The following is a 144,179-nucleotide window of genomic DNA, read 5'->3' as shown; positions in this document are numbered from 1 at the left end:
GATTCACTGAATCACATATGTCACTGCCAGTGTGTCATTTCCCATGTAGGCCTAGCTCTTAGTTGTTAGGAAGTCTTGCTGTTGCACCAGTTACCTGTGTGATGGTTTGCCTAACCCCATTCTCACTCTATCAGAAGGTTTTTTCCTCTAACCTCACATCATTGAGTGGATTTGCTGGGGGAGAGAGGCTCATGGAGATTTGGAGAAATTGCTCCTTCCTTAGAAGGTTCAGGGTTGGATGGCTCACCTCTTTTAATGCTGTGACCCAATCGGAAGGACAGATGCAAAGACTGGAAGAAAAGAACAGGAATAAATTGGAGGTATTCCAGGATGGGAAGTGGGGAGAGGGTAGAGGAAAAGCTTAAGGGAGTTTTTATTTCTCCACGTAGGATCTGTTTCCTCCTTTCTTTTTAGACGAAGTCTTGCTCTGTTGCCAGGCTGGAGTATAGTGGCGCGATCTTGGCTCACTGCAACCTCCGCCTCCAAGGTTCAATTGATTCCCCTGCCTCAGCCTCCTGAGTAGCTGGTATTACAGGCACGTGCCACCACACCCAGTTAATTGTTGTATTTTTTAGTAGAGACGGGGTTTCACCATGTTGACCAGATGGTCTCGACCTCTTGACCTCATGATCCGCCTGCCTCGGCCTCCCAAAGTGCTGGGATTACAGGTGTGAGCCACCTTTTCCAGCCCTGTTTCCTGTTTTTTGAGGAGAGCAATGGTGTGAAGAGACTCAGCAGCTGCACTCAGCATTATTGGCCTCATATTCTTCAATGGAATGGTGGGTCTGACTACCAGACTCCTACAACAAGGCACAGACAACTTATGCTACCCTTCCCTCTCTTTGACTTCCTTCTGCAGACCTCTTGGAATGAGGACAGTTTCTTGGGTTGAAGGATTGTCTTGTTTGACCCTAGGTTAACTTTTTTTCCTTCGCAGGACACACAAGTCTTGGAAAATGATGGTTTTCATAAAAATCTCTTAGCTAAGGCCCAGGAGAAAGCAGAAGGAGACGGAGGCAGGTGATGGAAGCAGTAGGGAAAGCCACACATCTCCCCTCCATGGGGAGGGGATTCCAGGTGGGTAGAGAGCATGCTGAGTTGCAGTTTTTTTTTTTTTCCCCAGGCACCTGAGCCACATGTTCAGTGAATTTGGGGCAGGAGAGAGAACTGCTATTCCATCTCCCAGAACTACTGCCCCTTGGACCAGTTTCAACCACCTAAGTCTTCCTTTCAACCACAAGCTCCTGCCTCTCTGTGTTTTCTGCACCAATAGTCTACTCATGGGTTCTGGGACCCCACCAAGCCCTTCAACCCAACTGGCAGCATTCTTCTCAATGAAATTCTTTCACCTTCTCTCTCACAGCCTCTTCCCAGTCAGAACTTCAGTCATTCACCATGGCTAATTAAGTACCCATCCACTGAGAGACTTGCCCTTGTGGTGGGGGCAGGTGGCCCAAGATTCCACTGCCCTCTGTCCATCTCCCCCAAACACATACTCCAAAGCAATGCCTCCCTGTCATTCCTACATGACTCCACCCAAGCGCCACAACTTTGATGCTCCTACTGAGTGGGCTATCCAGGAAGGGATACTCTCTAGTAGGCACCAGAAGAAAGCTAATGGAAAACTAGGAAATGTCTGAGGTGGATATGGGCCATATGGCTACAGAAAAAAGAAGGGTAAGGGTCAAAGATCTCCCAAAGTTGCTGTTACCACCATTGCTTCTTTGTTCAAGTGTCATTTTTCCACTTTCACCTCCTGTGAATCACAGTCCCTCTCCCCTGCTTATAGCTATCAGGGATCCAGGCAGTATTTATCATCTCCTCCTGCAAAAGCAGCCATCTTCTCTGACTGATGACTGAGTTGTGAGAAATTTTTTTTTTTTTTTGAGACAGAGTTTCACTCTTGTCCCCCAGGGTGGAATGCAATGGTGCGATCTCGGCTCACTGCAATCTCTGCCTCCCAGGTTCAAGCAATTCTCCTGCCTCAGCCTCCTGAGTAGCTGGAATTGCAGGCATGCACCACTACCATTATTGTATTTTTACTAGAGACGGGGTTTCACCATGTTGGCCAGAATGGTCTCGAACTCCTGGCCTCAAGTGATCTGCCTGCCTCGGCCTCCCAAAATGCTAGGATTATAGGCATGAGCCACTGCGCCCTGCGAGAAAAAAAAAAAAATTTTTTCCAGTAAAAGCTGACTACTCTGAATTTGAACCAATCCAAAGTTAAGTCAGGTTGTTCCCAGGCCCAGAAATAGGAGGGAGTTCTGGCATGGGTTACAAAAAAATGCACTATTCCTATTCAAACTTTCCACCCAAAGTTTACATACAGAATGATTCCGTTGAAGGCATTTAGGGTTCAGAATCCAAGTCTTCTATTTTTACACTTTAAGGAAATTGAGGCTCAAAGACATGCTGTCACCTACAGGGCAGGGTATTCAGGATAGGGTACTAGGCATGTGGGAAATCAGGGACAAATCAGGTGCTAAAATCCAATTTTCTTATCCAGTATGGTCCTCATTTCCCAGCTAGGCTACAATGTAAGTGAAACTTTGCAAAGAATAGGAGAAGGATTATGCTGGAAGGAGACCAGATTGCCAAGAAAGAGAAAAAAGAGCAATCAAATCCCTTTTTAGGGTGACATTTTGGTAAGTGGACAAGTCTTTTGAAGTTCAGTGTCCAGGCTCACTGTTGCTTTATTTTTTAAAAATAAAAATGTCATCTTATGGAGCATGCATTATCCAGTTGCCCGTAGTCTCTACAACTCCCTGTTGCCTTCTGTCTGGTGACAACTCATTTATATTATTTCCCTGACTCCTGGAAGATATTTGATTTGCCAACTGATGCTATTTGAGGGGAGGAACTAGGCCAGATTCAATACTTCTTTGTTTCCAAACAGGAAACGGTAGGGAGAAGACATTGGTCATTCCCATTCACACACCTCAGGCTAACTTTTAGTGATTGCCTTTCCCAACTTTTGAAGACTATCCTTGACCTTCAGTAAAAGTTTATTTCACCTGGATTTAAATGCATATGTATGGAGAGAGGCTGCCAGGAAAGAGAATGGAAAAGACAGAGAGTGATTTGATTATTAAGAACTGTCCTGCCGGGTGCAGTGGCTCATGCCTGCAATCCCAGCACTTTGGGAGGCCAAGGCGGGCGGATCACGAGGTCATGAGACCGAGACCATCCTGGCTAACACAGTGAAACCCGGTCTCTACTAAAAATACAAAAAATTAGCCAGGCGTGGGGCACACACCTGTAGTCCCAGCTACTCGGGAGGATGAGGCAGGAGAATCGCTTGAACCCGGGAGGCGGAGGTTGCAGTGAGCCAAGTTCATGCCTCTGCACTCCAGCCTGGGTGACAGAGAGAGACTCCATCTCAAAAAAAAAAAAAAAAAAAAAAAAAAAAAAAAAAATCTGTCCTTTCTTTGCCAGGAATTCCTCCCTGGTTTCTTGTTGTAGTGATGGTGATAGCCAAAGGTCACACCTAAAAACTGAACCACACTGTCTGGCACAATAACAATATGATATTCTAACCACGTGGTACTTTAATTTGGTATTTTACACTTTTTTTTTTTTTTTTTTGAGACGGAGTTTTACTCTTGTTGCCCAGGCTGGAGTGCAATGGCGTGATCTTGGCTCACTGCAACCTCCGCCTCCCAGGTTCCAGCAATTCTCCTGTCTCAGCCTCCCGAGTAGCTGGGATTACAGGCATGCACTACCACACCTGGCTAGTGTTGTCTTTTTAGTAGAGACGGGGTTTCTCCATGTTGGTCAGGCTGGTCTCAAACTCCTGACCTCAGGTGATCCGCCTGCCTCAGCCTCCCAAAGTGCTGGGATTACAGGCGTGAGCCACCGAGCCCACCCTAGTATTTTACACTTTTACATGTGAGTAAATTCTCTAATTTATCTGAACTATTAAATAACCCTATGATTCAGGTGAAGCAGGGAGGACAAAACATGTCCAGAGAGGTTGTCGAAGATCACACGTAAGTCAATAGCCAATGGAACCTCAGCACTACTCCTAACTTCTAGTCCAATTCTTTTTTCTTTTTTTGAGACGGAGTCTCACTCTGTCGCCCGGGCTGGAGTGCAGTGGCCGGATATCAGCTCACTGCAAGCTCCACCTCCCGGGTTTAGGCCATTCTCCTGCCTCAGCCTCCTGAGTAGCTGGAACTACAGGCGCCCACCACCTCGCCCGGCTAGTTTTTTGTATTTTTTAGTAGAGACGGGGTTTCACCGTGTTAGCCAGGATGGTCTTGATCTCCTGACCTCGTGATCCGCCCATCTCGGCCTCCCAAAATGCTGGGATTACAGGCTTGAGCCACCGCGCCCGGCCTCCAATTCTTTTTTCTATGCTAAGTTAATTTTTTTTTTGGAATTAAGTATGCCTTGTCTTCCCAATGAACTCAAGTTTCAACCACATTATTATGAACTTATGCAGGGCAGGGATCTTGTATTACTGATCTCTGTATCCCCTAAAGCAGCAACCACATTGTCTTGAATGAGGCAATAATTGTGTGTGGTTAATTGATTTCCCAAAACATATATTCTGTTTCTGCTCCTAATACTGGACACCGTTAATCTGTAACATTGAAGTGTCTGTGTTTATTTTAATAAGCCTTGGCTGAGTATGACTATATATTTTCAGCACACAGTGCTAGGCCCTGATATGTAAATTAAAGTTATAAGTAAGATAGGGTCTCTGTACTCAGGGAGTTTAAGGTTTTGTTAGAGATTTCTAAAAGCAAGATAAATAGTGGTTAAGGGGAAGGTCCTAGGACCCTGTCCTCTCTCTCTTATTTCAAGCATCAGGTTGGATCCATTTCTGCAAGTTTTTCTGATAACAGGACAAGTTTTAAATTTCTGTTAAAATTATTTTATTTTTAGGAATGAACTGCTTTAAAGCTAGGTTTTGTCCTTCCTAATGGATGGAGTTGGGGGTAAGATCAAGAGAAGACGTGGTGCAGACTCTGTGGTCTAGTTTCATTAGGACAACTTGGTCAAATTTACTGTGGAAATAGGTTTATTCTTCTGAGGGAGAAATTGAACCCTGTTGTGGTCTTTCTATCCCACAGAGCTACCAAGAGCGAATATTTTGTGAGCAATGGATACAATCTTCTCTAAGAGGTCCTCAATGTCCATTACAAAGCCATTTCTCAGCAGTCTTCACTCTCTTTCTTACTCTGATCAGGGTAATTAACCAAGCCTTAACTGAACACTGAACCAGGCTTTGTTATGGGAAATACAGAGATTGAAAAATTTAGTCTCTTAAACCTCTTCAGATGTAAGTGGGGCGAAAAGACTAAAGTGAATAAAAACAGCTTCCACACAAAGCAGTTGTATTCCAAGGGCAAAATGAATGGTACTTGTAGCAAATGTTATAGTTCAGAGAAGGGGATGATTTGTATGGTCAAGAGAGGTTTCAAGACCAGGATAGATAAGATTTAAAGGGGTAAAGAAGAATGGGGTGGTGGGGGGGCAGAGAGACAAAGGCAGCCTAGGCAAAGGTAAAGATACGCAGAATGAGTATAGTAGGACACTGTGGGGTTTTTGGTGAAATAGAAACAGAGTGGTGAGAAATGAAGCTGAAGCAGCCACAGGCACACAGAAATGGCTTGACTTCTACGGTAAAGAGCTTGGACCTTATCCAAGAAGCAATGGGCTGCTATTTGGTATTTGTAGCCTCAGCTGAACTTTTACTTCTATATGTTCCAGCTGTCTACTGGGTTATAAACTCTTTGAGAGCAAAAATGGTATTCTATATTTTTATAATTCCAGAGTATCTAGCAGTGTAAATGAAAGTGCAAGAAATATGAAGGAGTTCAGCAGTTAGATTATGAATTAAATTCCTGATTTTGCTTCTGGTCATATGTAAAATTCAGTGAAACAAAAATAGGCCCCAATATCTACTTGAAAATTCAGAAGAAAAAACAACCGAAAGCTTGAGTTGAACTTTGACCAACAGAGATTGATGAACATTCCTTTCCTTTGTATAAGATGAAGAAAGGCTCTCCAGGAAATGACGAGTGCCCTTGAGGAATTTAAGCCCTGCTCTCAAGGCCCTAACAAAAGATGATAGGAGAAGTTTTATGTCTTGTTTTCCTTGGACATTTGTGAACTGTTATGTGAAGTCACTTGTAGGGCAAGGAGACTTCCTACAGCCTCTGAAATCATATTTTGGACGATCTCTAACTTACAAATGCTTGATTCAAAAATGATACTTCCATAAAATTAACTGCCATCTCTTGCTTTCCTCTCTCTTACTTTCCTCTCCCTTCTCAAAGGACCCCCCAGTAACACTGGCAGTTGAGCTATTCAGGAAAAAAAAAAACAAAAACGATTTTGTAGAAAATCTGTGGGAGAAAGGGACAAAGCTATGGTGACCAGAACAGTTTAGGAGACAGGAAGAGGGTAGGTGTATGTTTGCAAATAGGTCTTGCCTGACTATATGATGGCTTTCTGCCCCAAAATATCTTTTCTCACACAGCTTGAATTATTTTCATAACTTTTTAATTCTGCCTGAAGATATACTATATGGAAACACATTGAGATAAATAAGCACTTTCTTTTAATGTATACAAACAACATCTAGGAGGACTAGGGCAGCTACCAGACCCTTGTTTATTGGTGTTGCTTTGCTAAATGAGGGCACACTGCTTAAAGGCAATTAATCAGCTTATTTTTCCTGATGACATAGTGAATATTAGGATATCTGAGAAACTGAGAGTTTCAGTTGTGGTAGAAAGGGTACTCCACTCTTTGGGGCTTAGCAGACTTCAATGGTGTAGTAGGCAGAATTCTAAGATGGCCCCATAAGATTATTGAGTCCCTTGTGCATACACACCTTGCTCCAGTTATTCAGTCAAATGGTAGTATAGGTACTGCTGTGAATGGATTTTTCCAGATGAAATTAAGATGCTAAATCACTTGACTATATAATTGGAAGAGTATCCATCTGGGTGGGTCTGATCTAATCACACAAACCCTTTAAAAGTAGAAAGTTTTCTCCAACTAGTAACAGATGAAGAAGTCAGAGATTTGAAGTACTAGTGGAATTTGATGCTTGAGAAATTCTCTATTGCTGGTTTGAAAATGGAAGAGGGATAGGTGGAAAGGAATATGGGTAGCCTCTTGGAGATGAAAATGGCCACTAGTTGATAGCTTGCAAGAAAATGGAAACCTCAGACCTGCATATGAAAGGCATTGAATTCTGCCAACAACCTGAATGAGCTTAGAAGAAGACCCTGAGACCCAGATCAGAACTGCAACTCTGACTGACATCTTCATTTCAGCCTTGTGAGACCTCCGCAGAGGATCCAGGTAAGCTATGCCAGATTCCTGATCTATAGCAGCTGTGAGCTAATAAACGGCTGTTATTTTAAGTCATTCAGTTTGTATTCTTTTGTCATGCAACAATAGAAACTAATACAAATGTGATCTCCTGGGATGAGCCTGAGGATATTGGCATTCAAGGGTCTGGGGAGAGGGGCTCTATAAAGCAATGGGTTACAAAAAGCAAACTTAACAATTTGAATATTTTGCTGATGAAATGACTCTACCCAAGAAAGTGGAAGGTATATATAAATAAATATATATATATATACACACACATACACCCTTTATAGCTTTATACTCTATTAAAATGTGTGTATATAAGGCCAAGCGTGGTGGCTCATGCCTGTAATCCCAGCACAGCATTTTGGGAGGCCGAGGTGGGAGGATCACCTGAGCTTGGGAGTTCGAGACCAGCCTGACCAACATAGAGAAACCCTGTCTCTACTAAAAATATAAAATTAGCTGGGCATGGTGGTGCATACCTGTAATCCCAGCTACTCAGGAGGCTGAGGCAGGAGAATCACTTGAACATGGGAGGCGGAGGTGGCGGTGAGCCGAGATCACGCCATTGCACTGCAGCCTGGGTAACAAGAGTGAAACTCCGTTTCAAAAAAAAAAAAAAGTGTGTGTATATATGTATATATATAATGTGTATGTATCTATGTACATATATGTGTGTGTGTGTGTGTATATATATATACACATATACATATACATATAATTGTAGAATTCCAGTCACCTGAGAACTGATGTTTGGGAGAATGATGGGGAGAGAAGGAACCAGTCTTTTAGCAAGATCATATAGCACAGTAGTTAATATCATGGATCTAGATCCTGGTTGCCTGTGTTTAAATTCTAGTTCTGTTACTTTCCAGTTACGTGATTTTGGGTAAACTGCTTAACCTCTCAGTGCCTACTGCTTTCCCATCTGTAAAATGGATTAATAGTACAATCTCATAGGGTTGCTGCAGAATTAAGAAGTAAATATAGGCCAGGCGTGGTGGCTCATGCCTGTAATCCCAGCACTTTGGGAGGCCGAGGAGGGCGGATCACAAGGTCAGGAGATCGAGACCATTTCTGGCTAACACGGTGAAACCCTATCTCCACTAAAAATACAAAAAATTAGCTGGGCGTGGTGGCGGGCGCCTGTAGTCCCAGCTACTCGGGAGGCTGAGGCAGGAGAATGGCGTGAACCCGGGAGGCAGAGCTTGCAGTGAGCTGAGATCGCGCCACTGCACCCTAGCCTGGGTGACAGAGCGAGACTCCATCTCAAAAAAAAAAAAAAGTAAATATATGTAAAGCTCTTAGGATAATACCTGACACACTATACACACAGCTTCCTTAACCCTACTAGCAAATCTAAATCTGTTCATCTCTAAAGCTTGAGTTATTTTAGCATCCAGGTATTTATAATCTTGGAATATTAGAGCCATCCTTAACCTATCATACCCAAAGTTTCTCTCATCTAAGGCCAAGTTAGGATATTTTTATCTAATATAAATCCTATCTGATTCAATAGAAGTCTGATATCTTTATTTATGGTCACCAAAGAAGAGCAATTCTGTTTGTTTCTTTAAAGTGGAAGAGTGTGTAAAGGTTAGGAGAGTGAACCTGAGGATAAGTTTTAAAATTTCAGTCTCAGGGATACGCTTATAACTTAAGTTCAGAGTGTGAAGATTATCTGATTGGGAAGCTGAATACCCAAGTGAAGTTATATGACTAAATTTAGAATTTTGCTTTTCACTCTATGGTCAAATTTAAATCCAAACCAAATCCAAATAGCATGGCTTGTTTGTGCAGTACTCTGGCATATCAAAAATGAATGGAAAGTCAGGCATGGTGGTGCATGCCTGTAGTCCCGGCTACTCAGGAGATTGTGATTGGAGGATCACTTGAGTCCAGGCGTTTGAATCCAGCATGGGCAACATATCAAGACCCCACCCCTTAAAAGAAAAAAAAAAAAGTGGACATCCTTGACACAGATTGGCCTAGTTTTAAGAATAGAAAATGGGCTGGGTGCAGTGGCTCATGCCTGTAATCCCACCACTTTGGGAGGCCAAGGCAGGAAGATCACTTGAGGTCAGGAGTTCGAGACCCCTTGGCCAACATGGTGAAACTGAGTCTCTACTAAAAATACAAAAATTAGCTGGGCATGGTGGTAGGCACCTGTAGACCCAGCTACTCGGAAGGCCGAGGCAGGAGAATCTCTTGAATCCGGGAGGTGGAGGTTGCAGTGGACTGAGATGGCGTCACTGCACTCCAGAGTGGGTGACAGAGCAAGACTCTCTGTCTCAAAAAAAAAAAAAAGAAAAGAAAAGAAAAAGAAACTGATGACTTAAAAGGCTACTGAAGAAAATATGTTAGTTTGTTTTGCATTGCTATAAAGGAATACCAGAGACTTGGTAATTTATAAAGAAAAGAGGTTTATTTGGGTCATGGTTCTGGGGGATGTATAAGAATCATGCCAGCATCTGCTTGGCTTCTGGTGAGGTCTCAGGAAGCTTATGATTATGGCAGAAGGCAAATGGGGAATCAGTGCATCACATAGTGAGAGGGAGCAAGAGAGGAAGGAGGAAGTTCCAGACTCTTTTAAACAACCAGATCTTACCTGAAGTCATACAGGAAGAAATCACTCATTACCATGGGGAGAGCACCAACCCATTCATAAGGGATCAACCCCCATGACCAAGACACTTCCCACTAGGCCTGCCTCCAATATTGGAGGTCACATTTCAACATGAGATTTGAACATCCAAACTATATCAGAAGGCACAAGAGACGTTGGAGCAACACATAGCTCTTTCTAGATGTTTTGATGAGTTAAATGCAAAAAATCAGAAATATATGTCTGGGATTTTCCTGAAACGACACAAAGTTATAAAAATTTACACAAAGGCCAGGCATGGTGCCTGTAATCCCAGCACTTCGGGAGGCTGAGGCGGGTGGATCATCTGAGGTCAGCAGTTCAAGACCAGCCTGGCCAACATGGTAAAACCCCATCTCTACTGAAAATACAAAAATTAGCCAGGTGTGGTGGCAGGTGCCTGTAATCCCAGCTACTCCGGAGGCTGAGACAGGAGAATTGCTTGAACCTGGAAGGCAGAGGTTGCAGTGAGCTGAGATCCTGCCACTGCACTCCAGCCTGGGCGACAGAGCGAGAGTCTGTCTCAAAAAAACAAAAAATTTACATAAAACTGCTTGAGGTAGAATATTTTAACAAGCACCAAATGTTTGGGAAATAGTTTGAGACAAACCTTTATTCAAACCCATACATGTTTATGCTCGGTGTATGTGTTTTGTAGGGTATGAATGTCTTTCTGTGTGTACATGTGTATGGTAGTTGGTTGGGGTAAATTCTGTAAAATAGAATCATTGAATAATTGTTGTATAATGACCCTGAAGGCATAGAGCTCTTCAGTTCACATTTGAATAGTCTGAAGTTTCTGTTTAGGAGTGAACAAGAATACCACTTATTATTCTATTTTACTGGCAAAAATCCAGAAGCTGGCAAAAAGGAAAACAACTTGTAAAGAAGAGCATTAGCACATTCCAATATAATGTGTATGAATCATTTGGCAAAGGATCTCTTTACTCATATCTCCTTCATCTTTTTCAATGTTGGCTGCATTTTGGAAATATCTAGGAAAGCAGATTTTGAGGGGTGTGAGGGAGAATATAAAATGAAATTCATCCAGTCACATCTCTTATAGCTCCAGCATTATAAGCCAAATGAGCGTAGACTGGCTCCTCTGTGTGAGGAGCTGCCGGCTGTAGTAAAAAGATCATAAAATCTAGATTCTAGTTATAACTACCATTTATTTGAGCCTCAGTTTTCTCATGTGTAAAATGACAATACTAATTTCTGTGCTGCCAAACTTAAAGAGTTGTGACAATCCAATGAAATCATGGGTGAAAAGATGCTTTGTAAATTGTATGGTGCTGTGCCAATCCCAATACCCTCCCTTCTTTGTGCAATCTGTTTTTTTAATGTATTTTTTAATTGACAAGTAAAAATTATATAAATATGTGGTATACCACATGATGTTTTGTACACACACACACACACACACATATACATTATGGAATGACTAAATCAAGCTATTTAACATATACATCACCTCATGTACATCATTATTTGAGATGCGAACACTTGAAATCGACTCTGTTGGCAATTTTTAAGTAAACAATATATTGTTATTACCCACAGTTACCATGATGTACAATAGATCTCTTAAACTTATTCCTTCTGCATAACTCAGATTTTGTGTCCTCTGACTAACATCTCCCTAGTACAAACCACCCACCCTCTGGGTAGTTATCAGCACCATGCTATACTATATCTGTTTCTATGAATTTGACTTTTTAGATTTCACATAAACAATATCATGCACTATTTGTCTTTCTGTGCTTGGCTTATTTCACTTAACATGTCTTCCAGGGTCATCCATGTTATGACAAATGACAGCATTTCCTTCTTTTTAAGGCTGAATAGTATACCATTGTGTATATATGCCACATTTTCTTTATCCATTCATCCATTGATGGGCACTTAGGTTGATTTCATATCTTGGCTATTGTAAATAATGCTGCAATAAATATGAGAGTGCAGATGTCTCTTCAACATACTGATTTTTATATCCTTTGGATATATACTCAGTAGTGGGATTGCTGGATCATATGGTAGTTAATTTAATTTTTGAGGAACCTCCATACTGTTTTCCAAAATGGCTGCACCAGTTTACATTTCCATCAACAGTGTGCAAGGGTCCCCTTTTCTCTGCATCCTTGACAACACTTGTTCTCTTTCATCTGTTTGATAATAGCCATTCTAACAGCAGTGAGGTAATATTTCATTGTGGTTTTAATTTGCAGTTCCCTGATCATTAGTGTTTTTGAGCTTTGGGTTTTTTTTTTTTGTTTTTTTTTTTTTTTGAGACGGAGTCTCACTCTTTCACCTAGGCTGGAGTGCAGTGGTGTGATCTTGGCTTACAGCAACCTCTGCCTCCAAGGTTCAAGCGATTCTCCTGCCTCCGGAGTAGCTGAGATTATAGGTATGCACCACCATGCCAGGCTAATTTTTGTATTTTTTTTTTTTTTTTTTTTTTAGTAGAGATGGGATTTCACCATATTGACCAGGCTGGTCTCTAACTCCTGACCTCAAGTGATCCGCCTGCCTTGGCCTCCCAATGTGCTGGGATTATAGGCATTAGCCACTGCACCTGGCCTTGAGCATTTTTTTTTATATATCTGCTGACTATTTGTATGCCTTCTTTTGGGAAAGGCCTATTCATGTCCCTGACCCATTTTTTAATCAGGTTATTTGTTTCCTTATTACTGAATTGAGTTCCTTATATATTTTGAAAATAAATCCCTTATCAGATGTATGGTCAGCAAATATTTTCTCTCATTCCATAGGATGCCTCTTCACTCTGTTGGTTTATTCCTTTGCTGTGCAAAAGCACTTGTGTAGTTTTGCTTTTGTTGCCTGTGCTTTTGGGTTCATACTCGAAAAAGAATTGCCCAGATCAATTTCATGGAACTTTTCTCCTATTTTTTCTTCTGGTAGTTTTACAGTTTCAGGTCTTATGTTTAAGTCAATCCCATTTTGAGTTTATTTCTGTATATGATGTGAGATGAAAGTCTAATTGCACTCTTCTGCATGTGGATAACCAGTTTTCAAAGGATCATTTGTTGAAGATGCTGTCCTTTCCCATTGCGTGTTCTTGTTATATTTGCTGAAAATTAAAAACTGTAGGTTAGGCATGATGGCTCACGCCTGTAATCCCAGCACTTTGGGAGGCTGAGGTGGGCAGATCACCTGAGGTCAGGAGTTCGAGTCCAGCCTGACCAACATGGAGAAACCTTGTCTCTACTAAAAATACAAAATTAGCTGGGCGTGGTGGGGCATGCCTGTAATCCCAGCTACTCAGGAGGCTGAGGCAGGAGAATGGCTTGAGCCCCGGAGGCAGAGGTTGCTGTGAGCCAAGATTGCGCTATTGCACTCCAGTCTGAGCAACAAGAGCGAAACTCCATCTTAAAAAAATAATAATAGTAATAATAACTGTAAATGCATGAATTTATTCCTGGACTCTTTCTTCTATTCCATTGGTTAATGTGTCTGTTTTTATGCCAGTACTATGTTCTTTTGATTACTATAGCTTTGCAGTCAATTTTGAGGAGAGGTAGTGTGATGTCTTCAGCTTTGTTTTTTCTTTAAGACGGAGTTTTGCTCTTGTTGCCCAGGCTGGAGTACAATGGCACGATCTCGGCTCACCGCAACCTCCGCCTCCCGGGTTCAAGCGATTCTCGATTCTCCTGCCTCAGCCTCCCGAGTAGCTGGGATTCAAGGCATGTGCCACCACACCCGGCTAATTTTTCATTTTTAGTAGAGATGGGGTTTCTCCATGTTGGTCAGGCTAGACTCGAACTCCCGACCTCAGGTGATCCGTTCACCTTGGCCTCCCAAAGTGTTGGGATTACAGGTGTGAGCCACTGCACCCGGCCCAGCTTTGTTCTTTTAGTTCAAGATTGCTTTGTCTATCTGTGATCTTTTATAGTTCTATACACATTTTAGGATTTTTTTTTTTTCCATTTTTGTGAAAAATGTCATTGGAATTTTGATAGTAGTTGCATTGAATCTTGAGATTGCTTTAGGCAGTATGGACACATTAAGAATATTAACCCATCCAATTCAGAAACACAAGATTTATTTCCATTTAATTGTGCCTTCAATTTATCTCATCAATGTTTTATACTTTACAGTATAAAAAGTTTTACTTCCTTGGTTAAACTTACTATTATTTAATTTTTGTAACTATTGTAAATAGGACTGTTTTCTTGATTTCTTTTATGGGTAGTTCATTGTTAGTGTACAGAAATGCTACTGTTTGTTATTTTAATTTTGCATCCTGTAGCTTTACTGAATGTGTTTATTAGTTCTAACAGGTCTTTGGTGGCTCTTCAAGGTTTTTCATATGTAGGATTATGTCCTCTGCTAACAGAGACAATTTAACTTTCTAATTTGGATGCCTTTTATTGCTTTCTCTTACCTAATTGCTCCAGCAGAGTTTTACAACTACGTTAAACATAAGCAACAAGAGTGGTAATCCTTGCCTGTTTCTGATCTTAGAGGAAAAGGTTTCGACTTTTCACCATTTATTATTATGTTAGCTATGGGCTTGTTGAATATGGCCTTTATTGTGTTGAGGTACATTTTTCCTATACCTAATTTTTTGAGACTTTTTTTGATAAAAGAAAGTTGAATTTTGGCAAATGCTTTTTCTGTATTAATATCTGTGGAGATGATTACATGGATTTCGTCTTTTATTCTGGTAGCTTAGTGTGTCACATCTTACAGTTGTAACAGGCTATTTAAAATTGGTAAAAATGGCCGGGCGCAGTAGCTCATGCCTGTAATCCCAGCACTTTGGGAGGCCAAGGCAGGTGGATCATCTGAGGTCAGGAGTTCAAGACCAGCCTGACCAATATGGAGAAACCCCATCTCTACTAAAACATTACCCAGGCGTGGTGACAGGTGACTGTAATCCCAGCTACTCAGGAGGCTGAAGCAGGAGAATCACGTGAACCCGGGAGGTGGAGGTTGCGGTGACCCAAGATCACGCCATTGCACTCCAACCTGGGTGATAAGAGCAAAACTCCGTCTCAAAAATAAATAAATAAATAAATAAAATTGATAAAAACTTACGTTTGATTACATTTTAAAAACTCAACACTTTTAGTGCCTTCCTAACATTTTATGCTTTTGATGTTATCATTTACACATTTTTCTATTGTATATACGTTAATAAATATTTGTAGCTATTATTGTTTTTTATATTGTTTGTAATAGATTTGTCTTATAACCTTCATACTAAAGATATGAGTGATTGAAACACAACATTAAAGTATTGAAGTATTCTGAATTTAACTATGCAATTACTTTTAAAAGTTAGTTTTATGCCTTCGTGGGGTTTTTTGGGGTTTTTTTGTTTGTTTTTTGTTTTTTTGAGATGGAGTCTTGCTCTGTTGCCCAAGCTAGAGTGAAGTGACATGATCTCGGCTCACTACAACATCCGCCTCCCAGTTTCCAGGGATTCTCCTGCCTCAGCCTTCTGAGTACCTCTGATTACAGGCGCGCCCCACCATGCCTGGCTAATTTTTGTATTTCTAGTAAAGACAGGGTTTCACCATGTTGACTAGGCTGGTCTTGAGCTCCCAACCTCAGGTGATCTGCCCACCTTGGCCTCCCAAAATGCTGGCATTATAGGCGTGAGCCAGCGTGCCTGGCCCAGGTGTTTTTACGTTACTAATTAGCATCCTTTTCTTTCAGCTTGAAGAATTTTTTTTCTTTTTTCTTTTGACAGAATCTAGCTCTGTTGTTCAGGCTAGAGTGTAGTGGCATTATCTAGGCTCACTGAAACCTCCGCCTCCCAGGTTCAAGCGATTCTCCTGCCTCAGCCTCCTGAGTAGCTGGGACTACAGGCACATGCCACCATGCCTGGCTAATTTTTGTATTTTTACAGATGGGGTTTCACCATGCTGGCCAGGCTGCTCTCAAACTCATGAACTCAAGTGATCCACCCACCTCAGTCTCCCAAAGTGCTGGGATTACAGGCTTGAGCCACCGTGCCCAGCCAAATAACTTCTTTTAGCATTTCTTCTAAGACAGGTCTGGTGCTGATGAACTTCCTCAGCTTTTGTATAGTAAAGTCTTTACCTCTCCTTGTTTTCTAAAGGACAGCTTTACTGAGTAAAGTATTCTTGATTGGCAGTATTTCTTTTTCAGCACTTTGAATATATCATCCTACTGTCTCCTGGCATCTAAGGTTTCTGCTGAAGTCTGTTGCAGCACTGAGTGCGGTGGCTCCTGCCTATAATCCCAGCACTTTGGGAGGCCAAGGCGGGTGGATTACCTGAGGCTGGGAGTTCGAGACCAGCCTGACCAACATGGAGAAACCCTGTCTCTACTAAAAATACAAAATTAGTCGGGCATGGTGGTGCATGCCTGTAATCCCAGCTACTCGGGAGACTTAGGCAGGAGAATCACTTGAACCCGGGAGGTGGAGGTTGCAGTGAGCTGAGATAGTGCCGTTGCACTTATCCTGGAAAACAAGAACAAAACTCCTTCTCAAAAAAAAAAAAAAAGAAAAGAAAAGAAAAGAAAAGAAAAGTCTGTTGCTAGCTTTAATAGAACTCCCTTATGTTTTGTTTTGGTGGTTGGTTTTGAGACGGAGTATCACTCTTGTTACCCAGTAATGCAATGGCACGATCTCGGCTCACTGCAACCTCCACCTCCCGGGTTCAAGCAATTCTCCTGCCTCAGCCTCCCGAGTAGCTGGGATTACAGGCATGTGCCACCACGCCCGGCTAATTTTGTATTTTTAGTAGAGATGGGGTTTCTCCATGTGATCAGACTGGTCTCAAACTCCCGACCTTAGGTGATCCACCCAGCTTAGCCTCCCAAAGTGCTTGAATTATAGGCATAAGCCACTGGGCCTGGCCATATCCCTTATGTTTTATATGCATCTTTTCCCTTGCTGCTTTCAGGATCCTCTTTTGTCCTACATTTTTGACAATGTAATTACAATGTGTCTTGGTATAGTCTTGTTTGGATTGAATCTAACTGGGGACTTTTGACCTGCTTTTACTTGGATATTTATATCTTTCCCAAGTTTTCTGTTATTGTTTCTTTTTGTTTTTTAGACAGAATCTCGCTCTGTCATCCAGGCTGGAGTGCAGTGGCTCGATCTTGGCTCACTGCAACCTCTGCCTCCTGGTTTCAAGCAATTCTCCTGCCTCAGCCTCCTGAGTAGCTGGGATTACAGGCGCCCACCACCATGCCCGGTTAATTTTTGTATTTTTAGTAGAGATGGGGTTTTACCATGTTGGCCAGGCTGATCTGGAACTCCTGACCTCAGGTGATCCACCTGCCTTGGCCTCCCAAAGTGCTGGGATTACAGGTGTGAGCCACCGAGCCTGGCCTGCTATTGTTTCTTTAAATAATATTTTGGCCTCTTTGTCTTTCCTTCTCCTTCCTAATTCCTATAATTTGAATATTTGCTCTTTTGATTGTCTCATAAATCCTGTAAGCTTTTTTAAATTCTTTTTCATGGGGATAGCTGGCTACCTTTGTTTTTTCGTGTGTATAAGGGGATGAAAGCTACTATCTCCTGCTCTGTCATCTTGGTGATGTCATCTCACATTGTGCACTTTGCATTTACACTTGTGAAGTTTTCTGTCATCCATCTGGATCAAAATGTAAGTAATGCCAGGAAAGCTCATGCTGGGTGGTACCTTGGGTATTCCGTTACCTTGCGCTTCAAGACTGGGTTGGTTGTTTTTGTTATGATTTGTAGAGTTTGTGGGAAAAGCAGGTTCAGTCCTGCCTGGGGCTGTTTTTCAATCTATATTGTCATAGTTGGTTCATACCTGCAATCCCAGCAATTTGGGAGGCCAAGGCTGGCAGATCACCTGAGGTCAGGAGCTCGAGACCAGTCTGGCCAAAATGGTGAAACCCTCTCTCTACTAAAAATACAAAAATTAGCCAGGTGTGGTAGCACGTGCCTGTAATCCCAGCTACTCAGGGGGCTGAGGCAGGAAAGTCACTTGAACCCAGGAGGCGGAGGTTGTAGTGAGCCGAGATTGTGCCACTGCGCTCCAGCCTGGGAGACAGAGAGAGACTCTGTCTCAAAAAGAAAGAAAACAAAATTGTCATAGTCATCTTCTGACAGAGATACTTAATGATAGTTTTGATGGAAATTTCTAAACAGTAAAATACCTTCCCAAAATAGTGACTGTGGGCCAGGTGCGGTGGCTCACTCCTGTAATCCCAGCAATTTGGGAGGCCAAGGCCGGCGGATCACCTGAGGTCAGGAGTTCAAGGCCAGCCTGGCCAACATGGCAAAACCCCATCTCTACTAAAAAATACAAAAATTAGCCAGGTTTGGTAGCGGACACCTGTAATCCCAGCTACTCGGGAGGCTGAGGCAGGGAGAATTGCTTAAACCTGGGAGGCAGAGGTTGCAGTGAGCGGAGATCATGCCACTGCACTCCAGCCTGGCTGACAGAGTGAGACTCTGCCTCAAAAAAATAAATAAATAAATAAAAATAAAAGTGGCTGTACTTTTGAAAAATGCCTTTATCTCATGCCCTTTATCACGATACTTATACTATACTATACAAAATCAGGTCGTTACTAGTTTATCTTGCCTGACAGACTGTGAATTCATTAGAACCAGGAAACATGCCTGTCCTTTTTGTTTGTATTTTTATTTTTTTGAGACGGAGTCTCGCTCTGTTGCACAGGCTGGAGTGCAGTGGTATAATCTTGGCCCACTGCAACCTCCACCTCCTGCGTTCAAGTGATTCTCCTGCCTCAGCCTCCTAAGTAGCTGGGATTACAGGCACACATCATCACACCTGGCTAATTTTTGTATTTTTAGTAGAGACGGAGTTTTGCCATGTTGGCCAGGCTGGTCTTGAACTCCTGACCTCAGGTGATCCACCTGCCTCGGCCTCCCAACGTGCTGGGTTTACAGGCGCGAGCCACTGCATCAGGCGCCTGTTCTTTTTATTGCTATACCCCTCTATATACCCTATAACAAGACACAGAGTAAGCATTCAGTAAATGTTAGATATATTGATCATAAGAAATTCATGGCCGGGCGCGGTGGCTCAAGCCTGTAATCCCAGCACTTTGGGAGGCCGAGACGGGCGGATCACGAGGTCAGGAGATCGAGACCATCCTGGCTAACACGGTGAAACCCCGTCTCTACTAAAAAAATACAAAAAAACTAGCCGGGTGAGATGGCGGGCACCTGTAGTCCCAGCTACTCGGGAGGCTGAGGCAGGAGAATGGCGTAAACCCGGGAGGCGGAGCTTGCAGTGAGCTGAGATCCGGCCACTGCACTCCAGCCTGGGCGACAGAGCAAGACTCCGTCTCAAAAAAAAAAAAAAAAAAAAAAAAAAAAAGAAATTCATATTTAGGCTGAGCGCGATGGTACACGCCTATAATCCCAGCACTTTGGAAGGCTGAGGCAGGCAGATCGCTTGAGCTCACGAGTTTGAAACCAACCTGGGCAACATGGCAAAACCCTACCTCTACAAAAAATTACAAAAACTACCTGAGTGTGATGGTGTGTACCTGTAGTCCCAGCTACTCGGGAGGCTGAGGTGGGAGGATAGTTTGAGTGTGGGAGGTGGAGGTTGCAGTGAGCCAAGATCATACCGCTACACTCCAGCCTGGGCAATAGAGCCAGACCTTGTCACAAAAAAAAAAAAGAAAAGTAAAATCATATTTAAAAGGCAGCATTGAGGCTGGGTGCAGTGGTTCACACCTGTAATTCCAGCACTCTGGAGGCCAAGGTAGGCGGATCACCTGAGGTCAGGAGTTCAAGAGCAGCCTGGCCAATATGGTGAAACCCCATCTCTACTAAAAATACAAAAATTAGCTGGGTGTGGCGTCACACACCTGTAATTCCAGCTACTTGGGAGACTGAGGCACAAGAATCACTTAAACCTAGGAAACAGAGGTTGTGGTGAGCCAAGATCACACCACTGTACTCCAGCCTGGACAATAGAGTGAGACTCTGTCTCCAAAACAATTCAATAAATAAAATAAAATAATATTCCATTGTGTGGATATACTACATTTTGTTTATTCATTCATCAGTTGATGGACATTAGAGTTGCTTCTACTTCTTGGCTATTATAAATTATAATGCTGTTATGAACAAGTTTCTGTGTGGACCTATGTTTTAATTTCTCTTGGGCATATTCCTATAACTAAAACTGCTGAGTCACATGATAACTCTATGTTTAACTTTTCGAGAAACTGCCAAACTGTTCCTTATTTATGTTCTCACCAGCAGTGTATGAGGGTCTTAAATTCTCCACATTTTGCCAACACTTAATTGTCTGCCTTTTTTATTATAGACCTTCTAATGGGCATGAAGTGATAAATGGAATATTTTAAAAAATTTTAAATCAATTCAAAAAGTCCATGAACAAAATATCAAAATTTTAAATAAATACAGGATCTAGCAGTTCTGTGCTTAGCCACATTGGCACCTGAAGTAAAAAGAAAACTGTGTGTCCCTATGTACATTTCTATTTATTCTGAATGGTAATGAAAGAGACTAATTTTGAAAGTATGTTTTTAATGTAAAACTTTATCAAGACATGTTACTATTCCTCCTGAATATGAACAGAAATAAAAAAGAAAATTAAAAATTAGAAATGTACAAATCTCCATATGAGAACATTAATTATTAAGGAACAAGCAGATATCAAATAGAAAGTAAGAATAGTAGGCCAGGAATGGTGCCTCACACCTGTAATCTCAGCACTTTAGAAGGCCAAAGTGGGTGGATTGCTTGGGTCCAGGAATTAAAAACTAGCCTGGGTAACATGGCAAAACCCTGTCTCCACAAACAATACAATAAATTAGCCAAGCATGGTGTCATGCACCTGTAGTCCCAGTTACTCGGGAGGTTGAAGTGGGAGGATCACCTGGGCCTGGAAGGTCGAGGCTGCAGTGAGCCAGATCATGCTATTGTACTCCAACCTGGGAGAGAGAGTGAGACACTGTCTCAAAAAAACAAAAATAAAAACAACAGAAAGTCGGAAGATTATGCAAGTCCCAATTTATGTTTGAAGTGGAACTATGACAAATAAAATAAAATACCATTAGAATTTTCATTTTTAGCCAGTAAAAAGTTATTTTCTCTAAATACTTCTGATTTCCCAAGAGTAGCCAATCAATAGCAAACACATGGAGACAACCTAGGTGCCCATCAATAGTGGATTGAATAAAGAAAATGTGGTACATATAGGCCAGGCTTGGTGGCTCACGCCTGTAATCCCAGCACTTCGGGAGACTGAGGTGGGCAGATCACTTGAGGTCAGGAGATCGAGATCATCCTGGCCAACATGGTGAAACCCCATCTCTACTAAAAACACAAAAATTAGCCGGGCATGGTGGTGCGTGCCTGTAGTCCCAGCTACTCAGGAAGCTGAAGCAGGAGAATCGCTTGAACCCAGGAGGTGGAGGTTGCAGTAAGCCAAGATTGTGCCACTGCACCCCAGCCTGGGCTACAGAGCAAGACTCTGTCTCGGTGAAAAAAAAAAAAAAGAAAGAAAGAAAAGAAAAAGGAAATGTGGTACATATATACCATGGAATACTATGCAACCATAAAAATGAATGAAATCCTGTTCTTTGCAGCAACATAGATGCAGCTGGAGGCCATTATTCTAAGCAAATTAATGCTGACAGAGAAAATAAAATACTGCATGTTCTCACTTATAGGAGGGAGCTAAACCCTGGATACATACCAACATAAAGATGGGAACAATATACACTAAGGACTCCAAATGGTAGGGAAGAAAGAAGAGGCAAGAGCTGAAAAACTTTCTATTAGGTACTGTGTTCACTATCTGGTGATGGGATCAATAGAAGCCCACATCTCAGCATCACGCAATATACACACTTGTAACAAACCCACACATGTACCCTCTGAATCTAAAATTAAAATTAAAAAAGGAACCAATGGGGTTGTATGGCACAGCAGAAGAGAGTGATGAAAAGTAGAATGATGAAAGAGTAAGCATATTTGCCTGTAGACTTGGTCATGTAACTTATGTGTGTTTATCCATACCTGGGACCTGGGGAAGGAGATATAGAAATGCACTAGAGGCTGTCTTGAGTGTTAGGGACATAGCATGATGAATGTAACACGTGTGTCATGGTCAGAAATGCACTAGAGGCTGTCTTGAGTGTTAGGGACATAGCATGATGAATGTAACACGTGTGTCATGGTCAGTTTTATGTCAACTGGGCCAGGCTACATTCCACAGTTATTCAATGAAATTCTAATCTAGGTCTGGTTGTGAAGGTGGTTTGTTGATGTGATTAAAGGTTATAATCAATCAGTTGACTTTAAGGTAGATTAAATAATCGGGGTAGGCTGATTCAATCAACTGGAAGCCTTAAGAGCAGAGCTGAGGCTTACTTGAAGAAGAATACATTTTCCCTGAGGATAGAACTTTAGCTCATGCCCAACAGTTCCAGACTGCCCTATGGATTTTGGACTTGCATAGCCATTCCCTTGCAATAAATCATGTAAGCCAATTCCTTGTGATAAATCTCTTAATACTTAAAAACAGCAACAAACAACGACGACAACAAAATAACAAAAAGCAGTCAACTATTTGGTTCATAAATATTCTGATGATTAAAATCCTGTAAAAATATCATCCAAAATAGGTGTTTTTTTTTTTTTTTTTTTTTTTTGGGTGGGGGCATGGAGTTTTGCTCTTGTTGCCCAGTCTGGAGTGCAAGGGCACAATCTTGGCTCACCACAACCTTCACCTCCCAGATTCAAGCAATTCTCCTGCCTCAGCCTCCCGAGTAGCTGGGATTACAGGCATGCACCACCACGCCTGGCTAATTTTGTATTTTTAGTAGAGACAGGGTTTCTCCATGTTGGTCAGGCTGGTCTCAACCTCCCGACCTCAGGTGATCTGCCAGCCTGGGCCTCCTAAAGTGTTGGGATTACAGGCGTGAGCCACCGTACCCGGCCCAAACTAGGTTTTTTTTTTTTTGGTGGAGTCTTGTTCTGTCTCACCCAGGCTGGAGTGCAGGCTGGAGTGGAGTGGCACAATAATCTCAGCTCACTGCAACCTCTGCCTCCTCGGTTCAAGTGATTCTCCTGCCTCAGCCTTCCAAGTAGCTGGGATTATAGGCACTTGCCAACATGCCTGGCTAATTGTTGTATTTTTAGTAGAGATGGGCTTTCACCATGTTGGCCAGGCTGGTCTCAAACTCCTGAGCTCAAGTCATCCACCCGCCTCAGCCTTCGAAAGTGTTGAGATTACAGGCGTGAGCCACTGCACCTGGCCCCAGAATTTCATCCAAAATAATTTTAAGTATCCTGCAAAATCAGTAATTTGTAATATAAGATCAACATTGAGTTTGAGTATTCTAAAGCTGGTTCATAAAGTTGCTGTAGTGTAATCTTATTCAAATTTGGAAGTAGCCTTATTATATATACATATATATATATATATATATATTTTTTAAGACGGTGTCTTGCTCTGTCGCCCAGGCTGGAGTGCAGTGGCCGGATATCAGCTCACTGCAAGCTCCGCCTCCCGAGTTTGCCCCTTTCTCCTGCCTCAGCCTCCCGAGTAGCTGGGACCATAGGCGCCCGCCACCTCGCCCGGCTAGGTTTTTTTTTTTTTTTTTTTTTTTTGTATTTTTTAGTAGAGACGGGGTTTCACCGTGTTAGCCAGGATAGTCTCGATCTCTTGACCTCGTGATCCGCCCGCATCGGCCTCCCAAAGTGCTGGGATTATAGGCTTGAGCTACCGCGCCCGGCCGATACCTTATTATATTTTTAAAACAACATCCTGTGAAAGCAGTTTCCCTATGCTAAAATTAATTAAAAATTAATTTAAGATTGTTCAGTTGGTCAAGAGAAATTGCCCAACATGGATTTCTCTTACTTGACAATGAGATAAAAAAGAAGTAACCTTTGGAATTACATCGATGAATTTGCTTCCATTAAAAATCGGGAAAGCAGCAAGAGGGAGGTTATTTATGTATAAGGTATCTTCTGTAAGACAAAAGTGATTTCTCATCATGAAGGCCACAAAGAGGTCATGGAGGCCAGAAAAGTGGAGGATGACACCACTCATAGTGCTCAAAAAAAAAAAAAAAAAGAAAAGAAAAGGCTGGCCAGCTGCGGTGGCTCACGCTTGTAATACCAGCACTTTGGGAGGCCAAGGCAGGCAGATCATCTGAGGTCAGGAGTTCAAGACCAGCCTGGATAACATGGTGAAATCCCGTCTCTACTAAAAATACAATTAGCTGGGCGTGGTGGTGGGTGCCTGTAACCCCAGCTACTCAGGAGGCTGAGGCAGGAGAATCACTGGAACCCAGGAGGCAGAGGTTGCAGTGAGCCGAGATCTCACCTTTGCACTCCAGCCTGGGCAACAAGAGTGAAACTTCACTGTCTCAAAAAAGAAAAAAAAAAAAAAAGGCAAGAATGTTTTGCTCTGACCATTCTATTCATGTTTGTGCTAGGGTTTCTGTCCAGGGCAATTAGGCAAGATAAAGAAATAAAAGACATTCAGATTGTTAAGGAAGAAGTAAAACTATATCTACTTTTGTTAAGGAAGAAGTAAAACTATATCTACTTTTGTTAAGGAAGAAGTAAAACTATATCTACTTTTACATGATATAACCTTGTGTATAGAAAATCCTAAGGAATCCACAAAAAACTACAGTAGACCCCCCATATCTATGGGTTTCACATCCATAAATTCAACCAATTGCGGATCAAAAATAAAGCAATATTAAAAAAATAAAAATAATATAAATAAAACAAATACCGTATGACAACTATTTACATAGCATTTACATTGTATCATGTATTATAAGTAATTTAGAGATGGTTTGAAGCATTCAGAAGGATGTACGTAGATTATATAACCCCATTTTATGTAAGAAAATTAAGCATCTGAGAATTTTGATACCTGTGAGGGGTCCTAGAATCAATTCCCCTTGGACATTGAGGGACAACTATACTAGAACTAGAACTAGAACTAACAAGACACTTTACCAACATTGTACAATACAAAACCAATGTACAACAAGCAGTTGTATTTTATAGACTTGCAATAAACAAATCTGAATAAAATTAAGCAAAAAATTCCACTTAAAATAGCACAACAATACTTGTACTTAGGAATAAATTAACAAAAGAAGTTCAAAACTTATACACAGAATATTATTGAAATTTGTACACAAAACATTATTGAAAAAAGTTTAAGAAGACCTGAGTATATTGGAAGACATCCATCACATGTTCATGAATTTAAAGACTTAATATTGTTATAATGTCAAAGGTCTCCAAATTTATCTACAGACTCAATACAATCCCTATCAAAATCCTGACTTGATTACTACAGACATCAACAAGCTGATGCTAAAACTTATATGAGACTGCAAGGGTCCAGAATAGTGAAAACCATCCGGAATAAAGTTGGAGGTTGGAGCATTCATGTTTCTTCTTCTTTTTTTTTTCTGTTTTGTTTTCGTTTCCAGTGGGGTCAGATACTCATGGTTTTTTATCTTAAAATTTACTTCAAAGCTACAGTAATCAAGACTGTGGGATTGGTATAAAGTTACATTTATAAATATATAAAAATCAAGGGAATAGAATTGGGAGTTTAGAAATAAACCCTTACATTTATGGTCAATTATAAACAAAGAAGCAACAGTCTAAATACATGGTACTGGGAAAACTGGGTATCTATATGCAAAAGAAAGAAGTTAGATTACTATTGCTCATCACATACAAAAATTAACTCAAGGCCAGGCGCGGTGGCTCATGCCTATAATCCCAGCACTTTGGGAGACTGAGGTGGGAGGATCGCTTGAGTCCAGGAGTTGAGACCAGCCTGGGCAACATGGTGAAACCCCATCTCTACAAAAAAATACACACATATAAAAAAAATTAGCCAGACGTGGTAGCGCTGCGCCTGTTGTTCCAGCTACTCGGGAGGCGAAGGTCAGAGAATTGCTTGAGCCTGGGAGGCACAGATCGCAGTGAGCCGAGATTGCGCCATTGCACCCCAGCGGTGATGAGGGTGAAACCCTGTCTCAAAAGAAAGAAAAGAAAAGAAAGAAGGAAAGAAAGAAAGAAGGAAGGAAAGGAAGGAAGGGAGGGAGGGAGGGAGGGAGGGAGGGGAAAGGCCGAGTGTGGTGGCTCACGTCTGTAATCCCAGCATTTTGAGAGGCTGAGGCAGGCAGATCACCTGAGGTCAGGAGTTTGAGATCAGCCTGGCTAACGTGGTGAAACCCCGTCTCTACTAAAAATACAAAAATTAGACGGGTGTGGTGGCACACACCTGTAGTCCCCAGTACTCGGGAGGCTGAGGCAGGATAATTGCTTGAACCCAGGAGGCGGAGGCTGCAGTGAGCCGAGATCTTGCCACTGCACTTCAGCCTGGGTGACACAGTGAGACCCTGTCTCAAAATAAATAAAAATACAAATAAAACAAATACATAAATAATAAAAACCAAAAAAAAACCCCAAAAAATTAACTCAAAATGTATCAAAGACCTACATGTAAATGCTTAAACTATAAAACTCATATAAGAAAATCTTCATGCCCCTAGGTTAGACAATGTGGCTTTTTTTTTTTTTAGTTATGACATGAAAAACACAACGTACAAAAGAAAAAGTAAATTGTACTTAGTGAAAATAAAAAAACTTTTGTACTTTAAGAACACATCAAGAAACTGAAAAAAACTTACAAAATAGAAGAAAATATTTGCAAATCATATATATATCTGATAATGTAAAACTCCTACAATTCAATAAATGACCAATAACCAGATTGAAAAGTAGACCAAGTATTTGAATAGACATTTATCCAAAGAGGATATATAAAACGCCAATATGCACATAAAAAGATGCTCTACATCATTAGCTATTGGGAAAATGATCATCAAAAGCATTTGAGATACTACTTCACACCCATTAGGCTGGCTATAGTTAAAATGACAAGTACGGCAACAATGTGGAGAAATTGTAACACTCATATATTGCTGGTAGAAATGTAAAATGATGCAGTGCCTTGGAAGACCCTTTGACAATTCCTCAAAGAGTTCATCATAGAGTTACCATGTTGCCCAGCAGTTGCCCGCCTAGGTATATATCCAAGATATCTGAAAACATGGGTTGACACAAAAACTTGTGCATAAATGTTCATAGTAGCATTATTCATAATAGCCAAAAGATGGAAACAACCCAAACATATATCATTTTATGAATGGATAAACAATATGTTTCATATTTATACAATGGCATATTATTTAGTCATAAAAAGAAATGAAGCACTGATATATGCTACGACATGCATGAACCTTGAAAATATTGTGCTAAGAAGTCAGGCACAAAAGGCCGCCTGTTGATTTCATTTAAATGAAATGTCCAGAAGAAGCAAATCCGTAGAGACAAAAAAATGTTGTTTGCTAGGGGCTGATTGGGTGAAGAGTTAGTTAATGAGTAGTGACTGATAATGGGTATGGGGTTTCTTTTTTTTTTGAAATGGAGTCTTGCTCTGTTGCTCAGGCTGGAGTGCAGTGGCAAAATCTCGACTCACTGCAACCTCCGCCTCCCGGGTTCAAGCGATTCTCCTGCCTCAACCTCCCGAGTAGCTGGGATTACAGGCACCCACCACCATGGCCAGCTAATATTTGTGTTTTTACGAGAGATGGGGTTTCACCGTATTGGTCAGGCTGGTCTCGAACTCCTGACCTCAGGTGATCCACTCGCCTCGCCCTCCCAAAGTGCTGGGATTACAGGTGTGAGCCAATGCACTTGGCCAGGTATGGGGTTTCTTTTTGTGATGATGGAAATGTTCTGGAATTAGATAGTAGTGACAGTTACACAAGTCTGTGAATACATCAACAACCACTGAATTGTACTCTTAGAAATGGTGAATTTTATGGTATTTGAATTATAGCTCAGCTTTAAAAGGAGCTTTAGGATTGGTCAACTTTATATATAGTTTAAGTGGCATGATTTTACATCTCATGATACATCCTTCATTCCAATATATTGGCCTCATTGCCTCACATTACATTTATAAATTCCCTTCTTGTTGTTTTTCCCATTCCCTACATCACTTGGTACAGTGCTTTGCAAAATGTATAACTTTGTACATTATTTTGGGTGTTGAAATGTATTAAATACTTTTTCATCCCCTTGAGCTCCTAATAAAAAAAAATTACCCAACTTTCACATTTTATTTCTCCCTACTAGAAAATAAATTCCCTAATGCTAAGATTCACGGTAGATTCATCTCCATACCCAATTCTACCTTATTTATTTATTTATTTATTTAGACACAGAGTCTCTGTTTGTCACCCAGACTGGAGTGCAATGGCACAATCTTGGCTCACTGCAACCTCTGTCTCCTGGGTTTGAGCAATTCTCTTACCTCGACCTTCCGAGTTGCTGGAATTACAGGTGCCCACCACGCCCGGCTAATTTTTGTATTTTTAGTAGAGATGGGGTTTCACCACGTTGGCCAGGCCAGTCTCAAACTCCTAACCTCAAGTGATCTGCCCCCCTCCAGCCTCCCAAAGTTCTGGGATTATGGGCGCAAGCCAGGGTGTCCAGCCCCAACTCTCACTTCTATTTCTGCCTTGTACCTAGCACAGTGCCTTGGATAAAGACATTTACGGTTTTTTTCTTTTTCCCCTCTCTGATTTGAATGTAATCTCCTTGAAGATTAATACTGGATTGCATTTATCACCCACTTGTATAGTCTTATTCTTTACATGTAAGTTCTTTTTTTTTTTTTTTGAGACGGAGTCTCGCTCAGTCACCCAGGCTGGAGTGCAGTGGCGCGATCTCGGCTCACTGCAAGCTCCGCCTCCCGGGTTCACGCCATTCTCCTGCCTCAGCCTCCGAAGTAGCTGGGACTACAGGCGCCCGCCACCACGCCCAGCTAATTTTTTGCATTTTTAGTAGAGACGGGGTTTCACCGTGTTAGCCAGGATGGTCTCGATCTCCTGACCTCGTGATCCGCCCGCCTCAGCCTCCCAAAGTGCTGGGATTACAGGCGTGAGCCACCGCGCCCGGCCACATGTAAGTTCTTAATGAATGAATAAATTCTGTTATATTTGTTCTCCCACGTGCCACTGCAAGTTGTACTTTTTCTTTCTTCTTCTTTTTTTTTTTTTTTTGAGACGGAGTTTCGCTCTTGTTCCAACTCATGTTTCAAATGAGTTTGTTCTAGTGTAACTCAGCATCTGTCATTTTAGCTATTAAGACTGTTACTCATTTGTTTGTCTTAAATTGTGAATGTACAGATAACATGAACTATTGTCTCGGGTCATTGCCTTTGTACATTTCTTTGTAAAATTTCCAAATAAGAGCCCTTTCTAAGCAAGTGCTTGCCAAATATGGCTGGATGATGGTGAAATCCCAACTCTTCTTTCACCTATTTGGATTTTATATTCTTTCAGGAGACAGCTTTACCTTTGGAACAATTACTTATGTAAGAGGAAAAGTGGGTTTCCACAGAGAATGAAATTGGTACTGGCTAGTTCAGTACTCCAGGAAGCTACAAAGATCAGTCTTCAAGAGGAAATATTGTAACCTGGCAACCAAACTCTGTCTCTGGTGTTTTCTGGAGGCATTTTTCTTAAGTTGGAATTGAGGCAGGTAGACTAGGGGAAATGTGAGTGAGTGGAGGCAGGGGCATGAAGTTTGCACCTTGGCTGTGAATTAATATAGCTTTTCTGTCCCTAGGTCTCTGGGTCTAGCACTTTTCAATTCGAAACATTACCAAATAAAACCGGTGCCTCAATTTGTTAAAAAAAAATTGGCAGCTTTACAAGCCTGTTTCTCTAATAATGTTTCTTGCTGATTATTTCTTTATATGTGCATTTAAAAAATTCAGCCAGGCATGGTGGTTCATGCCTGTAATCCCAGCACTTTGGGAGGCCGAGGTGGATCACCTGAGGTCAGGAGTTCGAGACCATCCTGACTAATAGGGTGAAACCCCATCTCTACTAAAAATACAAAAATTAGTAGCCGGATGTGGGGGCCTGCGCCTATAATCCCCGCTACTCGGGAGGCTGAGACAGGAGAATCGCTTGAACCCGAGAGGGGAGAGGCAGAGGTTGCAGTGAGCTGAGATCGCACCACTGCACTCCAGCCTGGGTGACAGAGTGAGACTCCGTCTCAAAATAAATAAATAAATAAATAAAAATAAAAAGTAATTTTTCTCCCAAACAAAGGCCCAAGAGTCATCAGAACAAAACTGCAATAGACTTCACTTTTTTTTTTTTTTTTTTTTTTGAGACCGAGTCTCGCTCGACTGTCGCCCACGCTGGAGTGCAGTGGCGCTATCTCGGTTCACTGCAACCTCTGCCTCCTGGGTTCAAGTGATTATCTTGCCTCAGCCTCTTGAGTAGCTGGGACTACAGGTGCCCACCGCCACACCCAGCTAATCTTTGTATTTTTAGTACAGACGGGGTTTCACCATGTTGGCCAGCCTGGTCTCAAACTCCTGATCTCAGGTGATCTGCCCACCTCGGCCTCCCAAAGAGGTGGGATTACAGGCGTGAGCCACTGCGCCTGGCAGGTTTCATTCATTTTTTTTTTTTTTTTTTTTTTTTTTGAGAGGGAGTCTGCCTCTGTAGCCCAAGCTGGAGTGCAGTGGCGCGATCTCGGCTCACTGCAAGCTCCGCCTCCCGGGCCCATGCCATTCTCCTGCCTCAGCCTCCCGAGTAGCTGGCGCCGGCCACCACGCCCGGCTAATTTTTTTTTGTATTTTTGGTAGAGACGGTGTTTCACCGTGTTAGCCAGGATGGTCTCAATCTCCTGACCTTGTGATCCTCCCGCCTTGGCCTCCCAAAGTGCTGGGATTACAGGCGTAAGCCACCATGTCACTCATTTTTATCCCCCTTTCTATTTACCAGTAACTTACTGCTCATGCCTGTAATACCAGCACTTTGGGAGGCTGAGGCGGGTGGATCACTTGAGGTCAGGAGCTCAAGACCAGCCTGGCCATGATGGTGAGACCCCTGTCTCTACTAAAAATACAAAAAGTAGCTGGACATGGTGGCATATGCCTGTAATCCCAGCTACTTAGGAGGCTGAGGCGGGAGAATCTCTTGAACCCAGGAGGTGGAGGTTGCAGTGAGCCGAGATCCCACGATGGCACTCCAGCCTGGGCAACAGAGCAAGACTCTGCCTCAAAAAAAAAAATTAAAAGTAATAATAAATAAAAGAAGAGGGAAGATGGAAGGACTTTTAGGCTCAAGAGCAGCATCCCAACTCTTTTTTTTTTTTTTTTTTTTTGAGATGGAGTCTGGCACTGTCACCCCAGGCTGGAATGCAGTGTGACACGATCTTGGCTCACTGCAACCTCCACCTCCTAGGTTCAAGCGATTCTCCCACCTCAGCCTCCCAAGTAGCTGGGATTACACTGAGGTTACGGGCAAGGGCCATCACACCCGGCTACCAACTCTTTTATGAAGACTCTTTTGTTTACAGAATTAAAGGAAGCACCTTGTTCTGAATCCAGTTTTACCATTGACAGACTCATTGTATGACTAGGCTAAAACCCTCTGGCTTCAGTTTTCCCATTAGTTGGTTGAAGTACATACACCCTCATCTATCGGAACACGGGGCTTAGTGAAGTGAAAAGAAGTAAGTTCTAGCTCATTCTAGCACTTAATAACTCCTGGAACTTTTGGAAAATTGGGTCACCTCTTTGGGCCTTAGTTTCCTCATCTATAAAACAGGAAAAAATCAGTCCTTAGCTTATCTGATGTTGCAATGACTTAGTGAGATAACAGAAGGGAATGACAGCTTTGTCCAGCATAAAGTGCCATGCACTTGTGAGGTAAAGTTAATGAGAGTGAGAGATCTAGAAATAGGGAAGGAAGAAAGGAGTCGAGGCAAAGCTAAAAGAAATTTGGGTTGGGAAAGGAAAAAAGAAATGAAGAGAAAGAAAAAGGAAAAGGGCATTTCAAAAGAGATAAAGGCTGTGAGAGGAAGCGCAACAGGTCAGGAAAACTGGGGGAGGGTCCACGGCAACGGTTGGGGCACGTTGCCGGCGGAGGCATTTAGGTAGAGCACGGCAGCTGGGCGCCGGGCCCGTTTGGCTGTGACGCCCACCCCCGGCTTTTATCCGCCTGTGCACTAGGGCTAGTGGAAGACCTAAGATGGCGGCGTTTGCACGGGGTGCAACCGCTGCGGTTGCAAGGCGTCCGAAGTATGTGAGTCCACTAACAAAAGTCCAGAAACTCGCCAGTTAATAGTATTGTGGTGAGTGATGAGCCTCACATTGGCTAGAGAAGTGGCCGTAAGCGAGGCTAGACACTTTGGGATCGCGTGGCCTGAGTGGGGGGAGTAACCGGCCTGTATTCCATTTTTCTCTCTCGCGTCTCTTCAAAATATCGGAGAATAATTTCTCTCTCCCTGATCACCTAACTTCTACTGACGAGGCTAGGAAGTTGCAGAAGCTAGCTTCTAGGAGGGATATATGAGTCATTCTTTCCTTTTTCCTTGTTTAAATGGGTTTTTATTGACACCATGTCTCGCCAAAATGGATTCCATCTCCTCAGAGCTCTCTTAGGAACAACCTAACCTCTTGGGCCTAACTTTATTATTTTTTTTGTTCTGCCTTTAATGTCCAAACTTATTAGTTTTGATTAATTTGTTTGTAACGTATTCATTATGCACTAGATTAAACATTTTTTTTCTGTGCCCATTATACCCCAAATGTGGAGTTTTAGACAAAAACTTAACATTTGTTCTTGAAGCATCTCAGAGTTATATATGTGTGTGTGTGTGTGTGTGTGTACAGGTAATCTTTGGGGGACTTGCCACATTTTGTATATTTCTAGGCTGATAACTCACTAGGAAAAGAGCTAGATTTCCTGTTTTCAAATCTGTTGGCGAAATTAAATTTATGTTAAGCATAACATGTTTACTGTGTATATGGGGAAGACAGTAAAGAGTGACATCTAATATGTTGTTAAATGCTTATGTGGTTAAAGTAAATTTCATGCATTGCCGCGGAGTATGAATTGCTGCAACCTTTTAGAAAATAATCTGGCAATATTTAGGGAAATAAAAAATGCAGATATCACTTGAACAAAAACTGGAATGCAAAAGTCTGACTTTTAAGAATCTGTCCTGCAGAAATAAAAGTACCGGTATATAATAACGCATGAACAAGGATACTTTTGTACAACTTTGTTCTTGTGACAACTGGAAACAACCTGTGTATCCATCAATGGGAGAATGTTTGAGTAAATTTTGGTACATAAATATTATGGAATATTTTGACTTTTGACCTAGAGGATGTCATGATGGATGGTTATGTGAGAAAAGTAAGTTGCAGAATAGTCTGATTCCTTTTTTTTTTTTTTTTTTTTGATGAAGGGGGTGATGAAGGAATGCAAGATTAACTTCTTTATATTTTGAGGGGGGCTTTCAATATATTATGAAATACTTAAGACATATACATATATATAAGGAATAATACAATGAACCTCTCTTCTCACCACCCGACATAAAAAAAAAAAATCAAACATTAACATGACAGTTGAAGTTCTCTGTGTACCCATCCCTGATTGCATCTCTCTCTTCTCTTATCCTCAGAGGTAACCATTATTTTAAAGTTAGTGATTTTTACCATGCACTTCTTAAACTTCTGTGACATAGCAGCTTATAGCATGGACTATTTTTTTGTGAATATTGAAGATGAATTTTTAAAAAAAGTAAATGAAAGAAGAAAGCAAGTGTCTGAATTTTTTTTTTTTTTTTTTTTTTTTTTTTAAAGATGAAGTCTTGCTCTGTCACCCAGGCTAGAGTGTAGTGGTGCAATCTTGGCTCACTGCAACCTCCGCCACCCGAGTTCAAGCGATTCTCCTGCCTCAGCCTCCTGAGTATCTGGGATTGCAGGCACCTGCCACCGTGCCCAGCTAATTTTAATTTAATTTTTATTTATTTTATATATAGAGAGAGAGAGGGAGAGAGAGAGACAGACAGACAGACATGGAGTCTCGCTCTGTCACCCAGCTAGATCTCGGCTCACTGTAACTTCCCCCTCCTGGGTTCAAGCGATTCTCATGCCTCAGCTTCCAGAGTAGCCGAGATTACAGGCACACCTTTCCACGCCTGGCTGATTTTTGTATTTTTAGTAGAGATGGGTTTCCCTGTGTTGGCCAGGCTGGTCTCAGACTCCTGACCTCAGGTAATCTGCCTGCCTTGGCCTCCCAAAGTGTTGGGATTACAGGCATGATGAGCCACTGTGCCTGTCCTTATCTGACTATTACTCTAACAGTGGCCAATAAAAATTCCTTCCTTTTTTTTTTTTTTTCCCTTGAGCCTAGAAATTTCTTATTTGTGGGGAGAATCTAGCAAGCAGTTGAGTCAAAGGGTGTAGATTATACTATAGTGGTAAAGAAAGTAAGCAGCTGGCAGTGAAAGCAATCTCAAGCAAATAATGAATGTTTCATGAACAAGATGCCTGAATTGAAAAACAGAACAAAACCAACTAACCAAATAAACAAAAAACAATCCGTGGATCCTAACTCAAATCCAAGGTGATTTGAGCCTGCACTTGTAACTAGACAAAATCTGTGAACTTCAGTTACCTTGGAGGCATCTGAAGGAAATGAGGTTGCACGTAGATGAATCAGTTGTTTCTGGCATCATGTTAGTGTGATGACATTTAGCTGCTATGTGCAAAACATTTTAGCAATCATTTAGGTCCAGGACATGGAATTTATTAGTGGAACAACCCTGTAAACAGTGGTTAGAACATTAATAATTTTATTTTATTTATGTTTTATTTATTTTTTGGGACAGAGTTTTGCTGTTGTTGCCCAGAAGTCCAATGGCGTGATCTCGGCTCACTGCCATCTCTGCCTCCTGGATTCAAGTGATTCTCCTGCCTCAGCCTGTCGAGTAGCTGGGATTACAGGCATGTGCCACTGCACCCAGCTAATTTTGTATTTTTAGTAGAGACAGGGTTTCTCCATGTTGGTCAGGCTGGTCTCAAACTCCTGACCTCAGATGATCTGCCCACATCGGCCTCCCAAAGTGCTGGGATTACAGGCGTGAGCCACCGCGCCCGGCCAGAACATTAATAATTTTAAACTTCCTAACCCTTGGGAGAAGGCAAAACACTTGATGATATCTGCATGAAGACTAAAACATTTTACCAGTTTTGCATTGTTCATTTGAAATTGCATTGACTACTAGTATGTTAATTTTGTATATATTTTTATGAGAACAGTGTTTGACATTTAATTTTTGTTAAAGTTTTTTTTTTAATTGATTAATGATTGGTTCATTTGCAGGAACTGACTTAGTATTCAAGGATACAAATTGTTAAGAAAATATGTTACAGAGAAAAACTTGACAAGCTAGACTTAGATTTTTGTCATTAAAGATAATCATTTGTGGGATGTGATTTTTATAAGGAGTTACATTAAATAGAATGTCTTATACAGATTTAAGAGGTTAATAATTGTAAAATTAAGAGGAAGAGTTCCTATAAAATATTCTTGAGGTGTAATAAAATTATATTTGTGGAGTATATCTTTGAATAACATTTAAAACAAACTGATACTTTCCAGGTAAAATAATTATCAACGTAACTTTTTAAAAAGAATTCGTAGTACCTTAGGTTATTTATATGTTTCACATATTAGCTTAGAAGAACAAAGGAAAATGGTTAATTAATGGTTAGTTAATGCCATACACACTGGACAGAGAAGAAACTTAGCTCTTATCGATTCCTCTCCTTATTTTGCAGCAGGGTAAATGTAACTTTTCTCATGTAGCTAGCTACTGTCTTCCAGTGCTGTTGATGTTTTACTGTTTTAGCAATGAAGAGATTGATATGAGCTGATTGGGGGTTAGGGAAAGTGAAGCAGTAGAACCAGAACAGAGTGAACATTTAAAGGCTGCTAATAAGTAAATGATTATGTGAAGTAGCATACTAGTCGAAATGCATAACTCAAAGATAATCGGGAAGCGTATTTTCTGAAACATAACCTAAGAAAGTATAACTGCTCCCTTGTGCCTATAATCCCAGCTACTTGGGAGGCTGAGGCAGGAGAATCACTTGAATCCGAGAGGCGGAGGTTGCAGTGAGCCGAGATCGTGCCATTGCACTCCAACCTGGGCAACAAGAGTGAAACTCCATCTCAAAAAAAAAAAGTATAAAAGCTCCTTAAAGGATGTTTTGAAATAATGAATAATATTAATTTCTATATTATATATTCACAAGTGTTCTTTCTAGAATAATTATTTGCTTAATGGGATGTTTAGTTGGTGAGAAATGAATTAATAGGTTAGTAATTTATTTGTATTATCTGTTATGAAAAATTTTAGACATTTAAATGAAAGTAGAGAGAATAACATAAATGTATTTCTATATATGGACCACTTAGATTTAGCAACTGTTACGATTTTGCCTTACTTGCCTTTCCCTCTAAAATACTGTAAATTACAGTCATCATGACATTTTCTTCTAAATAAGTCAATATAAACATAATAAACAAGGACTTTTTTCTATATAATCACAATGCCATCACTATACATACTAGGATTAACAGTAATTCCATAATTTTTTTTTTTTTTGAGACGAAGTCTTGCTCTTGTCACCTAGGCTGGAGTGCAATGGCACAATCTCTGCTTACTGCAACCTCCACCTCCCGGGTTCAAGTGATTCTCCTGCCTCAGCCTCCCGAGTAGCTGGGATTACAGGCGCCTGCCACCACGCCTGGCTAATTTTTGTATTTTTGGTATAGATGGGGTTTCACCATGTTGGCCAGGCTGGTCTCGAACTCCTAATCTCAGGTGATCCGTCCGCCTTGGCCTCCCAAAGTGCCGGGATTACAGGCGTGAGCCATCGTGCCCGGCCACTCTTTAATGTTTAATGCCCAGTGCATATTCAGATTTTCCCAGTTGTCCGCAAGATGTCTTTTATAGCTGCTTTCTTCAAACCAGGATCTATTCAGAGACCACACATTGCATTTGATTTTTATGTCTTTTGAGCCTTTTAAAATTTAGAGCAGTTGCCTAGAACCCCTTCTTTTGTTTGTTTTATGAAATTGGCTTGTTGAACTTCACAAAACACGAGTTGGGGTCATGCCAACTGTACTGTTAGTGATTAGTTCACATATAGGGAAAATAATTTGTGAATTTTGATCCATTCACTCTGCCAGCTATACCATGGCAGCATTTCCAGTACCAGGAAAGCAAACTAGGGAGTCTAGAACTGAGCTTTTAAGAACTTTCCCCTATCCAGTGAAATAGATAAGAATGCCAGTTGTGAGAAAATTGAAGGGGAAACGAAGAATGTCAGTGTTCAAGATATTTGAATTTTTTTTATCCATTTGAAAGGTATTTTTTGGGGGGGTGAACTATTTGTTTATATTTTTGGTCCTTTAAAAAAAAAATTGGTGTTTGAACTTTTTCTTATTGTAGACACTCTTCTTCATAAATTAAGGAAGTTTGCGTTTTTTTGTTACAATGTTGCAGACCTTTTTTTTTTATTTTTTTGAGACAGCGTCTTGCTCTGTCGCCAGGCTGGAGTGCAGTGGCATGATCTTGGCTCACTGCAATCTCTGCCTCCCAGGTTCAAGCGATTATTCCCCTGCCTCAGCCTCCTGAGTAGCTGGGACTACAGGCATGCACCACCATGCCCAGCTAATTTTTTGTGTTTTAGTAGAGATGGGGTTTCACCATGTTGGCCAGGCTGGTCTCGATCTTCTGACCTCGTGATCTGCCTGCCTCGGCCTCCCAAAGTGCTGGGATTACAGGTATGAGCTACATGCCTGGCATGAATCACATTTCTATATACTAGCAATTTAATATGTGGAAACGGAAATTATAAACAAAGTACCATTTACAAGCACTGCAAAGAAGCACAACATTTAGACATAAGTAAACATGTACAGGACTTGTATTTTGTAAATTACAAAATGTTGATGAAAGAAACTCAGTAAGTCCTATATAATTGAAAAGACTTATGTTCATGACTTGGGAAACTCAACATAGTAATGATGTCAATTCTCCACAAATTGATAGGTTTAATGGAATTTCTGTTTAAATCCTAGTATGTGTTTGTAGATATAGAAAAGCTTATTTTAAAATTTATGTGGAAAGGCACAGGCCTTAAAATAGCTAAAACCATCTCGAAAAAGAATACATTGGTAGAATCATTAACTTGACATTAGTGACTACTATATTCCTATATTAAGACAGTGTTGTATTGGTGGAGGGATAGACACATAGATCAGTGTAACATAATTGAGAACTGAGAAATAGACATATACAATTATGCCCAACTGAATTTTGACAAATGTGGAATAGCAGTTCAGTAGAGAGAAAGCCTTTTTAACAATGGTGCTTGACCAATTATCCATCTATAGGCAAAAAGATGAACCTGAGTCTCATATCTAATACAAAAATTTACTCAAAATGAATTAGAGACCTAAATGTAAAACTTAAAACTATAAAACTTTTAGAAGAAAACATAGGAGGAAATCTTCAGTTTGTGCTAGGCAAAGAGTTCTTACACTTAATGTGCTTAAAAGCATGATCTGTAAAAGGAAAAATTGATGAATTAAATTTTATTGAAATTAAAAACTCTTGTTCTGCTAAAGACTCTGCCTTTTTTTTTTTTTGAGACGGAGTCTCGCTCTGTCGCCCAGGCTGGAGTGCAGTGGCACGATCTTGGCTCACTGCAATCTCCGCCTCCCAGGTTTGAGCGATTCCCCTGCCTCAGCCTCCTGAGTAGCTGGGACTACAGGCACCCACCACCACGCCCAGCTAATTTTTTTTTTTTTTGTAGTTTTAGTAAATACGGGGTTTCACTGTGTTAGCCAGGATGGTCTCTATCTCCTGACCTCGTGATCCACCCTCCTCGTCCTCCCAAAGAAAGACTCTATTAAGAGAATGAAGAGAAGCTACAGAGTAGGATAATTTATTTGTAAACCACATATCTTGCAAATTAATAGTATTTAGAATATATAAACTGGAAACTCAGTAAAAAAGCAACCAGTCCAATTAGAACATGAGCAAAAGACATGAAAAGATGATTTCATGGAAGAAGATACACAGATGGCAAATAAAATAAAAGGATGTTGAACATTATTAACCATTTTGGAAATGCACATTAAAATCACAACAAAAATCACTGTACACCTATCAAATAGTCATAATACCAAGTATTGGTTAGGATGAAGAGAGAATCTGGATTATTTATCCACTGCTGATTGGAATATAAAATGGCATAGCCACTCTGGGAAACTGTTTGGTAGTTTTTTATTAAAATAAACCTGCAGGCTGGTTGGAGTGGCTCACTCCTGTAATCCCAGCACTTTGGGAGGCAGAGGCGGGCAGATCACCTGGAGGTCAGGAGTTCGAGACCAGCCTGACCAACATGGAGAAACTCCGTCTCTACTGAGAATAGAAAAATTGGCTGGGTGCAGTGGCTCATGCCTGTAATCCCAGTACTTTGGGAGGCTGAGGTGGGGCGGATCACGAGGTCAGGAGATCAAGACCATCTTGGGCTAACACGATGAAATCCCGTCTCTACTGAAAATACAAAAAAATTAGCGGGGCATGGTGGTGGGTGCTTGTAGTCCCAGCTACTCGGGAGGCTGAGGCAGGAGAATGGCGTGAACCCGGGAGGTGGAGTTTGCGGTGAGCAGAGATCGCGCCACTGCATTCCAACCTGGGCGACAGAGGAAGACTCCGTCTCAGAAACAGAAACCAAAAAACCACAAACCTGCAACTACCATATGACCCAGCATTTTCATTCTTGAGTGTTTATCCCAGAGAAATAAAAACATATGTTCATGCAAAAATTTGTATATGAATGTTCATGGCTTCTTTGTTCATAATAGTAATAACACAGAAGTGCCCAGATGTCCTTTAATGGGTGAATGGCTAAACAAATGGTGGTGCATTCATAACATAATACCACACAGGAATGAAAAACAAAGCTGATGCACAAAACAACCTGGATGAATTCCCAGAGAATTATGCTGAATGAAAAAAAGCCAGTCTCTGACATATAGTTATATACCATATTATACCATTTACATAATTTTTTTTTTTTTTTTGAGACGGAGTCTCACTCTGTCGCCAAGGCTGGAGCTCAGTGGCATGATCTTGGCTCACTGCAGCCTCCACTTCCTGGGTACAAGCGATTCTCTGCCTCAGCCTCCCGAGTAGCTGGGACTACAGGTGTGTGCCACCACACCTGTTTAATTTTTGTATTTTTATTAGAGACGGGGTTTTACTATGTTGGCCAGGCTGGTCTTGAACTCCTGACCTTGTGATCTGCCCACCTTGGCCTCCCAAAGTGCTGGGATTACAGGTGCGAGCCACTGCACCCGGCCTGATATCTTGTTTTCTACAAGAATGTTAGGTTAACTGATAGGGAAGTTGTCATTGAGTAGACATCAGATAATGTTTTTGGGATAGGGCAATAAGCCATAAGGTTGGGGCAGGTCTAGGGGAACATCTAGCTGAGGTGGTGGCCAACAGTTTTCTTTTATTTTTATTTATTTTTTTAGACGAAGTCTCACTCTGTTGCCCAAGCTGGAGTGCAGTGGTGCGATCTCGGCTCACTGCAACCTCCACCTCCCGGGTTCAAGCAATTCTCCTGCCTCAGCTTCCCAAGTAGCTAGGATTACAGGTACCCGCCACCATGCCTGGTTACTTTTTGTATTTTTAGTAGAGACGAGGTTTGACTATGTTGGCAAGGCTGGTCTTGAACTCCTGACCTCATGATCCACCTGCCTTGGCCTCCCAAAGTGCTGGGACAAGTGTGAGCCACCGCCCCCGGCCAACAGTTTTCAATATGTGAACCTTTCAAATGTGGACCTTTTGTAGACCCAAGGGATCTGCAAAGTGAAAGCTGTTTTTCTTAATAATTCTAAGTTGTTTTTACTGTGTCGACATCTGTACTGATGGTGTTGAAGCAGTGAAAAATAAACATTTTGCCTGAATACAAATCAAGGTAGTGGCACCAAATTGTATCAGTATTCTTCACCCCACACTTGTAGTTTCTAAAAAATAAAGTCAGTTTCTCTTAAGAATGTCTTTGATGAGGGTGGGGCACCATGGCTTATGCCTGTAGTCCTCGCTACTTCGTAGGCTGAGGTGAGAGGCTGAGGCAGGAGGATTCCTTGAACCCAGGAGTTCAAGGCTAAGAGTGACCTGTGGTCATGCTGCTGCACTCCAGCCTAGGTGACAGAGTAAGACTGTCTCAAAAAATATCTTTGATGAGCAGTAAAAGTTACTAGTTTTTTAAAATACGGACCCTTGAGTACGTGTCTTCTTTTTTTTTATTTTTTATTTTTTATTTTTATTTTTTTGAGATGGAGTCTTGCTCTGTTGCCCAGGCTGAAGTGCAGTGGCGCTATCTGGGCTCACTGCAAGTTCTGCCTCCCAGGTTCACACCATTCTCCTGCCTTAGCCTCCCGAGTAGCTGGGACTACAGGTGCCCGCCGCCACGCCCGGCTAATTTTTTTGTTTTTTGTTTTTTGTTTTTTTTTGTATTTTTTTTAGTGGAGACGGGGTTTCACCATGTTAGCCAGGATGGTCTTGATCTCCTGACCTCGTGATCCGCCCCACCTCAGCCTCCCAAAGCGCTGGGATTACAGGCGTGAGCCACCGCGCCCAGCCGAGTATGTGTCTTCTTAATATAGTGTGATGAAAAGGGAAGTATGTGTGAAGCAGTGCTGCAAACTGAATTTTAAATTATCTTGAGGAAAATCACCTGTAACATTGTCAGCAAGCTGTACAGCTCACTTTTTAAAATTTTCAACATTATACTTAGAAGAATAATTAATAGACAAGCTACAGTTTTTTATACTTGGGTATTGAGCAGATATGTTTTTTTCTAAATAAAATAGGCTTATCCTTTCAAGGAAAACAACTGATAGTACTTGTTGCCTATTTTAAATTAGCTTTCAAACAGAATTTAGAATTTTTGTATGCTTGTATCTACCTCTGTGAACTTGATAGCTTCCCAATACTTAAGGACTTTTCTGTTAACATGAGATTTTAATGAAAGTGGTTTTAAAATATTGCTTAATGAAATATGTCAACATTTGAAACATCTGCATTGCTTAGTGAAACAGTATTTTGTAAATGAGCCATGTAGGATGTTAGAAATCATGCATGGCTGGGCGTGGTGGCTCATGCCTGTAATCCCAGCACTTTGGGAGGCTGAGGTGGGTGAATCACCTGAGGTCAGGAGTTTGAGACCAGCCTGGCCAATGTGGTGAAACCCTGTCTCTACTAAAAATACAAACAATTAGGCAGGCGTTGTGGCGGACGCCTATAATCGCAGCTACACGGGTGGCTGAGGCAGGAGAATCGCTTGAACCTGGGAGATGGAGGTTGCAGTGAGCCAAGATCAGGCCACTGCACTCCAGCCTGGGTGATAGAGCGAGACTCCATCTCCAAAAAAAACAAAAAAACAAAAACAAAACACGAAAAAAACCCAAGGAATATGACTGCCGGTTCATATGGTAAGAGTATATTATTTTGTGAGAAACACAAAACTGTCTTCCAAAACTGCTGTAGGGTTGATGGATTCCCACCAGCCCTGAATGAGAGTTCCTGTTGATCCACACCCTCAACAGCATTTGGTGTTACCAGTGTTTTGGATTTTCACCATTCTAATAGGTGTGCAGTGGGACTGTTTAATTTGCAACTCCCTAATGACATACGAAGTTGAACATGTTTTCATGTGCTTATTTACCATCTGTATATGTTCTTTGGTGAGATTTCTGTTGAGATCTTTTGTCCGTTCTAAAAATTGTGTTGTTGGCTGGGCGCGGGGGCTCAAACCTGTAATCCTAGCACTTTGGGAGGCCGAGACGGGCGGATCACGAGGTCAGGAGATCAAGACCATCCTGGCTAACATGGTGAAACGCTGTCTCTACTAAAAAATACAAAAAACTAGCCGGGGCGTGGTGGCGGGCGCCTGTAATCTCAGCTGTTCGGGAGGCTGAGGCAGGAGAATGGTGTGAACCCGGGAGGCGGAGCTTGCAGTGAGCCAAGATCGCGCCACTGCCCTCCAGCCTGGGCCACAGAGCGAGACTTTGTCTCAAAAAAAAAAAACAAAAAAAAAAAACCAAAAAAAATTGGGCTGTTTACTTATGGAGTTTTAAGCGCTGTCTATGTTTTAGGTAACAGTCTTTTATGAGATATGTCTTTTGCAGATATTTTCTTTGGCTTATCGTTTCTTTCTTTTTTTTTCCTTTTTTTTTTTTGAGACGGAGTTTCACTCTGTCATCCAGGCTGGAGTGCAGTGGTGCGATCTCAGCTCACTGCAAGCTCCACCTCACGGGTTCACGCCATTCTCCTACTTCAGCCTCCCAGGTCACTGGGACTACAGGCGCCCACCACCGTGCCTGGCTAATTTTTTGTATTTTTAGTAGAGACACCGTGGTCTCCATCTCCTGACCTGGTGATCCGCCCACCTCGGCCTCCCAAAGTGCTGGGATTACAGGCGTGAGCCACTGTGCCCCACTTGTTTCATACTTTAATGGTGTCTTTTGTGGAGTAATTTTTTTTTTAAATTTTAATAACATTTAGCTAGTCAATGATTTCTTTTATGGATTATGCTTCTGGTATTGTATCTAGAAAGTAATTGCCATACCCAGTGATGTCTAGATTTTCTCAAATATTGGAGTTCTATTTACAGTTTTACATTTTACATTTAAGTCTGGCATCCATTTTGAATTAATATTTGTGAAGAGTGTAAAGTTTGTGTTAGATTCATTTTTTGCATTTGGATATTCAGCTATTCCAACACTATTTGTTGCTCCGTTGTATTGCCTTTGCTTCTTTCTCAAAGATTAGTTGACTATATTTATGTTTCTATCTGGAGTCTTTATTCTGTTCCATTGATCCATGTATCCGTTCCTTCACCAGTTTCACACTGTCTGGATTACCATAGCTTTTTATTAAGTCTTGATGTCAAGCAGTGACTTTTTTTTTTTTTTTTTTTTTTTTTTTTGAGACGGAGTCTCGCTGTGTCGCCCAGGCTGGAGTGCAGTGGCGCGATCTCAGCTCACTGCAAGCTCCGCCTCCCGGGTTTGCGCCATTCTCCTGCCTCAGCCTCCCGAGTAGCTGGGACTACAGGCGCCCGCCACCTCGCCCAGCTAGTTTTTAGTAGAGACGGGGTTTCACCGTGTTAGCCAGGATGGTCTCAATCTCCTGACCTCGTGATCCACCCATCTCAGCCTCCCAAAGTGCTGGGATTACCGGCTTGAGCCACCGCGTCTGGCCTTTTTTTTGAGACTGAGTCTCGCTCTGTTACGGAGGCTGTAGTGCAGTGGCATGGATCCTGGCTCACCGCAACTTCTGCCTTCCAGGTTCAGGCGATTCTCCTGCCTCAGCCTCGCAAGTAGCTGGGATTACAGGCATACACCACCACACCCAGCTAAGTTTTGTATTTTTGGTAGAGACGGGCTTTTGCCATGTTGACCAGGCTGGCCTTGAACTGCTGACCTCAAGTGATCTGCCCATCTTGGGCTCCCAAAGTGCTGGGATTACAGGCGTGAGCTACTGTGCCTGGCACAGTGACTTTATTATTTCCCCTTCAATATTGTGATGGGCATTTTGAGTCTTTTGGTTCTCCATATAAAATTCACAATCAGTTTGCTGATATCCACAAATATGCTAGGGAGTTTGGAATTGCATGAAATCTGTAGATGAAATTGGGAAGAAGTGACATCTTGACAATATTGTCTTTGTATCCACAAACATAGAATATCTCTCCATTTGTGTAATTCTTTTTTTTTCTTTCATTAGACTTTTGTAATTTTTTTTTCTTATAGATCTTGTATGTATTTTGGTAGATTTATACCTAGATATTTCATTATTGGGGCTGCTAGTGTATATGTTATTTTGTTTTTAATTCCAAATTCCACCTGTTCATTGTTGGTATATTGGGAAGCAATTTGCTACTGTATATTAACCTTGGTTTTTTTTTTTTTTAATTGTTTTGGAATGTCTACATAGATGATCATGTTATCTGTGAACAAAGTGTGAATTCTTCCCTCCCAGTGTGTGTATCTTTTATTTCCTTTTTTTTTTTTTTTTTTTTGTCCTAGTTCATTAGCTAGGACTTCCAGTACAGTGTTGGAAAGGAGGGGTGAGAGGAGACATGCTTGCCTTGTTCTTGATCTTAATGAAAAAGTGTTGTTTCTTACTTTTTTTTTTTTTTTTTTTTTTTGAGATAGAGTCTCTTGTCATTCAGGCTGGAGTGCAATGGCGTGATCTTGGCTCACTGCAACTTCCGCCTCCCAGGTTCAAGCGATTCTCTTGCCTCAGCCTCCCTAGTAGCTGGGATTACAGGTGCCTGCCACCACACCCAGCTGATTTTTAAATTTTTAGTGGAGACAGGGTTTCACTATGTTGGCCAGGCTTGTCTCAAACTCCTGACCTCAGGTGATCCGCCCGCCTCTGCCTCCCAAAGTGCTGGGATTACAGGCGTGAGCCACTGTGCCCAGCCAGTTTCTTACCTTTAAGTATGATGTTAGTTGTTAAGTTCTTCTTTTTTTTTTTTTTTTTTTTTTTTAAGTTTTTAGTTTATTCATCTTCTTGTGAAAAATCCCCGGTGGCCACAGATAACATCATTGCAGCCTTTACTCCTTCGGCTTTTTGCCAGCACCAACATTGGCCTTTGCGGTCCCCCTGACTTTCTTCATTCTGTTCTTGCATTCCTTTCATTGCTTTCTTCTCATACAGGCCATGTCTTGCAAGTCTATGTTTGGGTTCATTTTTCTTTGCATAATCCAGGGAATCATAAATCATGCCAAAGCCAGTTGTCTTGCCACCACCAAAATGAGTTCTGAATCCAGATGCAAAGATGACATCCAGTGTGGTCTTGTACATTTTGGCTAGTTTTCCCCGAATTTCTGTCTTAGTCACTGTTGCCTTTCCAGAGTGAAGGACACCAATGACCATTTGTTTCCTCTGAAGTAGTCGGTTGGTCATGAACTTTCTAGTGCGGATAGTTATGGTGTCGTTCGTGAAGGTGGTCTATCTTCACACAGCCAGGGAGGAAAAGCAGTTGTTAAGTTCTTTATAAAGTTGAGGAAGTTCCCCTCTATTCCAAGTTTGCTGAGTTATTTTTACTATGAATGGGAGTTGGGTTTTATGAAATGCTTTTTCTCCATCCGTTTAAATGACCATGTGGTTTTTCTTCTTTAGCCTGTTGATATTATAGATTACATTAGTAGATTTTCAAATGTTGAACCAGTCTTGTATACCTGATATAAACCCCACTTGTTCATAGTGTATATTATTTTCTCCTTCTCTGTGAGTTTTGGCACCTTGTTTCTTTCAAGGTATTGGTCTGTTTGGTCTATTTTACCTTTTTTTGTGGTTGCCCTAGAGCTTGCAACATATATTTACAAGTCCACTTTGAAGTAACGCTGTATTACTTCATTGATAGTGCAAGTACTTTTTAATAACAAAATAGTTCTAATCCTTCTTTTTTCTCCCTTGAGTGTTTGCTGTCATTCATTTCATATATACATAAGTATAATCATTGAATATATTATTAGTATTCTTATTTTGAACAAACTGTTAACTGATTCATTAAGAGTAAAATACTAAAAGTTTTTATTTTATCTTCACTTATTCTTTTTCTGATCAAGAAGAAATTCTTCTTCCTTTCTTTATGTAGACCTGAGTTTCTAAGCTATGTAGTTTTTCTTTTCCCTGAAGAACTTTTTTTAAAAAACGTTTCTGACAAGCTAGATCTACTGACAAATTCCTTCAGTTTTTGTTTGTCTGAGAAGGAGTGTTTCTCCTTTAGTTTTGAAGGATGATTTTGCAGGTACAGAATTCTAGGTTTTTTTTTCTCTCTCTCTCAAAACTCTTAAGTATTTCAGTCTTCTTGCTTGCATGTTTTCTGAGAAGTCAGATATAATCTTTTTTTTCTCCACTACATGGTTTCTTTGAAGATTTTTTTTCTGTATCTTTGATTTTCTGCAGGCTGAGTAGGATATGCCTAGGTGTAGTTTCGTTTGTTTGTTTTGGCATTTATTTCGTTTGGTGTTCTCTCAGCTTCCTGAATTTGTGGTTTGGTGTCTGACATTAATTTGGGGGAAAATTCTCCATCATTAGTGCTTCAAATACTACTTCTTTTCCATTTTTTCTCCTCTTTCTGTTATTCCAGTTACATGCATGTTACACCTTTTATGGTTGTTGCATGGTTCTTCAATGTTCCGTTCTTTTGTTTTTTTGAGACAGGGTCTCAGTCTGTCGCCCAGGCTGGAGTATAGTGGTGCGATCTTGGCTCACTGCAACCTCTGCCTCCCAGGTTCAAGCAATTCTCTGCCTCAGCCTCCCGAGTAGCTGGGATTACAGGCACCTGCCACCACACCCGGTTAATTTTTGTATTTTTAGTAGAGTCGGGGTTTCACCATCTTGCTGGTCTTGAACTCCTGACTTTGTGATCCACCTGCCACGACCTCCCAAAGTGGTGGGATTACAGACTTGAGCCACCGCGCCCAGCTGGTGGTGGTGGTTGTTCTTCTTCTTTTTAGTCTTATTTCTCTTTGATTTTTAGTTTTGAAAGTTTTTATTGACATATCCTCAAGTTCAGAGGTTCTTTTCCTCAGCCGTGTGCAGTGTACAGAGTCTATCAAAGTCATTCTTCATTTCTGTTGTAGTGTTTTAGATCTTTAACATTTGTTTTTGATTCTTTCTGCATCTCTGCTTACATTACACATGTATTTTTGCATGTTGTCTACTTTTTTCCTTAGAGCCCTTAGTATCTTAATCAAATTGGAGTTACTTTAAATTCCCAGTGTGATCATTTCAGCACCCATGACATATCTGTCTGGTACTGACGCTTGCTATTTCTCTTCAAGCAATGTTTTTTACTTTTTAAAATGCCTTGTAAATTTTTTTTTTGGTAAGCCAGACATGATGTATTGAGTAAAAGGAACTTTGGTACTCAGGCCTTTAGTGATGTGGTGGTAAGATGTGTGGTAAGTGGAAATGTTCTGTATACCTATGATTAATTCTTAGTCTTTTAGTGAGCCTATGCTCCTGGGCTGTGAACTTTGCAGCTGCTTATCAGTCTCCTCTATTCCCCACTTACATGGGATATGATGGCTAGAGGGGGCTGAGTTGGGTAGTTCCTTTACCCCAAGAGAAAGGCTAGAGGGGCCGGTAATGGGTGTTTACCTTTCTCCAGGTCAGTTAGGCTCTAATTAAGTAGTTTATCTTGAGTGAAGGCTTTGATATGAACAGGATGCTGTTGTGTATTTCAGACTTGTTACTTTTCGTGTATTTCAAAATGGTTGTATGTTCTTCCCCTGCTGGGAGTGAGACAGGAGAAGTTCCCTTGTTCCCCTTGCAGGGCACGCAATAGGGGTGTGGATTGCTTCTTCAGTGCCCACTGGCTCAAACCTCTAGGTGGAGCATGCAGCCGGGCAGGCTGCAGGGCTCTAACCCCACGGCAGTGTCTAGGATTGAATTTTTTTGTTTGTTTGCTTGTTTTTTGTTTTTTGAGATGGAGTCTCACTCTGTTACCCAGGCTGGAGTGTAGTGGTGTGATCTCGGCTCATTGCAACCCCTGTCTCCTGGGTTCAGGCGATTCTCCTGCCTCATCCTCCTGAGTAGCTGGGATTACAGGCACATACCACCATGCGTGGCTAATTTTTGTATTTTTAGTTGGGATTACAGGCACATACCACCATGCCTGGCTAATTTTTGTATTTTTAGTAGAGACAGGATTTCACCATGTTGGTCAGGCTGGCCTTGAATTCCTGACCTCGTGATCCGCCTGCCCCGGACTCCCAAAGTACTGGGATTACAGGCATGAGCCACTGCACCAGCCCTCTAGGAGTGAATGTTTACAGCTGAAGCCCCAGGGGGCATGTGTTACAGCGTGCTCTTTTAGTTTAGCCTTCCGTAGGTGGCTTATTAAACCGCCTGCCTTATGGCAAGGACAGAGAGAACTTTCTGTATCCTGGGTTTCTTGCCTTGGTGTACCAGAAGAATCAGATCACACGTGGGCTTGAATGCAAGGTTTTATTGAGTGGAAGTAGCTCTCAGCAGATGGGGATGCCAGAAGAGATACGGTTTTCCCCTGGCGTCAGGCTGCTTGGTTGCCCAGGCTCTCCTCCGACAGCCCAGGCCAAACTCCACGTCATTCAACCAGTCAGTTGATGGCCTGCCAGTGTCTGTTGGTGTGCTTTTCCATTGGCATCCTCCCCTCGACGTCCTCTTGATGTCCAGCCGCTTGTGTCTTCTTCTGCTGATGTGTTCCTTTTAATATCCAGCTGCTTGTGTCTCTGCCTGTTAGGGTCTTGGGGTTTGTTTTTTGTTGTTGTTGTTTGTTTGTTTGCTTGTTTGAGATGGAGCCTTGCTCTGTCATCCAGGCTGGAGTGCAGTGGTGCGATCTCACCACAACCTCTACCTCCCGGGTTCAAGCGATTCTCCTGCCTCAGCCTCTTGAGTAGCTGGAATTACAGGCACCTGCCACTAGGCCTGGCTAATTTTTTTTTTTTTTTTTTTTTTTTTTTTTGGTATTTTTAGTAGAGTCAGGGTTTCACCATGTTGGCCAGGCTGGTCTTGAACTCCTGACCTTAGATGTTCCACCCGCCTTGGCCTCCCAAAGTGCTGGGATTACAGGCGTGAGTCATTGTGCCTGGCACATTACTTCTTTAAGTGTGGTTTTCTTTAGTTCTTTGAACATGTTTGTATTAGCTTCCTTGATGTCTTTGCTGTGTTTGAGATCTGTGCTTTTGCGTTGGCAAGCCCCAACACAAGGGTAGTTTCAGTGATTTGCAAGGAGGACCCACAGGACTGGCTTGTAATTGTACTCATGGATATGAGTTATTCCTGTGAAAGGATACAAAGTAAAATTAGCAAAGATGCCTGCGGCTACAGTTCGTTAGAGCCAGGTGCAAGCCTCCAAGTGTTCTCTTCCAAGTGTGGTCACACAGGACATACCTCATTTCTCCAGGAATGCATTCTGAGAACACATATGAAGTGTTGTCTACTAGGGAAACTCATTAGAGGCTCAGTGACCATAGCTTTTATTGGGGGCTGGTCATGCAGGCACCCTTTGCCTAGCACATAGCAAAATTCCATACCTGCAGAAGGAAAGCAGGTGTTCAGCACAAACCGCATTGTTTATACAGTTTAGCCACAGTGAGCCATTCTTACCAGGAAATAGTGGCAACTCTCTTGAAATCCAGGTTTTCAGATACCAGCCAAGGGCCAACCTTGAAGGCAGGCCTTTTTAAGTCTAGGCCTCAAATGTAAACTCTACACCGCCTTTTCAAGGCATTTTTCTGTTACTTGCTTTTTGGTTTCTTATATGAATCTCACATTTTTTTTTTCTTAATATCTCATACTTTTTGCCGAAACCTACAAATTTTAGATAATATATTGCAGTGATTCTGGATACTTGCTACCCCCTCCTCTACTGTGGGGCTCGTTGGTATTGTTTACTTCTTTGTTATTTGCCAGAACTTATAGTGGGGTTTTTTGTTTGTTTGTTTGTTTTTGTTTTTTTTGAGATGGAGTTTTTGCCCTGTTGCTCAGGCTGGAGTGCAATGGCATGATCTCAGCTCACTGCAACCTCCGCCTCCTGGGTTCAAGCGATTCTCTGCCTCAGCCTCCCGAGTAGCTGGGATTAGAGGTGCCCACCACCACACCTGGCTAATTTTTGTATTTTTAGTAGAGATGAGGTTTCACCATGTTGGCCAGGCTGGTCTCAAACTCTTGACCTCAGGTGATCCACCCGCCTCAGTCTCCCAAAGTGCTAGGATTACATGCGTGAGCCACCGTGCCTGGCTGTGACGTGTTTTTTAACCTACGGTGTGCATCCTTCGGTGTCCCTCTTTAGTGGGACAGCTTTGGGCATAAGCTGGAATGACTGGTTTTAGCAGGGCAGTCTTTCCCAGTGTCTTTTTCTAATTTCTCTGTTAAACTGTCAGCCTCTGTTATCTCACCTAATCATTAGTTTGCACTAATTTCAGACTGATTACTCTATGGGTTTTGACCATATCCCGGGGCATAAATTGCCTAACTATGTGATCCAAATTTTGGCCCATTTGTAGAGATAGTATTTGAGCCCAACCTTTGAGGTTGGCTCAGATCCCAGGTAGGCTCGTGTTTGTCTTTTTCCCTGGTTTTCTCTGGCTGTCTTCTAGCTGGTGTTTCTTTAGCTTGTTGCTCTCAAGTAGTAACTAATCTTCTCTTAATAGCTTACCACCCAAATCTCTATTGTTATTGGGAACATCCTTAGGCTTTTTTTTCCCCCACTGTGTTCCAAATTAAGTCATTTATTTTGGGGATACCTTCAGAACTCTGTTATTATAGCCTGCCTTTCCCCTTGGGCAAAACCTCTGCATTGCTGCTCTGGAGCTGAGGGCAAGGAAACTGTCTCAGTTTTCCCTGTAATACAAGCAAGGGAAGATGGCCTCTGGTTTTCCTAAGTGTCACCCTAAGGTTAAGTCTTCCCTTTATGCTATGTCTCAGAGAATGTCTGTTTCCACATTATTGTTTGTTTCTCAGTAGTGGTCCTCTTGGTGTTGCTATATGACATTTTTATCCTGGTCACTGGAGAATGTCTGTTTCCACATTACTGTTTCTTTCTCAGTAGTGGTCCTCTTGGTGTTGCTATATGACATTTTTATCCTGGTCACTGGTTGGCAGGAGTGTACCCTGTTGTTTTATTAATTAAGGCTTAGTTTTAGGCACCAGTGTCCTTGGGTCTCGTGGTTATGTTATACTCAGTACTCCTGCCTCCTCCTGCTGTAATTTTGGACCCATTGTGTATTTCTGCTCTTTCTTCATAGCTAATTTTTTCCCCCGTTTGATTCTCCCAGGGTCAGAGTTTTTACAACTGCCCTTTTGGCCAGGGTTTGTTGCCCTTCCTCCCACTGAGTAAGGATTTTGTTTTGTAGATGGAGTAGGATCTGAATAGATTTCTTTGACCCTCCCAAAACAGATTTTGTTCCCCTCCCCAGGTGTGTACCTTGAGGGTAATTTCTCAAGATTGTCATCAGTCTTTCATGTGATCTCTTGAATGGGTTAGTGGAGAAAATATCTGAATAGTTTGCAGACCTCTCAATTTTGTGCTGCCCCACCCTGGGCTTCACACTCACTTGCCAGTTAACACTTTCCCTTCGCCAATTGACCGGCCATTTTGGTTGATCTCTTACTGATGTCTAGTTGCATCTACTTTCACAGGTAAGCCAAGGCGTGTGTCTCATCATTCCTTTGGGGCACCTCAACTTAGATTTTGGGTGGTTGGCCCCAGTAAGACTCCTGTCTCTGGGGGATTCCAGGAAAGTTGTGAACTTCTTTCCTATCCTCCTACCCTCTTTATTTGTAAGGGTGAAAGTGATGCTCTTTCTAGCTCTCTACCTACCAGAACCAGATGATGTTTTTTAGTCTAGTCTGGCATTGTCTTTCACTTAGTATGAAGCCCTGTTATATTTACTGTGATTTTCGTCATATCGTTGGATTTATATCTCTAATTTTAAAAAAATGATTTGGTTTGGAATGGTTTTTTCATAATGCAATCCAAAGTATCATAGTCCCCATGGTTTCTTAGTCTTTTCCTGTTTCTCATGACCTTGACAGATTTAGAAAGTGTACTGGTTAGGTATTTGGTAGAATATTTCTCAATTTGGATTTGTCTGATATAGTCTCATGATTAAACTGATATTATGGATTTGGGGGAAGAATACCACACAGACGTACCCTTCTCATAGCTTCATATCAGGAGATATATATATATATATGTATATATATGTGTGTATATATGTATATGTGTGTATATTTGTATATATTTGTGCATACATATGTATAAATATGTATATATGTGTATATATACGTGTGTGTGTGTATATATATATATGATTTTAGCATTACTTATTACTGAGGATGTTACTCTTAATCACTTAGTTCAGGTTGCCAGGTTTCTCCACTGTAAACTTACTGCTTTTCTGTTTCCATTCTCTGTGCTTTGGCAGTGAGTTACTAAATTTAGTCCACATTTAAGGGAAGCAGAATTAACCTCCGTATCTGGAGGGGTATCTACCTGTATGTATGTATGTATTTTTGGGAAATTTTCTCTAAGGAAGATTTTTTTTTCTCCCTTATTTATTTGGTCATTTGTTTCTATCACTCTAGATTTGTGAATAATTATTAATTTGTTAATTATACATAATCCCACATCTTTTTTGGAGCTATTGCTTACTTTCTGGTATAATATAGTATAGGCTTATCTTGTATTCTCCCTGTAACAGCCTTACTTTTAGCCATTTTAATAAGGAGCCCAGGTACTTTTTATTGAAAAATACATTTAGAAACCATGGTCTGAGCACTGAGTGCCCTTTTAGTTACTGAGGTAGCACTGCTTCTGTACCTCCTAAACAGAAAGCTAGAAAATGTATGTATACATTGTAATGTTGTATCTAATTATTTTCACATACACATGTATGTAGCTATCTGTGTGTCCATTAAAGTAAACATGATTGTACAGTGATATCTGACTCTCATCTGAGATTAGCTCTCATACTTGCTTATTTTATTTATATATTTATTTTTTGAGACCGAGTCTCGCTCTGTTGCCCAGGCTGGAGTGCAATGGTACGATCTCGGCTCACTGCAACCTCCGCCTCCCAGGTTCAAGTGATTCTTCTGCCTCAGCCTCCTGAGTAGCTGGGATTACAGGTGCCCACCACCACACCCAGCTAATTTTTTTTTTTTTTTGAGACAGAATCTTGCTCTGTGGGCCAGGCTGGAGTGCAGTGGTGCAATCTCGGCTCACTGCAACCTCCGCCTCCTGGGTTCAAGCGATTCTCCTGCTTCAGTGTCCTGAGTAGCTGGGATTACAAGCATGTGCCATGACGCAAGAGAATCTCTTGAACCCAGGAGGTAGAAGTTGCAGTGAGCCAAGATTGCACCACTGCACTACAGCCTGGGCGACTGAGCAAGACTCTGTCTCCAAAACAAAACAAAACAAAACAGGCTGGGTGCTGTGGCTCATGCCTGTAATCCCAGCACTTTGGGAGGCCGAGGCAGGCAGATCACGAGGTCAGGAGATCCTGACCAGCCTGGCCAACATGGTGAAACCTCATCTCTACTAAAAATACAAAAAATTAGCCAGGCATGGTGGTGCAAGCCTGTAATCCCAGCTACTTGAGAGGCTGAGGCAGGAGAATCGCTTGTACCCAGGAGGCAGAGGTTGCAGTGAGCAGAGATCACACCATTGCACTCCAGCCTGGGCGACAGAGCAAGACTTGGTCTCAAAAAAGCAAAACAAAACAAAAACAAAAAAACCAAAAACTTCTTTCTCTAATGTAAGAAAACTGAGTCCTGTTATCTATATTTACTTGTTTGTTCTACTTGACTATACATGTAAAGTGGTTTTATAACTGCCTAAGTTCCTGTACAAAATTTATCCACTAGCATTAATATTGTACCTTTATTACAGTTTCTAAAAATGCTCAAATGTTTTCTTACATTATTCCTTGTAGATGTCATATAGTTTATCTTTTTACCTTTAGGTCCATGATCCATTTTAATTAATATTTGAATAATGAGTGAGGTAATATGTTGTCACTTTTTTTGGTATGTGGTTCTCTAGTTGTTTCAGCACGTTTTGTTAAAGAGAGGGCAGGCTGTGCGCAGTGGCTCACACCTGCAATCCCAGCACTTTGGGAGGCCGAGGTGGGTGGATCACAAGGTCAGGAGTTCGAGACCAGCTTGGCCAATGTGGTGAAACCCTGCCTCTATTAAAAATACAAAAAATTAGCTGGGTGTGGTGGCAGGCGCCTGTAGTCCCAGCTACTTGGGGGTCTGAGGCAGGAGAATCGCTTGAACCTGGGAGGTGGAGGTTGAAGTGAGTCGAGATGGTGCCACTGCACTCCAGCCTGGGCGACAGCGAGACTTCATCTCAAAAAGAGATTATCCTTTCTATATGGTATGGTTTTTGCATTTGTGTTGAAAATAACAAGGTTTGCATAGTATTTTTCTGGACTGCTTATTCTTTTCCATTGATATTTGTATTGTTTCTCCAATACCACACGGTATTACTAAATATTTAAGTCTATAAATGAGGTAGTATGAGCTTTCAACCTTTTTTTTCAAGATTGTTTTCACTATTCTAATTTCTTTGCTTTTTAATTTAAATTTTTGAATAAATTTGGCAATAGCTACAAGGAGACGTTGCTGAAATTTTGGTTGAGATGTTATTGAATCTATTAGATGAAATTGGAGAGCATTTGTACCTCACTGAGTCTTCTGATTCATGAACCTAGTATTTCCTATTTATCCAGATCTTTTTTCATTTATTTCATCAGTGTTTTGTAGTTTTCAGCATATAAGGCCTGCACATATTTTGTTAGATTTAAAAAATGATGTAAGAACTTCATTTTGGGGGTGCTGTGATTAAAATTGTATTGTTTGTATTTTTTCATTTCAAATTCCAGTAATTTATAGCTGCTGTATGTGAACATGATTGATTTTTGTTTATTGACCTTGTGTTCTGCAACCTTGCTCAACTCACCTTTTTTGTTCTAAAAGGTTTTTTGGTTTTTTTGTTGTTGTTGTTTTGTTTTCTTTTTTTTGAGATGGAGTCTCTCCCTGTTGCCCAGGCTGGAATGCAGTGGCACGATCTCTACTCACTGCAACCTCCGCCTCCCGATTTCAAGCGATTCTCCTGCTTCAGCCTCCCGAGTAGCTGGGATTACAGGCGCCCGCCACCACGCCCAGCTATTTTTTTGTATTTTTAGTAGAGATGGGGTTTCACTACGTTGGCCAGGCTGGTCTTGAACTCCTGACCTTGTGATCCGCCCCCCTCAGCCTCCCAAAGTGCTGGATTACAGGCGTGAACCACCGTGCCTGGCCTAAAAGATTTTTATAGATACAGATTATTTGATATTTTCCAGACGCACAATTGTTTTCTGCAAATGAGAGTCTTTATTTCTTCCTTTGCAATGTATGTGCCCTATAATTGTTTTTCTGGCTTTATAGGCCTTCTAATAGAATATTGAATAGGGCAGAGTGGGAGGGCATACTTTACTAGTAGTTTTCCACTCTGCATGTTACCTGTAGGTCTTTCACAGAGGCCCTGTATTAGGTTAAGCACCTCCATTCTATTTTTAGTTTTCTGAGAGTTTTTATTGTAAAAATATGTTGAATTTGCCAAATGTGTTTTCCTGTATTATTGACATGATTGTGCGGTCTTCGTTAAATTACTGATACTGAATTTTTTTATTTACTTTTTTTTTTTTTTACTGAGTTTTTACATTTTTTATTTACTGAGTTTTTAAAAAATGTTGAACCTACTTTGCACTCCTTGTATGAAACCCAGCTGATTGTGATGTATTATCATTTTTTTATATTGCTGGATTTGATTCGTAAATATTTTGTTGACAAGTTTTTATTTATGCCCATTAGATTGACTTGTAGTTTCCTATTTAAAATTTTTTTAAACAGTGTGTATATTATATATTTGGGACACAGTATGATATTTTGATATATGTTTATATTGTGGAATGATTGAATCAGCCTAATTAAAGCTGTTACCTCACATACTTACCAGTTTTTTAATGGTGAAAACAATTAAAATCTAATCTCTTAGCAATTATGAAGAATGCAGTACATTATTATTTATTATACTCACCATTGTGTGCAATAGATCACTAAAACTTATTCTTCATGTCTGACATTTTTTTGCCTTTTGATCAACATCTCCCCTTTCCCCATGCACCTCACTTTTCCAGTCACTGGTAACCACTATTCTACTCTATGTCTATGAGTTTGACTTTTTTAGATTCTACATATAAGTGAGATCTTGTGGTATTTGTCTTTTGGTGCCTGGATTTTTTTCACTCACATGATGTCCTCCAGGTTTATTCGTGTTGTCACAACAGGATTTCCTCCTTTTTTAAGGCTGAATAGTATTCTGTTATGTACGTATATCATGTTTTCTTTATTCATTTATCTGATAATGGACATGTAGGTTGCTTCTGTATCTTAGCTATTATATAAATAATGATGTAATGAACACAAGAGTGCAGATATCTCTTTGACATACTGATTTCAATTCCTTTGGATATGTACCCAAAAGGGAGATTGCTGGATTATATGTACATTTATTTTTAGTTTTTTGAGGAAGCTGTACTGTTTTCCATAATGGCTATATTAATTGACATTCTTCACCAACTGCACAAGGATTCCCTTTTGTAGACACCCTCACCAATACTTAACATCTTTTGTCTTTTTGGTAATAGCCATGCTAGCAGGTATGAGGTGATACTTCATTGTGGTTTTAATTTGCAAGTGAACAGTTTTTCATGTCCATTGGCCATTTGTATGTTTTCTTTTGAGAAATGTTTGTTTAGGTTTCTTGCTCATTTTTAAATTGGATTCTTGGTTTTCTTGCTATTGGATTGTTGGAGTTCCATATATTTTGAATATTAGCTCATTATTTCGTGTGTGATTTGCAAATATTTTATCCCAGTTTGTGGGTTGTTGCTTTACTCAATCGTTTCCTTTGCTGTGTAGTTAACCTTTTAGTTTGATGCAATACCATTTTAAATTGAAATTTTTGCTGTAGTTGTCTGTGCTTTTGAGGGTCATATTTATGAAATCTTTGCACAGACCAATGTTGTAGAGCATTTCCCTATGTTTTATTCTAGTAGTTTTACAGTTTCTGGTCTAATGTCTTTAATTCATTTTGAGTTCTTTTCTGTATATGGTATAAGACAAAGGTCTGATTTGATTCTTCTATATGTTGATACACAACTTTCCCAACACCATTTACTGAAGAGGCTGTCCTTTCTCCATTGTATGTTCTTGGTACCTTTGTCAAAAACCAATTTAATGTAAATGTCTGGGTTTATTTGTAATTCTCGTTTGTTGTAATGTTTTTCTCTGCTTTTGTGATCAGGGTAATGCTAGCCTCGTAATTGGAATAGAATATGTTCTCTCCTCTTCTATTTAATGAACTAATTGTGTAGAATTGATATTATTTATTACTTGATTGTTTGGTAGAATCCACCATTGAAACTATGTAGGCCTACAGTTTTCGTCTTTAGGAGGTTTGTAACTTTCAATTCAACTTATTTACTAGAAATAGAGCTATTCAGGTTTTCTTGGCAAATTTTGGTAGTCTGTGTCTTTCACATAATCATTCCATTTCATGTAACTTAGCAGATTCATAGGCATAGAATTGTTTATAGTATTCCTTCATTATCCTCTTAATGTCTTTGGCATCATTTTATGGTACTGATGATTTATATCTTCGCTATTTCTGTGAGCCTGGCTAGAGGTTGTTCAGTTTTGTCAGTGTTTTCAAATAATGAGCTTTTGTTTTGTTTTGTTTTGTTTTTTTGTTTTTTGAGACGGAATCTTGCTCTTGTCACCCAGGCTGGAGTACAATGGCACGATCTCGGCTCACTGCAACCTCCACCTCCTGGGTTCAAGCGATTCTCCTGCCTCAGCCTCCGGAGTAGCTGGGATTACAGGTGCCCGCCACCACACCCGGCTAATTTTTGTATTTTTAGTAGAGATGGGGTTTCACCATGTTGGCCAGACTGGTCTCAAACTCCTGACCTCAGGTGATCCACCCGCTTTGGCCTTCCAAAGTGCTGGGATTACAGGCGTGAGCCACCGTGCCCGGCCTTAGCTTTTAGTTTTATTGATTTCATTTTTTATATGTTTCTGTTTTTTCGTTTTTTTGTTTTGGATGCCTGCTCTCAATATTTATTATTCCCTTTCTTCATCTTGCTTTATATTTACTTTGCTCTTCTTTCTCTGGTTCCTTTGACACAAAATTTGGTTACTGATTTTAGATATTATTTTTTAATGTATATATTAAATGCTATAAATTTCCCTGTTAACACTGCTTTGTCTGCATCCTATACGTTTTAATATATTGTATTTATATTGTTCTTTAGTTCAATCCATGTTTTAATTTCTCAGAGACTTTGTTACCTATGTGTTATTTGAAAGTTTCTTGTTTCATATCCAGTTGTTTGAGGGAATTTTCCAGATTTTGTTTTGTTTTTCATTTCTAATTTGTATGTTCTCAGGATGCACCTTGTATTTTTTTCTATTTTTAAATAATTAATTGAGTTTTATTTAATAGGCCAAAACATGATCTGTCTTTGTGACTGCTACATATAATTGAGAAGAATATGTATTCTGTTGTTGCTTAAAGTGTTCCATCATTATATCAAGTTGTTTGATAGTAATGTTCAGGCCTTCCATATCATTTCTGACTTTTTACTTGTTAATTTCTTAGAGAGCAGTGTTGAAATCTCAGACTAATTTTGGATATGCCTACTTGTTTTTTCATGTCTCATTTATTGTCTTATTCATTTTGAAAACCTTTGATTAAGTGCATATACCTATAAGATTATTATGTGTTCTTGGGGAAATAACTGTCTTTTCATGAGGTTTCTCTTTATCCTTTGATAATCTTTCCTGTTCTGATGTCTACTTTGTTTCATATTAATAAATATTTTCATCCTATTTCTTTGGTTAGTGTTTTATGCTGTATCTTTCTCCACCCTTGTACTTTTAATCATTGTATGCCTTTATAGTTTGTGTATGTATGTATGTGTGTGTTTCACAGTAAGTAGGTGGGTGGTTGGGTTTTTAGTTAGGTAAGTAGGCTAAATAAATAGATGGGTTGGCTTGTGTTTTATTCCATATGACAGTGTTCATCCTTTTACTGGTGGTGTTTAGACCATTACAGTTGAAAAAAAAACTTTATTCGGGCAAAACTTATATAATTTACTCATTTTAAGGGTACAATTAAATTATTTTTAGTAAATTTAGTGAATTCTGCAACTAACACCATTATTCCAGTTTTGTAATGTTTTTACCACCCCAGTAACATTTTTCATACCACTTTACAGTTAACCTTTATTTCCATCCTCACCCCCAGGCAAACACTAATCTACTTTCATCTGTGTTGATTTGCCCTTTCTGGACCTTCCATACAATTAGAATCATATAACATATAGTATTTTATGTCTCAGTTTTTTTATATGGGTTATTTTGAGGTTTGTCTATATTATTATATGTATCAGCCTTTCATTTAGTTTCTTTGTAAATAATATTCAATTGTATCAATATGTCACATTTTCTGTCTCCATTAAACATTTGATGGGAATTTAAGTTGTTTCTGTGTTTTGGCAGTTATGAATTGTGCTTCTGTTGACATTCATGTGGAAATCTTTAAGCGGACATGCTTTCATTTCTTTTATGTAGGATTTTTTGGATAATATGGTAATTTGTCTTTTTAAGAAACTTGCAAACTCTTTCCCAAAATGACTGTACTATGTTACATTCCTATCAGCAATATTTGAGGGTTTGTGATTTTCTACATATTTGTCTACATTTATTACTGTCTTTCTTTTATTAAAACCATTTTTGTGTAAGTAAAATTATCTTATTGTGATTTTATTGCATTTCCTTAATGACTAATGGAGTAGGAAATATTTCATGTTCTTATTAGCCATTCTTCTTTGGTGACATATGTATTTAAACCTTTGCCTAATTTTTAAATATGGCAATAGAAGTTGTCCAAATTTGTACTTTTGTCTTTTGCATTTTTATGTGAATTTTAGGATAAACTTGTTAATTTCTGAAAAAAGCCTGCTGTTATTTTGATAGAGAATATAATGAATCTATATAGATTAGTTTTGGGAGAATTACCATCTTAGCTACAATAACGCATCTTTTTTTTTTTTTCTTTTTTCTTCTTCTGAGATGGATTCTTGGTCTGTTACCAACCCAGGCTGGAGTACAGTGGCACAATCTCGGCTCACTGTAAACCCCACCTCCTGGGTTCAAGCAATTCTCCTCTTCAGCCTCCCGAGTAGCTGGGATTACAGGTGCCCATCACTGCGCCCAGCTCATTTTTTTGTATTTTTAGTGGAGACAGGGTTTTACCATGTTGGCCAGGCTGGTCTTGAACTCCTGACCTCATGATCCGCCCGCCTCGGCCTCCCAAAGTGCTGGGATTACAGGCATGAGCCACTGTGCCCGGCCAGTAGCTCATCTTAAACATGAAATATATATCTCTCCATGTATTTTGGCCTTTTAAAATTTTCTTCAACAACATTGTGTAGCTTTCTTTATACAAATCTTGAAGTTATTTTGTTGAATTATTCCTAAAGATTTAGTCTTTTTGGTGCTATTTTGTATGGAATTGATTTCTTAATTTCATTTTTGGATCGTTCATTGCTAGTATGTAGGAAAACAGAACAATTTATTACTTTATATAGGGTTTTTTTTTTGTTTTTTTTTTTAATGAGTTTTTGCTCTTGTTGCCCAGGCTGGAGTGCAGTGGTGGATCTCGGCTCACTGCAATCTCTGTCTTCTGGGTTCAAGCAATTCTCCTGCCTCAGCCTTCTGAGTAGCTAGGATTATAGGCGCCCACCACCACGCCTGGCTAATTTTTTTGTATTTTTAGTAGAGATGGGGTTTCATCATGTTGGCCAGGCTGGTCTTGAACTCCTGACCACAGGTGATCCACGCGCCTTGGCCTTCCAAAGTGCTGGGATTACAGGTGCGAGCCACCGTGCCCGGCCTATAGGTTTGTATTCTACAGCCAACTCTTCTCAAAGCAAGTATAGATAGATACGTATACTAACCTATGTATAGCTACATATTTATACATATTTTTATATATAACTATCGTTTTTTTTTTAAGTTAAACGTGAGTTCATACTGGTATTTCTAACTAATCCATTACCACATGGTTAATTCTAGTCATATCTCCTTCTTGGTCTCTATCCTTGCTCTCTCACTCCAATAGGAATGAGCCTGGCTCCTAACACTTACCATTCATTTACATAATTGTACTATCCCATTATACAGGTATAGCTGTTTCAAAATTGTTGATTTTTTACCCTCACTGGAAACAACTCTATCAACTGGAATATACTGCTTATGTATAGCTTCTTTTGCATTTAGTCTTACAGACTCCACTTATTAATGGTGAGAGACTGGACATTACTGCTCACATGAGGAACAATGCAAAGATGTCCTCTCTCACCACTCATACAAGAAAAAGAAATATAGACTGGAAAGGAAAAAGTAAATCTTTATTTGTAGATTATAAGATTGTCTACGTAGATGTTTTTAGAGCATCTCCAGAAACCTAGAACTAATAAATGGGAGTAAGAAGGATACAAGGTATTACAGTTACTTTTCATTTTCTGTTAGTTTTGGCATCTCATATTTGAGTCTGGTTTTCAAGATTGCATTCTTTTCAGATGGTATTTTTTTCTTTGTTTATTGTTGAGAGTCAGACATTATTTAAAGTAGTAGATACTGAGGTATATATATATTTTTTCTTTTGAGATAAGCACACCTTTCCTTCATCTAGGCTATTAGCGTGGAGGTTTAGTCAGGAGTTGGTCTGGGATTGAAGTTTGTTGTTACCATGGTTACTTTGTGTGCATCAGAAACTTCAAACCCTATAATGATACCTTTTTTTTTGTCCTTGTTTGGCTTTGGGTTTTCACCTTTTCACTCTTCTCTAGAGAAAGCCTGTGTTTTTCAGCTCTCCCCTGTGCATTACTCTAATTTTACTTGATGTTTATTAGCCTGTGGTTGGGGCGAAAAAGAGGCATGTTCTCTAATGTTCTGATTTAAACTCAGTCTTAAGTAGGCACTGTGAATCTGGGTCTTGTGGGTGTGGTTGTCATAAGTCTTTCTTTTCCAGAGTCAATGCCTAGTATTTATTCCCATTCCTCCCCTATGGCTAAACCTTTATGTGTCCTTACTTCCTTACCCAGCCCCTGTTGGCTTCCACTCCAGGGTGTCCCTGCAAATTGCTCTAAGGTTTTTGCGTCTTAGGCGAGATAGGAGACGGGCCTCTGGGGAATTTTGCTCTGCCTTATATTCCCTTACCCAGTGCTTCATGATCTTTTCTGTAAATGAAGAACTTTTTTTAGTGGGGCGCGGTGGCTCATGCCTGTAATCCCAACACTTTGGGAGGCCCAGGCTGGTGGATCACCTGAGGTGGGGAGTTGGAGACCAGCCTGACTAACATGGAGAAACCCTGTCTCTACTTAAAATACAAAATTAGTTGGGTGTGGTGGCGCATGCCTGTAATCCTAGCTACTAGGAAGGCTGAGGCAGGAGAATCACTTGAACCCAGGAGGCGGAGGTTGCGGTGAGCCGAAATCGCGCCATTGCACTCCAGCCCGGGCAACAAGAGTGAAACTTTTTTTTTTTTTTTAAAGAAAGGTAGATCTGGGCAGATTTTCAGCCATAGCTGCTACTCTTTTCCCCCAGATAGTACCAAAGGGTTCTTTCTCTGTGATCTCTGATCTTTCCTGTGGCTACCTGTTGATAACAGCTGCAGGTGGCTGCAACCCCACCCCCATATTTGAAACCTGAGGGGATTCCTATTCTCAGGCTAGCCCACACTTGGCCTTTAGCAATTTATCGTAATTTGTAGTTAAATCTTTCTACCTGCTTTTATATTGATGTTCATGGCATTTGTCCCAGTAATCAAATGCTCAGATTCTGTTTTTCCCTGCAGGTACCTACCATTTTTTTACATTTCTGCAATTTTTTTTTCCCCCTGTAACTTCAGTTCTCTGATAGGGTCAAGAATATAGTAACTTTGCTTTTGTCAAGCCTTTTCTAAGTGAGGTAGTGATGTTGTTTCTAGTGTCCTATATATTTGAGATTTGTTGCCTTTGTTATTTTTGTTTATTTCTGTTTCTTATTTTTTTCTTCTGTATCATTTGAACATTTTTTATTATTATTATTATTATTATTTTTTTTTTTTTTTTTGAGATGGAGTTTCGCTCTTGTTCCCCAGGCTGGAATGCAATGGCGCCATCTCAGTTCACTGCAACTTCCGCCTCCCGGGTTCAAGCGATTCTCCTGCCTCAGACTCCCGAGTAGCTGGGATTACACGTGCCCGCCACTACGCCCGGCTAATTATTTTTATTTTTAGTAGAGACAAGGTTTCACCCAGTCTTGTCTCGAACTCCTGACCTCAGGTGATCCACCCGCCTTGGCTTCCCAAAGTGCTGGGATTACAGGCGTGAGTCACTGCGCCCAGTCTTTAGTATTCCATTTTAATTATCTTTCTTTCTTTCTTCCTTTCTTTCTTTCTTTATTTTTGTGACAGAGTCTTGCTCTGTCACTCAGGCTGGAGTGCAATGGCGCGATCTCAGCTCACTGCAACCCCCGCCTCCTGGGTTCAAGCAATTCTCCTGCCTCAGGCTGACGGCTGAGACTAACTACAGGCGTGCGCCACCACACCCAGCTAATTTTTGTATTTTCGGTAGAGGCAGGGTTTTGCTATGTTGGCCAGACTAGTCTCAACTCTTGACCTCAGGTGATCTGCCTGCCTCAGCCTCCCAAAGTGCTGGGATTATAGGCATGAGCCACCGTGCCCGGCGTTAATTATCTTTTATACATTCGAGTTGTCTCATAAATACATACCGAACAATCATCTAACAGTTTATGTAGATTCAGTGTTTTAACACGTCAGGTAAAACATAGAAGCCTTACATCCATATAAATCTCTATATACTCCCTCACTGATTTTTTAAATAGTTGCCATGTGTTTTACATTTGCATTGTGTTTCTGCTTTCAGGAGTCATACATATTTTAAAGAACTTAAGAGGAGAAAAATAGTCTTTTATAGGTACTCAGTAATTTACCACTTTTCTTTCTTTCTTTTTTTTTTTTTTTAAAAAAAAGCAGTTTTTTTGTTCTTCTCTCATTTTTAAAGATCTAAGCTTTCCCTGCGTATCATTTCCCTTCAGACTAAAGAACTCCCTTTATCATTTAATCACCACTCTGCTTGAGGTGAATTGTCTTAATTTCCCTTCATATTAGGAATATGTTCATTTCACCTTCATTCCTGAAAGACATTTTCACTCACTGGATAGAGAATTGTTAATTGATGGGATTTTTTTCTTGTTGCTCTTTGAAGTTATTTTTCTACTACTGTCCATGGTTTCTGATAAAAAAAATTGCTGTTGTTTGAATCATTGCTTCCTCATATGTAATGTGCTGTTTTTTTAATAGCTGCTTTCAAATTTTTTCCTTTATCTTTGGTTTTCAACAGTTTATAGTATTTCTGGGTGTGTCTTTTCAGTTTATATTGTTTGGCTTTGCTGAAGTTGTTAAATATGTAGATTTATCTTTTATCAGATTGGGAAGTTTTTGGCTGTTATTTCTACAAACTTTTTTCCTGCATGATTTTTTTTCTTATTCTGAGACTATGATAACATGTCTATTAGACATTGTGATATTGCTCCATAGTTCCTGAGGTGCTGTTTGTTCTGTTTCAATCTGTTTTTTAATTCTATTTTTCAGGTTGGGTAATTTCTGTTGCTCTCTCTTCAAATTCTGTTTCATGTTCTTGTCTGCATTCTGTTATTGAGATCTCCAGTGGATATTTTTTATTGTGAATGTTGTATGTTTTCATTAAAAAAAATCTCAATTTGGTTCTTCCTTTAAGTGTTATTAAGGTATAATATCATACTATAAAATTATCTATTGTAAGTGTACAGTTCACCTAGTTTTAGTAAACTTATAGCTTGAGACTGTCATCATAATCCAGTTTTAGAACATTTCATTATTTCCAAAAGTTTCCTCAAGTCACTTCTGCGCCCATCCCAGGCTACTGTGATATTCTCTGTCTGTAAGCTTACCCTTTCTAGACATTTCATGTAAATGAAATCGTACAATATTCTGTTGAGTCTGACCTCCTTCATTTATTAAAATGTTTCTGAGATTTATTCATGTGGTAGCATTAATATTTCATTCCTTTTTAGAGTTGAATGTTGTTCAGTTTTATTAGTATGTCACATTTTGTTTCTCCATGCAGCACTTGACTGAAAGTTGGATGTTTCCTTTTTTGTTTGTTTTTTGGGGGGGGGGTGGCTATTATGATGAATAAACATTGCTGTGAACATTAATGTAAATGTCCTAGTATATTTTTATTTCTATTCTGTAGCTTCTTTGGAATAGAATAGCTGGGTTGTACAGCAAGTATTTATTCAGCTTTTGAAGAAATGACCAAACTGATTTCCAATGTGGATATACTATTTTACATTTTCACTAGCAGTGTATGAGTTAACATTTCTCCACATCATCACTTGTTATTACCTGATTATAGCTATTCTAATTGGTGTGTAGTATCTCATTGTGATTTTGTTTTGCATTTTCTTAAACTGTAATGAGATTGAGCATCTTTTCATTTGCTTATTGGTCATTTGAATGTCTTCGATGAAATATCTATTTAAATCTTTTCTCCATTTATAGTTATTTTCTTATTGCATTGTAAGAGTTCATTATATATATTTTGTATTCAAGTCTTTTATCAGAAATATGATTTACACATTTTTTCTCAGTCTGTAGCGTGTCTTTTTATTTTCTTAATGGTGTCATTTGAAGTGCTAAAATTTTTAATTTTCATGAAGACCATTACATCAGTTATTTTCTGTGTCTCATCTTTTATAAGTTTTATACTCTGTTGATTACTTTAGTTTTAAAATAAGTTTTAAAGTTGGGTAGTGAAAGATCTCCTACTTTGTTGTTTTTCAAAATTATTTCAGGTGATCTGCATTCTTTGCATTTAAAATAATCTTGCAATTTGCTACAAAAAACGCCTTCTGGGATTTTGATAGGGATTGCATTGAATTTACAGATCAATATGATGAGACTTGCCTTCATAATTATATATTGCATTGTCAAATCCATGAACAAGGATTTTCATATATTTTCATCCATTTATATATCTATTTCAATTTCTCCATGCAATATTTTGCAGTTTTTAGTGTATAAATCTTTCTCTTCTTTTGTTAAATTTATTCTTAAGTATTTTACTCTTTTTGATGCTACTCAGAATAGAGTTCTCTTAATTTCAGTTTATTGCTAGTATATAGATATATAATTGATTTTAATCTTTTTTTTTTTTGAGACGGAGTCTTGCTCTGTAGCCCAGGCTGGACTGCAGTGGCCCGATCTCAGCTCACTGCAAGCTCCGCCTCCCGGGTTTACGCCATTCTCCTGCCTCAGCCTCCGGAGTAGCTGGGACTACAGGCGCCCGCCACCTCGCCCTGCTAGTTTTTTGTATTTTTAGTAGAGACGGGGTTTCACCGTGTTAGCCGGGATGGTCTCGATCTCCTGACCTCGTGATCCGCCCGTCTCGGCCTCCCAAAGTGCTGGGATTACAGGCTTGAGCCACCGCGCCCGGCCGATTTTAATCTTATATCCAATTATTTCCTTAAACTTTGTTATAGTAGTTTTACTGTGGAATTCTTAGGTTAAGAATAAGGATTCCATAATAGAACTACAAACGGGATCATTTCATATGCAAGTAAGGACAATTTTATTTCTTCTCCAGTCTCATTGTCTTTAATTTTTTTCCCTTATTTACTGCCTAGAACTCCTAGTACAATGTTGACTAGAAGTGGTGAGAAAGCTGGCACAGTGGCTCATGCATGTAATCCCAGCGCTTTGGGAGGCCAGGGTGGGTGGATTGCTTGAGCCCAGGAGTTCAAGACTACCCTGGGTAACATGATGAAACACTGTCTCTACAAAAGAAAAATATAGTAGCCAGGCATGGTGGCATGCGCCTGTAGTCCCAGCTTCCAGGGAGGCTGAGGTGCGAGGATTACTTGAGCCTGGGAAGTCAAGACTGCAGTGAGCCATGATTGTGCCACTGCACTCCAGCCTGGGCAACAGAGACCCTGTCTCAAAGAAAAACAAACAAAACCCCCCCACAAAAAAAAAAAATTAGAATGGGAATCTATGTCTTATTCCCATCTTCTGGAGAAAGTAAAGCATTAAGTCTTTCTCCATTAAGTATAACCTTAGTTATAGGTTTTTGTTATTGTTGTCTTATAGGTTTCTTTTGTTAGATTAAGTAAATTCTTTTTCATTCTTACTTTTGGGAGAGTTTTTTTTTGTTTTTTGTTTTTTTTTGAGACGGAGTCTCGCTCTGTTGCCCAGGCTGGAGTGCAGTGGCGCGATCTTGGCTCACTGCAAGCTCTGCCTCCTGGGTTCACGCCATTCTCCTGCCTCAGCCTCCCGAGTAGCTGGGACTACAGGTGCCCACCACCATGCCCGGCTAATTTTTTTGTCTTTTTTAGTAGAGACAGGGTTTCACTGTGTTAGCCAGGATGGTCTCCATCTCCAGACCTCGTGATCTGCCCACCTCGGCCTCCCAAAGTGCTGGGATTACAGGTGTGAGCCACCGCGCCCGGCCACTTTTGGGAGAGTTTTAAAGCCTTGAATTGGTTTTCAGTTTAGTCAAATGCTGTTTTTATGTCCATTGAGGTGATAATATATATATTTTAAATGTAATGTATTGAACTGCATTGATTGAATTTTGAGTTATGAAACAGGCCTACGTTTTATGATAAATCCTACTTTCTCATGATATAATTTATACAATTTGCATATTATTGGATTAGATTTCCTAGTATTTTGTTAAGAATTGTTGCATTTGAGTCAACTTAGATAGGTACCCAAATGGTTGACTAGATAAAGAAAATGTGGTATATTTACATCATGGAATACTATACAGCCATAAAAAATGAAACCATGTCCTTTGCAGCAACATGGATATAGCTGGAGACCTTCATCCTAAGCATATTAATGCAGGAACAGAAAAGCAAATACCCCATGTTCTCCCTTATTTGTGAGAACTAAACATGAATATACATGGACACAAAAGTGTGAACAATAGAAACCAGGGCCTACTGGAGAGAGGATGTCTACGTAGAAGGAGGGTGAGGGTCAAAAAACTACCTATTGGGTACTGTGCTCACTACCTGGGTGATGAAATAATTTGTGCACCAAACCCCAGTGACACAGAATTTACCCATGTAACAAAACTGTACATGTATACCTTGAAACCAAAATAAAAGTTGAAAAAAACATGGATTGTTGCATTTATCTTCATGAGGAAGAATGGAATGTAATTTCCTTTTCTTATGATGTCTTTGTGAGGTTTTAGTATCAGGGTGTTTGTGGCCACATTAAAATGAGTAGGACAGTAAGTAATACCTCTTCAGTTTTCTGGAATTTTTTAAGAATCCATATTTTATTTTTTATTTTTATTTTATTATTATTATTTTTTTGAGACAGAGTCTCGCTCTGTCGCCCAGGCTGGAGTGCAGTGGCACGATCTCAGCTCACTGCAGGCTCCGCCTCCTGGGTTCACACCATTCTCCTGCCTCAGCCTCCCGAGTAGCTGGGACCACAGGTGCCCACCACCACGCCCAGCTAATTTTTTGTATTTTTAGTAGAGACGGGGTTTCACCGTGTTAGCCAGGATGGTTTCGATCTCCCGACCTCGTGATCTGCTTGCCTCGGCCTCCCAAAGTGCTGGGATTACAGGCCTGAGCCACCGCCCCTGGCCTTATTATTATTATATTTTTTGAGATGGAGTCTTGCTTTGTTGCCCAAGCTGGAGTGCAGTGGTGTGATCTTGGCGCACTGCAACCTCTGCCTCCTGTATTCAAGCGATTCTCCCTGCCTCAGTCTCCCAAGTAGCTGGGATTGCCGGTGCGCGCCACCACATCCGGCTAATTTTTTTTGGTATTTTTAGTAGAAATGAGGTTTCACCGTGTTGGCCAGGCTGGTCTCGAACTCCTGACCTCAGGTCATCCGCCTGCCTCGACCTCCCAAAGTGCTGGGATTACAGGCGTGAGCCACTGCGCCCGGCCCAGAATCCATATTTTTTAATCCTTAAATGTTTTGGTAGAATTCACTTGTGAATTTATCAGTGGAACTACTTGGTCTATTGTTTTCCTTATGGAAGTTTTAAAATTACTAATTGTATGTCATTAATGGATATATTAATATTCAGATTACATATATATAGTGTGTGTGTGTGTGTATATTTGTTGTTTTTGTTTTGTTTTGTTTTTTGAGATGAAGTCTCATTCTTGTCCCCCAGGTTGGAGTGCAATGGTGCCATCTTGGCTCACTGCAATCTCTGCCTCCCGGGTTCAAGTGATTCTCCTGCCTCAGCCTCCCGAGTAGCTGGGATTGCAGGTGCCTGCCACCATGCCCGGCTGATTTCTTTCTGTCTGTGTGGTGTTTTGTTTTTGTTTTTTTTTTTTTGAGATAGTCTCTGTTGCCCAGGCTGGAGTGCACTGTGCAATGGTGTGATTGGGACTCAGTGCAACCTCCGCCTCTGGACTTCAAGCGATTCTTGAGTCTCAGCCTCCCAAGTACCTGGGACTATAGGCGCACACCACCATGCCAGGCTAATTTTTGTATTTTTAGTAGCCACAGGGTTTCACCATGTTGGCCAGGCTGGTCTCAAACTCCTGACTTCAGGTGATCAGCCCACCTCAGCTTCCCAAAGTGCTGGGATTACAGGCCTGAGCCACTGTGCCCGGCCAGGTTATATATTTTTTGAACGAACTTTGGTAGTTTGTATCTTTTTTTTTTTTTTTTTTTTGAGACAGGGTCTCACTCCGTTGCTCAGACTGGAGTACAGTGGCGGAATCTTGGCTCACCGGCACCCTCCACCTCCCTGGCTCAAGCGATTCTCCTGCCTCAGCCTCCGGAGTACCTGGGATTACGGGCACACGCCACTACCACCCGGCTAATTTTTGTATTTTTGGTAGAGACAGGGTTGTTCACTATGTTGACCAGGCTGGTCTTGAACTCCTGACCTGAAATGATCCACCCGCCTCCGCCTCCCAAAGTGCTGGGATTACAGGTGTGAGCCACCGCACCTGGCCTCTATATTCTTTGGTAGTTTGTGTCTTTTAAGGAATTAAAAGATAAAAGGAAGATAAAATATATTAAGGAAGTTATTTCATCGATTTTTAGTTTGGTGTTTATTATTTTCTTTTTTCTGCTTGCTTTTTGTTTAATTTGTTCTTCTTTTTCTAGTTTCTTAACTCCAAGTCACTGAATTGAGATTTTTCTTTTTCAAATTGGCATTTTGTGCAGTTTCTTTCTACATACATTTTTTGGTGTCATCCCACAAATTTTGACGTTTTCATTTTGATTCTGTTCAAAATACTTTCTGATTTCCCTCTTGATTTCTTTTTGGTCCTAAATGTGCTATTTAGTTTACATATATTTAGGGATATTCCGGAGATCTTTCTGTGATTGTTACCTATTTTAATTCTCATATGATCAAAGAATATACTTTGTATGAATTGCATTTTTAAAAAATTGGTTCAAGATTGTTTTATGGCCCAGAATATGGTATGTCTTGGTAAATGTTCAATGTGTTCTTTAAAAAATGTGTGTTCTGCCATTGTTGGCTGAAGAGTTATAAAATACCAGCCAGGTCAAGTAAGTCATTTGAGTTTTCAAGTCTTTTATATCCTTAGTGATTTTTCTATCCACTTCTATCATTTATGGAGAAAGATATATTGAAGTCTTTCAATCTAATTGTGAATTAGTCTTTTTCCTTGAAATTCTATTAATTCTTGCTTAATTTATTTTGAAACTCTGCATAGACTTTTAATACTGTTAAGCCTGTCTTAACTTCTTTGTCATTATGAAATGGTCTTCATCCGTGGTAGTATTCTTTGGTCAGAAATCTGCTTTGTCTGCCCAAGGGGTCTTTGATCTGTATGAAATTAACCCATGAAGGAAAGAAAACTTGGAAAAATAATTAAAAATGATTGTTTTTTAAACATAAATCATTTTTAAACGATTGATTCCAGGTGATTGTTTAAATTTGTTCAGGCTGTGTTAAGACTTGTACCTTTTTTTTTTTTTTTTTTTTTTTTTTGAGACAGAGTTTCACTCTTATTGCCCAGGCTGGAGTGCAATGGCGCAATATCGTCTCACTGCAACCTCCGCCTCCCGGGCTCAAGTGATTCTCCTGCCTCAGCCTCCTGAGTATCTGGGATTATAGGCATGTGCCACCACGCCCGGCTAATTTTGTATTTTTAGTAGAGACGGGGTTTCTCCGTGTTGGTCAGGCTGGTCTCACACTTCCGACCTCATGTGATCCACCTGCCTGGGCCTCCCAAAGTGCTGGGATTACAGGTGGGAGCTAGTGTGCCCGGCCATTGCATCAATTTTTTAGTAATAGATGATGTAGGAGAGTGCTGAAACTGTGAAGACTTAGAACATTTTAATATTTCTGAAAATTAACTTTTTTCAGTTTTGAAAATTACAGCTTCCGAATAAAGAACTGAATTTTTAAAAATAAAATTAGACTTAAATATATAAAGTTTAAAGATAAAATGTTTTATGATAAAATATGCCAGAAACAGACTTGCTTTGTGTATAAAAGGTAGGCTTGGCTGGGCATGGTGGCTCACAGGAGGCTGAGACAATCACTTGAGCTCAGGAGTTTGAGACTAGCCTGGGTAACATGGCGAAACCCCATCTCGACCAAAAATACAAAAATTAGCTGAGTGTGGTAGCATGCGTCTGTAGTCCCAGCTACTCAGGAGACTGAGGCAGGAGGCTCCCTTGAGCCCAGGAGGTGGAGGTTGTTGTGAGCTGAGATCGTGCCATTTCCAGCCTGGGAGACAGAGTAAAACCCTGCTCCAAAAAAAGGTAAAGGCTTGCTATTTATGCCATTTCAAGGAATTAGTAAGAAAAATCATAGATTAATGGGTAAAAGATAAGAATAATTAATTCAGTGGCAGTGCTTATCCAATCAATAAAAGACATAAAAATGATACTGAAGGAAGTGCATATTTGTAGTATTAGTACAATATCCTTTCTCTATTGGGATGAAATTAACTGGACACAACTACTGTTGGCGGTGATGGGGAAAGGTTACTTTTATATGTTGCTTGTGGAACTGTGAATTGTCACTTTCTTTTTTGGGTAATTAGTGCTTTGGTCTCATTCAGGGAGCTCCTGCTTTAAGTACCTCTTCATGCTTTGAGGCCACATTTGTTACTCAGACTTTACAACAGTGGCTCTGAGTTCTGCCCTGTTTCTGGTACCTGAGGAACTTCCTCTCATCCTTTTGATATTTCTTATGTATTTTTATTGTTTTGTTATGTTTTATTCAGCATTTCTACTTTCTGTTGCTTTGGGTGAGGTTTTCTATTGCACTTAAGTTCACCGTAACGACTGGAGCACATCACAATTTTTTTTTTTTATAACCAGACAAATTGTCTTGTAAATATTAAGGAGACTGGCAGATGTTATCAAATATAAAATAACTATTGGAATTAGCATCTGTAAGCCCTTCTTGATCAAGGTATTTAACAGTCAATTATAGTTAACCAAGAAGTAAATGAAAATAACACTGGAATAGAAGAACTGTGACAGTGGGCTGGTGCTAATCATTGAATCCATGTAAGTATTGAACTAGAAGAGCAACTGAGGGAGTTAAGATTGCACAATAAAATGTTTTTCTGAAAGGGGTAGGAATAATTATTGAGTGCTAATCTTATTCTTCATTGTATGGTGCCAGTACTTACTCTAAAGTTACTATGTGGTAAAACATTTTATATATATATTAAATATGTATATTATATATAATTTATGTATGTAAATATATTTTGTTCAATTATTTTACTTTATTAATTTTATTTTATATGTAAATATATATTTATATACGTAAATAAATACAAAATGTTTTACCCTATTTTTTATTAAAAAGTTTTTTCAATGATCCTTTTGTAGGTACTTACATTTCTTGTGAAATAACATTTATCTGAACATTAGTAACTCCTTCACTGTCATTTTGCTCTCATTTTCCTGTCTTTATAGGAACTAAAATAAAATGGAGTAATTTGAAATAAAGTATATAATAAATGGCATTAAAATAATCCCATTTTAAAATATTGAGGTGTAATTTACATACATTAAAATGCATCATTGGTGTTCCATTTGACGTAATAGATCACATTTTCTGTATTCCTGAAAGTTTCCTTGTGCTCCTTTCCAGTCAGTTCCCCTCTTCCCAGTAGCCATTTTGTGGTATAATCCCAGGTTTCCAAGTTAATGAAATTATTTCTAACTATGTTTTTAATACATTCACATTTTTCTTGCTAAATTATATGCCAAAAAATGTCCAATAAATGTTAAATGTTTTAGGATGATGGCAGTTTGGGTAATTCATTACTTTCTTATTTATGCTTTTCTGTATTGTGTGTGTACGTGTGTGTGTGTGTGTGGTTTTTTTTTTTTTTTTTTTTTTTTGAGACAGAGTCTTGCTCTGTCATGTAGGTTGGAGTGCAGTGGCATAATCACAGCTCACTGCAGCCTCGACCTCCCAGCCTCCCAGGCTCAATAAATCTTACCACCTCAGCCTCCCAAGTAGCTGAGACTATAGGCACTTGCTATGACATCTGGCTAATTTTGTGTTTTTTTGTAGAGAAAGGTTTTGCCATGTTTCCCAGGCTGGTCTCCAGCACTCCTGGGCTCAAGCAATCTTCCAGCGTTAGCCTGCCAAAGTGCTGGGATTGCAGGTGTGAGTAATCATGTCTGGTCTTTTCTGTATTATTTGATTTTTTATTTTTGGTAGTAAGTCTTAGATTTAAAAAATCAGAACCTAATTATGAAAGGTATATACCAGAAAAGAACAGGTTCAAAGAGAAAAAGGGTGTGAAGTGTTTCTTAGATTGGTGCTTGTCATGATTTTGAGAGATAATGATACCAGTCCCTGAAATAGAGTAAGGAAAATTGAAAAAAATAAGAGAAGAGCTTTGTAGTTATATGGAGTTGGTACCTTTCTGTTTGTTATATATGAAATATTGTAAATTTCTGGCACCACCAATCATAACATTTAAGTGTATTCCAGAGCTGAATATAAATTATTCTATTTTTCAAGTTAATATATAGTGTTGTCAGTATATGTTGAATGAAATTGCCCCTTAAGTTTTCATTTACATCTTATGTTTATCTGGTTTTACTAATTAATTTATTCTACATTTTTACTGAGTGCAGTCTCAGTAAAAACCCTAATGTGGGTGGGCACTGAAATTGTTACTTGAATAACACATCCCTGTTTGCATTGCGATATGAAGAAGGGGAACAGAGGTTCAAAAAACAGAGAAAGCAAATAGAAAATAAGTAAATGGGAGTCTTAAGCAACTCTACTGTTAATGGGCTAAACACTTCAATTAAAAGTCAGAGATTATCAGAATGGATTAAAAAGCAAGACCTGTTTATATGCTGTCAACATGAAATTTACTTAAAATGTAAAGGTACAGGCTGGGCACGGTGGCTCATGCCTGTAATCGTAGCACTTTGGGAGGCTGAGGCGGGTGGATCACCTGAGGTCAGGAGTTCGAGACCAGCCTGGCCAATATGGCAAAACCCCATCTCTACTAAAAATACAAAAAATCACCGGGCATGGTGGCGGGTTCCTGTAATCCTAGCTACTCGGGAGGCTGAAGCAGAAAAACTGTTTGAACCCGAGGGGCGGAGGTTGCAGTGAGCCAAGATTGTGCTGCTTTACTCCAGCCTTGGCGAAAGAGTGAAACTCTGTCTTAAAAAAAAAGAAAAAAAAAACCCTCGAAGGTACAGATAAGCTAGGGGTGGGGTGGTGCTATTAATACATACAAAATAGACCATAAGACAGAGTATGATCAGAAATAAAGAGGGATTTTTTTTATAATGTTAAAAGTATCAATTCATCAGAAAGCTGTAGCAATCATAAATTTATATGACCAATGATTAAAAATACATAAAGCAGCGGGGCGCAGTGTCTCACGCCTGAAATCCCAGCACTTTGGGAGACTGAGGTGGGCGGATCATCTGAGGTCAGAAGTTGGAGACCAGCCTGGCCAACATGGTGAAACCTGGTCTCTACTAAAAATACAAAAGTTAGCTGGGCAACTTTTGGTGGCGGGTGCCTATAATCCTAGCTACTTTGGAGGCCGAGGCAGGAGAATTGCCTGAACCTGGGAGACGGAGGTTGCAGTGAGCTGAGATTGCCCCACTTCACTTCAGCCTGGGTGAAATGGTGAAACTCCATCTCAAAAAAAAAAAAAAAAAGAAAAAAGAAAAAAAAATATATATATAGCAAAAATTGACAAAATTAAGAGGTAAAAGATACTTTTACAATTAGTGCTGAAGATTTTTACCACCCTACTCTGAGCAATTGATAGAATTTCTAGCAAAAAAACAAAATTAGTAAAGACATAGATGATCTAAGGAATACTACCAACCACCTCAATATAATTGATAAGTATTGAACACTACTTCCCCAATTTGTGAAGTAGATATTCTTATCAAGTGTACGTCATATATTCAACATGAACCATGAAATATGCCTTGATAAATTTTTTGTGTGTGTCTTCATAAATTTATTTATTTCTTGAGACAGAGTCTCGCTCGCTCCGTCACCCAGGCTGGAGTGCAATGGCGCGATCTTGGCTTACTGGAACCTCTGCCTCCTGGGTTCAAGCTGTTCTCTGTGCCTCACTGTCCCGAGTAGCTGAATTATAGGTGCATGCCACCACGCCTGGCTAATTTTTGTATTTTTAGTAGAGACAGGATTTCACCATGTTGGCCAGGCTGGTCTCAAACTCCTGACCTCAGGTGATCCTCCCACTTCAGCCTCCCAAAGTGCTGGGATTACAGACGTAAGCCACCGTGCCCAGCTGATAAATTTAAAATGATTGAAATTTATATATGTTCTGTCACCACAATGGAAGTAAAATTAAAATAGAAATTATTAAAATATCTAGGAATGTTCCAAATATTTGGAAATTAGACAACACAATTTTAAATGATCATGAGTCAAAGGGAAATCACAATTAGAAGATATTTTTAACCAAATGATAATGACAATATGACATGTCAAAATTCATGGAATGTAGCTAAAGCAGTGCTTGGAGGGTATAATTAAAATTATAGTTTAAATGCTTTTGTTATAAAGGAAGAAAAGTCTAAATGTCAGTAACCAAAGTTTCTACCTTAGGAAGCTAGAAAAAGAACAGCAAAGTAAACCTAGAGTAAGTACAAGTAAGGAAACAACAGAGTAGGAATCAATGATGTGGAAAACAAACAGATAATAGAGAAACTTTAAAAAGCCAAAATCTGGTTCTTTGATAAGATCAACAACAGTAATAAACCCTTATCTTCAGTGAACAAGAAATTGACAATGCAACATGTTGTAGTAGTAAAGGAATAAACTACATGGTGTGGAACACAGAGAAAGGCTAATTCTGAATTTGGTTTTCAAAGGTGGTTTCAGAGAGGTGGTCAAATTTGTGTTTGGCTTTCAAGAATTAGTGTAAATTTTTCCCGATATAGATTGGTAAAAAGGATATTCTGAGAGATAATAAGAGCAAAATAATTTTTTTTTCAGGCTTATGGCATATTTACAACGGTATTTTTATTTTTTTGAGACAGATTCTCACTGGAGTGCATTGGTGCAATCTTGGCTCAATGTAACCTCTACCTACCGGTTCAAGCAGTTCTGGTGCCTGAGCCTCCTGAGTAGCTGGGATTACAGGCATGTGCCACCACCAGCCCCAGCTAATTTTTTAATTTTTAGTAGAGATGGGTTTCTTCATTTTGGCCAGGCTGGTCTCGAACTCCAAGTCTCAAGCGATCCACACGCCTTGGCTCCCCAAAGTGCTAAGATTACTGGCGCGAGCCACAGCACCCGGCCTAGAATGGTATATTGACTTTGTCTGTGACATATGGGTTATGTTAGGTGGAGAGCAGTAGGTGATGCAATAGGAAAAGCAGTTTGAGTCTAGAGTGTACAGAACCCAGAGTACCTTCCTTGGTAACTTGGACTTTATTCTGTATAAAATAGCAAACTTAGCATCTAAAGTTTTTAAAGGAGTTTTTTAAATGAAATATTTCAAACAAAATACATAGAATGACATACCGAACACTTATTACCATTACCCTGCTTTAACAAATCTTATACCTTACTATATTTGTTTCAGATTTTAAGAAATTAATACATCGTAGATACAATTGAAGCTCTCTTTGTACCTTTCCATCTCATACCACCATGAAGTCCTATTCTGAAGTCATATATCCATGCATTTAAAAAATACTTTTACTGTATAGCTGTATACAAATAAATAACAAGGTGGCATTCTCCATGTTACTAAAGTTTAAAAAGTTTAAAGTTTTAAAAAAACGCTATCTGTATTTTACTTATTTATACTTATCTATATTTTACTTATTCTGCAACTTGTTTTTCTCACTTATTATTTTTGACTTATGGGATATTCCAGAATTTTGGACTGGTGTAACCACAGTAGTTATTTACAGCCAGTGTCCTTTCTTCGTTCTTTTTTAAGTTAACCAAGGATACATTTATTAAATATATCCAGGATAAATATTCCCTAAAACAAATATTTGGTAAATATGGCAAACTGATTCTTTGGCAAATTAGCTTCTAGCACGTTGGACTGCTTTCCATCCCTGTTAGAAGTATTATAAGGATTAAATGAAGTGTTACAAAAAAAAAAAGGTACTTAGCAAAATTCTCAGTAAACATTGGTTATAATCCCTCCAACATTCAGACTTAAGTTCTGCCCATTCTCTTTCCTCAGTATTCTTCATTCTTGTCCATATAACCATTGTCCTTTTGTAGGCCTTCACTACCTTAATGTGGACTATTGCAGTCATCACTTGATTGGTCTCTTGGCTTGTTCCCCTCCAATCTTATTTTCTACACTACTACAAGGATGATCTGTCTACCACATAAATTTTGAATTATCATCTACAGTAGTAAAACAGTTTTAATGGCATATAAGCTTCATAATTTAGTCTAGATGTTCAGCTTGATCTCTTTTCACCTCTTTTCCATTTATCTTCTAGCACCACTGAAGTGCTTGTAGTTCCTTAAATGTGCTATTCTTTTTGAAAAAGCATCACATCTCTGTGCAGTTGCCTTTCTAACTGGAATATCTTCCCCCTTCTTGTGTTCTCACAAAATTCTCATTCATCTTTCAAGTTCTAGCTCAAATGCCACTTCCTTGTAAAGGTTTTCCTGATTTCCTTAAGCAGATTTGGGTTATGTTTCTAGGGTTCCACTGCTCTTTGTGCATGCTTCTATTATAATGCTTATATATATTATTGTAGTTGTTTTTTTAATTTTGTCTGTCATTCTAATAGACTGTAATCTCCTTGCAGGAGGAGATCTGTCTTTTCATCATTTATATACTAGCTCTGACTATTGTACCTATAATGTAAGTCATTGACATTTATTGAATTAAAAAAATTCAGAAATCTATTTACAGCCCTCTCTACTGCCTTCCCATGACACCTCCATTTTACAGATCATTAAGCTGAAGCCCAATGAAATGAAGCTATTTAGTGAGAACTCATGCCTCCTAACTCCAGATCTATTACTTTTACTCCTATATTGTAGAGAATATTCTGCTTGGCATCTATATACTAGTTTTTTATATTATAAGAAACAGATTGTCTTGTGAATATTCTTCCTTTCATCTCTAGGGTATAGGTAGAAGGGTATAGTGATTTTATGAGATTCGTGTTTTCTTCCTTTTTCAATCATTCAGTTGCTTTTATTTGTTTTCTAGCAAATTCAGCAAAATTCAAGGTAAGTTATCCTTCATCTCATCCCTTTTCTTTAACCTCATAGAGCTCAGGTAGGATCGAATGTCTGATGCATTTAGTCCAGTTGTCCTCAACCGGGGTGGTTTTGGCCCCCTAGAGGGCATTTGGCAAGATGTCTAGAGACAGTTTTTTAAATTGATACATAATATTTACCCATATTTATGGGGCACATGTGATATTTTGATACATACATACAATGCGTAATTGGTATTCCGTTACCTCAAACATTTATCATTTCTTTGTATTGGTAACATTCCACATCTTTTAGCTGTTTTGAAATATACTTTCTGTGGTTGCTTCCTAAGCACCCTTACTTATAACCTTATAACCACAGGACATTTGTCAACCTCATAAATTTACACTGATATAATACTTTTGTCTAAACTACCTTCCGTGTTTTATAAAAATGTTTTCTTAATAGCATTTTTAACTTCTTTAATACTGGATCCAGTCTAGAAGCAGGTATTAAATTCGGTTGTCATGTGTTTGTTTCCACAGGCTTGTAAAACTAGTACACTATCCCAACCAGACTATTCACACTGTTACAGTCTAGATACAGAATGGTTTCATGATAAGGTAGTGAAACATTTTAAGATATATTCCTCCTGGATTTGGCATTCATTGATTACCATTTTCCTTGCTCATTCTTTACCATGGTTACTTTGCAACTCTAGTACCCCTGCTAGATTTACTAATCAGGCCTTAGCAAAATACTGTAAGCACAAGACCTCCCTTCTCCCTTATTTGTTTATTACCATGAGGGACTCGTATTCCTACCCTTTTTTTTTTTTTGAGATGGAGTTCACTCGTTTCCCAGACTGGAATGCAATGGCATGATCTTGGGTCACTGCAACCTCCGCCACCCTGGTTCAAGTGATTTTCTTGCCTCAGCCTCCCGAGTAGCTGGGATTATAGGCATGCGCCACCACGCCCGGCTAATTTTGTACTTTTAGTAGAGACGGGGTTTCTCCATGTTGGTCAGGCTGGTCTTGTCGGAGAAATAGACTTCACTAAAATATTATAGCCAATTAATAAAAATAAGACAGTAAATAGTTAACACCTTGTCCTGGAATGATGGTAGCCAGTATTGCTACCATATATTACTGACAATGTTTAATTTTCAACAACAGAAATAATTGAGACATAAAGAGAAGTAAGAAAACGTGACCTTATGGGGAAGAAGACTGGCAAAACATCCCACCTTTGAAGGCCTAAGATGTGTTACTAAGCAGACAAATATTTCAAATTGGCCATTATAAATATCTTAAAAGAACTAGAGGACACCATACCTCAGGAGGCAATGATATAATTACAAGAATTTTGCAACTAGAAAATATATAAATAAATAGGTAAGAATTATAGAAAAGAATCATATGGAAATCTGGAGTTGTAAAGTATAATAACAAAAATTACAGTTCATTAGAGAGGTTTAACACTAGATTTTAACTGGCAGAATGGATGATCATTGAATTTGAAGATAGATTGATAGAAATCATCCAGTTTAAAAAATACAGAATAAAGAAGTAAGTAAAATGCAGTTTCAGAGAAATGCCAGAAGCCATTGAGAATACCAACATATGTGCAATGGTAGTGCCAGAACATGAGGATAACAGGCTGAGAGAAAAAGTATTTAAAGAAATAATACCTGAAATTTTTCTATATTATGGAAAAAATTAAACATTCAAGAAGCGTAAAGAATTCCAAGTATAATAATTGCAAATATATTTCCCCTTAGACACATCACAGTAAAATTATGAAAGTAAAAAAAAATCTTGGAAGCATGAAAAGAATAATGGCTGATGTACAAGGAAACTCTAATAATACAGTAAAAATCAAGGCCACAGTGGAGGTATATGACATATTAATAGTGTAGAAGAAGTAAATTCAAAATTTTACCTGAAGCACGACTGACATTCTTAAATCAAGGTAAAGATATTGCTAGATAAACAAAAACTGGGAATGTGTTCTTAGCAAACCTACCTTGTAAGAAAAGTTAATTTTTGAGAATAAAGAATACTGACCCCAAACTGTAATTGAAATTCCTATGAAAAATCAGAGTACCAGTCATAATTATGTAATAATTATAGAGGCTAGTATGAATGCATATTTTTTATGTATTAGCTGGCATATGTGCCTATACACTATATACTTTTATATTCATATATGTGTATCGTATGCAGTATTTCCATATTTGTGTTTGTGAGCTTACAACATAGAGAAGTGAGATCTATTTAATAATATCACAAAGGATGTGGTTAAGAACAAAACTGTTGTAATAAGGAAATGATTCTTTTTTTTTTTTTTTTTTTTTTTGAGACAGAGTTTCACTCTTATTGCCCAGGCTGGAATGCAATGGCACGATCTCGGCTCACTGCAACCTCCACCTCTCAGGTTCAAGCGATTCTCCTGCCTCAGCCTCCTGAGTAGTTGGGATTACAGGCATGAGCCACCACGCCTGGCTAATTTTTTGTATTTTTAGTAGCGACGGGGTTTCTTCATGTTGATCAGGCTGGTCTCGAACTCCCGACCTCAGGTTATCTGCCCACCTGGGCCTCCCAAAGTGCTGGGATTACAGGCATGAGCCACCGCACCTGGCCAGGAGATAATTCTTGATGGTAACTCAGATCCACAGGGTTAATATAAAAGAACCAGAAATAATAAGAAGGATAATAAAATGCCAAAAAAAAAAAAAAATTTCTTACGATTCTCCTCTGACCTGATTATATAAAATTATATAACTGAGTATATAATTTTGAGGATTTTATTGTATTATAATAATGGCTCAAAAGGGAGGAGAAGTTATAGAGATATATAGAGGTAATATTTCTTTTTTTTTTTTTTTTTTTTTTGAGACGAAGTCTTGCTCTGTTGTCCAAGCTGGGGTGCAGTGGCGTGATCTCAGCTCACTGCAATCTCCACCTCCCGGGTTCAAGCGAGTCTCCTGTCTCAGCCTCCTGAGTAGCTGAAATTACAGGCATGCGCCACCAGGCCCAGCTAACTTTTGTATTTTTAATAGAAAAAGGGTTTCACCCTTTTGGCCAGACTGGTCTCGAACTCCTGACCTCAAGTGATCCACCCGCCTTAGCCCCCCAAAGTGCTGGGATTACAGGCGTGAGCTACTGCGCCCAGCCCCTATAGACGTAGTATTTCTATATTATACTCATGTTAGTATAAATATGAAGTAGAGTCCTTTAGGATGTGTAAGAAAAATCCTAGAGAGATGTCAGTGACATGATAGAATTGGAGGTGCCTGTTTTGTCCCTCCTTTCATGGACACACCGAGTAAGTACATACATGTGGATCAGTTCTATCCAAGAGAAAGCCAAAATGTAATTGAAAGATGCTCACACACTGGATGATTGAGAAAATATCTACAAAAAAATGTGAAGGATAAACTGAGGTATACTCATGGTTAAACCTCACCTTGAGCACAGGCTGTACAATTTGGAAAGAATCCTTAACTCCCACCCTCTTCCTGAGGAGTGATGGGTTGATAGCACACATACAGTGTCCCAGTTCTTACATTCTCTACCAGAGGGCTTGGCCCTTAAATCACGTTGTATGAGGAGCACAAGGACTTGGCACTAGAGTATTTCCTTGAAGAACAGTAGAATGGGTGGGGGGTTGAACTGCAGGAGTACTGCCAACAGCTGTATCTCCTGGGATCAGCATACTCTCCAGCTTCTCACTGGAAACAGTCTGGCTGCACATTTCTAGCAGCTTCTTGTTTTTGTGTCTTCTATCATGCCTGCACCTAGGAGCCTGTGTAGGAAATGAAGAATAAACCTCCTCAAGCATTAATGGGAGGGATGGCACTCCCTACATCTTCCCTGGATTGCTCTAGTGATTAATCCTGGTCTTTAGTTTCCCTTGAAAGAGATTTGAGGCCTCAATGAGCAAAAATGGAAGGGTCAAAACTCACCATGCCTTCTTCCCAGCTTTCTCCAGATATGTATAACCTTGCAGTCTCTCCCTGGAAGGAGACTGGGAGACAAAACTCTTTTATCCCATATGCGAGGAATTTTACTTCACCTGCCTTTTTATGTACCAGTTTTGTTCCAACAATATATTGGCCTGGAGATTCTGTGTGGAGTGAGTTTGTGAGACTTCAAGAAGCCTTAAAGGGAGACGCATGTTCTTTGCAATTTATTCTTCAGATTGCTCCAGCAATAAGTCCAGGCTTCCAAATCCTTACTGGCGGGAGGTTGTGTGACTTCACTGTGCCTGATTGTGATATTGGGTACTTCCCATGCTTCCCTATCTGGCTTGCTCTGGTGATAAATTCGTTTCTGCAGACTTTCCCTGGGAGTAATTTGTACACATAACTGACTGCGCCATATTTTACATCTCTTATTCAAGGTGATATTTTACATCTCTCATTCAACTCCTGTATCACCCAGCTCTGGGAGTTGAAAGAGCTCTTCATTCCTGAGTCTCCTGTACCACTGAGAATAGGTAGTCCTCTTCTCCCCCCTCCCCTCCCCCTCCCCCTCCCCCCTCCCCTCCCCCTCCCCTCCCCCCTCCCCCTCCCCTCCCCCTCCCTTCCCCCCTCCCCCACCCCCTCCCCCTCCTCCCTCCCCTACCTCTCCCCTCCCCTCTTCCTTTCCTTTTTCCTTTTCCTTTTCTTTTTGACGGAGTTTCACTCTCGTTGCCCAGGCTGGAGTGCAATGGCACAGTCTCGGCTCACTGCAACCTCCGCCTCCCGGATTCAAGCAATTCTCCTGCCTTAGCCTCCTGAATAGCTGGGATTACAGGCATGCACCACCCTTTTGTATTTTTACTAGAGACGGGGTTTCTCCATGTTGGTCAGGCTGGTATCGAACTCCCGACCTCAGGTGATCCACCTGCCCCAGCCTCCCAAAGTGCTGAGATTACAGGCATGAGCCACTGCGCCCAGTGAGAATAGGTCATTTTCAAACTTGGAAACATTCAGAAGTTATCTCCTCAGTTTCACATTGAGTAGTCTCAAAGAGATTACAGGCATCTCCCACAAATTCTCTACTTGGTGTGGTGCAAAATCAGTATGACATAAACTTTATCTCTCAATTTCTTCAAAGGAAAGAAGAAACTGGAACACGCATATAACACTAACCCTTCCAGCTGCATTCTGAGGGACCAGTACCTGTCTCAAGGCAAAATTATGACTTAGTTCATCCTCACCTCTGAAGGCCAGTACTAGATCTTTCACTGGGTTATTTGGGGAGAAATATCTCCTACCCAAGGCCAGTTTAACAAGACTGGCAGAGGAGGTTATCTTATCTGATTCACAGAAATCAACACATTGAGTCAAGAAAAATGAAACAGGGAAACAGATTCTAAATAAAAGAAGTTAAGTGTTCAGAAGCCAACCCTAATGAAATGAAGATATGTGATTAACCTGACAGGAAATTAAAAAGAGCAACCATGAAGAGGCTCACTTAGGTCATGGGAGCAATGCATGAACAAACTGAGAATTTTCATAAAGAAATAAAAGATATCAAAAAGTATAAAGTTGAAGAACACAATAACTGGACTTAAAAATTTAACAGGTAAGTGTCCAACAGCAGAATAGATGAAGCAGAAGAAAGCACTATCAAGCTTGTAGATAGGCCTTTGGAAATCATGTAATCTGAGGAGAAAAAAGAAAAGAGATTGAAGATAGTTTAAGAGACTTTTGAGACATCCTCAAAGGGGAATAATTTATACATTACCAGATGGAGAAGATAGAGGGAAAAGGACAGAAAACATATTTGAAGAAATAATGTCAGAAAACCTCATAATTCTGGGTAAGGAAATAGAAATTTAGATCCAGGAATTTCAAACATCAGGTAGGATGAATCCAAGGAGACTCACACCAAAACATATTGTAATTAAATAGTCAAAGGTAAAAGACAAAGAATCTTCAAAGCAGCAAGGGAATAGTCTCTTCTTACATACAAAATGATCCACAGAAGACTATCAGCAGACTTCACTAGAAAACTTTCACGCCAGAAGGCAGTTATGATATATAGAAAAAGCTGAAAGGAAAACACTGCCATCCAGGAATACTATTTCCAGCTATCCTGTGTTTCAAAAATTAAGGAGAAATATAAAGTTCTCAAACAAAAGATATGGAAATTTACCACCACTAGACTTGTATGGGAAGAATCGCTAAAGGGAGTCCTTCAAGCTGTAGTAAAAGAGTGCTAATTAGAAACATGAAAACATGTGAGTATAAAACTCACTGATAAAAGTAAGTACCTAGTTGGCTGGGTGTGGTGGCTCACGCCTGTAATCCTAGCAGTTTGGGAGGCCGAGGCAGGCACATCACCTGAGGTCAGGAGTTCGAGACCAGCCTGGCCAACATGGCACAACATCGTCTTTACTAAAAATACAAAAATTAGTCAGGTGTGGTGGTATGCACCTGTAATCCCAGCTACTCTGGAGGCCGAGGCAGGAGAATCGCTTGAACCTGGGAGGCGGAGGTTGCAGTGAGCCGAGATGGCACCACTGCACTCCAGCCTGGCTGACAGAGTGAGACTCCGTCTCAAAACAAAACAAAACAAAAAAAGTACAGAGTCAAATTGAGAATATGCTACTACTGTAATGGTGTTGTGAAAACAAATTATGTATTTATCATAAAAGTTACAAGACAAAACTTGTAGCAACAATAATTTATTAAATTATACAAATTATAAAATGATATAAATTGTGTTATCAGGAACACAATGTGGGGTTGGAAGTAAAAGCATAGCATTTGAGTAATTGATCTAATTTTAGTTTTATTAATTTAAAATAGTCTCATAAGTGTGAGAGACTTTGTGTAAGGTTCATGGTAACCACAACGTTTGCAAAAAACCCTTAGTAGATATGCAAAATACAAAAAGAAAGGATTGAAAGCATACCACTTCAGAAAAACATTGAATCACATAAAAAAACAGCAAGAGAGGAAGAGAAAAGCAAAGAATTTGTAATCAACCAGAAAACAAATTGCAAAATGACAGCAGAAATTCTTTACCTACCAATAAGTGCTTTGAATGTAAATAGATTAAATTCTCTAATCAAAGTAAATAAAGTGGATGAATGGATTTTGAAAAGTCCCATCTATATGTTGCCTACAAGACAGTTCATTTTTAAGGACATATATAAATTGAAAGTGAAAGGATGGACAAAGATATGCCATGTAAATGGAAACCAACAGAGAGCAGAGGCAGATATCTTAATATTTACATCAGATGAAATAGAATTAAAGTAAAAAATTTTAAGCAGAGACAGGGTCATTATATAATGATAAAGTGGTCTGTTCATGGGATATAAAAGTCATAAATGTATATGCACTCAACATTACAGTACCTAAATACATAAAGCCAATATTAAAAGCTTTGAAGGAAAATATAAAATGTAATACTATAATTGAGGGGACTTCAGCACACCTCTTTAAGCAATGGTGAGATCATTCAGACAGAACATCAATAAGGAGACATCAGACTTAAGCCACAATTGAAAACCAAAGTTGCCCATATGGACCTAAAAGACATTTATGCAGTCTTCCGTTCAACAGCAATGGAATACACATTTTTCAAAAGCGCACACAGAATATTCTCCAGAGTAAATCACGTTAGGTCACAAAACAAGTCTTAAGAAATTTTAAAAGATTGAAGTCATATTGAATATCTTTTCTGAACATAATGGTATGAAACTAGAAATCAATTATAGGAGGAATTTTAGAATATTCACAAGCACATGGAAATTAAATGACATATGATCAATCAGTGGTTCAAGGGAGAAATTAAAAGTTATTTTCAGAAAAACAAAAATGGAAACACAAAATACCAAAAATTATCATATGCAAGAAAAGCAATTCTAAGAGGGAAGTTTTTGCAATAAATGTCTACAAGTACAAAGAAGAAATAGCTCAAACAATTTAGTGGTATACCTAAGAGAACTAAAAGAAGAACTTAACAAAGATTATAGTATAAATAAGTGAGACTAGAAAAACAATAGAAAATACCAACAAAACTGAGGGGATATTTTGATAAACTAAAAAATAAAATTAAGCAATAAACAATAAAATAAAAAAAAAAAAGACTGCCCAATAGTGAGTAAGAAGGCTGAATCAATAATTAAAAGTTTCTCATAAAAGAAAACCAGGAACTTACAGATTCCCTTCTGAATTCTACCAGACATTTAACCCTTTTCCTGTTTGCCGCAAACTCGCTGGCGGCCCTTGTGGCTGCAGCATTTACCCTGAGATAACTTCGCTACGAAATCTTGCTTTCATTATTTTCGTATTGCTCTAGTATATTGACTTTGGAAGCAAAACACATCTTTCTATTTATAGCATTCTGTCTTTAGTAGTGGTGTTTCCATTTACAAAGTATAGTAATTCTCAATCACTGAAAATGTCAAATTCTAGAAAACGTAGTATTCCTGTGTATGATGTTAACATCATTCTTCAACAGTTGTTGTCCAAAGATGCATTGATTTTCTTCAGAAATAGACAATTCAGATGATTCTGATGTTAGTTCTGTTTAGAAATAACTCCAAGAGTAGTTTTTGCATTTTATTTTCACATTGAAAATCAGTCAGATTTGCCTCAGCCTCAAAGAGCATGTTTATGTAAAATTAAGCACTGGCAGCGAGCTGCCCTTTTTTTTTCCTAAATGGGAAAAGAGTTAAAGAAAAGCTAATACCAATCCCTTTCATACTCTTTATAAAAGTTGAAGAGGAGGGAATAAGTTCCAGTCACACTTTATGAGGCCAGTGTTAACCTGATATCAAAGTCAGATGAAGATACTAAAAGAATTACAGGCCAATATTACAAAATTACAGGCCAAAATTACAGGCCAGTATCCCTGATGAACATAGATGCAGAAACCCCTAACAAAATACTAGCAAACTGAATTCAACAACAAATTTAAAATATTTTCCTATGATCATGTGGGGAGATAACTTTTTGCATTTAAGGATGGTTAAACATACATACATCAATAAATTTGATATATCACATTACAATGAACATCAAAAACTACATGTCTCAATAGTTCCAGAAAAAGAATTGACAATATTTAACAACTTAAAAAAAAATTTTTTTTTGGAGACAGAGTCTTGCTCTGTCACCCATGCTGGAGTGCAGTGGCGCTATCTTGGCTCACTGCAACTTCTGCCTCCCGGGTTCTCCTGCCTCAGCCTCCCCAGCAGCTGGGATTACAGGCACCTGCCACCATGCCCAGCTAACTTTTGTATTTTTAGTTGAGACAGGGTTTCACCCTGTTGGCTAGGCTGATCTTGAACCCCTAACCTCAGGTGATTCGCCCTCCACGACCTCCCAAAGTGCTGGGATTACAGGTGTGAGCCACTGTGCCCGGCCCAATACTTAACATCTTTGCATAATAAAACCTGAACAAGTTAGGTATAAAAGGAAGATGTCTCAACACATTAAAGGCCATATATGACAGGCCCAGAGCTGAAATCTTAACACTGAAGAGTTGAAGGCTTTTTCTCTAAGATCAGGAACAAGAAAGACATGGATGCTAGTTTTTTTCCTTCTATTCAGTGTTGTACTGGAAGTCATAGCAAGAGCGTTTAGGCAAGAGAAATAAAAGACCTCTAAGTAGGAAAAGAAGAAAAAAACTTGTCGCTCCTGATTATCTTACAGCTAGAAAATGTTAAAGACTCCATTAAAAAAAAAACAAAAAACAAAACTATAGAACTAATAAAATGAATTCCATAAAGTACCATGTACAAAATCGACAAGTCTGTAGCATTTCTTTACACCAACAACAGACTATTTCGAAAAAGTAATCAAGAAGCTAATGACATTTACACTATTTACTAGGTAAACAAACTTATGAATGAATTTAACCAAGTATGTTAAAGATCTGTATACTGAAAACATTGATGAAACAAACTGAAGATTACAAAAATAGAAATTTTTCTTTGTACATGGATTGGGAAATTTATATTGTTATAATTTTCGTACTGCCAAAAGAAACATACAGAGTCTGTGTAATCAGTATTTCAATGTCTATTTTTATTTTTTTACAGAAATACTAAAAAATTCTAAAACTTGTATGGAACTACAAAAGACATTAAATAATCAAAGTAATCTTGAGCAACAAGGACACAGCTGGAGGCATCACTCTACCTGATTTTGTAATCCATTATCATCAAAAAAAACTGGTACCAGCATAAAAACAGATTCACTGACTAGTGGAACAGGATAGCCCAGACATAACTCATGCGTTTTCATACCATTGATTTTTGACAAAAGTGGCACAAAGAATGGGGAGAGGATAGATAGATAGATAGATAGATAGATAGATAGATAGATAATTGTTTTGAGATATCTGTATATATGTTTGAAATTGGACCCTATTCTCATAGCATATGGAAAAATCAAAATGGATTAAAGCCTGAAATGTTGCCTTTGAAACTGTAAAACTACTAGTAGAAAATATAGGGGAAAAGCTCTGTGATGATGTTCTGGGCAATGATTTCTTGGATACATCCTTAAAAGCATGGGTAGCAAAAACAGCCAGACAACTTGAGTTGGATCAAACTAAAAAGCATCTGCACTGCAAAGGGTGCAGTTAACAGAGTGAAGACACGGGTTTTGAGAAACCATTTTCAAATCATATGTCTGATAAGGGGCTAATATCCAATATATGTAAGAAACCCAAGCTCAATAGCAAGAAACCAACTATCTTTAGAAAAGGACCTCAACTTACGTTTTTCAGAGGAAGACATGAGTGGCCGATTGATACGTGAAAAAAATGCTCAACATCTCTAATCATTAGTGAGTTGCAAATCAAAACTGCAAGATATTACCTTACACCTTTTAGAATGGCTACAGTTTAATGAAATAAGAAATAACACAGAGATAGGAACTGTACATACTTGTGCAAATTTAAAAAGTGTTATGCTGAGTGTGGTGGCTCACACCTGTAATCCCAGCACTTTGGGAGGCCAAGGAGGGTGGATCACTTGAAGTTAGGAGTTTAAGACCAGCCTGGCCAACATGGTGAAACCCTGTCTCTACTAAAAATACAGAAAATTAGCAAGGCATAGTGTTGTGTGCATGTAGTCCCAGCTACTCCGGTGGCTGAGGCAGGAGAATCACTTGAGCATAGGAGGCGAGTGGCAGTGAGGTGAGATCGCACCACTGCACTCCAGCCTGGGTGACAGGAAGACTCTGTCCCAAAAAAAAAAAAAAAAAAAAGTGATATAACCAGCAAGTCACAGGAGAATTTATAAGGAAATCGGAAAATACTTTGAGGTGAATGAAAACAGAAACAACATACCAAATTCTGTGAGATGTGTAAAGCAGTGCTTACAGTGAAATTAATAGCTATGAACATTGTAATGAGAAGTACTTCAAATTCTAACCTAACTTTCCAACTTTAGAAAATAGAGTAAAAAAAGAGCAAATTAAAGCAGAAAGGAAATAAAGTTTAGTGTGTCAATAGAGAATTAAAAATAATTGAGAAACACAGCTAACATTTGATTATTTGGGAAGGTGAAAATATTAGGAAAAGTACATTGCATTGACTTAATTATAAAATAAAGTCTTACAAAAATGAGAAATGTAAAAAGTGATATTCCTAATGACCTTAATCCATACAAGGGATTAATATTTTAACAAGTATCTTTCTGGAAATAGACGAATTCCTAGAAAGACACTGACTACCACAACTCATTCAAAAACAAAGTGAAGACAATAAATTGGCAATTTAAAAGCTCTCACCCCTGCTCCGACACACACGTAAATTCCCCAGTTCAGATGAATTCTTTTGTATATTTTACCAAACACATGAAAGTTACCAATTCGATAAAAACGTTTTAAAAACTTGGAAGAGCATGTAATATTTTTTACTGGTTCTATGATGGTATTGTTTTCTAGATACCAAAGTGAAACATATCATATGCAGGGAAAACTGTGATAATATCGCTTATGAGTGGATCTGCAAAATTTTCTAGTAAATTTTGGCAAACCAAATATAGTAACATATAAATAGGAATGTACACCAGTACCCAGTACAATGTATCCCTGGAATGCAACATTATTTCATCAGCTGGAAATGATTAGTGCAACAGACTGAAGGAAGAAAACAACGTGGTCATCTCAATAGATTGTGGATGGCTGGGAGTAGAGGCTCACGCTGTAATCCTAACACTCCCACCAACAGTGTGTAAGCGTTCCTTTTTCTCTGTAACCTCACCAGAATCTTTTTTGTTTGTTTGTTTTTGACTTTATAATAATAGCCATGGGCTGAGCACAGTGACTCACGCCTGTAATCTTAGCGCTTTGGGAGGCTGAGGTAGGCAGATCACTTGAGGTCAGGAGTTCGAGACCAGCCTGACCAACGTGGTGAAACCCCATCTCTACTAAAAATACAAAAATTACGTGGGCATGGTGGCAGGCGCCTGTAATTCCAGCTACTCGGGAGGCTGAGGCAGTAGAATCACTTGAACCCAGGAGGTGGAGGTTGCAGTGAGTGGAGATTGTGCCACTGCACTACAGCCTGGCGGACACAGCAAGACTATGTTCAAAAAAAAAAAAAAGCGAAAGAAAAAAAAATAGATTGTGGAAAAGTATTTGGTAAACTAAGAAGTAAACCACAACCTAGTAAAGGGCATATTTTAAGAATTGACAACTATAACTTAGTGCCATGGCTTTAATCCCAGCACTTGGGGAAGCCAAAGCAGGAGGATTACTTGAGGTCAGAAGTCTGAGATCAGCCTAGGCAATGTAAGGATACTCTGTATCTTAAAAAATAAAAATAAAAAAATCCAGATGTGGTGACACATGCCTGTAGGCCTAGCTACTTGGGAAGCTGAGGTTCGTGGTTACAATGAGCTATGATCATGCCACTTTACTCCTGACTGAGCAACAGAGTGAGACCCTGTCTCTAAAAAGAAAAGAAAAGAAAAAAAAACCCCTCAAAACTAATGTTACACTTAATATTTAAAGAATGCTTTCTCTGCAAGATGAGGAGCAAGGACAGGATAAAACAGTCTTGCCAGTTCTGTTCAACAGTGTACTGGAGGTTCTGTGACATTAATTGCATTGCATATGGAAAGAAGGAAAAATTTTTAAATAGGAAGCAGCAAAACCTTTTGCAGATGACATGATTTTGTACATACACAACCCCAGTGGATCCAATAAATTTGGATTCCAATAATATCACCTCAGCAAGTTTTTGTGATTTAAGATTACAATCCAAAAATTAGTTGTATTTCTATATATTATTAAAGAAGTCAAAAGTGAAATCATTGAAACATTTTTATTTACAATATTATTAAGGCAGAATAGTCTGGGATAAAGTGAAATTCAGCATGAACTGTGAATACCACAAAATAGTTGTCAGGAATTGAGGAATATCTAAGTATGTGGAAAGACATCTCATATTTGTGGATTAGAAGACTTAAGCATCGCTAGGTGCGGTGGCTCACGCCTGTAATACAGCACTTTGGGAGGCCGAGGCGGGCGGAACATAAGGTCGGGAGTTCAATACCAGCCTGGCCAATATGGGGAAACCCCGTCTCTACTAAAAATACAAAAAAAATTAGCTGGACGTGGTGGCGCATGCCTGTAATCCCAATCCCTGTAGGCTGAGGCAGGAGAATTGCTTGAACCCGGGAGGCGGAGGTTGCAGTGAGTGAAGATTGCGCCACTGCACTCCAGCTTGGGCAACAGAACTAGGCTCCATCTCAAAAAAAAAAAAAAAAAAAAATTTCAGCATCAGAAGGATAGTTCATTAATGGAAATAAATTGAAAAAGGGAAGGACATCAAAGTTTAATGCTTTTAGTTTGCATAATACCCATAAATAGTATGAAAATACTATATTCATGGAAGATGTTTTATTTTTATTTTATTTTTTTTGATACAGTTTCGCTCTTGTTTCCCAGGCTGGATCCGCGATCTTGGTTCACCGCGATCTTGGTTCACCGCAACATCTGCCTCCCTTGTTTAAGTGATTCTCCTGCCTCAGCCTCCCCAGTAGATGGGATTACAGGCACGTGCCACCACGACTCGCCTAATTTTTTTGTTATTTTTAGTAGAGATGGGGTTTCTCCAAGTGGGTCAGGCTGGTCTCGAACTTCCGACCTCAGGTGATCCACTCGCCTTGGCCTCCCAAAGTACTGGGATTATAGGTGTGAGCCACTGTGCCTGGCCCTTTGTTTTCAAATCTCATATCCAACATTGGACTTATAGCTAGAATATTTACATAATTCTCAAATGACAATATTAAAAATCCAAAGCTTTAAATTAGAAAATGAGCAAAAGTCATGAAAGAACTTTATCCTGAAGATATGGAAATGTCAATAAGGTCATGATGGAAATTATTACTATGATGAGACATTAAGGAAGTTGTTTTTTTTTTTTTTTTTTTTTTGAGGCGCTGTCTGCCTCTGTCACACAGGCTGGAGTGCAGTGGTGTGATCTCGGCTCACTGCAACCTCCACCTCACAGGTTCCAGTGATTCTCCTGCCTCAGCCTCCCTAGTAGCTGGGATTACAGGCACCTGCCACCACGCCCAGCTAATTTTTTTTTTTTTGTATTTTTGTAGAGAGGGGTTTCTCCATGTTGGCTAAGCTGGTCTCGAGCTCCTGACCTCGGGTGATCCACCTTCTTCAGCCTCCCAAAGTGCTGGAATTACTTGTGTGAGCCACCACACCTGGCTTACAGCAGATTTATTTCAGTAGCTGAAATAGTTAAAACATAATGATTCCAAAGGCTGAGAAGCATGCAGAAAAAATTGAATCTTCCTGATGGGAATATAAAACTGTATACCACACCACACTGGAAAATAATTTGGCAATTTCTTTTAAAACTAAACACACACATACAGTTAGGCTTAGCAATTACTGTCATGGGCTATTTCATAGAACTGAAAATTTATGTGTAGACCAAACCTGCACTTGACTGTTCACAGAAATTTTATTTGTAGTAGTCAGAACCTGGAAACAACTCACATGTTATTCACCAGGTAAACAGTTAAAGAAGTCTGTTACTTCCATATTGTGTGATACAACTCAAAAATTAAAAGGAATAAACTATTACTATACAAATAATTCTTAGATGATTCTCAATTCTGAAGGAAAAACCCATTTCATGTTGTAATATAATGCTTATTTTTATGTATCTTAATGTGATGAAATTAAATAGTTTAGAGCACACTGTTCATAGTCATCTGTTAGGGATGGTGGAAGTTAGGGTCCTATGTGATTATAAGACTAGTGGAAGGGGTACGTTTTTAATGATGGATTAATTCTGCATTCTGATTCATGCATTGGTTACAACAATGTATACATGTGATAAAATGTCATGCAAACATGCACATTTCACCAGTGTCAGTGTGCTGGTTGTGATATTGTACAATGTTAATGGAAAATATCACCATTGGGGAGAATTGGGTGAGTGGTATGTGTAAACTGTACTGTATTTGCAGCATTTTGTGAATTTTTATTTTAACATAATATGGAAATATGTAAAGCACCTAGAAAAATGGTTTTAATACAGGAGGGTGACAACTTATAAGCAAGAGATAGAAAAATGATAATGTGAACACTTAGCAAAGGAAGGGTGGAACAGAGAAATAAAGGACAGGGAAAATTATCTGGGATGATTCCTAAATTCCAATATTTGGATGAAACTATACAGAATTTTAATATATCTGGAAAATAAACTGAAAATATTAACAGATCCAGAAATATTGAAGACTTCACCTTTTTTCTCTCATTATTCATTAAAACGAGTGAAATGTTATAGGGAATTCTTCAAATTGAAAGAAGCAGCTCATGCATAACACAAAAACATGAATGTATAAAACTCGCTGGTAAAAGGTAAGTAAAAACTCAAATTCACAGTACTGATATACTGTAATGGTGGTGTACAAATAACGTGTATCTTTATTGTTAACGTTAATACAAAACTTTTTTAATGAGATGGCTGTTGCTATGCTGCTCAGACTGGTCTGAAACTTCTGGGCTTAAGCAGTTTTCCTTCCTCAGCCTTCTGATTCAATGGTATTATGGGCACCTGCCATGATGCCATCTACAGAACTATTAATAATTACAACAATTCGTTTAGCCATATGTGATATAAATATATATAAGGTGTGACATCAAGAACATAATGGGTCACCAAAATCTCAGAGTAAAAACACTCTGGTTTTACTCACCCCCGTAGAACCTCAGTAATATATCCAGCACCAATATTATCACAAGTTATATCCCAGAACTGAAATCTGAGGCTGAGACATTTCCTTAGACTACAGAGAAGTGAAAAACTTGGAGCAGATGATGCAAGGCTTCTTCTGTATTTATGAGACTCCTATGTATCTGCCATAATGTGCGGAAAATTTTATCGACATTCACCAATTCAGCATGGGATAAATGTGAGATTTTGGCACACAGACAGCTTCTTCACCATCTTGATTTCTCTTGTTGAAAAGCTATTTGTAGCTTAACACATGGGAAGTATTGTGTGTGCCTGTAGAAAGAAAATCCCATGATGGCAGTGAAAGACAATTGGGCCAGTTGAGATTCACTACTCCAGCCTGAAAAATAATTATCTTTACGTCAAACAACGTAGTTGCCAAGTCAGAGTGGCTGTTCAGCAGCACTATAATGTATTAGGCAGAGTTCATAGTTCTTTGCACAAATGCCTATGCAACCTTCCTGCACGGCCAGAGGATTGACTTTGGGATCCCTATATGGGATGGGCAATGCTCCAAATGTTTGTGAGAACTGAGTCAAATCTAAAACAGGCAGCACTCACAGATTAAGTAGTCTTGACAGAGAACTACAAGTAATATCTAAGAAAACATACTCTAGGAAGACCAAAAGAAGCTAGAGAGCTGAGACTGCAATAAATATATAATTGTTCAGTGTCAAACTATAGGCATACGTCTACAAGAAACAGCAGCAAGCCAATAACCGTGACTACCCTGAACAGAGAAAGCATGGAGCCAGTTGCCAACCCTAATGAGATGGTAATGTTTGAACTCTCGAATCGAGAATTCATAAATGCAATTTTAAGGAAATGTAGCAAAACCCAAGAGAATGCAGAAAAGAAATCCAAGAATTTATTAGAAACTTGATGAAGAGTGAAATAATAAAATATACCAAATATTGCAAGTGAGAAATAATTGTTTCAACTGAGCAGAATGGATCAAGCATAAAAAAATAGTGATCTTAAAGATAGGGTATTGGAGAATCTGTAGAGATTAAAAAAATAGAGTGAAAAGGTCTAGAGAATATCTACAGGATATAGAGAATAACGTCCAAGCAGCAAATTAAATAATCATTGGTCAAGTGGTAGTTTTGGAATTTCCAGGGCAGTAAAGCTTATTCAATGAAATAGCAGAATACATTCCAAATGTAGAGGAAAGTACTACTATTCAGGTACAACAATGTTAAAGACCAAATAGATTGTTTAAATAAGAATACCCCAAGGTATATATATAATCTCAAAACGTACTACAAAGAGAAGGGACACTGAAAACAGCAAGAGGAAAGCAAATAACATTATATACTTCCAATTTGTTAACAGACTTCTGATCAGAAATTGTACATACCACGAGGGAGTGAAGTGACATAAAATGCTACAGGAAAAAAGTTAACCAACAATACTATAACCACAGAAGATTTCTTTGAAAGACTGAGAGATAACATCGTTTACAGAAAGAAAAGAGAACATGGCGAGAATTCATCACTAGACTGTCATTCAAGATATGCTAAGTTCTCTCCGGGCGTGGTGGCTCAAGCCTGTAATCCCAGCACTTTGGGAGGCTGAGACATGCTGATCACGAGGTCAGGAGATCCAGACCATCCTGGCTAACATGGTGAAACCCCGTCTCTACTAAAAAATACAAAAAACTAGCCGGGCCGAGGTGGCGGGCGCCTGTAGTCCCAGCTACTCGGGAGGCTGAGGCAGGAAAATGGCGTAAACCCGGGAGGCGGAGCTTGCAGTGAGCTGAGATCCGGCCACTGCACTCCAGCCTGGGCAACAGAGCGAGACTCCGTCTCAAAAAAAAAAAAAAAATCTAACTTCTTTATCCTGAAGAAAAATGTGCTAATGTCCAAAGAGAAAGTTTGACATTACACACCTCAGTGACCAATGCAAAAAGATAGGCAAATTCAGAATAAATTAATACTCTTTTACCTAAGCCTCATATCCATAATACAAGGAGTAAGATGCAAGTCTGAAAAGTAAGTATAGCAGCATCATAAAATATAGCCAATATAAAAATAGACATGAGAAAGTCAAAATGTGGGGGAATTGAAGTATAAAATTGATTGGCTGTTTATATTCCTTATGATGAAAATTATTATGTTTAAATATACTTTATGAGATACTACCAAATAAAGTCACTTAACCACAATGGGAGAAGGAAGAAAAATTATTTGCAAAACGACAAAAAAGTACAAATGAAAATGTCAATAGTGATTTCTTACCTATCAATAATAATATTGCTCTAGGATCCCCCAAAAAAGAAAAGAGAGTGACTCAGTGGATATTTTAAAAATCGGCTGGGCGCAGTGGCTTACGCCTGTAATCCCAGCACTTTGGGAGGCCAAAGCAGGCAGATCACCTGAGGTCAGGAGTTAGAGACTAGCCTGAGCAATGTGATGAAACCGCCTCTCTAATAAAAATACAAAAAAATTAGTCGGACTTGGTGGCATGTGCATGTAATCCCAGCTACTTGGGAGATTGAGACGGGAGAATCGCTTGAACCTGGGAGGTGGAGGTTGCAGTGAGCCGAGATCATGCCACTGCACTTCAGCATGGGCAATGAGCGAAATTCTGTCTCAAAATAATAATAATAATAATTACTCCCAATTATATGCTATATGTAAAAAATTAATTTATATATACATTGACTAAAAGTGAAGGGATGCAAAAAGGTTTCAAATGGAAACCAATAAATAGCATCTGTATTTGTATCAGATAGCAGAAAATTTTCACTTAATATGTATTAAGTGAAAAGGTGTGAATAGAGACAAAGTATTATGTAGTAAATACTTATGAAGGGTCAGTTCAGGAAGAGGGTATAAAAATCGTAAATATACATCCTGCAGCAGAACACCAAAATATATAAAGCAAAGTGTAAGCGACCTAAAGCGACAGAAACTGCAATACAGAAATAGTAGGGGACTTTAGTAACCCTTCCTCAACTCTTGTCAACTGAGTACACAGAGGCTTATTCCTGTTGGGGAACGAAATAGTGAGATAATTTGCCTAGTAACCCAGGCAGTTCTACCCTTGTATTCCCCAGGTCCACCTAGGCTGTGTATGTGGGAGGCGTTAAGCCTGACTGTGTTCCTGGTCCTAGGGCGCCCTCTAGTGATGAAATGGTTGCAGTGACCACATTCTTAGATAAAACACCACAATCACATTTAATTTTGGGGACGCCCTGTGAAGAAGGGCAGCTACGAAGTAGCAGTCTGCAAAGATTGGAATAAATACCTCACTCTTAAATGCCTGGACACTGGAGAAATTCCACAAGCATAAGACCATCCAGGAGACGTGACATCTCCAAAAGGACTATGGGATCTAGTTTTGGAGTGATGTAATTATGTTGTCTCATACAGGAAACTCAAAATAGCTAAGAACTATGATCTCACATATACAAAGGAAGTAGCCACTGACCGACCCTAATGAGATGCTGATGTGTGTGATGTCAGGGTAAGAATTCAGGAGAAACGTTTTGGGAAAATAGCAAACACCATGATAATGCAGAAAAGCAATTCAGGAATTTATTAAAGAAATGTAACGAATACTGAAACAATAGGTAACCAAACTGAAATACTGGAACTGAGAAATAATGACTGACTGGACAAATGCACCAGAAGGTCTCAACAGCAAAACTGATACAGCAGAACAAGAATCAATATTATTAAAGACAGGCTATATGAAAATGCACAGTGAATGCAGAAAGAAGCAAAAAGAACAAAAAAGTATGAAGCATGCCTACAAGGTGAAGAAAATAATCTTGAAAGCACAAATCTCAGAGTTATCATTGTTAAAGAGGGAGAGTTTGGAGTTGAAAGTTTAGAGAAATAGGCCGGGCATGGTGGCTCACGCCTATAATCCCAGCACTTTGAGAGGCCGAGGTGGGTGGATCACCTGAGGTCGGGAGTTTGAGACGAGTCTGCCCAACATGGTGAAACCCCATCTCTACTAAAAATACAAAAGTTAGCTGGGTGTGGTGGCTCATGCCTGTAGTCCCAGCTACTTGGGAGGCTGAGGCACGAGAATTTCTTGAACCCGGGAGGCAGAGGTTGCAGTGAGCTATGTATGTGTATATCTAGATGTTATTACCCAGGTAGAAGACAGTAAAAAACAAAAGCAGATTCAACCAAAATAAGGCTATGTCAACGAATGTAACAATCAAATGTTCAGAGGTAGAGAAAAATTTAAATGGTCCTAAAAGCTGCAAGAAAACAGAAGCAAATAATGTATAAAGGAGCTCTGATACATCCGATAGTGAAGAGTTTACAGGCTAGGAGGGAGTATGGTGACATATTTAGTGCTGAAGGAAATAACCTGCCAAATCAGGATATGAAATCCAGCAAAATATTCTTCAAACTTGAAAAATAAACACCAGACACACAACAGCTGAGGAATTTTTGTCAACATCAGGCCTGTCTTACATGAAATGCTAGAAAGAGTAATTCAGTCTGAATAAAGACATTAATCAGCAAAAAGAAAACATCTGAATGTTTACAACTCATAGAGGAGGTACACAAATATAGAATAATACTGTGATTGTGGTATGTAAACTCATTTTTAGTAGGAAGACTAAAAGGTAATTCTATTAAAATTATAACTACAAAAATACTAGAGATAGATAACAAGATAAGATCATAGCATGTAGGGTGGAGATAAAGTGTGGAGTTCTTTGGTTTTCTCTTTGTCATTCCTTGTGATTACAGATACCTTGTCATTAATTTAAAATTATTGGTTATATGATGTTTTTTGCAAGCCTCATGACAACAACCATGCAAAAACTCTGGAAAATAAAAGCAAGGAATTAAAATATACTATCAGAAAAAAATTACTTAATGGAATACAGGAAGGAAAGAAGAATGGAAGAGAGGACCAACTAAGCAAAATTTCAAAGAATGGAAAAGGAGCAAATACTTTGAGTTTCATTCTACAAGGCCAGTGTTTCCCTGATAACTAAAGGAAAAGGTCCAAAAACCCCCAAACAACAATAAACCCCAGAAGGCAAATATGTCTGATTCACACAGATGGAAAAATCCAGAAGATGCTAGTAAACTGTATTCAACGCACTAAAAATATATTTCATACTTATCAAGGTGGATTAATGCTAGGAATGCATGGATTGTTCAAGCTGTGCAAATCAGTTAGTTTTATGTCATATAACAAAGTCAATAATGTAATAGATGTCCAAAAAGTATTGTATAGATTTCATATTTTATTAAAAATTATCACAAAATTGGGTATGGAGTATAAGATATCTCAATAGACTGGCAGTTGAACTTACACTGTCCTTTTGAGCAAGGAAAACTGACAAGCATACGGCTAGATTTGGAAGAAGTTAAAAATGCCCATGTTCAGCACTTCAGTTCACCATATTACTGGGAGTTCTAGTTAGACCAAGTATAAAAGAGAAACAAATAAGGACATTCATATTAGAAAGGGAGAATTATAAATATCCCAATAGATACAAATAAAATACATAGGAAGAAACTTAACCAATCAAGTAAAATGTATCTACAGTGAAAACTATGAGTCATTGATAGAAATTGAATAGGACACTAATAAATGAAAAGATACTGCATGTTCATTTAGTGGGAGAAGTTATATTGTTAAAAACCCATACTACATATAGCAATCTATAGTTTCAAAATGCCAGTGTTAGTTTTTCACAGAAATAGGAACAAGACAAAGAATAGACAGTAATCCTGAGCCAAAAGAACAAAGCTGGAGTAACACATTTCCTGACTTAAAATTATATGACAATGTAACACTAACCAAAACCGAATGTGACTTGCGTACATATACATACACACCAATGCATGTATTGAAGCTAAACTTGGCCTATCAGAGAGCTCCAACAGACCAGACTCCACAGGTTGAGTGCTGCCAGCACAAATGTGTTTATAGGTGTTTGTAATCCCACTCCTGCTCTGCCATTACCTGTGCAATTGTGTGCATGAACAATGGTAACCTCATCCCTTGTTGTTACTGGTGTGAATGGGAACCAGCAACTCCACGCCTGCCATTCTGCCCCAAGTGCAAATGTGCACATGGGTGGCAACAACTAGCCTCCTCCAGGGCCTTATATCTTGCAGCCAGTGGCATGAGTTCTAGTATGGACGATGTTAAAACCTCCTCTTCCAGTGCGCCTCCCCATCTGACACATGTACACACTTCCATGCTGTTGAGGCTGTTGGCATGAACAAGTGAGCCTGGATCCCACTGCCAACCCAATGAAATACTATGGATGCCACCCCCTATTTGAATACTGTGGACAGTGTAACAGGAACACATCAGCCTCTCCAGTTCACCTTGTTTCTAACCTTGAGGGACCAGAGAACACAGCCTCCTTTCTTGACCCTGTTTCCCCGGAGTTAGAGCATGCAGCCAAGGAATCCGGAGGTGAGCCTTGGCCCCCTAAAACCTTCCAGAAATGAAGCCAGTCAACTGAACCCACTTTACACCTCAATCAATCCCCAAGGGCATTGAAGAAGATAAAAGAAAAACATCATACAAGGCAGAGCATCTTCAAAGATTGAAAGAATATTAGTCCACATACATGAGAAGTACTGCAAGAACTCTGGCAGTTTGAAAAGCCATAATGTCTTCTAACTTCCAAAGGGCCACAATAGCTCTCTGGGAGAGGTTCTTAACCAGGCTGAGATGGGTTAAATGACATAGGGTAAAGAATATGGGTATGAATGAAGATCATTGAGATTCAGGAGAAAGTTGAAACCTAAGGAATTTAAGGAACACAATAAAACAAATGTTGAAAACTGAAATGTTCATTTTAAAATCTGGTAGAGTTGAAAAGCACACTACATAATTACAAATGTAATTGGGAGTATTAACAGAATAGACGAAGCTAAGGAGAATCTCAGTGCTCTAAGATAAGTTGAATTAGCTGTCAGACAAATACTTTTAAAAATTTAAAAACTGAACAAAATCTCTATGAAATACGGCATTCAAACCTGAGTCACTGACATTCCTGAAAGAGGCAGAGAAAGCAAGCAACTTTCTAGTTTATTGTCCATGAATTTTTTCCACAGCCTTTCTAGAGAGACCAAAATTCTAATTCAGGAAATTCTGAGAACACTGCAAAATACCATCCCCCAGACAGTTATCAGATTGAAATGAATGAAAATGTCCAAAACAACTATAGAGAAGGCCCGGGTAAACTACAAATGGAAGCCCGTCAGGCTAACAGCATACCTTTTAGCAGAATCCCTACAAGCCAGAAGATATGCATATCTATATTCAGCATTTTTAATACAAAGTAATTCCAACCAATAATTTCATATTCAGCCAAATTAAGCTTTATAGATGGAGAAATAAGATCCTTTTCAAGCAAGGAAGTGCCAAGGCATTTCATTGCCACCAGACCTGCCTTACCAGAGGTCCTTAACTGAGTTCTCAATATGGAAAGGAATGACCATTATTGGCCACCAAAAGAGCACATTTAGGTACACAGACTACTGACACTATAAACCAAATGCACAATTAACTCTGCAGAATAACCAGCAACCAACTAATAGTAATACAGAATCAAATATCCACATATCAGTGTTAAGTTTGAAATTAAATGGGCTACTGTCCTAATAAACGATAGAGGCAAGTTGGATAAAAAAGACCCAACTGTATGCTGTCTTCCTAAAACCCATTTCAGAAGTAATGGCACCCATTGACTCAAGGTAAAAGGATGGAGAAAAGTCTACCAAGCAAACAGGAAAAAGGAGGAGGGACAGATTGCTATCCTAATTTCATAGAAAATAGACTTTAAAACAGCAATTATCAATAAGGGCAGAGAAAGATATTTTATAATGGTAAACGGTTCACCTCAACAAGAAGAGTTAACTATATATGCACTGAACACAGAATCATGTGTGTTCATAAAAGAAGTTCCTACAGACCTATGAAGAGACTTAGATAAGCAGACAGTAAGAGTGGGAAACTTTGCCACCCCATTGACACTATGAGATCACTGAGGCTGAAATCTAACAGATATTTTAGTCCTGTATTTGACACTTGACCAAATGGACCTATCAGACATCCATATTAATCTCCACCCAAAACTACTGAGTACACATTCTTCTCATCTGCACACAGCACATACTCTATAGTCGACTACACAGTGGGTCATAAAACAATCCTCACCAAATTCAAATAACAGTAAAATCATACTAAACATATTTGGACCAGAACACAATAAAAATAGAAATCAACACAAGGAAGATTACTTAACACTATACAATTACATGGAAATTAAACAACTTGATAATTATGTTGGTATAGATAATGAAGTTAAAGCAGAAATTAACAAGTTTCATATCTCAATATAACAAGCTCATATCACAAACAGAGGAATCAGAAAACGGGTAAAGTAATGCAAAAGCTAGCAGCAGACAAGAAGTAACCTGCCAGTTTTGAAATTGAATCAGTAATAACCCTACCAACCCCACCTAGACCTGATGGATTTATGGCTGAATACAACCAGATGTGTAAAACAGAGCTGGTGAAATGCCTAGTGAAGCTATTCCAAAATATCAAAGAGGAAGAACTCCTCCCTTAATCATTTTATGAAGCCAGCATGATCCTGATACCAAAACTTGGCAGAGACAAACTTCAGACGAATATCCTTGATGAGCTTAAAAGGAAAAATTCTCAAGAAAATACTAGCAAACCTAATCCAGTTGCATATTAGAAAGCAAATTCCCCGTGATTAAGGAGGCTATATTTGTGTGATGCAAGGTTGGTTCAACATACAGAACTTAGGGAAAAAAATATGATTTATCACATAAGCAGAGTTGAAACCATGATCATTTCTATAGATGCAGAAACAATTTATTTAACATTACTTCATGTTACGAACCCTCAACAAATTAGGCATTGAAGAAACATATCTCAAAATAATGACCCATGTGTTACAAACTCACAGCCAACCTCATAATCAATTGGCAAAAGTTGGAAGCATTCCTTTTATGACCAGAGCAAGTCAAGGATGTTCACTCTCACCACACCTATTCAACATACTACTGGAAGTTCTACCTAGGGCAATCAGCTAATAGAAAGAAAAGGCATCCAAATAGGAAAAGAAGTGAAACTAACTCTGCAGACAACATGATTTTATACATGGAAAACCTCAAAGCCCCAAAGCTCCTAGATTAGAAACAACACTTCAACAAATTTTCAGTATAAAAAGTCAGTCTAACTTAGCATTTCCATACAGCATCAACATCAGCTCAGAATTGAGTAAAAAATACAAGATTTTGTCACCACCAGGCCTGCCCTACAAGAACTCCTGAAGGAAGCACTAAACATGGAAGGGAACAACTGGTACCAGCCACTGCAAAAACATGCCAAATTACAAAGACCATCGATGCAAGGAAGAAACTGCATCAACTAACAAGCAAAATAACCAGCTAACATCATAATGACAGGATCAAATTCACACATAACAATATTAACCTTAATGTAAATGGGCTAAATGCTCCAATTAAAAGATACAGCCTGGCAAATTGCATAAAGAGTCAAGACCCATCAGTGTGCTGTATTCAGGAGACCCATCTCACGTGCAGAGACACACATAGACTCAAAATAAAGGGATGGAGGAAGATCTACCAAGCAAATGGAAAACAAAAAAAGGCAGATGTTGCAATCCTAGTGTCTGATAAAACAGACTTTAAAGCAACAAAGATCAAAAGAGACAAGGCCATTACATAATGGTAAAGGAATCAGTTCAACAAGAAGAGCTAACTGTCCTAAATATATATGCACCCAATACAGGAGCACCCAGATTCATAAAGCAAGTCCTTAAGAGACCCACAAAGAGACTTAGACTCCCACACACTAATGGAGACTTTTACACCCCACTGTCAACATTAGACAGATCAACGAGACAGAAAGTTAACAAGGATATCCAGGAATTGAACTCAGCTGTGCACCAAGTGGACCTAATAGACATCTACAGAATTCTCCACCCCAAATCAACAGAAAATACATTCTTCTCAGCACCACATGCACTTATTCCAAAATTGACCACATAGTTGGAAGTAAAGCACTCCTCAGAAAATGTAAAAGAATAGAAATTATAACAAACTGTCTCTCAGACCACAGTGCGATCAAACTAGAACTCAGGATTAAGAAACTCAATCAAAACCGCTCAACTACATGGAGACAGAACAACCTGTTCCTGAATGACTACTGGGTACGTAACGAAATGAAGGCAGAAATAAAGATGTTCTTTGAAACCAATGAGAACAAAAACACAACGTACCTGAATCTCTGGAAGACATTTAAAGCAGTGTATGGGGGAAATTTGTAGCACTAAATGCCCACAGGAGAAAGCAGGAAAGACCTAAAGTTGACACCCTAACATCATAATTAAAAGAACTAGAGAAGGAAGAGCAAACACATTCAAAAGGTGGCAGAAGGCAAGAAATAACTAAGATCAAAGCAGAGCTGAAGGAGATAGAGACACAAAAAACACTTCAAAAAAATCAATGAATCCAGGAGCTGATTTTTTGAAAAGATCAACAAAAGACCACTAGCAAGATTAATAAAGAAGAAAAGAGAGAAGAATCAAATAGACACAATAAAAAATGATAAAGGAGATTTCACCACCAATCCCACAGAAATACAAACTACCATCAGAGAATACTATAAACACCTCTATGCAAATAAACTAGAAAATCTAGAAGAAATGGATAAATTCCTGGACACATACACCCTCCCAAGACTAAACCAGGAAGAAGTTGAATCCCTGAATAGACCAATAAGAGGCTCTGACATTGAGGCAATAATTAATAGCCTACCAACCAAAAAACGTCCAGGACCAGATGGATTCACAGCTAAATTCTACCAGAGGTACAGGAAGGAGCTGGTACCATTCCTTCTGCAACTATTCCAATCAATAGAAAAAGAGGGAATCCTCCCTGACTCATTTTGTGAGGCCAGCATCATCCTGATACCAAAGCCTGGCAGAGACACAACAAAAAACGAGAATTTTAGACCAATATTCCTGATGAACATTGATGCAAAGATCCTCAATAAAATACTGGCAAACCAAATCCAACAGCACATCAAAAAGCTTATCCACCATGATCAAGTGGGCTTCATCCCTGGGATGCAAGGCTAGTTCAACATATGCAAAGCAATAAATGTAATCCAGCATGTAAACAGAACCAAAGACGAAAATCACATGATTATCTCAATAGATGCAGAAAAGGCCTTTGACAAAATTCAACTGCCCATCATGCTAAAAACTCTCAATAAATTAAGTATTGATGGGACGTATCTCAAAATAATAAGAGCTATTTATGACAAACCCACAGCCAACGTCATACTAAATGGGCGAAAACTGGAAGCATTCCCTTTGAAAACTGGCACAAGATAGGGATGCCCTCTCTCACCACTCCTATTCAACATAGTGTTGGAAGTTCTGGCCAGGGTAATCAGGCATGAGAAAGAAATAAAGGGTATTCAATTAGGAAAAGAGGAAGTCAAATTGTCCCTGTTTGCAGATGATATGGTTGTATAGTTAGAAAACCACCATCTCAGCCCAAAATCTCCTTAAGCTGATAAGCAACTTCAGCAAAGTCTCAGGATACAAAATCAATGTGCAAAATTCACAAACATTCTTATACAGCAATAACAGACAAACAGCAAGCCAAATCATGAGAGAACTCCCATTCACAATAGCTTCAAAGAGAATAAAATACCTAGGAATCCAACTCAACTTGCAAGGGATGTGAAGGACCTCTTCAAGGAGAACTACAAATCACTGCTCAACAAAATAAAAGAGGACACAAATGGAAGAACATTCCATGCTCATGGATAGGAACAATCAATATCGTGAAAATGGCCATACTGCCCAAGGTAATTTATAGATTCAATGCCATCCCCATCAAGCTACCAACGACTTCCTTCACAGAACTGGAAAAAACTACTTTAAAGTTCATATAGGACCATAAAAAAGCCTGCATTGCCAAGACAATCCTAAGCCAAAAGAACAAAGCTGGAAGCATCACACTACCTGACTTCAAACTATACTATAAGTCCACAGTAACCAAAACAGCATGGTACTGGTACCAAAACAGAGATATAGACCAGTGGAACAGAGCAGAGCCCTCAGAAATAATACCACACATCTACCACCATCTGATCTTTGACAAACCTGACATAAACAAGAAATGGGGAAAAGACTCCCTATGGTGCTGGGAAAACTGGCTGGCCATATGTAGAAAGCTGAAACTGGATCCCTTCCTTATACCATATACAAAAATTAATTCGAGATGGATTAGAGGCTTCAATGTTAGACCTAAAACCATAAAAACCCTAGAAGAAAACCTAGGCAACACCATTCAGGACAGAAGCATGGGCAAGGACTTCATGTCTAACACTCCAAAAGCAATGGCAACAAAAGCCAGAATTGACGAATGGGATCTAATTAAATGAAAGAGCTTCTGCACAGCAAAAGAAACTACTGTCAGAGTGAACAGGCAACCTACAGAATGGGAGAAAATTTTTGCAATCTACTCATCTGACAAAGGGCTAATATCCAGAATCTACAAAGAACCCAAACAAATTTACAAGAAAAAAAAACCCCATCAAAAAGTGGGCAAAGGATATGAACAGAGACTTCTCAAAAGAAGACATTTATGCAGCCAACAGACACATGAAAAAATGCTCATCATTACTGGGCATCAGAGAAATGCAAATCAAAACCACAATGAGATACCATCTCACACCAGTTGGAATGGCAATCATTAAAAGGTCAGGAAACAACAGGTGCTGGAGAGGATGTGGAGAAATAGAAACACTTTCACACTGTTGGTGGGACTGTAATCTAGTTCAACCATTGTGGAAGACAGTGTGGGGATTCCTCATGGATCTAGAACTAGAAATACCATGTGACCCAGCCATCCCATTACTGGGTATATACCCAAAGGATTATAAATCCTGCTGCTATAAAGACACGTTGCGGCACTATTCACAATAGCAAATACTTGAAACTAACCCAAATGTCCATCAATGAAAGACTGGATTAAGAAAATGTGGCACATATACACCATGGAATACTATGCAGCCATAAAAAAGGATGCATGTCCTTTGTAGGGACATGGATGCAGCTGGAAACCATCATTCTCAGCAAGCTCTCACAAGGATGAAAAACCAAACACTGCATGTTCTCACTCATAGGTGGGAATTGAACAATGAGAATACTCGGACACAGGGTGGGGAACATCACACACCAGGGCCTGTCGTGGGGTGTGGAGAGGGAGAGGAATAGCATTGGGAGATATACCTAATGTAAACGACGAGTTAATGGGTACAGCACACCAACATGGCACATGTATACATATGTAAGAAACCTGCACGTTGTGCACATGTACCCTAGAACTTAAAGTATAATAAAACAAAACAAATTGCATAATTATATATTATAAATGCATGTATTTTAAAATGACTTTAAAACAATTTTATAAACCAGTATGTATATAATTGCATTCAAGTGACTATAAGATATAGAAATATGGGTCGGGTACAGTGGCTCACGCCTGTAATCCCAGCACTTTGGGAGGCCCAGGCGGGCAGATCACCTGAGGCCAGGAGTTCTAGACCAGCCTGACCAACATGGGAAAACCCCATCTCTACTAAACACAAAATTAACTGGGTGTGATGGCGCATGTCTGTAATCCCAGCTACTTAAGAGGCTGAGGTGGGAGAATCACTTGAACCCGGGAGGCAGAGGTTGCAGTGAGCTGAGATCATACCATTGCACTGCAGCCTGGGCAACAAGAGCAAAACTCTGTCTCAAAAAAAAAAAAAAAAAAAAAAAAAAAAGGGAAATATGTCCAATTCCTAAAAATAGTAAACAACAGACCTGTTAGAGTTCTTTTTCTATGTAAATCAACCACTGTAAAGCCCGTACCCCTCAACCATCTCTTTTATTGGTCTTTTACACTCTGGACAACTATCTAACCACCCTGATCAACCCACGACCAGGTATTAGAAAACTAGGGGCAACCCTTATGCTCTAGTACCTGCTAAAACTAGCCAATCATAAGCCTGCTTACTCTTCCACGCCTGTTCTTTCCCTGGGAAGCCACAATAAAGGCTTTTGTTCACATTTCCCCTCCCTCTCTCTGCCTCGTGACTGGCCTCACTCCTTCCTCATATGGCCCCCTATGTTGTGGTATGCCCTTTCTTCTTAGGATCTGTATCACAAACTGTCTTTTCAATGGTAATCCTCATCTGATCTGTTGGACTCACCATACCCGAATAGTGATAAAACTATATCGTAAAACATTTCATGCAGCAAGCAGGGTGGTTTGGCCTCACACTGGGATAATATGCCACTAGACTTCTCTTGGCTTACTAGTTGGTTTCACCAGATGGCATCAGAAGCCTGGAAACATACTACTACCTTCTGGCATACACTTGCACTGTGGCTGAAATTGCTATTTGTTGTATTTGCTGGGTGTTGCCATGGATTCCAGCCCTAAATTTAGAACTTGAAAGTTGAGTTCTCCCCAAGTTCTGGTCTGAGTTGAGTTACTTGCCTAGATCCCAGGAAGATGCTCCTGGGGCACCTATTTTTACATTGACTAGCTAAATATATTAAAGGTTCTTGTGAACAGAGTAAGGTGTGACTTCCCTCCAAGGGTCATGGGACAAGCCTGATGAGTAAGGATGATCAGTTGACAGTGCAGAACTGATTGGTGGGACAAACTAAGCTACTATTTTACCATACATTTTAGCCTGCCCTGTTGAGTAGGAAGAGTGCCCTTTGGAGAACCACATGTTGCAAACCACACACAGTAAGTGTGAGGAGTTCCACCTCAGGGTCATGGCATGGCACCCAGCAAAAGGTGTTCTTGTGTTGTTGCTTGCCTTGCTACTGTTGCAGTTCATCTCCTGACCCAGGGGTGTGCAAGAGATCCCACCCTTGGAAACCAGAGGTATAATGCTCAATGAAAAAGGAAAGAGGGAGAGAGCACTTTATCCTTGATCTCTTTAAGACCCCTGAGAAGGTCATGCAATTGATTGAGGAATATAAAATACCTCAATAATATGCATGGACCTTCTTTGCCAGGGCTGTCTCACAGACCCTGGCCGACCAACAGATGAAATGAGTACTCAGACACAGGTATGCAGTGTAAGAGCAGCTAGGGAACTGCCTGGCTCTAGTGGCAAAAGTGCAGCAGCCCTCAGAAGCTGGAGCTGCTTGATTTTATTCAGTGCAGGCACAATACCAAAAACCTGGAGCCCACACAACCTGTAGGTAATTAACATTTATTATTCCCCTTTCATGGAACGTCATACACGTGGATGATCGAAGGTCAGCTCCTGGTCAACATGATTGAAGGTGAGCTCCTGGTCAACATAAGTAAACAAGCCTGTTTAAGATAAAGTCCCCTACACTCCCTTGTACCTACTCCTCGACCTCTGCCTCAGGGTTAGAAAACAGCAGCCTTCCGCTATTCTCCCCCAAAGCTATGCAAAGCCTTCCAACCTTTCAGAAGACCTGCTCCATTCCCTAGTTTCTCTCACCACTCTGATCTCCTGCACTTCTTGAATGTTGTTGTATGCCAGGAGCCTTATGCTCACAAATCTGGAACCTCAAAAATACCGATAAGGCCACTGTCACTCTCCTGGACATGGACCCAGATCTCTCAGAGGTCAATGTGGACCCTCTAAAGAGGGTGGCTGCCACTCTGGACAGGCCTGCTCAGGACCCCTAGGACTTCATTTGGTAGATGCTTAAAGGAAAAAATAAAGGCAGATGAGACCAAAGCAAAAGAAAGAGAAGGGAGGAAGGGAGGTAGGGAGGAAGGGAGGGAGGAAGGGAAATGAAAAAGAATTGACACTTCAGACAAGGAGGATAACTGTCCCAAGGAGAGACTGCTATAGCTCCATAGGTGCAAACCCCAATTCCTGGAAGGTGTATCGAAAAGCTTGGAAGTAAAGCTGCCTAAAAGTAGGCTACAGGTCCCCTTCCCTCTCTCTCTCTTTCTGTAAATACCTAAACCACACAGAGTTTTCAACAAGAGACAAAAACTAAAAATGGTGGCTTTAGGCATCTAGAAGCTCCACCTCACACAAAAAAAAGTAGAGAAAGAAAAAAAAAAAAAGCTAAAGCTAAAACTCCTAAATACAGAGGAAGAAAATAAAAGGTAATAGAAATTACATGTATAAATATGTAATACTTTATATATTTAATATACTTTGTATTTTATAGTAATATGTATACACACATACTACCATAAAAATATGTATACACACATATTACTATAAAAATACAAAGTATATTAAAATATATAAAAAATTTGGATTTCATATATATACATATATATATACACACACACATATCCAGAATTTGACCCAATTAGAAATCCAAAATTTATGTACTAAAATTTACTAAAAATTTATATAACAAATTGTATATAATAATCATGTAAACATAAATAGTAAACACTTGCTAAAATGCACCAACGAACAAAGCTCCATAGGCTTAATCAATTCCTAGGGCTCAGATTATAGTTATACCTGGAGCTCTTTATCTTCAATCAATTGCATGACCTTGTCAGGGGTCTTAAGCAGAGCAAGGATAAAGTACTCTCCCCCCTTTTCTTTTCCATAAAGCATTGCACCTCTGGTTTCTAAGGCTGTGATCTCTTACACCCACTGGGTCTGGAGATGAATCGCAACAACAGCAAGGAAACAATAAACATTATATCCTTTATAATCTTAGAAAAGTAACCAAACATAAAATAGAGGAAAAACACATATGTTTCACTTTTACTATAGACTTGCCTACATTTTCCATGGTTATAGTACCCACTGATCTAAAATATTCAATATTGAGCATAGATGCTACAGCATAATCAATTAAAAATTAGAATTAAACTAAGTCTTTGGCACTTACACATTGACTTGATAAAATGGGACCCAACAAACCTTCAGTTAAAATAGTTAATATGTCCCTATGTAAGTTAAAACAGGACTTTCAAAGATTACAACTTATGTAAAAATTAAGCATAAAGACACACATATAGACCAATGTAATAGCTCAGAAACAAATCCTTGCATATATGGTCAAAGGATTTTTTTTCATTTTTAAATGTTTTGGGCACATAGTAGGTGTATATAAGGTACATGAGATGTTTCCATATAGACATGCAATGTGAAATAAGCACGTCATGAATAATGGGGTATCCATCCCCTCAAGCATTTATTCTTTGGGTTACAAACAATCCAATTACACTCTTTACATTATTTTAAAATGTACAATTAAGTTATTGAATATAGACACCCTGTTCTATTTGCAACAACATGAATGGAACTGGCCAGATGATATTTGACAAGAGTTCCAAGTTTATTTAATGGGGAAGGGATGGTCTCCTTAACAAATGGTGTTGAGAAAACTAGAAATCCACATACAAAAGAATGTATACACCATATACAAAAATTAACTCAAAATGGATCAAAGACCTAAATGTAAGAGCTAAAACTATAAACTCTTAGAGGAAGATATTGAAGAAAAGCTTCATGACATTGGATTTGGCAGTGATTTCTTGGATATAAGTAATACCAAGACACAGTCAACAAAAGTAAATGTAGGTATAAATTGGACGGAATCAAAATAAAAAACTATCAAAGGACAGTCAACAAATTGAAAAGGCAACCTACAGAATAGGAGAAAATATTTGAAAATCATGTATCTGATAATCAGCTAATATCAAGAATATATAAAGAATTTCTACAAAACAACAAAAAAACCAACCTTATTGAAAAATGGGCAATGAATTTGAAAAGACATGTCTCCAAAGAAGATATATACATGTCCAACAAGCATATGAAAAGATGTTCAACATCAGTAATCAGAAAAATGCAAAACAAAACCACAGTGAGATGCCACCTCACACCCATTAGGATGTCTACTCTGAAAACAAAACAGAACAGAAAATAACAAGCATTGGCAAGGATGTGAAGAAATTAGAACTCTTGTGCACTACTGGTAGGAATGAAGAATGGTATGACTGCTATGGAAAACAGTTTAGTGAATATTTATAATTTTATGTTGCCTCAGTATCCTTTTTAAGCATAAATTGAACTTTCTTATGCCAGAAGCAGGGCTTAGCCACACTTAACAGTTTGCAGTTTTCTATCTCCTCTTAGTTCCTCAATTTGGTTGATCCAGATAACTGCCTTATGCAACCATCTCCTGGTGACCATCTTGCTCTGGAATAGCTCAATACAACCTACTTGACTCACCCATAGACCTCCACACTCTGCACTGACTGTGCAGATGCACCACAGTGACCACCTCTCAGTTACAGCATGCCTTCATGGAGCATGTGCCTGCTTGTTTTAAAGCCACAATTAGAACTCTCCTTAGGAAACCTGCTTGGGTAACATCCTGGACCTCAATAAAGGCTTTGGCCCTTAGGTTCCTCACTCCCTCTCTCTTGCTCTTCACCCACTGTTGGAGCATACATATCTTGAAAAACTCCCCATTTCCCAATTGCCCTGTGAGGCATGCTGCCCTCTTCTCTCAGAGATCTGTAAGTAATAAAACTGCTTGTTATTTCATATATCCTTTGTGTGTGTGTGTGCTGCCTCTTCTGTGTCTCACCTGACCATCACACCTGAATCTAATTCTCCTCCTGGTTAGAGCTTTCCTAGAGAGTGACTATCTTGATAGGAATAAACTGGACAGAGATCAGAGAAGAGCCACAAGGGAATCTTCCAGTATAAACATGTTTCTTATCAAAAGGACACCTGATCATGGTCAAGTGGGTTGGACTCTTAGGCATTAGGCTGTCCTCCAGGATAAAGAGGTATTCCGTAAGAGATACATTTTAAACATCCAGGACAACCTCCCTTGCTATATAATGTAGATAGATAGACAGATAGATAGATAGGTAGGTAGGTAGGTAGATAGATAGATAGATAGATAGATAGATAGATAGATAGATAGAGCAATTAGTGCATCAAGCAGAGTGGTCATGACCACGAGATACACAACAAAATGCCTTTAGACTGCTTTTGGCTTGTTAGCTGGCCCTCTCACCTGGCTAACATCATTTGAGAAGGCTCCACGGCTTGCTGATGTGTGTCTGTGCTGCTGCATACTGCTGCTTATTGTCTTTATCAACTACCGCCAAAACTCCCCTCCCTAAATTGAGTGTGCCCTAGAAAGTCGGAGTTCTCCCCAAGAACCAACAATCACCCGCCTTAGTACAGCAAGAGAGGCAACCATGATCACTATCAATCACTCTCCTGAATGGGAACTACTAGTCACAGTTAAGTTGACTGTATTCTGAAGGCCTTGCCCAGATTCGAATGGCTTATTACTGAGAAGCTAAAGGGAGTTACCTGTGCTAAGGGGCTGTCAGGAAGATACTGGGCCAGTGTAAGCCTTAGCAGATGGCAAGAGGAAGATGTACTCTGACTACACACTGAATTGGTGAGGCAGTATCTGGGGCTAGACTTTCCAGCATGACAAGAGGGGTGCCTACTTCACTGGGGAGATGACAACATCTCACTGGCAGCAGTGGCACTGGGATCTACAATCCATATGTTTCTGTCTTCTCTTCCTTCTGTCACTCTTGATCCCCTTATCCTCTTTGTTACTCTGTTGGTTTAACCCCATTGTGTGTGATGACAAAGAACTTAATGATTCAAATTAAAAGGCCAGAACATTTCTTTGCCAACTCTCCCATGATCTCTGAGGAGGTTAGCAAACTACTAAAGAAATAGGGCTTGGGGCCTTGCCAAGTGATCCTGCCACTGTTGCACTAGTGGAGGCTGATCCAAATCCAGATGATGTTGATTGGGATGCCTTGGAGAGCAAGGCAGCTACCTACAACAGGACCAATGAAAACCACAAATGGAGGCCACTGTTCACAACAGGAGCCACTTCGAACAACCAGGAGCTTGTTAGGTAAACATCCAAAAAGAGAGAGAAAAGAAAATGTTTTTAGCCACCTAGAAATACAAGCCATTCTAAAGATTTTACTTAAAAGCAAAGAATGGTGGAGGCTCATTGTCCTGTTGTTGGGGGTTGTCCCGGGGAAAGGTTACTGCCTAGAGACACCAGGTCCCTTCCTCCTCCCTGTATTCCTCTAATTAACCAGATACAGAAACTATGAACCACAGTGTCAGGAGGTTAAAAACCTAAAACAAAACAAAATAAGGAAAAATTACTGCTGCTTTCAGTGGCTTCAAGTTCAAAGAAAAAAAAACAAAGAGGAACTTCAACTTTAAGAATTGAGGAAACATCAGCTATAGCAAGCAAAATACTAGCCCTAGATTACTTATCGATTTATAAATAATCCCCTAATAAAAGGGGATAAAATAAAAGATGCATAATAAATTATATATACATATATTTTGATATTAATGTATGATAAATTGTGTATATGTGTATATACAACATGTAAAAGCAAAATTCCACACTTTGATCCAATTGGAAGTTTGAAATTTTTGTAATAAAAAGGTTTAGGCAAGACATGATGGCTTACACCTATAATCCCAGCACATTGGGAGGCCGAGGTGGGAGGATTGAAGCCAGCCTGAGCAACATAAGCAAGATCCCATCTCTACAAAAAATTTTAAAAATTTAGCTGAGAGTGGTGGCCCATGCCTGTAGTCCCAGCTATTTGGGAGGCTGACACAGGAGCATTGCTTGAGCCCAGAAGTCTGAGGCTGCAGTGAGCTAGGATCATGCCACTGCACTCCAGCCTGGGCAACAGAGTGAGACCCTGTCTAAAAAAATAAATGTTTAAAAAGGGTGCGGTTTGGTTTTTGTGCCTCTGCAACATAGATTATAACTTTAACAACTGATAGAATGCACCAAAATTTAAAAAAACTAGGGATTTAATCAATACTGGGGCTCAAATTATACCTGGGCTCCTCAATAAATTTAAACATTGTGCCCCCTATATTCTTAAAATGGTAAATAAATATAATAGAGAAAAAATAGATATGCCTTAATTTGTTGCCTTGCCTAAATTTCTCACAGTCATAGTACCCAGAGCTGTAACATATACCATGTTGGAAATAAATGCTCTGACACAACAAATAATGAGTTTAAATCAAAGCAAATCTTTGGCTGTTAAAAACTGGCTTGATGAAATGAGATTCCATGAACACCCAGATAAAAAACTTCATATGGCTCAATGTAAGCTAAAATGAGGGCTGCAAAGCTAAAAACTTATTACATGAAATGCAGTTAATAAAGAAGTGATTATTCTCAATGCTTCTCCATTTAGCAGACCATTTTGACTTTTGATTGCTCTTAAATCTGAAATAAATAAATTTAAAAAGGGTTTATCAAGATGGCTTATTACCACCTTATTGGTGTGGTCCCATCTATCAAGACTCCCTACCCAATATGTGAAATTATTAATATTATTGATTCTATTATGTCAACAGTCAGTAAATATTTTGCTCTTATAGATTATGTTCTGTTTAATGCCTGTTTCAACAGTCTCTCAGCTGCAGTTTGCTTCCACCTCCGAAAGGGACACAACACACCTTTTCTAGGTTACCTAGAAACAACCTAGCTTTTTTTTTTTTTTTTTTTTTTTGAGACAGAGTCTTACTCTGTCGCCCAGGCTGGAGTGCAATGGTGTGACCTCAGCTCATTGCAACCTCCTCTTCTCGGGTTCAAGCGATTCTCATGTCTCAGCCTCCGAGTAGCTGGGATTACAGGTGTGTGCCAAAACACCCAGCTAATTTTTGTATTTTTAGTAGAGATGGGGTTTCACCATGTTGGCCAGGCTGGTCTCGAACTCCTGACCTCAGATGATCCACCCGCCTTGGCCTCCCAAAGTGCTGGGATTACAGGCGTGAGCCACTGCGCCCAGCCCACAATAGCTTTTTTATCACCTGCAATCTTTGGAGATAAGACCCTGATGGCATCTATCTTTCTCCAGGAACAAAGGTCTGATATTACATGAATGACATCCTCTTTCAAGGAGATTCATCTGACACACTCCCTAAGTACATATAAGTCCAGTATCTTTTTTGCTTATAAATTAAAATTGACCATCACTCCTATTAGTGCTTTCAAAAAACCTCATTCACAGCAACTTTTTCATGCCTTCTGGAGTTTGTGGACCACTCCTGATGGCCATTAGTTGCTCCGGGGCTTCTAATGCAACATATTGCCCCTCTTGGCCTTGTGCTATACACCATTAAAAAAACAAATAACTGCCTACATACTGGGCACATTTAGAAATAGAAGATCTCATAAGCCTGGAGCCTGTGACCCTCCATACCCAGCTGCCCATTATACTTTGGGTCATGGAAGCAGCACCCCACAAGCTCAGCCTGGCTATGAAGGAAGGCCTCGTTAAAACAGGGTGGAGCCAAAGGACTCTCTGGGAAGCCCCTTGGGATTAATTTAGTGAACATTAATGGTAGTTTGCAGACTATGTGAACAGCACTGCTAACTATCATATGTGATGGAACAACACACTTGGCCAAACCTCAGGCAGTCATCTTAGCATTGGATGCCCTGATCAACAAATGGTCCTGGCAAGGAATAGCTCACACCTGTAATCCAAGTGCTTTGGGGGACAGAGGTGAAAGGATCACTTGAGGCCAAGAATTAGAAGTCTGGGCAACATAGTGAGACCCTGTCACTACAAAAATAATAAAAATAAAAACAATTAGCCAGGCATGGTGCCACATACTGATAGTCCTAGCTACTCAGGAGGCTGAGTCAGAAGATCACTTGAGCCCAGGAGTTCGAGGTTACAGTGAGCTATGATGATGCCACTGTACTCCAGCCTGGGCAACAGAGGGAGACTCTGTCTCAAAACAAAAACAAAAACAAACAAAAACCAGAATTACTATATGATCCAGCAATTCCACTTCTCAGTATATATTCCAAAGAAGTGAAGGCAGGGACTCAAGCAGATATTTGCACACCCATGTTCATAGTAGCATTATTCACAATACACAAAAGATGGTGGCAACCCAGTGTACATTAAATGATTAATAAATAAACAAGATGTTATATATAAATACAATGGAATATTATTCAGCCTTAAAGAGGGAGAAAATTTTGACAAATGGATGAAACTTGAAGATGTTGTGCTAAGTGAAATATACCAATACTAAAAAGATAAATACTGTATACAACTATATGAGGTACCTAGAGTAAATTCATAGAAACAAAAAGTAGAGGGGTGGTTTCTAGAGGCTGAAAGGAGGGGGAAATGGGAGTCTTGTTTAATGCATATAGGGTTTCAATTTTGCAAAAGTGTGGTTGCATCACAATGGAAATGTTCTTAAAACTACTGAACTGGAAACTTAAAAATGGTTTTAAGATAGTAAGTTTTATATTATGTATATTTTACCACAATTTAAAAAGCCTAATTAATAAAGAGATGATTATCTCCACTGCTTCTTGATTTGACAGCCGAATTTCCTTGTTGTTAAGCCTGGAAAAATACATTTATTTGGCATAGATACATAGATACAAAAATACACCTAATGGCATCTCAGGATGGATTATTACAACCTGTGGTCTCATCCATTAAGGCCCCCATACCAAATACCCAATATTACAAAAATTACTGATTCTATCCAATAAACAACTGGTAAATATTTTGCTATTGCGTGTTTGGCTAATATATTCTGTTCAGTGCCTATTTCAACAGCATCTCACCACAGTTTGCCTTCATCTCCAAAGGGACACAATACTCTTCTTCAGGCTACCCATGGGGTACCTAAATAGCTTTGCCATTGTACACAATCTTTGCAGATGAAAGCCTAACTACTTTCACCTTTTACCAGGATCACAGGTATAACATCATCCTCCAAGGAGATTCATTTGATACATTCATTTAGAATCTGTAAGTCCCACATCTTTTAGTCCTTTTTGAGTTCTGATGGCAACACATCCCTCATTTACAAATAGAAATAGGCTGCTCCACAAACGAAGTGTCTGAGTTAGTTTTATAGGATCTTTCTATAGGGAAGGGTTACATCAGGGCATGTATAGGAGAGGTTTTTCTAGTTTTAGTGCAGTGACTCAACATGCTTCTTCATACATTGTATGTGGCATTAGCATTTTAAATCACCCTTGGGTATGATTTTTAGCATTAAAAATGAGGAAGAGTTAACTATAGGTTGGAGTTTATCTGCACATGCAGGTACTCCAGGGAAGTCCCTAGCCCTCTGAAACAGAAACTTGTGATAATTACTTCTTGGGTCTTTTGTTACTGACTGGTTAATGGTTACATAAGCTAGATCTTGAGTGACAGGTTTTTATCCTTTTTCTCCAGACCATATTAAAACAGGAAACCAACCAGTCTGCCTGTCTCAAGAAGGGAGGTACCAGGCTCTTTTTAACAACGAGCTCTGGTGGGAAATAATTGAACAAGAACTTACTCACACCCAAGGGAGATAACCCACACACCACCCACTAAGCCTCACCTCTAACATTGAGGATCAAATTTCACCATGCAATTTGGATGGGACAAACATCCAAACTATATCAGTCTCATATATAATGTGTTTTTAAGTACATGGAGGTTACATATATATGAAATCTAGGAGAGGCTACTACTATCTGTACCTCTCTAAAAATTAATGGAGATCATTATTTTCCCCAGAAGTACCTGACATGTATCAGTCAACTCCTTGACTCCCTAGAGAGGGGACCACTCACTACTGTGCCCTCTCCTACTGCACCTCCAGCTTTACATCCTGCCCTTCTTCTCCAATCACTACCACAGCAATCACCCTTTCCCCTTGATCACACAAAATACTACTAATCTCTACATATACTTTACTAACTTATCAGTTTATAAACTGCAGCAACATAACTGACTCTTCATTTTGACCCAAGAAATACACCAAGATATTACTGTTTATATATACTTATATATGCATGTGTGCATCTATATCTGTCATATGTACATTTATGTATATATGTGTGTATATATATACACATATGTATATATATAAAAATAAATATATATATCATACATATATATATAAACTTTAACACACTTTACAACTCCAACAAGATATTGTTAGAGATCTCAGAAATTTCAGATCTACTTTTTTTGGCTAATGCCATATAAATGGGAAACTTAATCATAGTCCAGCCTATAAAGACTTATATTTAATACTTCTACTTGCATTCCTTTCTTTCGATTCCCATTATAAAATGTTTTCTATGCCATTTGGGAAAACATATGTCCTACTATATAGTCTCTATCATCATCTCAATATGTTTTTAATATGATATCAAAGTATCACAGAGCCAATTGTATTCAATTGTATTAACCATGTCTTTCATTTTCTATATTCTGATGCTTTGACATCTTGAGGCAGTGCTGACCTTGGAGGGATTGCTCCTCCCAGGATTAGCCAATTTCTAGAGACAGTAAACAACTGGATTATGAAAGTGTCTTTCATATGCAAACCAACCACTCCAGAGCCCATATCCTCAATCACCTCCTTTATCTCAGGCACAGGGCCACTATTTACCTGACCAAATCACCCCAGAGTCGGGTATCATACAACTAGGAAAAGCCCCTAAGCCATAGAGCCTGCTAAAATTATTCAGACTAGCTAATTCTAAACCTGCTTACTTTAACTTGCCTATTCCTTCCCTCAGAAACCACGATAAAGGCTCTTGCCCACATTCTTCCCTCACCCTCTGCCTCTTGACTGACCCTGGTGCTTTCCTGGGTGACCCCCTGACAGTGTGTCATGCCTCTTGTGATCTGTGAGTATAACAGTCTTTTCAGTGGCAGGGATTTCCTGATTTGTTGGTCTTATCTATTTAAATAATAATAAAAGCCATATTTTAAAACACCACCCCAAACAGACAAAAGCTCTGTGGGGTAGTTTATTTGAGAACTGATCCCAAGAGTAGAAATGAAGTGTACAGGAGTATTTTAAAAAGGAAGGAAAGCCAGTACAAGGAATAATTCCATATTTTAGTTACCATGCAACTGATAACAGGTATACGATCTTGGGGACCTTCTGAATTGCATTATGAAATATATCTCAGAACTGTCTAGTTGAAGGACATAAGAAGGAAGGATTTAGCCAACATCTCCCATTCCCTTATTAGTCAAAATAATCCCACATGACTTAATTCTGCCACACATCCCATTTGCACATGTCTGACTGCCCAGTGGTCTGTAATTTGCCCAGTGATTTGGCATCAGAGAAGCCCCTGTGCAAGAAGCAAGATATACACTACATTGGGCCAATGCAAGGCCCTGTCAGATTACGTTTGCATAGAACTAGTCACCACAGCAGTGACTTGGTTAAGAGAAGACATGATTTGACATGCACACAAGCTGTACCCAAAGCACCTTACACATACTTGTTTTGCAGTTTGTTAATATGTCTGTTAAGCCTCTTTAACTCTCTAAGCTCCCCCTCGTTCTCATTTTTTTTATTCTTTGCAAATTATTTGTTGAAGAAATATAGTCAATTATTGTTTAGACTTTTCCAGAGTCTGGATTTTGCTGATTGAGTTTCAATGATGTCATTTAACATGTTCCGCTGGCTCTTTGTTTCTTACAAAATATAAGCTAGGCATGGTGACACACACCTGTATTCCAAGCTACTCAGGATGCAAAGGCAAAAAAATTTCTTTAGACCGGGAGTTCAAGGCTGCAGTGTGCTATGATCACACCTGTGAATAGTCACTGTGCTCCAGCCTGGGAAACATACTGAGACTCCATCCATAAAAAAAATTTAAAAGTACAGATGCTTTGTTTAACTTGAGATACAGTTTGTATAGGAAGTCAAAATAAATGCTTCTGTCTTTGCCTTTTTGAAAATCAGTTTTCCAGACAATGTATTGTTCTCTATCATCTTCCAAAGGACATTTATTAATTTGTGAGGACTGTCATAACAAAGTACCACAGACTGGGTAGCTTTAAACAACAGAAATTTATTTTCTCACAGTTATGGAGGCTAGAAGCCTGAAATCAAGTTTTCAGCAGAGTTAGTTCCCTGAGGGGCCATCAGGGAAGAATTTTCAGGTTTATGGATGGCCATCTTCTGTTGGGGGCCGCACCGGGGGTGGTGGAGAATGAAAGAACACACACAAAGACAAAGACACACAGAGAACATGGCGGCCGCGCTCAGAGCCTCCGCCTCACTTTATTTATACTCCATAAACCTCAGGTCAGCAGAAAGAATGCAATGCAAAACAAACTTTCTTTTCCCACATGTAACCTTCTACTCAGTACCTTGTTTTTATATTCTTTCTTATGTACCCGCCTTCTTGGCGCCTACAGGAGTTCATTAAAAGTTCAGTTGGAGATACTGTCCTTGAGTCCTATCTATTCTCAGCATACTGTTTTCAAAGTCCCCTGCATTTCCCCCCTTTTAATTTTGTTTTGCCTCAACCCTAAAAAGGTAGCCCATATTTGTTTCTGTGTTTTCTTTTGTTTTTGGTGGCGACGGAGGGAGCATCGAATCACCAAAAGAAGTAGACCCAATCCAAGTGCCCAAAGCAATATACTTCCAGAGATTGTAGAAATCCATGTTTTTATTTGAGTCTATGGGTTAAAGGCAGCAAGGCACTGCCCCAGCTCCTGCAAGGTTACAGTTCCAGACAGCACATGTAATTGTTGTCGAAATGCTTCGGAAATGTTCTGAGTGAGCTCTTGAATGTCCAAACTAATATTTTTATGGCCAATTAATAATTTTCGGATTACAGTCCAATTTTGAGAGATGTTAAAAGGCACAGGCGTTACACAAAATTGAGTGGAATTCCAATCACATTGTAATGTTACCCGAGTACTGAGTACAGTGAGCTGATCTCTAAGCCATGTCAACGCTTGCTCCATGTTGTCCAGTCTTTGAGCAAGTTGAGAATCAATGTTTCGTTGTTGAAGCCATAACCGGTGAGATTGTTCATGCCATTGCTGCACAAATTCAGCATTTTGTATGCTTTGATGAAGAGCGAGCCCTGCTACAGCCGCAGTGGAGGCAATGGCAACAAGACTCATCACCGAGGCAATTATAAGTCCAAGGGCGCAGCGGGTTCGCTGAAGAGAAGTCCAAATATAAGTTTCAAGAGGTGATGACCCCCACGGTCGCGTAAGATTAACAGGTAGCCAAATTTCCTTACGAGTCTTGAGGATATAAATATCCCCAGCAAAGTTGTGCCACCAAGAATGATTGAGGCAAGACAAAAATGTACACGTATTTGTACAATTAACAATTCCCGTATTATTATCCCATATCAAATTCCCTGCTAATAATAGGTAGGGCTTATGGACACAAGCAACAATATATCGAGAGGTATTCTGATATAACTGAATATGAAAGGAATTAGTTGGGTTAGAAAGATTAAGAGACATATTCCCCACAAAAGTGCTAATGGCATCGCCTGCAGCTAACAACTTCCAAAGATGACTCTGTACTTAGGCCTCCTTCACACCATACCAAGGTTTTATTATTGTTAGCAGCAATACTTTTATTTACCCGGTGCCATTTCAAAGGTATGTGACTAAATTTTATTTGAAAATCACCGTGCACACTTCAATCAGTTATTTGCATCTCATTGTATTTTAATAAAATCCGGGTTTTATTTCTCCGACATAGTTGCCACTCCAGCACCTCAATATTAGAAGAAACCTCTGGAATAGGACAAAAAGGTAAAGAACTAGGAATAGTTTCATTACTATATACAGTATGATTATAATAACAGTATTAGCAGCCACATAACTATGATTATAGTGAACAACCCAGGCTTCATACGATTTTCAGAGACAATGAGAACTATTTCCCATGCATATTGGAAGTTCTTCCACTCCAAATTGGTATGTGTTGTTTATAATTTCCGTTTCCCGTTCTATATTGTCCTTGTCTATATAGGGGGACGGCATTTAAGTAGTGTCATTGGTGAAAACCTTAATTTCCGCCTCTCCCCAGGCGACTCCCTGATACAAGGGTGGAAAGGGAATATAAGTGCAATATTCATACAAAGCCTCACTAAGGGAAATAAGTCCCCCGCCGAGGCACATCCAACAAAGGAAGAAATGCATGCTGAATCCAGTTTTCTTTTCAACAGGGTTTCAATCATCTTGTAGGAAACCACTCAGGTCCGCTCCCTGTAAGGACAAGAGCATGGCCCCGTTCCTGTTTTAGAACTTGCCCTTGAACATACTTACCTTCTTCATTAGGATACCAAATCTTTAAATTGTCAGCGGGGACTATCACCGAGGGAGGTGAGGAAAGATGGGTTACGACAGCGGAGTCTTGCAATTGTCTCCATTGATTCAAAAAATAATTAAGGTAAAAAGAACCTTCAAAATCAAAAAAATTAAGGTAGAAAGGTTAACCTTCAAAAAAATCTGGTTTTTTGGGGGGGCTCATTTCCCCCTTTTTGTTTTAATAGTTGAGTTTTTAAAGTTAAATTTGCGCGCTCAATGATGGCTTGACCTTGACTGTTGCCTGGGATTCCGGTGATATGTTGAATATTGTATTGCTGTAAGAAAACTTGTAATTTATGAGAGACATAGGCAGGGGCATTATCAGTTTTAAGTATAAAAGGAATGCCCATAATGGCAAAACAAGCTAAGAGATGTGTAATAACAGAATCAGCTTTCTCAGATGGCAACGGAGTGGCCCATTGAAAATGAGAAAAAGTATTAATAGTATGATGAACATACTTTAATCGTCCAAAAGAAGGAATATGTATAATATCCATTTGTTAAATTTGATTAACTTGAGTACCTCTCAGGTTAATTCTAGGATGGAAGGATGGAATGCTCAAAGGAGCACAGAAAGGACAAGCTCGAATAAGAGAACGAGCTTATTTACGAGTTAAATAAAACCGTCGTTGAAGGCCAGAACTATTAGTGTGATGTAGAGCATGTTCTTGTTCTGCAGCCTGTAAGTGGCCAATTAGAAGTGAATCAATCTGAGTATTTCCATGAACTAATGGTCCAGGCAGTTGAGAATGAGAACGAAGATGAGTGATGAATAAAGGAGCTCGACGTTGGCTCAAAGTAGAAAATAACAAGGAAAAGAGTTTTTGAAGAGAAGAAGTAGCACAAAGAGGTAAAGTGGCCTGAGAAATATAAGAAGTAACATAAACGGCATATTGAGAATCACTAACAATATTACAACCAGTAGTAGGGAAATCAAGTAAGACCATGAGAATAGCAAACAATTCTCCCTGTTGCACCGAGGGATAAGGATAAACTGTAACTCAAGATTGATGAAGCTTCTTGCCAAGAATCAGAAGTTGTAAGAAGATAAATGATCTGACTATGAGTGAATTGAGAGATAATTAAGGAAGGATCTCCTCCCCAAAGTTGTCGACAGTGATGTCGTCTTTTGATGATCAATTCAGCTAAACGATCAATATAAGTAGCCAAGTGTTTAGATGTTCTATTGGACAAAAAGATCCATTTTAGCGGCTGATTGGTCTGATGAATCATTCCTGTAGGAGAATGTAAAGTATGAAATAAAAAAAGGGAAAGGGGAACATCGGGAAGGATATAATGTAAATGAGCCTTTTGAAGTTGCTCTTCTACAAGCTGAGATCTATGACCATTAATTTTTAACTTTGTGGGATAAGGGCAGGATTAGGAAGACCAGGCTGTAAACTTTCCCTAGGTTTAATGTAAACATTTATAGTTTTAAGACAAGACAAAGACGGGAATTCCATGCAGAAATATGTGGCTTTATATTCCTCTCGGCCATTTGTTTTTTGACTTACTCTTTTAGAGTCCTAAGTATTTCTTTAAATAATGGTCACTGTTTCATATAAATAGGAGTGGTGGCTATGAGTTTAAAGGATTGTAGCCCATTTTGAACATCATATTTTTGGCAGCTGAGGAAATATGAGGAATGTTTAAAAAAGCAGCAAATTGTTGTGAAAGATCTTGTTCCCAAAAATTAATATTGATAGGAACAATATAAAAATAAAAAAAAAAAAAACACTTGACCTTGTTAACCTTTAGGACCGACACAGGTTAAATGTTCTACGTCTTGATAAACCACAGAAGCAGCACCCAAGCCAGTGAGTATAACTGCAACTTGTTTTTTTTCCTATTGTATAGGCCTCTAATTTAAACAAATAATAGACATATTTACCACCGTATCAATTAACCCTTTAAAAACTATTTCATTAATGTGCAATGAACATAAGGGCTTTTGATTAGAAACTAAAGTTTCCCAAAAAACAGTTTTTTCTGTGCTACCAAACCCTCCCTATTGAGAATACGTTCCCCTGCCTCTAGGCATATAAATTGTGAGACTTGAACCATAATAAGACTTTCATTAGTAACATCATGTCCTTTTGGCAAAGGGCCACACTCTCTAATAGCTAATTTATATACTCCTCTATTAGGAGACAAAGTATAAGGCTGAGTAATAACTAAGTCAGCAGCGGCGCTCTGCTTAGTTGCCACATAAAGCTGAGAAACTGGGGTAAGGTGTGGGATCTTTAAGGAGGACCTGAATTTATTCCTTGATGTTGTAGGCCATTGCTCACTGGGTATTGTATGCAGATTTAGTCAATAACAAATATTTGTAAACAAATAAGGTGATTACAGGTACAGAAATTCAGTTCGTAGCTTACTATTCAATAGAGTATCTGCTTTGTAAAAGATGGTGGACCACAAAATACTCAACGGATTTTGGTTTTCAAAACACAGTGATGCTATCCAAGGCTAAATGGATACTTGAAATTGGGATTGGATCTGGTGCTGAGATACAACTTTTACTTAGTTATTGATTTTTCTTTCCTCTGATTATTCCAAGGAGGGTGACTACCATTTTTGTACTTTATAGAGCAGTCTAGAGGAAAGGGTTAAGGATGTAAGCTCTGGGGACAGAAAGTCATATTTTCAAAATATAATAGCTATATGACCTTGGATACATTTATAAAACTGTCTTAACTCTGTTTTCCTGTCTACAAAATGGTAATAATTATAAAATTTGTCAGTCTTAAAGGGATGTTGGAAGAACTAAATGCAAGTGAAGATTTTTTCACAGTAGTAGACACATAGTAAGTACTCAGTATACTATGGCTATTATTACTGTTATTATTGTTAATATTACGTCTATTAATTTTAGCTCTTTAATGTAACAAGTGCAAAACCATAATCTCACATCCTTCAGAGTCATGCTGATCTTGTATTTTTTGGTCCTTTGACTAGTTTAGTGATTTATTACAAGAAACCTAGTTAGTTTGTGCATTCTTTTCCTTTCTTATATTTCTCATTTGTAAAGACTGATAAACCAACTACACTTTCAGACCTGGTGACATAAATTGTTGGGGCCCCAAGCCTGTGGGCCCCGGCTCCCATTTCCCAGGAGAGGAGACAGTAAATTTCCACTTTTATCAGTTTTGAAATGACATTTATTTGTCCAATGTCGACCTTTACCACAACATTTGTACACCTCTGAAGGCAGCTTTCTGCCTTGAGGGATAAAAGTGTTCAATTTTTATGACATTCTTTTTTGAAATGTCTAGGTTTACCACACTGAAAGCAAACACCTTGTTTGTTATTTCCTTTTAAGGCTTTAGACAAAGCTCCAGCAAATCATTGAGCATTATAAATAGCCCCTCCAACACTAACACAAGTTTTAATATATTTGTCTAAATTGGCCCCATTGGCCTTTAATGATTTTAACAATTTTTGATAGTCAGCATAAGCATTTTTAAAAGACAATGTTTGTAACAAAATTTTTGAAGCAAGGTCAGCACCCACAATTTTCAAGACAGCATCCTGAAGACGGGCTACGAAATCTGAATATTGTTCATTTGTGCCCCGTAAAATCTTCACAGAGGAAAGGGAAGATTTTCCTGTTATCTCTACCTTATTTTAGGCCCTTAAAAACAAAGTCTTGATTTGAGTAAGGGCAACATCTTCTAGACCAGCCTGAGCACTAAGAGTAGCATATTGGCCCGTGCCTGTGAGTTGTTCCTCAGTGGCTCCTGGGGGATCACACATAACATTTTTTCTAGCCTGTACATGCGCCTTGTTCATTTACCAGCTGTGCAATTGTAACCACTGAGAACGATCAAGAAAAGCCTTCCCCAAAGTCTTCCGGTCTATAGAAAGTATCAAATTTTCTGATGAAAAAATATCAAGAAGTCCAAGGATAGGGGTTCATAGTTAGAAATGGCAGCTTTCATTTCTTTTTAAAAATTTAATTTGTAAGGCATTAAATTGGACATTATTGCCACCATTTGAAAACTAAGCATTAGGAGCAAAAGAAGCACAAATAATTGGAAACAGGTCCAGCTCCTTAAAATTTTTTTTTTTTTTTAAATCTTTTCCTTTTCTCCCTCCCCCAGTGGCGGGCAAGGCACTGAGAAAACTTTGCCAAACAAAGGTAAAGATAAGGAAGCCCGGGGGTTGGAGGCACTGGAAAATTCTCTTTTAACAGGGCGGAAGGAAAAGAAACAGGGAAAGCTCACAAAGGTGAATTAGAAGAATGTATCTGTAATATTTGTTGAAGCATTTCCATAATACACTGCATGTCAGAATTTCCCTTAAAAGAAGGAAGAGCTGGCTTTTTCTCTTCTCCCCCTTTTGCTACCCTGGCACAAATGGGCTCCATTTCAGATTTATTTTATTTTATTTTATTTTTCCAAATCCTCAGATACCTTTCCTCCTGTGGCTACATTACCACACTCCGAATCAGTCTCAAGTAACTCTAATGTCTGAGTGATAGAGTTACACAAGGTCTACAATTTTAGAGGCATAATATCCCCTAACTGGAGAGCTCTAAGCAAAGCTTTTACTACCTGTAACCATTTTTTCCGATTCAGCTGCACTTTAGTCTGATACTGAAACCAGTAACAATGTTATTCAACATGGGCAAACAATCGCTTCAAAGTCTTTTTCTTTCACTTCTACTCCCATAGACAGCAACAGTCCTTGAAACAGCCATAAATATTCTGAGGCCAGAGAGATGGAATTCCCATAATGAAAGCTTAAGAAGGTTCCCCTTAACAATATCTGAGCCTTACCCGCTCCTAGGGGGTTCCCCTTCTTGTTCTCCCCTACTCACCCGTGCTGACCCTGCTCACTGCGCCACTTGTTGGGGGCCGCACCGGGGGTGGTGGAGAATGAAAGAACACACACAAAGACAAAGACACACAGAGAACATGGCGGCCGCGCTCAGAGCCTCCGCCTCACTTTATTTATACTCCATAAACCTCAGGTCAGCAGAAAGAATGCAATGCAAAACAAACTTTCTTTTCCCACATGTAACCTTCTACTCAGTACCTTGTTTTTATATTCTTTCTTATGTACCCGCCTTCTTGGCGCCTACAGGAGTTCATTAAAAGTTCAGTTGGAGATACTGTCCTTGAGTCCTATCTATTCTCAGCATACTGTTTTCAAAGGCCCCTGCAATCTTCTCCCTGTGCCTTCACACTGTCTTCCCTCTGTTCCTCAAAACTCTATCAGCATCTACATATTACCCAATGCAAAAGGCACTTCTATATTTTTAAAGTAGCACCCCACATTTCAGCACCAAAATCTTATATAAATATCATCTAAATCAGATATGAGTGACTTGAGGTATGATTCATCCTGAGGCAAAATTCTTCTCCGTCTGAAAACCTGTAAAACCAGACAAGTTATCTGCTTTAAAAATACAATAGTAGAACAGGCATAGGATAGAAATTCCTATTTCAAGGTGAAAAAATGAGAAAAAAAAAAAAAAGGATCATGGGTTGCAAGCAAATTCAAACCTGAACAGGGAAAATTCCATTAGATTTTAAGGCTCAAGAACAAATTTCTTTGGCTCAGTGTTTTGTCCTCTGAGCCCACCCACATGGTGGCCAAGCCTTCTCAGCTCTGGAAAGCAGCCTTACCCACCTCAGCCCTAGAAAACAGACACACACCCTCTGGCACTCACATGCAGATGCCTGGCTAGATGAAATCTGGAGGATACGGTTACATTCCCTGGGCCTGTGCCTTTGAGCCCAAGGGAGAAGTGACAGCCCTGCTGACCTCTGATCTACCTTTGGGTTATTCTTGTCTTTTCTTGAAGGATAAGACATGTTTACAGCTGGATAGCTCTATTGGCCCATTCTGTAGAATTCCAGAAGTCCAACAGCCTTCCTTCATTTTACCCATCTCTGTCCCCTTCAGTCCAAGTTAGCAGCATTTCTGCTGGTACAAAATTCTCAAAACCCTTTTGGGCCTCCTGTGCAATTCAAAGAAGGTACAAAATCAGACAAGAGAGTCGTCCACATATATTTCCTAGACAACTGCCTTTCTATTCCTGGATTCTGCTGAGCTGTTCATTGGATCTATGAATTGCACATGTAATATCTTTAGTAAATTGTTTTCCAGCCATATCCTTGATGTTCTCTCCAGAACACACTTTCTAAGTTTTGCAATATGAATAGGATGAGAATTTCCCAAATCTTCAAGTCTGGTCCCTTTTTACTTAACAAGTCATTCCTCAAATTAATTCTTTCTCTCACATTTTACTATAAAGCAGCAAAAAGAAGCCAGGTCAGGTCTTTGACACTTGACTTAGAAATCTACTCAGCTAAATATTCATTCATCACTTATAAATTCTACTTTTCACCAAACACTAGAACACAATTTGTCCAAGTTCTTTGCTACTTTATAACAAGAATAACCTTTCCTCCCGTTTCCAATAACATGTTTCTCATTTCTGTTTGAGACCGCACCAGGAGAACCTTAAACATTCGTATTTTTACCATATGATGTTCATGATGATATATTCCATAAGATGACAGAAGCTTTCTCTCTTTACAGTTCTTCTCTTTTCCTTCTGAGCCTTCGCCAAAATCATTTTAATGTCTATATTTCTACCAATAGTCACTTCAAAGGAATCAAGGCTTCTACTAACATGCTTCTCATTTTATTTTAATTACCATTTCAAAAATCCTAACTTTAATTATTGTCACATTCAGGTTTTGAAGGTTAGGACTTCAACATTTGGACTCTTTTTTTGGAGACAGAGTTTCAGTATGTTGCTCAGGCTAGTGTGTAGTGGCTATTCACAGGCATGATTATAACTCACTACGGCCTTGAACCTCTGAACTTTATCCTCCTGCTTCAGCCTTTTGAGCAGCTGGGACTATAGGCATGCGCTACTGAGCCAAACTTCAACATATGAATGTTTTTTGGAGACACAATTCAACCAACAGGAACATTACTTTTTTGCAAATATCAATATGAAATCTTTGTGTGAGACATATTTTATGCTTACAGTTCATTGCAGTTATGATTTTTATTGATATTCAGATTGTCCCATATTTGGCCTGTGAGATTTTCATCAAATTGCCTTCTGAGTCTCTTTGACATGACCCAGTGGTCTTTGATACTTTTTTTTTTTTTTGAGACAGAGTCTTACTCTGTTGCCCAGGCTGGAGTGCAGTGGTCCAATCTTGGCTCACTACAACCTCCGCCTCCCAAGTTCAAGCGATTCTCCTGCCCCAGCCTCCCAAGTAGCTAGGATTACAGGTACCTGCCACCATGCCCAGCTAATTTTTGTACTTTTAGTAGAGATGGAGTTTCTCCAAGTTGGCCAGGCTGGTCTCTAACTCCTGACCTCAAGTAATCTGCCTGTCTTGGCCTCCAAAAGTGCTGAGATTACAGGCATGAGCCACCGCACCCCGCCTAATACTTTCCTTGTATTATTATTTTTTTAATTTTGCAGGAGGAGATTTGCTTTCCTTTTCTCTGAAAGGAGAGAAAATTGAAACTGAGTGGCCCATGATGGAAAGAGGGGAAGTCCAGGGGTGCAGGAGGCACCTGGGTGAAGGCAGAGGCTAACATGGGATTCAGAGCTATGGGTGGCCATCAGCCTGACCATCTTTGTGCTGTCTGTCATCATCATCATCTGCTTCACCTGCTCCTGCTGCTGCCTATACAAGATGTGACACTGACCACGTTCACCACTGTGGTGCACGCCCCTTACACTCAGCCTCCAAGTGTGCCACCCAGCTACCCTGGATCGAGCTACCAGGGCTACTACCCCATGCTTCCCCAGCCAGGGATGCCAGCAGCACCCTACCCAACACAGTACCCACCACATTACTCGGCCCAGTCCATGGGCCCACCAGCCTACCATGAGACCCTGGCCAGAGGAGCAACCGTGCCATACCCTACAAGCCAGCCTCCTTACAACCCCTCCTTACAGCCTACATAGATGCCCCGAAGGCGGCTCCCTGAGTGTTCCCTGGCCTCTCTGGCTGCCACTAGGTTATGTTGTGTGTGTGTGAGTGGTGTGCAGGCATAGTTCCTTATGCCCCGTGTGTGCTGTGTGTGTCCTGCCTGTATATGTGGCTTCCTCTGATGCTGATGAGGTGGGGAACGATCCTTGCCAGAGTGGGCTGGGACCAGACTTTCTTCTCTTCCTCATCTGAAATTATGCTTACTAAAATCTCAAGCCAAACTCAAAGAATGGGGTGGGGAGCACCCTGCGAGGTGGCCCCTGAGAGATGGGGGGCTCTCCAGGGCATATCTGGAGTTCTTTTCCAGCTTACCCTAGGGTGAGCAAGTGTGGCCTGTCACACCAGGATGGTGTAGCTTTCTGTGAGTATGATATCGATGTGTCCTGGTTTTGGCAACGTAGCCAGCTGCTGCCCAAGGGCAAGGTTTGTCCCCAGAGTTGGGGGTACCCTTTGCAGAGCCAGGAATATGATGCAGGTGAAGCTTGGGATCTGACCAAGTTGGGCTTTGATCCTTTGGGCAGATGTCCCATTGCTCCCTGGAGCCTGTGTCATGCCCATTGGGGGTCAGGCAGCCTCCTGATGCCAGAACACCTCAGACAGAGCCTTATTTACCTGATAGCTGTCTACCTGGACTGTCCCTGTCCCTGCATCCTCCCTAGGACCACCTGGAGGGCCACACACAGAGCCTAGTTACCCAAAGGGAGCTCTCTTGCCCTTGCTGGCCCTGCCCTTCCCACAGGTGAACAAGGTGGTCTGTCCACCAGCACACTCAGATCTCTTCCCTGCAGTGTTTTCATTTTATTTTAACCAAACATTTTGCCTGTTTTCTGTTTTAAAATGTGATAATTGATGTGAGACTGAAACCCCTGGGTTATGGAGGGAAATTGGCCAGGAGGAGAGGGACAACCTGGCGACTGTGAGTCCCTGCTTCTACTGACACCAACCTCATAGAATATGCAACTTCTGAACCCCAGTCCAGTGTGTTCTGGCAGAAGGGACACCTGGGCCAAGGGGCCATCTGGACCAAAGATGGGGTGTAGGGCCCTGGATGGCAGACATGAATACCTTGGTGTTCCCTGTCTCTCAGTTATTGTTTCACCAAAGCTGTCTCAGCTTCGTATCTGTTGTGTTTCTGAGAGTCTATGGTCTGCACCCTTGTTTATAATAAATGCAATAGTTTGGGAAAAAAATTGTGGGCACATAGTAGAGGTATGTATTTATTGTTTACATGAGATGTGATACAGGCATGCAATGTGAAATAAGCACATCATGGAGAATGAAATATCCATCCCCTCAACCTTGGTGGAAAGGGTCGTAGACATGGCGGCCATCAGGATGGAAAAACTGACAACCATGCCTGCAGGTCTGATATATGCATCTGTAAGTGTACATACAGTCAAAGAAGAGGAATCCAAAAAGCAGCTAGTGAAACCAGAGCAGCTCCCCATATATACTGCACCACCGCTTCAGTCTAAATATGTTGAAGAGCAGCCTGGTCATTTACAAATGGGCTTTGCTTCCATCCAGACTGTAACTGGTTGTTATATTGGCTGGTGCAAGGGTGTTTATGTCTTTGTGAAAAATGGGATAATGGATACAGCACAATTTGGAAAAGATGCTTATGTCTATCTGAAGAATCCTCCTCGAGACTTTCTTCCGAAAATGGGAGTTATTACAGTTTCAGGATTGGTGGGCTTGGTTTCAGCGAGAAAAGGTTCCAAGTTTAAGAAAATTACTTATCCTCTGGGACTGGCCACTTTAGGAGCAACTGTTTGTTACTCAGTTCAGTCCATAATAATTGCTAAGGTAACAGGGAAAAAGATATATGCTATAAGCCAGCAAATTTTTGGAGCAGTTAAATCACTGTGGACAAAAAGCAGCAAAGAAGAGTCACTCCCTAAACATAAAGAAAAAACTAAGCTAGGATTCTCTGTTGAAATAGAAATACCTGCAAAAACAACTGACGTCTTGAAGCACTCAGTGCCCTTGCCAACAGAACTCAGCTCTGAAGTGAAAACCAAATCAGAATTCACTTCAGGTGCAACACAGTTTATGCCTGACCCCAAGCTCATGGATCACGGGCAGTCCCACCCAGAAGATATAGATATGTACAGCACTAGAAGCTGAAGTAGACTGCATACAGAGACTACATAGAAAACTACAAGATGTGTGACGTTGCAAATAATGATGAAAAAAATCATGTAATGGGTAACTGATACATAGAGTATTACTTAAATCAAGTTTTTCCCTTACATATCCAAATGTGCAATTTGATAAATTACATAAGTGGTTAACAGACAAACTGAATGCAATGCAAACAATATTAAATGATTGATGAGGAGACTTAGGTAGAAGTATTAGCTTGCATTTGATGACCTTTAAGGGCATTTAAAAAAAAAAATGAAGACATGAACTCCAGTGAGATTAAAATCTGAAAATACATATATGTATGTATAAAGACATACATATTTATACATATAAACATATATTTCTGCTCTAGCGTTCCCAGACTAATGTCAGTTAAATTAGAATGGTGTGTGGAAAGATGTGTTTCCCTCTGTTTTTTTTTTTTTTCCGTTTCCTAGAGCTGGAATAAAATATCCATGTTTTATGGGGGGAAAAAAAAAAAAGAAAGAAATATCCATCCCCTCAAGCATTTATCCTTCGAGTTACAAACAATTCAATCACACCCTTTAAGTTGTTTTAAAATGTACAGTTAAGTTATTATTGACTATAGTCACCCTGTTGTGCTATCAAATAGTAGTTCTTATTCATTCTTTCTATTTATTACTTGTACCCATAAAACATCCCCACCTCCCCAACATGCCCCCAATACCCTTCCCAGCCTTTGGTAACCATTCTTCTACTCTTTATCTCCATGAGTTCAATTGTTTTGAGTTTTAGATTCCACAAGTAAATGAGAACATGAAACATTTGTTTTTCTGTGCCTGGCTTATTTCACTTAATGTAATGATCTATCTACAGTTCCATCCATGTTGTTGCAAATGACTGGATTTCATTCTTTTTTTATGGCTGAATAGTACTGCATTGTGTCTACGTACCACATGTTCTTTACCCATTCATCTGTCGATGAACACTTACGTTGCTTCCAAATCTTAGCTCTTGTAAACACTGCTGCAACAAACATAGGCATGCAGATATCTCTTTGATATACTGATTTTCTTTCTTTTGGGTATATACCAAGCACTGGGATTTCTGGATCATATGGTAGTTAAATATTTTTTATCTTCTGAGGAGCCTGAAAACTGTTCTACATAGTGGTTGTACTAATTTACATTCACACCAAACAGTGTACACATCCTAACCAGCATTTGTTATTACCTGACTTTTGGATATAAGCCATTTAAACTGTGGTAAGATGATCTCATTGTAGTTTTGATTTGCATTTCTCTAATGATCAGTGATGTTGAGCACGTTTTCATATGCCTCTTTGCAATATGTATGTCTTCTCTTGAGAAATGCCTATTCAAATATTTTGCCCATTTTTGACTGGAATTACTAGATTTTCTCCGGTAGAGTTCTTTGAGCTCCTTATAAATCCTGGTTATTAATCCCTTGTCAGATGGGTAGTTTGCAAATATTTTCTCCCATTCTTAGGGGTGTCTATTCACTTGGTTGATTGTATCTTTTGTTGTGCAAAAGCTTTTAAACTTGATGTAATCCCATTTGTCCATTTTTTGCTTTGGTTGCTTGTGCTTGTGGAGTATTTATAAAGACCGTGTTTTCCCCAGTGCATGTTCTTGGCACCTTTGTCACAAATGAGTTCACTGTTGGTGTGTGGATTTGCTTCTGGGTTATCTATACTGTTCCATTGGTCTGTGTATCTGCTTTTATGCCAGTATGATGCTGTTTTGGTTACAACAGCTCTATAGTATGATTTAAAGTCAGGTGATGTGATTCCTCCACTTTTGTTCTTTTTGCTTAGGATAGCTTTGGCTATTCTGGGTCTTTGTGGTTCTGTATAAATTTTAGGATCATATTTCTGTGAAGAATGTCATTGGTATTTTTATAGGGATTTCACTGAATATGTAGATTGCTTTGGGTAGTATGGACATTTTAGCAATATTGATTCTTCCAATCCATGAACTAGGAATATTTTTTCATTTTTTGGTGATCTCATCAATTTCATTCATCAGTGTTTTATAGTTTTCATTATAGAGATATTTAACTTCTTTGGTTCATTCCTAGGTATTTAATTTTATGTGTGGCTATTGTAAATGAGATTACTTTTTAATATCTTTTTCAGATTGTTCACTGTTGGCATATAGAAACACTACTGATGCCTGAGAGATGGCCATGATGGTGTTCTGGTATCAGCAGAATAGCAATGCCCAGGAGTCCACCACCACCCATAATCTCCTGTGGTCCCACAGAGCTGCAGACAGAAGGGAGCAATGGCAAGAAATAAGTGCTGGGCAGTTTTCATACGGTGCTGCAAGACATGCTGCTTTTCCCTGAGGGTGGAAGACAGCCTGATGATGGTGGTACAATCAATGACATCTCTGCTGGGAGTGACCTGCTCGGGAGCCCAGGCTGATCATTTCACACAGACACCCCTGGATCCTGGAAGCCAGGTCCTGGTCTGGGTAGACTGGGAGTGGAGGTTTGACCACATGCAGCAGCATTAAGGGCAGCATCTCATCACAGCAGTTGCTGATTATCTGTCTGAGTTAAAAACAACATCATGGCAGTTAGGGAGATTTTGGAGTGTGATGGAACTGGAAAGCCCCTCTGTGAATGCAGAGAAAATAACTGCCACTGAAAAGAGTGTCAGTAAAAATATCAGAGATCAGCTGCTCAAGAAAGTATGAGAACTGAGCCTGAATGATCCTGAGGTGGAGCAGGTGAGAGGCTGGGGTCTGCCAGATGATCATGCTGGGCCCATTGGAATTGTTACCATCAAGCGTGTTGATTTCAACACGTGCTGTGGGATCCCCATGAGCAATCTCCGTGACCTTCCAGTTACTAAGATTCTAGGCACCGAGAAGAGGAAAAGGAATAAAATCAACCTGATATTTCTGGCTGGGAACCAGATGCTGAAGTGGATGAAGAGAAGTCATGAAACTGAAAAAGCACTGAATCACTCTGCTTAAGTGTGGAGCAGAGGATCACACGGAAGCAGTGAAAAAGCTCCAGAACGTGGCCGAGAGCGGTGGCTCACACCTGTAATCCCAGCACTTTGGGAGGCTGAGGCGGGTGGATCACGAGATCAGGAGATCGAGACCATCCTGGCTAACACAGTGAAACCCTGTCTCTACTAAAAATACAAAAACTTAGCCAGGCGTGTGGCAAGTGCCTGTAGTCCCAGCTACTTGTGAGGCTGAGGCAGGAGAATGGTGTGAACCCAGGAGGCGGAGCTGCAGTAAGCCGAGATCACACCACTGCACTCCAGCCTGGGCGACAGAGACTCTGTCTCAAAAATAAATAAATAAATAAATAAGTTAGTTAATTAATTTAATTAAATTAAAAAAAGAAAAAGCTCCAGAACTACACCAAGCTCCTGCAGAACAACCTGAATCTGCTCAGAGACTCAGCTGTGCACCTTGCCCATAGCCTCAGGACTGACCCAGACTAGGGGGATGTGGTCATATTACACAGGAAGGAGGGTGATTCATAGTTCATGAATATCGTTGCCAATGAGATTGGGTCAGAGGATTCCTTCCTGTTCTTAATCATGGGTGATGAGAAAGGTGCTAGGTTCTTTTTACTGGCAGGGCCACCTGAGACCATGGAAACCCTGGAGCCAAGGGTGGATGAGGTTCTAGAAGGCAAAGGAGTAGGGAAGAAAGGCTGCTTTCAGGGCAAAGTCACCAACATGAGCCAGCAGTCAGAGGTGATATCACTTCTCCAGAACTACATCAGCACACAGAGTGCTAGGAATTGAGAGCTCAGGGTGCTCACCTCCTCTTACCACAGAAGGAGTCTTTTGGATGATTAAATAGCTTGACTTGAAAAAAAGAAATGCTACAGATTTTTGTATGTTAATTTTCTATCCTGTAATTTTATTGAACTTGTTTATAAATTCTAATAGTTTTTGGTAGAATCTTTAGGTTTTTCCAGCTATAAGGTCATATCATCTGCAAACAAGGATAATTTGACTCCTTTCAAATTTGGAAGCCCTTTACATCTTTGTTTTGACTGATTGATCTACCTAGGACTTCCAGTACTATGTTGAGTAACAGAGGCGACAGTGGGCATCCTGGTTGTGTTACAGATCTTAGAGGAAAGGCATTCAGTTTTTCCCCATTCAGTATGATACAAGCTGTGGGTCTGCTGCATATGGCTTTTATGATGTTGAGATATGTTCCTTCTATCCCTAGTTTTTTGAGAGTTTTTATCATGAAGGGATGTTGAATTTTATCAAATGCTTTTTCAGCATCCATTGAAATGATCATAAGGTTTTTATCCTTCATTCTGTTGATATTGATGTATCACATTGATTTGTGTATGTTGAACCATCTTGGGTCTCAGGAATAAACCTTACTTGGTCATGATGAATGACCTTTCTAATGTATTGTTGAATTCATTTTGCTAGCATTTTGTTGAGAATTTTTATATTAATATTCATCGGAGATACTGGACCATATTTTCCTCCCTCCCTCCCTCCCTCCCTTCCTTCCTTCCTCCCTCCCTCCCTTCTTTCATTTATTTTTTGATGTGTCTTTGCCTGGTTTAGGTATCAGGGTAATACTGGCCTCATAGATTGGTTTTGGAAGTATTCCCTCCTTTTTTTTCTGGAGAGGTTGAGTAGGATTGATATTAGTTCTTTAAATGTTTGGTGGAATTCAGCAATTAAGCCATAGGGTCCCAGGCTTGCTTCTTTCTTTCTTTCTTTCTCTCTCTCTTTCTCTTTCTTTCTTTCTTTCTTTCTTTCTTTCTTTCTTTCTTTCTTTCTTTCTTTCTTTCTTTTTCTTTCTTTCTTTCTCTCTCTTTCTTTCTTTCTTTTCTTTCTTCTTTTCTTTCTTTCTTTCTTCCTTCTTTTCTTTCTTCTTTCTTCTTTCTTCTTTCTTTTCTTTCTTTCTTCTTTCTTTCTTCTTTCTTTTCTTTCTTTCTTCTTTTTTTCTTTCTTTCTTCTTTCTTTCTTCTTTTTTCTCCCTTTCTTCTTTCTTTCTTTCTTTTTTTCTTTCTTTCTTTTCTTTCTTTCGTTCGTTTGTTCATTTTGTTTTGTTTTGTTTTGTTTTAACCTGAGAGACTTTTTATTATGACTTGAATCTCATCATTTGTTATTGGTCTGCTGAGGTTTTGGATTTCTACTGGTTCAATCTTGGTAGGTTGTATGTGCCTAGGAATTTGTCCATTTCTTCTAGATTTTCCAACTTATTGGCATATAGTTGTTCTTCTTGTATTCAGTATGAAAACAATTCTAGCCCTGAAATCAGCCATTTGATGAACAGGCCCTCATTCCTTTGGGGAGAAGAAGAGTTAGGGATCCCAATCTGGGTCTCTAAGGGTGCTCATTCCTACTGGATTGGTAATTATTTCAAGACATTTTTTAGGGAATACATTTTTTTATTTTACTTTACGTTCTGGGATACATGTGCTGAATATGCAGGTTTGTTACATAAGTATACATGTGCCATGGTGGTTTGCTGCACCTATCAACCAGTCACCTAGGTTTTAAGCCCTGCCTGCATTAGGTATTTGTCCTAATGCTCTCCCTCCCCTTTCCCCCCACCTGCTGACAGGCCCTGGTGTGTGATGTTCCCCTCCCTGTGTCCATGTGTTCTCATTGTTCAACTCCCACTTATGAGTGAGTACATGTGGTGTTTGGTTTTCTGTTCCTGTGTTACTTTGCTGAGGATGATCGTTTCCAGCTTCATATATGTTCCTGCAAAGGACATGAACTCATCTTTTTTTATGGCCGCATAGTATTCTGTGGTTTATATGAAGCATGATTTGTTACCCAGTCTATCATTGATAAGCATTTGGGTTGGTTCCAAGTCTTTGCTCTTGTGAACAGTGCTGCAATAAACATATGTGTGCATATGTCTTTATAGTAAAATGATTTATAATCCTTCGGGTATATACCCAGTAATGGGATTGCTGGGTCAAATGATATTTCTGGTACTAGATCCTTGAGGAATTGCCACGCGGTCTTCCATGTTTGAACTGACTTACACTCCCACCAGGACTGTAAAATTCTTCCTATTTCTCCACATCCTTGCCAGCATCTGTTGCTTCCAGACTTTTTAATGATCATCACTCTAACTGGCGTGAGATGGTATCTCATTTTCTAATTTTGATTTGCATTTCTTTAATGAACAGTGATGATGAGCTGTTTCTCATATGTTTGTTGGCTGCATAAATGTCTTCTTTTGAGAAGTGTCTGTTCATATCTTTCACCAACTTTTTCATGGGGTTGTTTTTTTCTTGTAAATTTGTTTAAGTTCCTCATAGATTCTGGATATTAGACCTTTGTCAGCTGGATAGATTGCAAAAAATTTCTCCCATTCTATAAGTTGCCTGTTCACTCTGATGATATTTTTATTTTGCTGTGCAGAAGCTCTTTAGTTTAATTAGATTGCATTTGTCACTTTTGGCTTTTGTTGCCATTGCTTTTGGTGTTTTAGTCATGAAGTCTTTGCCTATGCCTATGTCCTGAATGGTATTGCCTAGGTTTTCTTCTAGGGTTTTTATAGTTTTAGGTTTTACATTTAAGTCTTTAATCTATCTTGAGTTAATTTTTGTATAAGGTGGAAGGAAGGGGTCCAGTTTCAGTTTTATGCATATGGCTAGTCAGTTTTCCCATCATGACTTATTAAATAGTGAATCTTTTCCCCATTTCTTGTTTTTGTCAGGTTTGTCAAAGATCAGATGGCTGTAGATGTGTGATGTTATTTCTGAGGCCTCTGTTCTGTTCCATTGGTCTGTATATCTGTTTTGGTACCAGTACTATGTTGTTTTGGTTACTGTAGCCTTGTAGTATAGTTTGAAGTCAGGTAGCATGATGCCTCCAGCTTTGTTCTTTTTGCTTAGGATTGTCTTGGCTATATGGGATCTGTTTTGGTTCCAAATGAAATTTAAAGTAGCTTTTTATAATTATGTGAAGAAAGTCAGTGGTAGCTTGATGGGAATAGCATTGAATCCATAAATTACTTTGGGCAGTATGGCCATTTTCACGATATTGATTATTCCTATCCATGACCAAGGAAAGTTTTTCCATTTGTTTCTGTCCTCTTATTTGCTTGAGCAGTGGTTTGTAGTTCTCCTTAAGAGGTCCTTCATGTCCCTTGCAAATTGTATTCCTAGGTATTTTATTTTATTTTATTTTATTTTTTTTATTTTTTGTAGCAACTGTGAATGGGAGTTCACTCATGATTTGGCTCTCTGCTTGTCTATTATTTGTGTATAGGAATGCTTGTGATTTCTGCACATTGATTTTGTATCCTGAGACTTTGCTGAAGTCGTTTATCAGCTTAAGGAGTTTTTGGGCTGAGACGATGGGGTTTTCTAAATATACAATCATGTTGTCTGCAAGCAGAGACAATGTGACTTCCTCTCTTCCTATATGAATACCCTTTATTTCTTTCTGTTGCCTGATTGCTCTGACCAGAACTTCCAACACTATGTTGAAGTGAGTGGCGAGAGAGGGTATTCTTGTCTTGTGCCAGTTTTCAAACAGAATGCTTCCAGCTTTTGCCCATTTAATATGATATTGGCTATGGGTTTGTCATAAATAGCTCTTATTATTTTGAGATACGTTCCATCAATACCTAGTTTATTGAGAGTTTTTAGCATAAAGGGGTGTTGAATTTATTGAAGGCCTTTTCTGCATCTATTGAGATAATCATGTGGTTTTTGTCATTGGTTCTATTTATGTGATGTATTATATTTATTGGTTTGTGTATATTGAACCAGCCTTGCCTGCCAGGGATGAAGCTGAATTCATTGTGGTGGATAAGCTTTTTAATGTGCCGCCGGATTAGGTTTGCCAGTATTTTGAGGGTTTTTGCATTGATGTCATCAGGGATTTGGCCTGAAATTTTCTTTTTTTGTTGACTCTGCCAGGTTTTGGTATCAGGATGCTGGCCTCATAAAATGAGTTAAAGAGGAGTCTTTCTTTTCTATTGTTTGGAATAGTTTCGGAGGGAATGGTACCATCTCCTCTTTGTACCTCTGGTAGAATTTGGCTGTGAATCAGTCTGGTCCTGGGTTCTTTTTGGTTGGTAGGCTAATAATTACTGCCTAAATTTCAGAACTTATTAATGGCCTATTCAGAGATTTGACGTCTTCCTGGTTTAGTCTTGGGAGGGATTATATGTCCAGGAATTTATCCATTTCTTCTAGATTTTCTAGTTTATTTGCATCGAGGTGTTTATAGTATCCTTTGATGGTAGTTTATATCTCTGTGTGATCAGTGGTGATATCCCTTTTATCATTTTTTATTGTATCTCTTTGATTCTTCTCTCTTTTCTTCTTTATTATTCTGGCTAGTGGTCTATCTATTTTGTTAACCTTTTCATAAAACCAGCTCCTGGATTCATTGATTTTTTGAAGGGCTTTTCAGGTCTCTCTCTCTTTCATTTCTGCTCTGATCTTGTCTTTGATAGCTTTTGAATTTGTTTGCTCTTGTTTCTCTAGTTATTTTAATTGTGATGTTAGGATGTCAATTTTAGATCTTTCCCGCTTTCTGATGTGGGCATTTAGTGCTATAAATTTCCTTCTAAATACTCCTTTAGCTGTGTTTCAGAGATTCTGGTACATTGTCCTTTGTTCTCATTGGTTTCAAAGAGCTTTGTTATTTCTGCCTTAATTTTGTTAGTTACCCAGTAGTCATTCCAGAGAAGGTTGTTCAGTTTCCATGTAATTGTGTGGTTTTGAGTGAGTTTTTAAATTCTGAGTTCTATATTGATTGCACTGTGGTCTGGGAGGGTGCATGTTATGATTTCCATTCCTTTGCATTTGCTGAGTAGTGTTTTACTTCTAATTATGTCATCGATTTTAGAACAAGTGCTATGTGGTGCTGAGAAGAATATATATTCTGTTGATTTGGGTTGGAGAGTTCTGTAGATATCTATGAGATCCGCTTGGTCCAGAGCTAAGTTCAGGTCCTGAATATGCTTGTTGATTTCTCTATTATTGACAGTGGAGTGTTAAAGTCTCCCATTATTATTGTGTGGGAGTCTACATCTCTTTGTAGGTCTCTAAGAAGTTGTTTTATGAATCTGGGTGCTCCTGTATTGGGTCCATATATATTTAGGATAGTTAGCTCTTCTCTTTGCATTGATCCCTTTACCATTATGTAATGCTCTTCTTTGTCTTTTTTAAATCTTTGTTGGCTTAAAGCCTGTTTTATCAGAGACTAGGATTGCAAAACCTGCTTTTCTTTG

General features: G+C 39.5%; 4 pseudogenes; 3 read left to right on the top strand and 1 right to left on the bottom strand.

Annotated features, from left to right (window-relative positions):
* Positions 1–31,994: 31,994 nt before the first annotated feature.
* Positions 31,995–139,416, top strand: LOC103232194 (alanyl-tRNA editing protein Aarsd1-like; annotated as a pseudogene).
* LOC103232943 (small ribosomal subunit protein eS24-like) lies at positions 45,007–52,425 on the bottom strand (annotated as a pseudogene).
* Positions 132,550–133,156, top strand: LOC103232945 (uncharacterized; annotated as a pseudogene).
* LOC103232193 (MICOS complex subunit MIC27 pseudogene) lies at positions 133,722–135,252 on the top strand (annotated as a pseudogene).
* Positions 139,417–144,179: the final 4,763 nt, after the last annotated feature.

This window comes from Chlorocebus sabaeus, chromosome X (assembly GCF_047675955.1).
Source record: "Chlorocebus sabaeus isolate Y175 chromosome X, mChlSab1.0.hap1, whole genome shotgun sequence".
In the NCBI taxonomy this organism is placed as follows: Eukaryota; Metazoa; Chordata; class Mammalia; order Primates; family Cercopithecidae; genus Chlorocebus; species Chlorocebus sabaeus.
Note: the sequence above shows the minus strand (reverse complement) of the source record. Positions and strands in the feature narration are given on the sequence as shown.